Here is a 119,594-nt window from a genome sequence, read left to right on the forward strand (position 1 = left end):
CCCCTGTGTCTGTTTATTGAATAGCAAATTCCAGAAGGCTTTGGTGGCCCTGAGTTTCCATCAACAGCAAGCTGACACGATCCCTACCTTTTGAGAAAGCTGCTTCCAATCAACAGCAGGCCTCCCTGTTGGTCTAGTTTGAGATGACCTCAGCCCTTGTCACCTCTCTGGGTTTCTGGAGGTTTTGTAGCATCTCACTGCCATCTGCATTCTCTTCTCATTTCAACAGTGCTCCTTTTTTTTTTTTTTTTTTTTGAGACGGAGTCTCACTCTATTGCCTAGGCTGGAGTGCAGTGGTGCAATCTCGGCTCACTACAACTTCTGCCTCCTGGGTTCAAATGATTCTCCTGCCTCAGCCTCCTGAGTAGGTGGGATTACAGGTGTGCGCCACCATGCCTGGCTAATTTTTACATTTTTAGTAGAGATAGGGTTTTACCAGGGGTCAGGCTGGTCTCTAACTCCTGACCTCATGATCCGCCCACCTCGGCCTCCCAAAGTGCTGAGATTACAGGCATGAGCCACCACACCTGGCCAACAGTGCTCCTGTCTTAGGCATTTTGCTGTTGTTTCAGGTCATCCCCATCACTCGCTGCTGATCTTCCTTTCTGAGCTGATCAATCCCCTCACGCTGGACATTTCTTCTCAGGTTTCCTCTGAATCATTTTATTTGGTCTAAACATGTCCAGTTTTTCCACTTTCCTTACTGCACTCAACACAGACTCTCTCTTTTCCCGAGAACAACTGTTCTTTTTTTTCTGATACTTTACCCAAATCCTCACCTTTCACCGTGTTTTCTGACCTCTCCTAAGAACTGATTGTTTTTTGAAACTTAAGTCTCAAAGATTGTCCCTTCTAATCTGGCTCTGAATTTGAATCATTGTCAAGAAACAAGGGGGACAGTAATGTTCCTGGGTCACTAGGATTCTCAGTAGAAGGGCTGAGTGCTCACCAGGGGCTGAGGGGCTGGGGTTGGAGAGGGAGGGACGTGCTTCCACATGGGGTAGAGCTTGTGGGGTCAGGAAGGGCTTTAAGAAAAAGGAATCACTTGACCTGAGTCTTGAAGGCTGGAGGATTTCACGAGGGAGAGAAGGAAGAGAAAGGCATTGCAGGAGGAAGGAGCAGTGGGAACAAGAGCTGGAAGATGGGAAATGAGGGAGGCTATGCAACCGTGGGACAGAGGGAGGCAGGGCCAGGTGCTGAGACTGCAAACTGAAGGCCACAGTCAGCCTCCATGTTTCTTTGGCTCACAGCGCGTTAAAATACTTTTAACTAGTTGATGGAGGATAGAGCCTCTTTCTGTGGAGTGACAAAGAGCCTGTATTAGTCCATTCTCATGCTGCTATAAAGAGCTGCCTGAGACTGGGTAATTTATGAAGGAAAGAGGTTTAATTGACTCACAGTACTGCAGGGCAAGGGAGGCCTCAAGAAACTTACGATCGTGGTGGAAGGGGAAGCAAACGCGTCCCTCTTAACATGGCGGCAGCAAGGAGCAGTGCCAAGCAAAAGGGGAAAGCCGCTTATAAAACCATCATGTCTCCAAGAACTCAGTCAATACCAAGAGAACAGCACGAGGGTAACCGCCCTCATGATTCAATTACCTCCCACTGGGTCCCTTCCACGACATGTGTGGATTATGGGAACTACAATTCAAGATGAGATTTGGTTGGGGACACAGCCAAACCATATCAGAGCCCAGTTCAAACTAGCTTCAGCATGAAACCAAATTAACTGGTTACTGTAAATGAAAAGTCTGCAGGGCCCAAGTAATGTCATCAGACCTCAGTCTCTCTCTGGCTCCTCAGCAATGCTTTTGACCATGTGGATCCAGCCTCAGACAGAATCTCTGTATAATGGTCACAGAAAGACTGCTGCAGCTCCAGCCCTTACATCTTCTCAGCTTTGAATCCCAAGGGGATGAGAGAGAATTTTTTCCTGAGATTCTCCCAAAGGCCTTGTGGCTTCTCATTTTCTCTAATTGAATCACAGGCCCGTTTCTAAGCCAATTAGTGTGGTCCAGGGGATTGCTCTGCTCTGATTGGCCAAGCTTGAATCACATGCCTATCCCTGCAGCCAGAGATGGAGTCAACTCAACCAGGAAGAGACTGAGACTGGGCTGAGAATAGGAAAGGGGGTGGTCCCCAAAGGGGAATCATACATAACACCGTAATATTTTAGAAGAAAGGTGAATTGATATTGGGTGGCAGAAGCTTCAGGTGTCTCCTGCAGTAGCTAATGTACAGATCACGTTGACTTACTTTACAATTTGGATTTATGTCTTTTCTGGGGAAATTGGAACATCCGGTAATACTTGGGCTCTGTTCCTGCAAACAGAGCAACAATCTGTGAGGTGTGTGGAGAGGCTGCCGCCTCCAGGTACAGCCTGTGTCCTCCTTGTCTGCTGTGCTTATTCTTATTCCTTCTCTGTTCTATAACTGCTTGAGTTTTTACCCCTGATGTATTTTGATTATGTGGATCTGTTTATCCTACCAGAATGCTAAAAGTACAGGGGTCAAGTAGTTCTCCCTGTGTTCTCACAAAGTTCTGAGGTCAAATGCCTGGCCGTTAAAAAAATTCAACTTTTAGCTGGGCACGGTGGCTCACGCCTGTAATCCCAGCACTTTGGGAGGCTGAGGCGGGCGGATTACTTGAGGTCAGGAGTTCAAAATCAGCCTGGCCAACATGGTGAAAATATCTCTACTAAAAATACAGAAATTAGTAGGGCGTGGTGGCGGGTACCTGTAATCCCAGCTACTCTGGAGGCCGAGGCATGAGAATCGCTTGAACCCGGGAGGCAGAGGTTCCAGTGAGCTGAGATCGCACCACTGCACTCTAGCCTGAGCGACAGAGTGAGACTCTGTCTCAAAAAAAAAAAAAGAAAATTCAACTTTTATTTTAGATACAGAGGGTAAATGTGCAGGTTTGTTACATGGGCACATTGCACCCAGGTAGTGAGCATAGTATCAAATAGGTACTTTTTCAACCCACCCCCCCACCTCCTCTCCCCTCAAGTAGTCTGCAGTGTTGACTGTTCCCATGTTTATGCTCATGTGGGCTCAGTGTTTAGCTCCCACTTCTAGTGAGAACGTGCGGTATTTGGTTTTCCGTTCCTTTGTTAATTTACTTAGGATAATGGCCTCCAGCTGTAACCATGTTGCTGTAAAGGACATGATCTCATTCTTTCTTATGGCTATGTAGTATTCTGTAGTGTATATGTACCACATTTTCCTTATCCAGTCCACCATTGATGGGCACCTAAGTTGATTCCATGTCTTTGCTATTGTGAATAGTGCTGCAATGAACATAGGAGCATATGTGTCTTTTTGGTAAAATGATCTTTTTCTTTTTGGGTATGTACCTGGCAATGGGATTGCTGGGTTGAATGGTAGCTCTGTTTTAAGTTCTTTGAGAAATCTCCAAACTGCTTTCCACAGTGGTGGAACTAATTTACATTCCCACCAACTGTGTATAAGCATTCCCTTTTCTCAACAGCCTCACCAGCTTCTGGTTTTGTTTGTTTGTTTGTTTGTTTGACTTCTTAATAATAGCCATTCTGACTGTTGTGAGATGGTATCTCGTTGTGGTTTTGATTTGCATTTCTCTCATGATTACAGATGATGAGCCTGGCCATTTTTGATCATCTCATTCCTTGCTCATTTTTAAATCCTTCTTTTAAAAACTATTTAGTACAAAGTAGAATCAGTATCTGGGAATTCCAACACCTGATGTCCTTGGGGTGGGAGGAAGTGTCTCAATCTACTATTTGTTCTTTCTGCTCACTCTTGCTCATTCTGTCTTGTTTCTTGGAGGGTTAATAATTTGAATGTGATCTCAGTTTTGATTGAAATTGATCTGCGGGAGTCCTGAGGAGTCTGATTTCTGGCTGCATTCCTCTAGGAAGGATTTTTGTTTGTTTCATTTGGATGCCAGGGCTGCTACGAACCTGTGATCCCTGACATTTACTTCCTCAGCTTGGCGTTTCCCCCTTGAATGCACGGAGTGTTAAACTAATTCCTAGTCCCATGTGGTTACGAATCCTCAGGGTTAACAATCGTCATTATTATGGTGGCCATTGTTAATTTTCCCCTCCAGAAACCCTGCAGAGCCCATGCGCTCCTTTTTCTGGCAGTCCAGAAAAATACACTTAAAGCCTTCCCTTTCTCAGGATGTAGAGCACCTTTCAAGGTCCTGGCTTAATATGGGCATTGTAGATTTTGCTAGCTCAGTTTGCAAAGGCCTGAGGTCTGACTTCTTATTTCCTGTACCTGTTAACTCTCCACACTGATGGAGGTATTTATCCTCAGGAATTCCTGGCTTCTTCATTCGCTTATACTTTGGTTATAGCTAGCTCTGCCTATGGTGTGTGTGTGTATGTTCCTTTGGGACTACTTACTTAAAAAAATTGGGTGTCTTCCAGCAATCTCATTACTGAGTATGTACTCAAAAGAAAATAAGTCATTCTACCAAAAAGACACATGCATTTGTCAGTTCATTACTGTGCTGTTCACTATAGCAAAGACATGGAATCAACCCAGATGCCCATCAGTGGTCAGTAGATTGGATAAGGAAAATGTGGCACATATACATTATGGAATATTGTGCAGCCATAAAAAAGAATGAGATCATATCCTTTGCAGCAACATGGATGGAGCTGGAGGCCATAATCCTAAGCAAATTAACTCAGGAAAATAAAACTACGGCATTTTCTCACTTAGAAGTGAGAGCTAACCATTGAGCACACACAGACATAAATATATAGGGACAATAGACCCTGCGGACTCCTAGAGGGTGTGGGGGCGGGAGGGTTAAAAAACTATCCATCAGGGCCGGGTATGGTGTCTCACGCCTGTAATCCCAGCATTTTGGGAGGCCGAGGCGGGCGGATCACGAGGTCAGGAGATCGAGACCATCCTGGCTAACACGGTGAAACCCTGTCTCCACTAAAAATACAAAAAAAATAGCCGGGCATGATGGCATGTGCCTGTAGTCACAGCTACTCGGGAGGCTGAGGCAGGAGAATTGCTTGAACCCGGTAGACAGAGGTTGCAGTGAGCCGAGATTGCACCACTGCACTCCAGCCTGGGTGATAGAGTGAGACTCCATCTCAAAAAAAAAGAAAAAAGAAAAAAAACCTACTCAATAGGTGGTATGCTCACTGACAGTGTGGCAGGATCCATACTCCAAACCTCGGCATCGTGCAGTATTCCCATGTACTAATCTGCACATGTACCCACTGTGTCTAAAATAAAAGTTGAAACTAAAAGAAATGCTGGTAGTTTGGGGGCTAGAAGTAGCTAGAAATCAAATTAATCTCCACGTCTGCATTAGAAATGTCTCATAGAAGAGAGTTATATTTTTTAACATAAACATATTGCTTCTCTATGGAAAAAAATTGGGGTTTATAATGGAGTTTTTGAAACATACAAAAGTAGGGAAAAGAGTATCATTAACCCCATGTACCCATAATCCAGCTTCAATACTTATCCAATCTTGTTTTATCGCTTTTTTCTTCCTTTTTGATTAACTTCCTTTTGGATGAACTTAAAACACATTGTGTCATTTCATACATAAATACTTCTTAACTAAAAGGAGCTTCCCCACCTTTATGACGTTATTTTCCCCCATGACATTATCACACTAACAATACTAGTAACAGTTCCTGAATATCATCTAACATCCATCCATGCTCATATTTTCTTGATTCTCTGAGAGATGTTGTTGTATTGATGATTTGTTGACATCGGGATCTAGACGCCATCCACACGTTGTGTTGGGTTGTTATGTCTTTGAAATATTTTTTATTCCATAACAGCATCCCCTACCTTTTTCATACCACTGATCTGCTGGAGAAACTGGGTGTTTCGTCCTATAGAATATTCACACCCTAGATTTGACGGATTGCTTCTTCATAGTTTCAATTAACTTATTCCTCTTTTCCCCATGTTTCCTGCAAACTAAGAGTAGAATCTCGAGGCCTGATGAGATCCGGTCTTCTTGTTGTCAAGAATACTTCATAGGCAAGCTGTGTGATTCCTCCTGTGTCACATCGTGAACATATAACATCTTGATTGGCCCATTTTTAATGATGCCAAGATGACTCAGTAGAATCAGTGCTGACAGGGTGATCTGTCCATCAGAAAGTTCCCATCAAATTTTTCTCCAGTGGCTTTTAACTTTTATTTTTAATTTTTTTTTTGAGTTGGAGTTTTGTTCCGATGTCCAGGCTGGACTACAGTGGCGAGATCTCACCTCACTGCAACCTCCACCTCCTGGGTTCAAGCAATCCTCCCACCTCAGCCTCCCAAGTAGCTGGGACTACAGGTGCACACCACCACACCTGGCTAATTTTTTAACTTTTAGTAGAGACAGGGTTTCGCCGTGTTGGCCAGGCTGGTCTCAAACTCCTGACCTCAAGTGATCCTCCTGCCTTGGCCTCCCAAATTGCTGGGATTATAGGCTTGAGCCACCAGGCCCAGTGAGTTTTTATTTTTAATTGTGGTAAAATACACATAACATACAATTTACCATGTGAACCATTTTTAGCCTACAGTTCAGTAGTGTTAAGTACATTTACATCATTGTGCAACCAACCTCCAGAACTTCTTCATCTTGCAAAACTGAAACTCTGTACCCACCAAACACTAGCTCTGTAATTCCCCTTCCTCCCAGGCCCTGAGAAATATCATTGTACTTTCTGTTTCTATGAGTTTGGCTATTCTAGATACCTCGTATAAGTGGCATCACACAGCATGTGTGTTTGTGACTAGCTTATTTCATTCTGTATAATGTCCTCAAGGTTCATTATGTTGTAGCATGTGTTAGAATTTCCATCTGTTTTAAAGCTGAATAATACATTGTATGCATAGACCATATTTTGTTTGTCCATTCATTCATCAGTGGACACTTGGGCTTATCAACTTTTGTGTTTTTTTTTTTTTTTGGAGATGAAGTCTCCCTCTGTCACCCAGGTTGGAGTGCAGTAGCAAGATCTCGGCTCACTGCAACCTCCACCTCCCAGGTTCAGGCAATTCTCCTGCCTCAGTCTCCTGAGTAGCTGGGACTTTACAGGCAAGTGCCACTATGCCTGGCTAATTTTTGTATTTTTAGTAGAGATGGGGTTTCACCATGTTGGCAAGGCTGGTTTTGAACCCCTGACCTCAAATGATCCTCCTGCCTCAGCCTCCCAAAGTGTTGGGATTACCGGTGTGAGCCACTGCGCCCAGTCTCATCAACTTTTTCCCTAATAGTTTTAGCATTCTTTGAGGATCATTTGTTGGCAAGACTGATCTTGAACCCCTGACCTTAAGTGATCCTCCTGCCTCGTCCTCCCAAAGTGTTGGGATTGCTGGTGTGAGCCACTGTACTCGGCCTCATCAACTTTTTACCTAATAGTTTTAGCATTCGTTGAGGATCATTCCCTAGCTCCATTCTTTCCTTTGAGGTTGCAGAATAGTGATCTTCCTGATATTCCTTTGTTAATTATTGCTAGAATTCTTCTTCATCAACTATTAATGAATTTTCTTCATCAACTATTATTATTATTATTATTATTATTATTATTTTTGAGACAGGGTCTCACTCTGTTGCCTAGGCTGGAGTGTAGGGGTGCTATCATGGCTCACTGCAGCCTCAATCTCCTGAGCTCAAGCGATCCCTCCATCTCAGCCTCCCAAGTAGCTGGGACAGGCACACACCACTACACTCAGCTAATTTTTAAACTTGTAGAGACAGGGTTTCTCCGTGTTGCCTAGACTGATCTCAAACTCCTGAGCTCAAGCATCCTCCAGCCTAGGCCTCTCAAAGTGTTGAGATTACAGGTGTGAGCCACTGTGCCAGGCCAATTATGTGTTTACCATAAAACACAGTTTGTTCAGGAAAGGCAGAATAAATGATGGATTCTTTCCCTTTATGTATCAATATTCACAGTAACAAGCAACTTCCCAAAGTGACCAATGAGTTTTTAAAAGTAACATCAGGAATATTTTATTTGGAATTATGTAGATGTGTTTCAATCCATTGAAGTCACCATTTGGTTTGATGCTCACATGGTGCCACCTCAAGGGGTCCATTTGGGTTGGCTCCTGTGTTGTTTGTTTTTCTGGGTGGAAACAACTTAATATTTCATTATAATCATCTGTGTTTGTGAAGCATTACTATGGTCTTTAGGGAAACATCTTTTTACTCTGGTTTTCTTTCCTGTATGAGGAAGCTGAGCAAGAACTCTAGAACCATTTCTCCTTAAAATTCTACTTTTTGTAGCATTTTGTAGTATATAATTTAACTCATTTGATTCTCTCAGTCTTGTGGCTCAACGCAATAATCAATATTTCATTTTTCAAACATGGAAATTGCCACTGAGATGACAATCTTTTTTTCCACTTCTCCATACTACATTCTGCCCGCAACCCCCCGCAGCCAGTAGACCTAAAGCTACAGTTTGTACAGTTTTTAACCACGGGCATTTTGCCCCCTGACCCAGGCCCCCAGAAGACTTTTGACAATGCTTCGGGACATTTTTGATTGCCACACTTGGGCAGTGCTTCTGGCATCTAGTGGTAGAGGCTAGGGATGCTGTAAAGTTCCTATAAGGAACAGAGCAGCCTTCCACCTAGCCACGCCTTGCCCAATGTCAGTGTTACCCAGCCCAAAATGTCAATAATGCCAAGGTTCAGAAACCCAGAGTTGAAGCAATACACGGAGATAAAATCATATTCCATTTAATTCAGTGTTTATTCACTGGAGGGGTGTATGATAATGTACACATCTATGAAATTACTACACAGGAAGTAGGAGCATGGGATAGTCTGCCTTCAACATACACGTAGGACTTAGTCAATGGTGTTCTTCTCCTCCTTCTCCCCATCTGGTCTCATTCCTGGTTCCTATTTTGCCCTGTGAGACCTTTCTGTTATTGGCCTAAGGGAAGATTAGTGGATGATTTTTACTACTTTCAGCCATTGGAAAAATTTTAGGCATTAAAACTTTTTTAACTGGAAAAATAAACATCAAAATCAAGGTTTATTCCAAATAGCAGCTAGAATGTTTGTCCTGATTTCTCCTTGCCAATTTTTTTTTTTTTTTTTTTTTTTTTTTGAGACAGGGTCTCACTGTGCTATCAAGGCTGGAGTGCAGTGGCACAATCTCGGTTCGCTGCAACCTCTACCTCCTGGGTTCAAGCGATTCTCCTGCCTCAGCCTCCCAAGTAGTTGGGATTACAGGCGTGCACCACCACACCCAGCTAATTTTTGTGTTTTTAGTAGAGATGGGGGTTTCATCATGTTGGCCAGGCTGGTCTCGAACTCCTGACCTCAAGTGATCCCCTCACCTTGGCCTCCCAAAGTGCTGGGATTACAGATATGAGCCACCACGCCCGACTCCTCCTTGCCATTTTCATTGATTCAATGGATGTTTTAAATAAATTTAGGATTACCTTTTAAAGTCAATAAAATTATTGCCCTCATATGCCCCAACTTCTCCTATAAAATGTATATTCCTATTTCCTTTTCTCTACTGTATTTGTGCTGATTTAAAAAAAAAAAAAAAAAAGCCCAGTTGGTGCTAAATGAATGTACCATTGGTAACTTCTAGGACAGCATGTCCCTTCCTGTTCAAAAAGTCAATTGGTGAACCAGTACTTTGAATCTGATTTTTTTTTTTTTTTTTGAGACGAAGTCTCGCTCTGTCACCCAGGCTGGAGTGCAGTGGCACAAACTTGGCTCACTGCAAGCTCCGCCTCCCGGGTTCACGCCATTCTCCTGCCTCAGCCTCCTGAGTAGTTGGGACTACAGGTGTCCGCCACCACGCGCGGCTAATTTTTTTGTATTTTTAGTAGAGACGGGGTTTCACCATGCTGGCTAGGCTGGTCTGGAACTCCTGACCTCGTGATCCACCTGCCTCGGCCTCCCAAAGTGCTGGGATTACAGGCATGAGCCACGGCGCCCAGCCTGAACCTGATTTTTAAAAGGTAACTAATTTGTCAGACAGCAAAAGATACAGATTTCTCTCTCTCTCTATCTTTTGGTTTAATTTTGAAAGCTGCAGCAATTAGGTAAGGTGGGGCATTTATTCACTGGCTTATGTCAAGTATTTATACAATTTCTTTTATGAACACACATACTTGACTTGTCATACTTTCTCTAAAAAGTAAAAGAAGAATCTTGCTATCATGTTATTCCGTTGTTTATCTCTCTTTTATGCTTTGTTAAAATAGATGCTAATGATTTTTCTTGACCAGATAGAATCACAAGGATACATTCTGAAATAAGACATCTTGAGAATAAATACTAAGAACATTTTCTTCTTCTGAAAGTTCCTGCACAGCTCCTAAATTTTACAAAGTATTAAGCCCACGGGTGCGATGACTCATGCCTGTAATCCCAGCACTTTGGGAGGCTGAGGCGGGTGGATCACTTGAAACTAGGAGTTCAAGACCACCCTGGCCAACATGGCAAAACCCCATCTCTACTAAAAATAGAAAAATTAGCCAGGCGTAGAGGCAGGAGCCTGTAATCCCAACCATTCAGGAGGCTGAAGCATGAGAATCGCTCAAGCCTGGGAGGTGGAGGTTGCAGTGAGCTGAGATTGCACCACTGCCCTCCAGCCTGGGCGACAGAGTGAGACTCTCCGTCCCAAAAAAAAAAAAAAAAAAAAAAAGGAAAAAGAAAAAAACTCCACAAAACAAAGTACTAAGCCTAGCTTATCTCTCAGAATCATGCTGTATTATCTGATACTGTTTTTCTGAGATTTATAACCCAGAAAAAGTCACGCTATAATTTTTGCTTCTGAAATTGTATTCCAGTTGTTTTATTTTGTATAAGTATTATACCATTATCTTTCCCACACCCTTTATATTACAGTTGCTACATACCAGGTTTTTAATGAACAGACGTTTGGCTGAGAATGGATGGAGAAAAGGAGAAAGGAAGATAAATTTGTCCATACCATGACATGGAGAATTAGATTTACAGTTCTGGGATGGGGGGAAGGACAGAAAAACAGTCTTGACAGGTTTTTAAAAGAAAAGTGACAAGCAATGCAAGGATGACTGTTTCTTGCTTTTTTTCGATGGGGTCCACACTGAGTGGCCAGGCTGTATGACTGCAGTCCCCATGTCCAAGAGCATCTACGACAGGGCTTCTCAACCTCTGCACTAGTGACATTTGGAGCAGGATAATTCTCTGCTGTGGGGACTGTCCTAGGCGTTGTAGGAGGGTTAGCAGGATCCCTGGCCTACTAGATGCCAGTAGCATCTCCCCCACCACTGTCACATTGCCAAGTGCTGCCCGGGAGCAAAATCAGTCCTGGTGGAGAGTCACTGACCTAAGGTGAAACAGAGAGTTCTGGTGTTGGTGCAACTGTTTCACAGCCTTCCTGGGAGCGGAGAATGTTTCATCGCATATGTTGTATCTGGGGGTTGGTTGGTTTGTATGGACGTGTGTTCCATCTGACTGTCTTCCTGGAATGTGCAGAGTTCCAGGGGCTGCGTGTCCCCTGGGGCACTGGTGTGGAGGAAACACATGTGGCAAGCAGCCTGGTTGGCCCTGAGGAAACCTTTGTTGCAAGGGCCACGTTTTCAAGGCCTCTCGTGTAGGGATGTGCGTTCTCTCCAGTGACTTTTCTGGATGGTTGCATCCACATATTGTTTTTTTCCTCTGTCTCTTGGGGTCTTTTCCTCCCTCTCCTGGCCAGCCTACTCCACGGTATCTGACTTCTCCATCCATTATTGGAGAATCTGAGATTGATGTGTTGCAGCTCACTGTCATGTCAGTGGCAGGCATTCCCAGACATCATTTCCTAGATGCATTGCTACGAAGAGACAGGGACACAGCTTTCCCCTGTTAGCCTGATGTGAAGGTACTTCTGAATGAGCTGGAGGTGACTCGAAAACCACCCCAGAGGGCAAACTGTCATCTACACAGATGGCAAAAGCTCGAGGAAGCATCCACTCCTCTTCATGGTGGGGGCTGTCACGAGGGGTGCAAGCCTCCCTTCAGAGGTACTTCCCGATCGGGGTGGGGTGGACACAGGAAGGTCTGCAGTGGGTCTGAGAGCCAGGAAGCCCCAGGCACCTGTGTCTGGCTTATCCTGGATCTACGGTCTTGACCACCTCCCGCAAGTTGTCAGGGGATGAGGTGATCTTAGTGGCTTGCCTTAGCTGGTGATCTGTGATCTGAATGCCACACAGTGAGGAGGCTAACGGGTATCTTTGCCCACAAGCTGTGGGACTTTGGACAAGTGTCTTGTCTTCCCTGGGCCCATTTCTTTCTGCTGTAGAAGGACTGTGTTCGGCTCAATCATCATTCCCTGTTGTGTGTTCTAGGAATGCTGGCCGTGGAAAAGGCTTTGTGGGGAAAAGGGCCTGTGTTAAATTGGTTTGGCAAATGTTATGTCCTGCAGTACTTCCTTTGAGATTTATAATGCACATGAGAATATGAGAGGCTTTCTGGAATTCTCTGCACCCAGATGCCCATGAGGCTTACTGCCTACTTTTCTCCAGTGTTACCCCCCAGAGCCTCTTCCTGATCACCCTGAAAGTGAGCCCCTCTCACCTCCTGTTCTTCACCCTGCTTTATTTTTCTTCTCATTTTCTGACATTATACCGTATACATATTTTTCATCCTCTGTTCTGGCTGCACCAAAAATGTCACCTCTGTGTCAGCAAGGACTTGGTCCATTTTTTTTTTTTTTTTTTTTTTTTGCAGCTTTATCCAGAGCACCTGGCACATAGTAGGTGCTGTCACTTTCCGTCTCAGCTTTAGGCATTCTTGGACATCATTTCCGAGGTCAGCTGCATTGCTGCACAGAGGCAAGCACACAGCTTTCTCCTGCTGGCTCGTAGGTGCACAATAAAAATGTGTTGAATGTATAGACTTTGTTTCACTCAGGGATTTCCAAATGTATCTAATTAGGGACCTTTTCCACACCCACCCATTAAAATCCAGCAGAACACACTTGAGGAATCGCCAGGAAATCAAAAGTCCTGACAGCTGTGGCCTCCTGAGATTCATTGTCTTAGGACGAGCTGCTCCCTTCTGAATGTGCTGACAACATGGCATCAGACTGAAAACCAAACCAAACAGACTGACTTGACCACTCTCCATGACGGAGGACCCAAGCCCTGGGCCAGGCTGACCCAGGGGGCTGCCTCAGTTGGCCTTTGTTACGCGGCCTGGCTGCTGTTTCCCTGAAGCTGGCTTTCTGTGAAGATGCCTCACAGACTTGTGGCGTTTGGTGAATTTTCTCTGAACACACTTGTAGAAGTGAGTGTGAGGCTCATGCAGGGAAAAGTGCTTAGATCTCAGGTCAGTTTTCCCTCGACTGTGGCTTCGTCACAGCTGCACTGTCCTTCCTTCCCCTCCCCTCCCCCACTCCCTCCCCTCCCCTCCACCTCTTCCTCCCCTCCCCTTCCCCTCTTCCCTCCCCTCCCCCACTCCCTCCTCTCCCCTCCACTCCCCCTCTCCCCCTCCCTCCCCCTCACATCCCCTCCCCCCATCCCCTCTGCTTTCCTCCCCTCCCCCTCCCTCCTTTCCCCTCCCCCTCCCTCCTCTCCCCTCCCCCTCCCTCCCATCCCCTCCGCCCTCCCCCTCCCTTCCCTCCCCTCCCCTCCTCCATCCTTCCTTCCTTCCTTCCTCCCTTCCCTTTTTTTGAGACACAGTTTCACTCTGCCTTCCAGGCTGGAGTGCAGTGACGCAATCTCGGCTCACTGCAACCTCCACCTCACTGATTCAAGTGATTCTCGTGCCTCAGCCTCCCCAGTAGCTGGAATTACAGCACTGCGCCACCACACCTGGCTAAATTTTGCATTTTTAGTAGAGACGGGGTTTCACTATGTTGGCTAGGCTGGTCCTGAACTGCTGACCTCAAGTGATCTGCCCACCTTGGCCTTCCAAAGTGCTGGGTTACAGGCATGAGCCACCGTGCCCGGCCCCCTTGCTTTGTCTGTGCCGGGTGCAGTGGGGGCACTTTACCTGTGTTGGCCTCAGGTACTCATCACAAAATGAGGAACTTCCATTTTGCTGGTGAAGAGATCAAAGCTCAGATGGGAAGCCTTTCTCCCACCCTCCGTGCTTGCAGACATAACAAGCGCTGTCCTTCTGTAACTCCACACCGGAATATGCAGCATGGTTTTTCCTAGGAGCTAAATGGTCCTTGTCAGGGGCTTTAGAATAAGAAATAAGTCCACGAATCCTCAGAAGGGCTTTTCATGTACTGCCTTTTAGAGCCTGTGGTTCAGTTGATCCACGCATTTCCAGCGATACAGCCGCGTCCCATTTTCAGTATCTCAGGACACTTGTGGATTGATTTCGGCTTTGCCATCTCATGCTTGTCCATGCGGAAGTGAGTCATTTCAGGACATGTGGCTTCAAATGACAGAAGCCCACTCCAACTTGCTTAAGGAAAGATAGGCATTATTGAAAGCAGACTGGCACGTTGTGTATATCTGAAGGTCACAGTGTGTGGCCAGGCTCCCCAACCAGGAACTGCAAAGCAGCAAATCTGTCTTTTTCTGTGGAGGGCTGTTTCCTCCGTGCCCTTCTGCTTCCTCCATCTCTTCCTGCAGGACTGGCTTTCTCTGTACCTGTGGCTACCCTGCAGCTTTCAAATGTATTGCACCCAGTTCAACTAGTCAGTCCCGAATGACCACACAAAGGTGACTGTCACCCAAGGCCACAGGACCTGCTTTGGGAAGCACTGCCCAAGCACAAATCTTGCATGTGAATGGCAGGCTTTAGCTTCACTGCTGTATCCTGGAGCCTAGAGCAGTACCTGGCAGCTAACAGGCACTGAGTAAGCATTCGTGGAAATGGATGGGTCCAGCTGGTTCAGCTGCACTCCCCAGGCAGTGGTCTACACTGCAGACACAGTCATGCTCCAGTCTTGTGCCTTAAGCACCTGCTCGTGGCTCCCCTTCATTGGAACTGCAACCAGTCAGAGGAAAGGAAAAATCAAAATCGAGGTTAGGTGGAGTACCAACTGTGGGCCCAGTGCTGTGGACAATGGAAAGGCCATTCTGTCCTCAAGGATTTCAGTTAAATTCAAGATCAAAGCGGGCCGGGCACAGTGGTTTATGCCTGTAATCCCAGCACTTTGAGAGGCCAAGTCGGGTGGATCACTTGAAGTCAGGAGTTCGAGACCATCCTGACCAACATGGTGAGACACCTTCTCTACTAAGAATACAAAATTAGCTGGGTGTGGTAGCACACACCTGTAATCCCAGCTACTTGGGAGGCTGAGGCAGGAGAATCGCTTGGGAGGCTGAGGCAGGAGGCGGAGGTTGCAGTGAGCCAAGATTGGGCCATTGCACTCCAGCCTGGGCAACAAGAGCGAAACTCTGTCTCAAAAAAGAAAATAAAGAGAAGATCAAAGCTAAAGAAGGAAATTGACCGGGGGACACCATCTCTCAGTACAGTTGGGCTTCCCAAAGACCAAGGACCAGAAAGTCACCAGGAGGCAGCAGTCTCTGAGGCTCATTTTTCGTGGCTGCGTATTTGAGCAGTTAGCTCCATTCTCTCTCTGCAGAGTAGCTTCTCCTGCCTCACGTGTCTGTGACCCACCCCGACGGCCCCCAAACAGTCACCTAACCCCTGAGACCACATCACTCAGAACTGACGTCTCCATCCCAAGCCGGGCTCCTGGGAAAGACTTGCCTAGCCAAACTCAGCTTCTGATTGGTTCTGCCTGGGTATCTCGGATACATACCTCAGATCCAATCAGCTGTGACCTGAAAGCATGGATGTCACATGATCCCAACAAGCTGCTGAGATCTGTCCTTTTGAGTAGGGTGGGAGTGTTGAGTGGGACTTTAAAAAACTGGCATTCATTCAGATTTCTTCTTGCTGCTCTTTCATAGCCCTGGGGCCACATGGGTTGCTACTTGCATTTCCCCCATGTTTGTGCTCTTATGTTTACTTTAGGGACAAAAACATGATTGGGAGGAAAGAAAAGAACTAGAGTCTTCTGGTTCTTGCCTTCTTAGCTTCTCCCTTTTTTCCCCCCCTTCACTTCCCTCCCCTCCCCTCCCCTCCCTTCCCTTCCTTTTCCTTCTCCTCCCTTCCCCTTCCTTCCTTCCTTCCCTTCCTTCCCTTCCTTTCTTTCCTTTCCTTCTTCCCTTCCCTCCCTTCTCCCTTCCCTTCCCTTCCTTTCCTTCTCTCCCTCCCTTCCTTCCCCCTTCTATTTATCTTCCTTCCTCCTTTCTATCCTTCTTCCTTTTTCTTCCTTTCTTATTTTCTTTTCAAGTCCAAAGAGAAAGAGAGAGTCCTGAGGATGATAATGATAGCTCTGAACCAATAAACAAACAGAGCAAATCTGCTTTGGGGAATTTTGAGTGAAGGTGGCCTCCTGCTTTGACAGGTGGTTTTAACTCAGTACTGCAGAGAACTTCCTTGCCTCAAGGCACTATTTAGGACTCCAAACCTGTGGTTAAGGTTTCCAGCTAACATTCTTTCTGCTCATTTTAGAAAGAGGTGAGCCTATGCTTTATATTGTGTATACCACATATCCATTATAATCCTCTGAATAATATGAATAATTTTCTACTTGATCATTTCCACACATACAAGCAGGGGTCCTAAATGCTATTTCCGTTGCACTCCTCTCTGTGGGAAGAGTCATGAAGTGTTGAGGCCAAAGGGGGGCTGATCTCTAGTGAGTTGAAGATGGAGCTCTGTATCGGTTTCCTATGAACTCTCTAAGAAATTATTACAGACTTGGTGACCAGTAACAACAGAGACTTGTTCTCTCACAGTTCTGGAGGCCAGAAGCCCAAAATCATATTAACTGGCCTGAAATCAAGGTGTAAGCAGGGGACTGCATCCTTCAGGGGCTCTAGGGGAGAGTCCATCCCTTGCTTCTTCCTGATTCCAGTGTCTGCCGGCCTTCCTGGACTTGTAGATTCATCACTCCCATCTCTGCCTCTGGGATCACATTGCCTCCTCCTCTTCTGTATATACTCTCCCCCTCTTTTGCTTGTGAGGACATTTGTGGTTGGCATTAAGGGCCCACCTGGCAAACCCAGGACAATCCCATCATCTTCAATCCTTAATCACATCTGCAAAAACTTTACCATACAAGGTAATATTCACTGGTTCCAGGGATTAGGGTCTCATACCTTTGGGGACCACCAATCAGCCCACCCAAGCCTCACAACTCCTTCTCCCCCATGGAGGGTCTAGACTAGAGAGACACCCCAAAAGGTGTCTACCAGAAGCCAGATTGAGAGCTCTTCCAGAGAGTCATTTCTCGTCTCATCTGGGTCCTTGCTCTTCTCTTCTATTCTCCTCCCATTTATCCTCTGGTTCAGAAGCAGCACAGAAAGTTAACAGGAAAGCAAGCCCAGCCCAGAGACATGAGACACAAAGAGCCATGGGCCAGCTCAGGAGTGGGCCGGGGAACGGACCAGGCCTCTGGGTGTCTGTCCCATGCCACAAAGCCAATACCAACATCTCCTCTTTTAATAATGCATCGCATAAGGAAAGTGAAAGTTTCGAACTTTAGTCACTGCTGCCAATCTTGAGATAAGAAGGTGACTTGGTGCCTGTCATCCCTTCCCTGTCCACCGGAGCTTGTTAGGAAAACATCTGGGCCTGGGAATTACTCTTCCAACCAGGTTGACACAGACTCCTCGGCAGGCTGGCTCCATGCCCACCAATAGCAGGAAGGCTTCCTTTGGACTTGGGTCTGTTTTCCCAGACACTCACTCCACGGTCAAGATCCTGACCCCAGAGGTCTCCATTCCCCTCCTATGTCCCCTCTTCAACAGTGTGTGATCCCCTGGGCATTTCTTATTCATTGCACTGCTTTTCTGGGCTGCACAGACTCACTTTCCCCCTCCAGGGTCACATGGTCACCCACCCCCCACACTTACATAGCTTGTCAGTTCTGGGGGCAGAGGAGAAGCTGCACTGAGCTCCCTCCTGGGCCAGTTCTCAGCAGAGGGAGATACGAAGGATGCCTAGACAGGTAGAAAACTGCTGTTCAAACAACCAGAACTTTCTTTTGGGCACATGGGTTGACAGGGACAACCTCCGAACTTGAGAAGTGCAAGTCTTCATTCAAAGTCTGGAAAAGCTCTTTACACTGAGCTGTATGGGGGGTGTGTAAGAACTCAGGCCTTGGAGCTAGGCAACCTGGGCTCAAACCCCAGCTCTACCGCTTACTAGCAGTGTGACACAGGGCACTTACATTAACCTAAAGCCTCTGTGAGCTGACCTACAGAATGGCATTATTACCAGACTTGGGTCCAGACAAAATGGGGTGATGTGTGAAATGCTTAGCACAACACTGGGCATAACTATTCAGTACATATTAGCTATTATTATTGCCATTTTCCCCTAAGAAAGTCAGTATCGGAAGAGCTGCTAAAGTAACTCAGCACCCAAATGTACTACATATAAAATATTTTATTACAAAAAGCTCCATTGCATGGCATTTCAAAAAGAACAACATTTCCTACAGTTTTTTCTTTTTTTTGGCTGTTACACAGAAGAGACTAGTTAAGTGTACCATTTAAGACTATTATGCGTCACATGCCAAAGTTCATCAGGCCTTAAGCCCTCAAAGAACAACAGCATCAGGGGCTCTGTGAGAGCCGCCACCCGAGCCTCACCGCTTAGTTCATAAAACAGCCCTGTGTCCTTTCTACAAAGCCAGGTGGTATTTCCTACCCACAGTTCAGGACTCCAGCGTAGACAGCAAACATGAAACTTGTTTCCTTTTTGAAACAAAACAGTCTTAATAGAAGCAAAACAAACAACCACAATCTAAACCAGCCGCCAGGAACCCCTCCCTAGCTGGAAAGGAGAATGTGTCGCCAGCGATTTGGAGTGAAGAGGATGGGAAGATGCCTGCGCCACACCTTTGAATGTGGTCCACAGATTCACCAGCTCCAAGGCAGCATCTCTTTCCAAAGCACCTGCAGCAGGAGGCTGTGTGGGGCAACAAAGTCACTCCTGATACACAGAATCGCCCCCTGCCATCCAAATGGCTCCATGCACAGCTGGCCCCTCTGCTTCTCAACCGTGGCTCATGTGGCTTTGTTAGAGTCTTGGGGGTGAAAGGTGTGAGAGACAGGAGGGAGCGTGGCTCAAGTGGGGCCATTCAGTCGGGCGGCCGGGTGTCGGGGGCCTTCTCCTGGACTTCATCATACTGCGGTGGAGGAGTCAAAGGCTCTATCGAGGGAGGAGGGACGTTTTTGTCCGGGAGGTTGATCCTAAAGTCTTTGAGGTGAAGCTTTTCAGATTTAATCCTTCGAACTTTCAGCGGTTTCAGTCGTTTGGCCAACTTAGAGTTCTGCCTATCAGGGGGGTTCCCAGGGCTGGCCTCCATGTCAGCCCTGGTGGATGTGGGGGTGGCCTCATCAAGCCCTGTCAGTGACTCATAGGACGGGAGAGAGATGCTCAACCTCGGGTTCTGCTCCTCTCCCCTTGCTTCTGAGTAGTTTGTGTTCATCACTTCCTCGTAGCTGGGAACATAGTACCTTGAGGCAGCCTCCTCATCTTCCTCTTCTTCCTCCTGGCTGCAAGAAGACACACAGACAGGGAGAGTGTTAGCCTGCGCTCAAGTCAATCAAAATCCCAAAGAGATGGGCTCCAAAGAGTCCACACACAGCAGCCTTGTAAATAACAAATGGGTCTTAGAGGCAATAAAAGTGAACACTTCAAGTGTTTACTATGAGCTGGGCTCCCTTCTAAGTATTTTAGCAAATATGAACCAATTTCAGATTCCTAACAACACTATGAGTTAAGTACTAGTCATGCAGGACAGGTGAGTCCCCAATTTGGGGCTTAGCCTGGGAGGGTTCTTGGCTTCATCCAGGAAGGAATTCAAGGGTGAGCCAGTGGTGTTAGACCACAATTCTTTATTGAAGGGTACTGCTTCTTGTGGAGCAGGGCTAACTCATAGGCAGTACACCCAGAGTCGGCCACATAGGGGCTCTTGGAAATTGTATTTATACCCACTTTTAGTCACATGCAAATTAAGAGGTGGGTTAATGCAAATTGAGTGGCAAGCTATTTAGAACTTCCTAGGAAAGGTAACTTCTGGGTCGTTACCATGGAACGGGATGGTAACTGCCAGGTCGTTGTCATGACAATCGTAAACTGTCATGGCACTGGTGAGAGTGTCCCATGCTGATGAGCAATGAGGGCAGCCAGGGATCACCCTCATTCCCGTTTGCTGGCTTTGGCTAGTGTTTTTTTAAACCTTATCTCATCTGGACCACATCCTGTTTTGGTCACAGGGTTATGATCAGAAAACAAGTCATGCCTGTTTTCTATCTCACTGTTATTATAATACCCAATTTATAGATGGACTGAGATACATCAAGATTAAGTGACTTGGTCAGACCTTCAGGAAATGGGAGGGCAGGAAGTGAACACTGTACTCTCAACTACTCCACCATGTTATCTGGGTGCATAGAACTCCATTGAATAGGTATGTCATTTAACTCAGTAGGTGGTTTTTTAGGTTGTTTCTAAGTTTTTGTTATCCTAAACAACGATCTGATAAATATACTGGTACAAACTCCTTTGCACCTGTGGGACTGTCTCCCAGGGAGAAACTCTTATAAATAGGATCAATACACAAATCTTCAGTACTGCCCCTTATGGTGAAACTCTTAAGAAAGTTTCTATCAGTCAACATTTTATCAGCAATCCATCTTCCCTACAACTCTCCAACAGTAGGGGCTGTCTATCTTGATCAATGTGATAGGCAAAAAAAAGAAAAGACATCTTTTTGCTTGCATTTCACGACTAATGAAGCTGAACATCTACTGGTTGAACATCTATGGAATATTCATAACCTTTTGTCTGTTTCCTATTGGTATATTCATCTTACATATTCATTTCTAAGAGCTCTTTTTATAATAGGGATATCAACTATTATCATATGTTCCCCAATGTATCACTTATCTTTTAAATTTGTTGGTGGCATTTTTGCTCAAATGGAAAATTGCTTCCCACCCATTTCAAATTAAAGCATACACAGAGCATGCTGGGGTGAAGGGACAAGCAAATGTGCTGGCCACCCCAGGCCCTGTTCAGTGACCCTGGGCAGGTCAAAATGCTGGTTCACTTAAGAGTAATGGCCTCCAGCTCCATCCAAGCTGCTGCAAAAGACAGTTTTTTTTGTTGTTTTTTTTTTGAGACAGAGTCTCACTGTGTCACCCAGGCTGGAGTGCAGTGGCGCTATCTCAGCTCACTCACTGCAATCTCCACTCCCCCGGGTTCAAGCAATTCTCATGCCTCAGCCTCCCGAGTAGCTGGGACTACAGGCTTGTGCCACCACGCCCAGCTAATTTTTGTATTCTTAGTGGAGACGGGGTTTCACCATGTTGGCCAGGCTGGTCTCAAACTCCTGACCTCAAGTGATCCACCCACCTCGGCCTCCCAAAGTTCTGGGATTACAGGAGTGAGCCACTGCACCTGGCCCAAAAGACAGTATTTTGTTCCTTTTTATGGCTGAATAGTACTCCATGGTGTAAAAATCTATTGTAATAAAATAAAATAAAAAAAATCTTGGTTTACCTGTAATCCATTTGTACCATGCTATTTGGGAAGCTCTGGCAGAAAAGTCTAAAGTTATTTTTAAAATGATAAACTGTTTTGACAGAGCCTTCGTGGGCGAACATGGGACAATAAAGCCTTGTAGATGACAGTCTCTTCACCAAGGAAAGGTGTGAACATGTGCATGCATGCGTGCGTGCCCATCCCCGATCCGGTGAGGGAAGGCGACAGTCAGGCCTCACCTGTCTTCCTCCTGGGCGTGAGGCCCAGCGCCTGTCGGGTGCTGGACATGGGCCAGGTCCTCGCCCTGCCGCTGCTTCCTCTTGTCCCTGATACTCAGGCAGATGGAAAGCAGCAGCAGCATCACCCCGGCCCCGACCAGCACGTAGGCCACAGAGAAGGTCTTGCTCTTGAGGATGCCGCCACCCACCTCGGTCTTGTTGCTGCCCTGAGCTGTTGGCTTCTCGGCCGCGCTGAAGCCGGGTACCAGGTTCCACATGGCCATGATCACCCCAAGGACCAGCATGCCAAGGCCGATGGCGGTCAGCGCATAGTGCGAGCCGTTGGCCTTGGACTGGGCCATCACGCCAGTGGGACGAGGGCGAGGCCCAGTTCCAAGAAAGAAAATAAATATATAAAAAGCAGCAGTCACAACAAAAACCCCTTAAATGCGCTCCACAAAATCTCTCGCCCCACACTAGAAAAATATCAGCTGAACTCCTGCGGGATGGTTCCCAGCAATCGCGAGGCCTCCCGTGTGGATGGCTGCGGCAGAAGGGCCTGGAAGGAAAGCAGAAAGAGCAGAGAGGACGATCAGTTCCGATTCCAGACGCTTTGTGAACGTGGCAGCTCTGCTCTTGAAGGAGTTAAGCAGCAGCACCGAGCACGCCGGCTCTGGCTGGGCCTCGCCTTTGATGCATTCCAGATGTCTTACGTGCTCAGGCTCCTTGTGCGAGGCTGCAAGAAGGCACCCCGCTACTCCCTGAAAAGGAAAAGCCAGACCTTCCCCTGCAGGAGGCCAGAAAGGTCGGAGCTCAGGTCATTAAAACATTGTGTGGAATTCAATGAAGTGCAATAAATTCTCAGCTCTTGCTGGAGGCTTCTAGGAGAGTGAGCGATGGGATGAACGGGCCACAATCGATGGTTGTAACCGACTCACCTGGGGGACAGGGCCTCAGCCAATGGTATGACCAGGCCAAACAGCCTACTGTCACCTGTTCACCACCCTCAATGGCTCCCTATTTCCTGCAGGAGAAAATCCAGCTTCTTAGAATGATGCTGCTCATGCTGGCCTTAGCCTGGCTCCTGCCTCTCCTACTGCATCTCTTAGCCTGCCTTTCTTGGCACTACCCACCCCCAACCACCCTCCAGAACATTTCTCTGGTCACCCATAGCTCAGATGCCCCTTTCATGTGCTCCCCAAAGCCTCCAGCAACCACTGTGGTGAATCTCTCTCTTCCCATGACCACATCATCATCATCTCTAAGCCTGGCACACAGCAGGGACTCAAAAAATGTTTGCAGAGTTCACGCCTGTAATCCCAGCACTTGGGGAGGCCGAGGCGGATGGATCATGAGGTCAAGAGATCGAGACCATCCTGGCCAACATGGTAAAACCCTGTCTCTATTAAAAATACAAAAAAAAAAAAAAAAAAAAAAGGCTGGGTGCTGTGGCACGTCCCAGTAATCCCAGCTACTTGGGAGGCTGAGGCAGGAGAATTGCTTGAACCTGGGAGGTGGAGGTTGCAGTGAGCCAAGATTGCGCCACTGCACTCCAGCCTGGGTGACAGAGCAAGACTCCGTCTCCAAAAAAAAAATGTTTGCAGAGTCAATGTTGGATGAAATGAATAGAGGCCATATGAAGTCACCCAGCAAGACAAGCTTCTCTGAAACCACATCGAGTTCTCCCTTTGTTAAAGGGGACAGAGGCCTGCACATTCTTCCCCTTAGCTCCTGTTCCCAGCTGGACAAAATAAACCTTCTTTCCACAAAGCAGCTCAGAGACCCTGCGCTAAAGGGAGCAGCCAGCGGTCCTAGGATTCCACAGCATTTGTTGGTTGAGAGCGAGCCAGAGAAGCAGTCACTTAAGGCTTTAGTTTAGAACATTTTCAAGGACTAAGGAGGAGGAGCAAGCAATGCCCCTTGCTAAACCGTTCCCCCATACGTTATTCCTGTGACAGGAACTTTTGCAAAACAGTAAAATTTACAAGATGTTTAGCTGGGCAAGGACCTGTTTTCAATTCTGCATTCTTTCCAGTCTCTCCAAAAGGATGGCTGACCAGGCTGCTTGAAATCTGATGCTGCGAAGATATTTTCTTGTGAAACCATGAGTTTATCTGAAATTGGCCACTTTGTTAAAAGATACTCTAAAAATATTTGGAACAACATCCTTTATCAGCTTGAAGTCTGTTCCTTCTTTTTTTCACTCAACAAATATTTCTTGTGCATCTCACTACCTGCTAAGCAGCGTGTTAGGCACTGGAGAAACAACAGTGAGCAAGTTAAGGATTAGTAGTTTCTAGGCCAGCAGGAAAATGATCTATAGGGAATACCAATAAAGTAAGAAGGAAGTACAGGAACTGTGGGATTAGACAGCAGGGTGTCCTAGCTTAGGGCTGTGGGACATACAGAAAGTCTATGTGGGAGAGGATTCCCACTAGCCTAATTGGGCCTGAACCCTGAATGCACGGCACTGTGTGTGTGCACGTGTGTGAACGCACTGGCTCTGCTCTTGAAGGAGTTAAGAAGCAGCACCAAGGCACACTGGTGCATGAACACGTGTGCATACATGTTTATGCACACGAGCACATGTGCATACGTGCGAGCACGTATGTACATATGCATGCATATGTATGGAATATGAACAGGTAGGATGGGCGTGCGTGTGGCGTGCAGGGCGTTGAAAAGGGATCCCACTGCAGACAGCTGCGGTAGGACCAGATGGGACCATACACAAGGATATTTATTTCTTACAGTATCACTCATGGCCGGCAAAAGGAAGGATGGGGGCTCTGGCAGCCTTAGGAATGCACCGGTTCTACCAAATGGATCTGAGACAAGGTCAGACTCGGAGGGTGGAGAAGTACACAGCCAGGGGCTTGTGCAGGAAGCAGGAGTGATGAAAATACCACGTTCTGAGCACCTGCTAAGTGCCTGACAGGCGGGCCTTGTAGCTGGGATGCTGAGAGTGTGGTTAGCAGACTAGTGATTTGAGCCGCTTTAACCCCCTCACTGCCTGCCCTCATTCATTCTCCATTCCAGCTTTGCCTTATGCTGCACGAGAGAAAGACAGGCTCCAGATATGAGTCATGGGCAGAGATAAAAATGTCGGGATTAATACATTCTTTTTGTCTGATAAACTGTCAATGATTAAAAACAGGTGATAATACTCAGTGTGGGGAAAGGTGTTGGGATGGCAATTTCGTGGCATTTTTTTAGATGACAAGTTTTGGCGTTTATAGAACCAAAGTTTCAAAAATGTTTATACCCTTTGGCTCTGTAATTCCAACTTCTTTTAATTATGTACAGAGATATTCATCACAGCTTTATAGTGGTGAGAAGCTAGAAATTACTTCAATAGCCAATAATCCAGATCAGGGTAATAAATTATGGTTCATGCACTGAACGAAATTATGGTCTCAAAGCAGCTAATATATTTTTAAATCAAACAACAAGGTTAAAACAACAGTATGTTCAGCGTGATTCTAATTTTTAAAAAATTCTCCATACACAGATGAATGTATGGGAAAAAGCCTGGATGATTGTACTTACATTGAAATGAAAGAGACAATGTATTTTTATATATACACACGTATGTAAAAATCCCGGGGTGGGGGGGGTCACCTTTCAGACTTGTACCAATGATTGCTTCTGGGGACAAAGGAAACTCGGAAAGTGTACCCTTTACTTTCTATTTCTCTCTTTTGAATTTTCACAATCTGATTGTATCACTGCAAGGTAGCATAGCTGAGTGGTTAAGAGTGAGCTTGGGACCCAGGCTTCCTGGGCTCAGATCCTCACTCTATTCCTTCCCAGCTGTGTGACCCCGGGCAAGTTACTTAACCTCTCTGTGCTTCAGTCTCCACAACTGTAAAAGGGAGACAAAAACTCTCTAGTACCTACCTCATAGGGGAGTTATGATAAATAAATAATATACATAAAGCACCGAGAACAGTCTGTGACCAGCATAACAGTAAGTTCTCAGACAAAAAAAAATTGTTATTTAATGTTAATTAAAGCTTGTATTCTCAGTGGGGTAAGATCACCCACAAGGGGCAAAAATTGTTTCTTGGGGACGGGGTGAAAAACATCTTGGATATTACAATGGTTTGTGGCCCTCCACACGGCCACAGAATATAAATAGATACACAGGGCATCCTTAGCATTAAATTTTCAAGTATTCTAAAAAGAATGTCTAAAAAGACTTCTCAGGGAGGGCAACGTGGGGGAAAAGGTTGAGAAACACTGTTGAGTGTATCATACTAAGTTTCACAACACTCGGATTATATATTATGATGTTTATAGTCATTTTCTCTGTGTGATGGGATTAACCATGATTTTCATTTTCTTTTTCTTACAGGGAGAATAAGAATTAGAAAACGGATATATCTATGTGTTGCTTTCATAAAACAGTTTTGGTTTTTTGGGTTTGTGGCAGGGCTATGTGTGCAACGGTGGCATAAACTTGTTCTTCAAGTTCAGCCCTCTCTTTGGGGACTGTGATCTTGATGGGTCTATGGGGTCTGTAGAAACCCAGCTCCCAGCGGGGCATCTGGTCAGCTGTTTGTCCTGTTCCTGGCTTGTTGACCCTGGACAGCACCCGAACTATATTTAGCATGGTGTTCTTTTCCTTTTAAAAATATGGAAAGAAGCTAATTTTATGCTTAGAGGATTTGGACCACACAGCTTCCAATATGTCCCTAAAACACAGTAGGTGTGGTGGGCAGTCTGGGGTCCTGGCTTGGCCAAACTCAACCTCTAGACCCTGGGATTGGCCCCATCACTGCTCATGTCTGAGGAGGCCCTAAGGGAGACATGAATGATTCTATATCTGAGTTTTTAAAGAAAAATTATGAACCAGTTAGAGAGGTACCTACCTGTTGTTATTCGAGGAGACTCAGGGCAGGCCAGAAGGCAACTCTTCATGCTAGAGTCTTGAGTTAAAGATCCACCTATAAAAAAACCACAGAGATGCAGCTTTCTAAGCAAGCTGTGAGCGTTGCAATTGGAGTTACATGTAGGGGAGCCATGTGTTTTCTTTGTTTTTTGGGGGGAAAAGGGCAGGGGTCAGGGTAGGTATCTATGCAAGACAAGTGGTACCAAAAGAAGCCAGAATTCTGTACAAAAAATATGAGTTGCAGAAGGATGACAACATGGTAGCTAACATTTATCAAACTCTTTCATAGTATTATCCATCTTAGACATGTGCTCCAGAGAATATCAGAGGAAACACTCTCAGGTCATCTTATAAGGAATGTATATACCTTGACACCAAAACTAGAAAAGGACAAGGCAGGAGAGGAAAATGACAGGCCAGTCTGACCCACCAGCCTAAACAAAAATCAGCAAATGGAATCAATGCTTCCCTCCTTCCCTCCCCATCTCCCTCCCTTCCTCCCTTCCTCCGTTCCTTCCTGAGTCTTACTCTTTTGCCCAGGCTGGAATGCAGTGGTGTGATCTCAGCTGACTGCAACCTCTGCCTCCTGGATTCACGCAATTCTCCTGCCTTAGCTTCCCAAGTAGCTGGGACTACAGGTGCACACCCCCACACCTGGCTAATTTTTGTATTTTTAGTAGAGACAGGGTTTCACCATGTTGGCCATGCTGGTCTTGAACTCCTGACCTCAGGAGATCCTCTTGCCTTGGCCTCCCAAAGTGCTGGGATTACAGAAGGGAGCACCCAGCCCAACCATATTTTTTAAAAAGATAACACTTCATAATCAAGTTGGGTTTATCCCAAGAATGCAGGGTTTGATTCAACATTAGAAATTGGTCCCAGGAGAAAGGATAAACCACAACATTGTCACTCTGTGGAGTATTACGTGCGCAGCAGTGAAGGTGAGTAAACTGCAGCCGCGTGCACCAGTGAGGATGATCCTGACAAACATAATGTTGAACAGAAAAGCAAACTGCAGAAGAATACACACTGCAGAAGTCCACTTAAATGAAGTTCAAAACCAGGCAAAACCAAACAATATGTTGCTCTATTTTTGTAGTATTAGGAAGAAATGCAAAGACTATAAACTAAAATTCAGGACAAATTCAGGCTACCTTCTGGCCAGGCACAGTAGCTCACACCTGTAATGCCAGCACTTTGGGAGCCCAAGGTGGGAGGATCACTTGAGCTCAGGAGTTCGAGACTAGCCTGGGCACTATAGTGAGACCTGTCTCTACAATAATAATAATAATAATAATAATAATAATAATAATTAGCCCAGTGTGTGGCTCACACCTGTAGTCCCAGCTACTTGGGAGGTTGAGGTGGGAGGATCTGCTTGAGCCTAGGAGGTAAATGCTGCAGTGAGCCTTGAGCGCACCACTGCACTATAGCCTGGGTGACAGAATGAGACCCTGTCTCAACAAACAGACAAACACACACACACACACACACACACACACACACACACACACACACACACTACCTCCTGGAGAAATGAAGAGTGAAGAATGGTACTGGGGAGGCAAACAGTGAAGGGTACATGAACATTTTATTATACTATTCCTTACAATTCACATATATCTTATATATACTCTTTTGAATGACTGAAATAGTTTGTAACAAGAATGTCCAAAAGCCCATCAATATGTTTTCATTACTCTTAGCATAAAATCCAAACTCCTTGGCCATGACCCTCAAGCCCCACCAGCCTGGATGAGGCTCCTGTCTTGCTGTCACAGCTCGTATCTCCTGCTCACCAGCCCTCAGTTGTTTCCTTTCTGCTCCTCAGTGGCACCAACTACTTCCTACCACAGGGCCTTGGCACTTGCTATGCCTACTGCTTGAAAACACCCTTCCACCTGTCTCTTGTCTGGCTACTTATTTATTTCTGTATTTAAAATTTTTTAAAAAATTATTTTTGGAGACAGGGTCTTTCTTTGTCACCCATAGCTCACTGCAGCCTCGAACTCCTGGGCTCAAGTGATCCTCCTGCCTCAGCCTCCCAAGTACCTGGGATTACAGGTGCACACCATCACACCCAGCTAATGTTTTAATTTTTAATCTTTTTGTAGAGATGGGGTCTTGCTGTGTTGCCCAGGCTGGTCTTGAATTCCTGGCCTCAAGCGATCCTCCTGCTTCGGCCTTACCAAAGTGCTGGGATTGCAGGCATGAGCCACAATGCCTGCCTATCTAGCTACTTTTTAGTAGAGACCTCTGTCTCTCAGCTCAAATGCCACCTCCTCAGTGAGCACCTCTCTGACCACCCAATGGAAATGCCTCCTCCCTCACACAGCTACACTTGGGTCCCCTGCTGAGTTCCTTGCCTTTCCTTCCCATGGGTGATGATAACGCATAGCAGTCAGTAGTAATCTCATTTTGCTTTCTTGTTGGCTCCCTGTCTCCCCCACTGGAGTATGAACTCTCTGAAACACGGTTCTTGTCTGTCTTGTCCATTGCCTGCTCCAGGCCCCAGCACCGCATGCCAGGAACTTAACAGGTACTTAGTAGATATTTATAGAACAAACAAATGAATATCCGGCAAGTTTAAAAGTTTAACCAAGTTTCATATCAATGAGGGGAAATTCCCAGTCCAAGCCTGAAGGGGAGAGGATTAATAAAAGCTAACTTGCAGGAAGATCCAGATACCCAAATCTTGTATCCGTATGCAAATAATTTGCCGGCAACATGAGAAAAATATGCAGAATAAATGTGATTTCCGTTGTGACCTGAAAAAGTGACTGTATCAGTATTCCCTGGTGGGGCTGGAGGTTTCAGCGGTTGCCTGGCCTTTGCAGGTGGAAGTCAGCAGGGAACATGGAAGCCTTTAGCCTCACTGCTCCACGCTGGGCAGAGGCTCTTTCCACTCCTGTGCACACCCTTGGCCAACCAGAGCCAGCAGGGAGGGGCTGTGCAGTGGGTGTGGAGGAGTGGGGGCCCGGGAGGTAGACCCAGCTCCAGACATCAGAATGGCTGAGACCTGAGTGGGGCCATCACAGCCAGGCACATCTGGATTGAGTCTCTGTGAACTTGAACGTGAAGACAACGACTGAAATAAGATGGGACAATAGAAAGCAGTGCTGCCCCGGCTGAAACGGGGTAAAGGGCCCAAGCATTGATGGCTGGGCCTTCCGCTGCCTCTTCTCACTGAATTGCAGAAACTCTCCAGGACACAGTTTAGAAACTGGGAATCGGCTCTAGACCCTCACGTGACCACTGAGTTCTGTGCTGCGGCCCCGGAAGGTGTAGTTGCAGAAGCGCCCAGCCCAGTTGGCTTTAGTGGGAGGAGGTCTTGCCAGTCGGAGGCGGCTGGCAGTGCTACCAACCCCCGTGACAAAGGGGCTCCTTGAGCATTCTCTCGGCACTGACCTCTTCCTGCCAAGCTGCATAATTGGGAAAGGGATCCCCGGTTCCACCGGGCTGTGCTACATTCACATCACAAAGGAGGAATTCAGTGGGGCTCTCTCTGCCAAGTTTCAGCCCACAATCACTTTTGTCACAATTTCCAGTCCCATGCAGTGGGGGTAGGAAGAAAGGTGCTGAGCCCCTGCTCCTGTCCGGCCTGGGAGGGAGTTTCAGGCCACCTCCCCACGGACCAAGGTCAAAGGGTGTCAGGTTCCTGTTTCAACAGAGCACCAGGGATCTTTTAGACCGTGCACTCAGGAAAAACAAAAAGCAATGTGCAAATGAGGCATAGAGGCAGGCAAGTGGGGAGGAGGGCTGCCCAGCTGGAGAGAGCGGATGGGAAAAGAAGAAAGGATGTTAAGTAATACACAAGGCAGGGTAGGAAGAATAATGGTAACAAGAATAGCAGTCTCCGCAGCAGCTATCATGAAATCAGCAGCAGCTGATACTCAGCATGAATCAGGTGCATTCCTAAACTCACCCGATCCTCACCGCCACACTTCAAGGAATGATCCGCCCCACCATCTCGGAGTCTTGGACAAGGTAAGTCATTTGCCCTGGGCCACACAGCCGGTAAGTGGCACAGTCGACTCATAATCAAATCCAGCTGACTGTGAAGTCCACTGTGCCCGCGCTGTGCGGGTTCCCACAAAGCTGAGTCCCTGGGGGCCACTTTCTGGGCAAGGCACCCAGGTTCCCAGAGGTGTTTTAGGACAAAAGTGCGAGGGAGTGACAGGTAAATGTTTCCCTACCTACTCTCCCTCCTTCCCTCCTTCCTTCCTTCTTCCCAGAGGTGTTTCAGGACAAAATTGTGAGGGAGTGACAGGTAAATGTTCCCTTCCCTCCCCTCCCCTCCTCTTCCCTTTCTTCTCTCTCTCTTTTTTTTTTTGACAGGGTCTCACTCTGTCATCCAGGCTGCAGTGGCATGATCATGGTTCACTGTACCTTTGACCTCCCAGGCTTAAGCAATCCTCCCACCTCGGCCCCCGAGGAGCTGGGACTACAGGCACACACCACCATATCCAGCTAATTTTTCTGTCTTTTGTAGAGAAAGGGTCTCGCTCTGTTGCCCAGGCTGGTCTCGATTTCCTGGGCTCAAGCGATCTGCCTGCCTCAGCCTCCCAATGTGCTGGGATTACCAGGCGTGAGCCACTGGACCTGAACATTTTTTAAAAAATGACTTGTTGAAGATTTTGATTTAAACAATTCCCGATCCCCTACTGTATGCCAGGGGCTTTGGGGGATACAGAGATGTATGAGCAGGAAGACAGGCGATTCTTCCTAACAGAAGGGAAGTCAGCATCAGAGAAAGCGTCAACGTGTGTTGAATGCCAATTCTGTGCCAGGCCCTCTGTGGAGCTCTTTATGTGCATCATCATTTAATAGTTATTGGTTCTATTTTATAGATAAGGACACAGGTTCCGAGAGGGAAAGTAATTTATCTAAGATCACACAGTGAGTACAAGGCAGGGGTAGGGTACGCCTGATTCTAAAACCCATGCTTTTAAACACCAAGTAGCACTGCCAAAACGGAGCATGTCCGTAGAGCTTCCAAAAAGAGTGACGGATTCAATTTGAGGAGTGCAGGGAGAAGGAAGATACGCATGCAGCTCTGCAGGACCTTGAGGCCTCTGTGGCCTTCCTGTGGGTGGAATTTGGGGGTAAGAGATCAGGGTATTCCAGGGTGAGGGCTCAGCCTCAGTAATCCCACAGCGATGGGAAAGTGGACATCTTCCAGAATATGTCATGGCTTGCAGAGAAAAGAGGCAGCTTCCCTCCCCAACTCCAAACACAAGACATCGGTGAATTGTATGAAACCTGACATCACCAGGGTCCTTGCTAATCCACGTAAGTGTTGGAGAAATTAAGGAAGACAAGTTCATCCTGAAGACTCCAGGGACCAGAAGCAGAAGCAGTGAGTTCATGAACCATACATCTTTTCTGGAGGCGCTTGACATAGTGTCTTTCTCTAAGCAGGTGGCTGGTGTCCAGCCTTATTTAGAAGGCTGGCACGGGGGACCCAGTCACATTCAGTATTTCTTGGGAAATGTGACATCTCACATTTCAGAGTCTTCCTCTGCCAGGATAACACTGAGGGATGCAGATCTCCTGTCCCCATCAGCCCAATGTGAGTCTGACACCTCGAACCTTCTCCGGGCTCTGGCCATTGGTGTCTCTGGGGATGACATCAGCAGCCCCCCGACCCTGGCAAACAAGGCTAAGCACAGGCTCTGACCACCAGCCAGACCCCCAGTACTCTAGTCCCCCAACCCCCAGCACATAGTTAGGGCACTGACACACAAGGTGCTTTACACAATTTAGCTCATTTATCCCACCCAACAGTCATATAAGGGAGATCCTGTTATCCCCACCTCTGTCCATTTTATCAAGGAATACGCTGAGGCACAGAGGTGGAGAAACTTGCCCAAAGTCTTAGTTTAGTAAGTGGCAGCCTCTGTCCACAAAGCCCCCTTGTTTAGGCCGTCCTCATCCATGGAGCATCAGAAAAGCCAGCCTTTCCACCAAGGCAGGGCAGAGTTCCCATCAATGAGGTCTCACTGTCTCATCCAGGCTGGAGTGCAGTGGCGCGATCTTGGCTCACTGCAACCTCTGCCTTCCAGGTTCAAGTGATTCTCCTCGACTCAGCCTCCCAGCTAGCTGGGATTACAGGCGTGTGCCACCACACCCTGCTAATTTTTGTGTTTTTAGTAGAGACGAGGTTTCACCATGCTGGCCAGGCTAGTCTTAAACTCCTGACCTCAGGTGATCTGTCCGCCTCGGCCTCCCAAAGTGCTGGGATTACAGGCATGAGCCACCGCACCCAGCCTAGGTGGACAATTTTGGAGGCTTAGCCCTGGAATCTGAAGAGTGGGAGGACTGGGGGCCTGGAAGAGAAGCTGGAGCCTGTCCCACGTTGCTGCCTGTGGTCAGTGTTCCTGGCGGCCAGCCAGGCTTGTGTGAACCTCAGTGCCATCTGGACTCAGCATTTGTCCTTGTGTGACAGGCAGTTCTGGACACTGACTGGATTCATTTGGTTTGTCTTCCCCAAGGGGCATTTTGCAGAAAAAAGGAGAGAAGGGCAGAGATGAGAATTTATCAAATCAGGGACTGCAGAGGGTGCTGGTGAGTATCCACTCCACCTGTCATGCCGTGGGACTGGGAGCCTGGGTTCCAGATCAGAGGCCGGGTTTGTATCTCAGCTCTGTAACTTAGTAATTACCTAGACAAGACAATTCTTAGGGCTCAGTCTCAGCTCTGTCATCTGTACAAAGTGAATTTTACTGGGATCTACCTCACTGGGTTTATAAGTGACGAGCTCAGAGTTTTGATTACGGGTGTTTATTCGTTTACCCAACACAATATTAACTGAGCACCTACTATGGACCAAGGCCCGATCTAAGCACTGAGGACATAGAAACAATCAAAACAGACAGAAGGCCTTGTCCCCATAGAGCTCACATTAGAGTCTGTGGTATGGTAGAAGGTAATACAAGCTGGAAGAAAATAACAGAGCTGTGGGTAGTGATTTTAAAAACAGGCCAGGTGTGGTCGCTCATGTCTATAATCCCAGCACCTTGGGAAGCCAATGTGGGTGGATCATGAGGTCAGGAGTTCGAGACCAGCCTGACCAACATGGTGAAACCCTGTCTCTACTAAAAAAAAAAATACAAAAATTAGCTGGGCATGGTAGTGCATGCCTGTAATCCCAGCTACTCAGGAGGCTGAGGCAGGAGAATGGCTTGAACCAGGGAGGCGGAGGTTGCAAGTGAGCCGAGATCACGCCACTGCACTCCAGCCTGGGTGACAGAGTGAGACTCTGTCTCAAAAAAAACAAAAAAACAAAAAAACAAAGCGGTGGCCAGGTACACAGTCACCAAGAAAATGATATCTGAGCAGAGATTTGAAGGATGCGAGGGAGGAATCACGGGAATACCTGGGGAAGAACATTCCAGGCAGAGGAGGGAACCACAGAGCCAAGGCTCTAAGTCAGGAGCCTGCCCGGCAGTTTCCAGGGACCATAAAGCTGAAGAATCCATGAGTGAATACATTGAGGGCCTTGACCCGATGTCCTGCAGACAGTAGCTGCTCTAATTGTGCCAGAAATCCTTTACAGGCCTGTGGAGGCAGGTGGGCGTCCATTCATCTTTACGGAGGCCCAGAAGCGGTCAGAGACTAACTCAAGGCCATTCAAGTTAGGGGCAGAGAAAAAGCGGGGTCCTGCACAGGGTTCTTTGCTGCTCACCACCCTGTTTCTTGGAATTTGGGAACGGGCACATGGGAGGCTGAATTGTGGTCTTCAAAGATATCCAGGTCCTAATCAAAATTTGTAACTTTTAGCCTATATGGAAAAAGTGCCTTTTTGGACATGATGAAGAATCTTGAGATGGGGAGATTATGTTGGATCATCCAGGTGGGCCCAATTTAATGAGTAGTATCCTTATAAGAGGGAAGCGGAAAGGTCAAAGGTGGAAGCAGGAGATGGAATCATGGAAGCAGGAGGATGTGAGGAGAGAGTCACGAGTCCAAGGATGCAGGTGACTCCAGGAGCTGGAAAAGGCAAGGAGACGCATGCTCTCCTAGAGCCTCTGGAGGAACCAGCCCTGCCCACATTGTGATGTTAGCCCATGAAACTGAGGTTGGACTTCTGGCCTCCAGAACACAATTTATTGCAAGACAATAAATGTGTGTCGTTTTCAGCCATGAAATTTGGGGTAATTTGTTATGGCAGACCCAGGAAACTCCTGCAGGTGGTGTTCCCGTTCACACCTGTGTATGGCGCCTGCCAGCACAGACTGTTTACCTACTCGATAGCTGATTTGATTAGGCACAGTTTCTCAATCCTGATAAAACCAATCGCTTGGTGAATTATGCGCCCTTTCCTCGTGTGGCCAGGTTGGAGGGAGGCTCAGCATGGCGGTGCTCCTCTACCAAGTTTACATTTTAACCCAGGATTCTGCTAACGAGCCAAGTTTACACTTGTTCTAACATTGCTGGGACAAAAAAACTAGATCATGCTTGAGTCAGCAGGCACCCCACTTCCTGGGGGCTCAAAACTGCAGTTCCAAAGTGCTGATGACAGGACAAGACTGACGTTTATTTTAAGTACTCATTATATGAGGGCTTTTAAGCCAAAACTCGAGGTACGTGGAGCAGACAGCCAGCCCTCTGCAGGCCCATGAGTCCTGCAGAAGCAAGCCCTCTGTGTTCCCAGACTTTTCTTAGACCAGCTCTGATTCTGGAGATTAGGACACCGTTTGAGAAAGTTTGTCCTGCCCATATCTGGACATTTTCTTTTTTAGCCACAGCAATGCTGTCTCTATAGAAGTGGTTCCCAAACCTGCTGCCAAGAGCTCTTTTGGTATTGAGCCGAGCTTGTCCCCCTCCCCTCGCCATTCCCCATTCCCTCATCTCCACTTTATACCTGACTTTCCTCCTTGAAGCATTTTAGCCAGAGCTGCTTTCTTGAGTCCTGGGTTTCCTTCCTGCCTCCGATTTTTAGGAAGTCACTTGTCACACTTGATTCTTTTTCCAACTGTTACATTTCGGAATTGTGGCAACTACAGTGAACATTCTCCTAAGCTCCTATGAAGTTGCCAGTGCTGGGTGCCTTACATGCCTTTATTATTATTTATTACTTATTATTACTATTAATTTTATGTATTCTATTTTTAAATTTTATTTATACAATTTTAATATTCGTTATATATTTACTTTTCTTTATTAATTTTGTGTATTCTGTTTTGTTTTTATTTATAAAATTTTAATATTATATATTTACTTTTCTTAACGACCTATATGAATATTATTTACTTAACATAATCACAGTCTAATTTCTCAGTTATTTATTACCATGCTTAAACTTCCCAAGCTGATGAAAAAGTTTCTAGAATAAGCCCCATTTCACAGAAGAGGAGCCTGTAGTTAGGGAAGTTAAGAAACTTGCTCAAAGTCACACAGTGAATGGTGCAGCAAAGATTCAAACTAGACACGACTCACTCCAAGCGATTAGTTTTATCTGGATGAAGGAATTGTGCCCAGTCAAACCAACTACTGGGTAAGTAAACAGCCTGCGTGCTGGCAGGTGCCATATACAGGTGTGAGGCACCTGTGGCACACTCCACTGCCCGGTGCCTCCCGGGCCCCCAACTCCCACGAAGAGACCCTCCCTGTGCTGCGGCTGCCAGAAACTTTCCCTAGGTCAGTTTCAGTCTCTGTGGTCAGGAGATACAATTCCCTGTTTTTCTTAGTGTCATTTTCCCCTTTATAAAAACCAGCTTCCCCAGTGTGAGTCATTCAGTCCCCTGCAACTCTGATACTCATCTGGATGTGTTGTAAATAATTGACGCTGAGATGTTTAACCATAAAACTGGAATTAAGATTAAAAGGGGACAGCTTGCAGGGAAGGGGAGGGGAGGAAAGATTAAGAGCTTGGTTTGCTGGGGCTGATATAACCAGCACCACAGTGAGGGTGGCTGAAACAACAGAAATCTATTTTTTCACAATTCTATAGGCTGGAAATCCAAGATCAAGGTTGTTTCCTTCTGAGGCCTCTCTCTGTGGCCTGTAGATGGCCACCTGTTCCCTCTGTCCTCATGCGGTTGTCCCTCTGTGTGTGTCTCTGTCCTAATCTCTCTCTCTTTTCTTTGTTTGAGACAGAGTCTCGCTCTGTTGCCCAGGCTGGAGTACAGCGGCATGATCACGGTTCACTGCAGTCTCGATATCCCAGGCTCAAGCAATCCTCCTGCCTTAGCCTCCTGAGTAGCTGGGGACTATAGGTCCCAAGCCTGGCATTTTTTTTTGTAAAGATGGAGTCTCCCAGTATGGCCCAGGCTGGTCTTGAAATCCTGGGCTCAGGTGATCCTCTTCTTCCTTCTTACAAGGACACCAGTGATATTCGATTAGGGCCCACTCATATGACTTTAATTCACCTTAATCCCCTATGTAAATGGCTTATCTCCAAATGCAATCCCATTCTGAGTACTGGGGACAGGGGGCTTCAACATAGGAATTTGGGGGCATGCAATCCAGCCCACGTTTGCTTCGCTTAGCCCCTCTGTCCCACTGGGTAATAAAAAAGATCTACCCTGGACTGAGCGCTCACAACCTCCACAGTATTGCTAACATGTCACACATCATCTCCCAGCAGCCCCGGGAAGGAAGTGCTATGGTCCCCACTTCGCAGAGAAGTCAGGGCACATCAGCTCACAGGAGGGAACTAAATCCCACCTCTGACCAGCAGCAGCTAGGATACAATATTGGTCTCATAGGGTTGAGGGGTGAGCGTGTTATCCACGTGGAGGGTTATCCAGCGGAGTGTTTGGCTATGTGCAGATACCACAGGGAAAGATACATCATTTCAGAGCTGGAGGGCCCTGGTGACAGAGAAACATGGAGATTGGGGAGATGGGAGACTATGGCAGCTGAAGGCAAGGACCCTGGCATGCATCTGCTTCAGTAGCTGCTCCTTACGCCTCTCAGAACCTCAGTTTCCTCATCTGTGTTTGGTGCTCCCAAGACATGATGCTGCAGGGAAAGCTGGCATTATGATTCCCCCGACCCGTGGCTAGCCCACCCTCACAACCACCTGCTCCCCTGGGTTTTAAAATCTCTGTGAACTGGCTGGGTGTGGTGGCTCACGCCTGTAATCCCAGCACTTTGGGAGGTCGAGGCAGGTGGATCACCTGAAAGTCAGGAGTTCGAGACCAGTCTGGCCAACATGGTGAGACCCCATCTCTACTTAAAATATAAAAAATTAGCTGGGCATGGTAGCGGGCGCCTGTAATCCCAGCTACTCGGGAGGCTGAGGCAGGAGAATTGCTTGAACCCAGGAGGCAGAGGTTGCAGTGAGCTGAGATTGCGCTGTTGCACTCCAGCCTGGGCAACAAGAGTGAAACTTCGTCTCAAAAAAAAAAAAAAAAAAGTCTCCGTGAACTAAAAAAAGATACAATCGACTTTCTTCACAGCCAGCATGCCATTCAGAAGTGGCCTCACTGTCTATAGAGAAGCCCTGGTGAAACTTCCACGCTGGAAAACGATTTCACAGGGCTCAGTGGGCACATCTTGGGTGTTTTTCCCCTCTGCCACGTCAATCTGTAAACACCAAGCAGGTCCCAGCTAAGGGCCGGAAACGGGGCTGACCTCCTGAGGAATGCACCAGAGAGATCTGGCCAAGCTGAGATGTCACCTGCCCGGCACAGCTCACCTCCAAGCACAGTGAGCCTGCTGATTCACTGGTCTGACGTTTTCATTTGGTCAGCAGGGTGGTTTAGTTTTGCCGGTTGGCCAGGTGGGGTGGCTCACGCCTGTGATCCCAGCACTTTGGGAGGCCGAGGCAGGCAGATCACTTGAGGTCAGGAGTTCAAGACCAGCCTGATCAACATAGTGAAACCCCGTCTCTACTAAAAATACAAAAATTAGCCAAGCACGGTGGCGGGCACCTGTAGTCCCAGCTCCTCGGGAGGTTGAGGCACTGAGAATCGCTTGAACCCGGGAGGCGGAGGTTGTGGTGAGCTGAGATCACGCTATTGCACTCCAGCCTGGGCAACACAGTGAGACTGTTTCAAAAAATAATAGTAATACTAATTTTGCCTATTTGTGGTTCCCGATATCCATGTTCCCCTTCCTCCACAGTAAGCTGATGCTCGGCTTTCCATGGCTTCCTAGAATAAAGATAGCAGTACCCAGCCTCTTGGGCAGCTCACTAGCTGTTGCATGTGACTAAGTTCTGGCCAATGGGATATAAGCAGGGTGTGTATAGGGGGTGGGGCACATTCAGGAAGGGAAGCATTCTTAAATGAGGAGACATGTCTCCCCCTGCTTTCCACTTCCTATCGGTTCTAGTGCAGATGTGATGGTTGGAGCTCAAGCAGCCATACTGGGATGTGAGGTAGAGAATGACAGAGCAGCAAGAAGAAGGAGCCTAGGTCCCTGAGGATCACGGTGCTGCCTTTTCAGCCCTGGACTGCTGACCTATGGACTCTGTTTACATAAGAGAAAAATAAAGGTTTATCTTATTGAATCTTTTTTTTTTTTTTTTTTGTCATGTATAGCCAAAGCTAAGCCTGTCCACACAGGCTGAGAGGCTCACAGCTGTGAGAGGAAAGGTGGCGGCTGGCTGGGTGCAGATACCACAAGGAAAGGGACATAGTTTCAGAGCTGGAGGGCCCTAGTGACAGACACACCGAGATCAGGGAAGTGGAGGGCTACAGCAGCTGAAGGCAAGGACCCTGGTGTGCATCTGCTTCACTAGCTGCTCCTTCCACCACTGAGAGCCTCGGTTTCGTCATCTGTAAAATGGCAATAATGACACCATCCTGACGAGAGAGTACACAGAGCCTGTGCCCATAATCGGAGCAATGGTCACAACACACGCTTGGCAGGAATGAGGTGAGTGATTCAGTACGGGGCTTATGGAGAGAGCCTCAGCCAGAAGGAGTGTAAGAAGATGGCCTGGGTAAAGATGCAGAGAAGGCCTCTTCAGTCAGAGAGGCTGGAAAGCCCTGAAAACGCAGGGTCCAAAGGTCACAGGAGGAGGTGTCCAACAGGGAGGGGCGCCAGTCAGTCTCAAGCGCCCCAGAGAAGTTGAGAGGATGCTGTTGTTTTACCTGCCCAGCAGGCACTCCTAACCTGCTGGGAACAGTGCCTGGTTTTCCTTCTCTAGGGCCCTCCCCATTCTCAGTCCATATGACTTTGATTCTGGCTCAAGGGGCAGGCACATGCCCAGGCCTGGCCAATCAGGGCGTCCCACACTCCGGGGCACAGTGATAATTTCAAGACTGACACGTAACCCACACTGGGCCAATGAGTTTCAAATTTCAACTTTCCCTGGAATTGCTGAGAAAGAGACACTCCTCCATTGCATAGGCAGCTCAGAGCAGTGGGCAGAGAAAGCCTGCCTGGGAATGAATGAACACAGCAAAAAGCAGAACCAAACGGCAGGGAGCGAGTCCTCATGACACTGTTTGCAAACCTGGATCCCGCTGTGTCTGAAGAACAACCCCTGGAGGGCTGAGTGATAAGAGCTCATTCATTACACTGAGTTTTCTGTCCCCTGCATTTGAAAGAGTCCTAGAATGCCAAAACTAGAAACTGAATTCTAGTCAACACTTATCTTTAGAATTCTGCACTACATCCCAGGGCCAACTAGCTGAATTAATAAGTGACTTGAAATTATGTTGTCACTGTTTTTTAATGCACATACTTGTTCATAAGTCTCTTTAAATTGGAAACTGGGAAAACAATTTTTTTGAAATCATATGTAAAATTGGATGGTCATTCTGGTACCAGTCTGGAAGCACTTAATTCAATAAAATTAAAGGGCTGGGTTCAATGGTTCATGCCTGTAATGCCAGTGCTTTGTGAGGCTGAAGTGGGAGGAGTGCTTGAGGCCAGGAGTTTGAGACCAGCCCAGGCAACATAGAAAGACCCTGTCTCTTGCTGTGTGTGCTGGTGCACACATTTGTAGTCCCAGCTACTCAGGAAGCTGAGGTGGGAGAATCACTTGAAACCAAGAGTTTGAGGCTGCAGTGAGTTATCATCACACCACTGCAATCCAGCCTGGGTAACAGAGTGAGACCATGTCTCTACAAAACAAGGTCTCCACATATTCCATCACAGTGGTATGCTGGTAAACTAGCTCTCTCTCCCTCCCCCTGTCTTTCACATGTGTGCGTGCACACGCATGTACACACACACACATGCATGCATACACACACACAGCCCAGATTTGTAGTGACTGCCACGGCCCATCGCTGTGGTGTAAATATTCCCATCACAGCGCTATCAAGCGACTGACACTGTCACTGAACTCAGAGTAGGGAGGAGATGTGCACAATTGGCTGTTGCAAAGTGGTCCAAGCTCACTCTGGCACAGCACAGCAGGTCTCCACCTGAGTTCACATCCCACGCAGGGCCCGTGGGTGAGGCTGTCCACTGCAGCAGTCTGGGTGTCTCTGGGTGGGGGATGGATGGGTGGATGAGCTAGGTGCACACCGTGCAGTGCCATGCAATTGTCAGATGCAGTGAGTGAGATGCACGCACAGCGAAGTCATAGGAATAAAAACTCAGGGCTGAGGACTGCCTCCATCTTTTAAGTGACAGAGAGGGAATTTTTGCCTTGAGTAAGCCACGGAGTTGCAGGTCTCTGAGGACCCACACATAATTTGATACTCTCAACACATCTCAGAAAAAGAAGTTCAGCCAGGACTGCTTGGGCTTCTTTCCCACAAGCCACGTCTCCTGGGAATCCTGCTGGGTCAAGGTCGAGGGCAGTCAGCTGGGCAGCAGATGCTCGTTAGGAGCTGGGCTCTGTGCTCAGGCTGCTGGAGTCTGGAATTAGGCTCAGTACCCACTAGGTGTGCAACCCTGGGCCAGCTCTTCCCTGAGTCTCAGAATGAGGGTGATGTGAGGACAAAGTGACATGTCATATAGCAAGCCCTAGCTGGTAGTCATCTCAGAACTCAAGGAAGAATCGATGAGTCAAGAGACTCAGAGAAGGAGCTAGAACATCCTAGAGAATGAGGGCAAAACCGGTTCCTTTGAGGTAGCCTAGAGAAGATGAACGAGGGTCAGGGACTCATGGGAACAAACTATGGGGACAAGAGAGTCCCAATAAACTCTATGGGACTCAAGATGTGGCCAGTCTGCATTGGGATGTGCTATTAAAAGTGTAAAACACACACGAGATTGCCAAGGCTTATCAGGACAAAAAGAAAATTTCACTAACATTTTTATACTAATTATGGGTTGAGATGACATATTTTGGATATATCAAGTAAAATATATTATTAAAATTAATTTTCCTGTTTCTTTGTCCTTTTCTAACAAGATGTGGTTACCAGGAAATTTAAAATTATATATGGGGCAGGCCGGTGCAGTGGCTCACGCTTGTAATCCCAGCACTTTGGGAGGCCGAGGTAGGCAGATTGCTTGAGCTCAGGAAATCGAGACCAGCCTGGGCAACATGACGAAACCCCATCTCTACAAAAAATACACACACAAAAAAACTAACTGGGCATGGTGGTGAGTGCCTGTAGTCCCAGCTACTTGGGAGGCTGAAGTGGGAGGATCACTTGAGCCCGGGCAGTGGAGACTGCAGTGAGATGAGATCACGCCATTGCACTCCAGCCTGGGTGACACACAGCAAGACCCTGTCTGAAAAAAAAAAAAAAAAAGTAAAATTATATACGGGGCTTGAATTCTCTTTCCATTGGATAGTGTTGCTGCAGGTGAGCTCTTGAATTTATGGCCGGGAAAATAAAATTGCTGGCTGAAAAAAATAAGGTAGGGGATAACCAATGAGAATGAGACAGAACCCAATATCATCCACGGAAATGAGAAAGACACAATGTACAAAACCACAGCCAACAAGAGGCACATTACATATGTTAGGATGGGTGCCCTGGATGGAATGGGACAGGGGAGAAAAGAGGAATAAAAGAATAACAACGAAAAGATAGGAAGTGGCTCTGTAGGGCCCAGTAACAATGACAAGTTACAAACTGAGAGTTGCATTAACCTAGCCCTCTGAGCTGAGGCCCAGCACCTCTCTAAATCCATAGAGAAATGGTGGTTCCCCAATTCCACAGCAACAGGGAGCCACGGAGCCCACTGCTGTGGCCAGTCCAGTCCCAAGGGGCACGTGGCAGGAACGGACCGATGGACAGAATGCGGGGCTGAGCTCCAGGTGAGCCAACGACAATCACACCCAGCTTGCTGTCGGGTGGTCAGAGGGAACTAGCTTTCATCAAGTTTCTGAGGCTTAGGAGGACAAAAAGAATACCTCACTAACGTTTTTATATTAATTTCGTGTTGAAATGACATATTTTGAACATGTCGAGCTAAATATATTATTAAAATTAATTTTGCCTGTTTCTTTGTCCTTTTTAAAAAAGGTGTGGTTACCAGGAAATTTAAAATTATATATGGGCCTTGAATTCTATTCCTGTTGGAAAGTGTGGCTGCAGGAGGTAAGCTGTCAAGGGTATGAATTTTTGTCATTTTTGTTCACTGTTCTCTCTAGTCCAAGAACAAGCCTGGCACAGGCCAGAGGAGCTTAATAGATGTTTGCTGAATGAAGGAATAGCACAGCATAGTGGTATAGTGGAATTTGTTGAGTGAATCAGTAGTTGGCTTAGCAGTAGAGTGGAATATAGATGGATTTTGGAGTCTGTGGGATGTAGGTTTAATTCTCTACACCCCTGGCAATGCACTTCACCTCCTCATCTGTTAAAAAGAAAATGCTGGCCAGGCGCAGTGGTTCACGCCTGTAATCCCAGCACTTTGGGAGGCCAAGGCAGTTGGATCACCTGAGGTCAGGAGTTCGAGACCAGCCTGGCCAACACGGTGAAACCCTGTCTCTACTAAATAAAAATACAAAAATTAGCTGGGTGTGGTGGCACGCACTTGTAATTCCAGATACTCAGGAGGCTAAGGCAGAAGAATCACTTGAACCTGGGAGATGGAGGTTGCAGTGAGCTGAGATCGTGCCACTGCACTCCAGCTTGGGTGACAGAGTGAGACCCTGTCTCAAAAAAAAAAAAAAAAAAAAAAAAGAGAAAGAAAAGAAAAAGAAAATACTGTCTACTTCCCCAGCCACTTCTGAGAGTCCAGGTCCAGCACAGGACAGGCACACTGCAAGCTGTTGTTGTTTGTCATTTGCTGTGGGAAACCTGGGGAGGCCAGAGAACAGTGCCACAGGGCTGTTGCCTTTCCGGGTGTGTGAATGATAACTCCAAGTTAGGTGCCAGTCTGTGATCTCAAGCAGCTGCTGAGAGGTTTATCCCAAGACAGAAGGGCCCATATCCATCCCACTGCAGGAACCACAGCCAGTTTCCCCACAAAGACAGGCAGTGGCAGCCTGAAGAGGGAAGCCTAGGGCCAGCAGCCAGTGCAATTGGGGACTAGGAGAGGTATCTCCATGGGCCACCTGGAATGGCTCTAATTTAGAAACCCCCAGAGTGACAGTGCAGGCTGTTCTGTGGGCTTCTCAGATTCCTCCCCAGAGAGGCCCTCTGCGGGCTGCTACGCCAGTGCTGTGCCTGGTCGGTCAACAGCCTCTGAGAGCACCCGCCCCAACGCCCCGGGGAACCGGCAGGCGGCAGCCCTCACTGGGACCCTCCTGTGGGCCCAGGGGGACAAAAGTGGCTCTCAATCCAGCACATGCACATTGAAGCAAGTCAAAGGATTTACTATGAAGCGTAGAAGCAAATCGTGCCAAATAGCAAGTACACATTCGTGAGTGGGACAGCATTTCCTTCTCCCACTGCTGCTGAGATGGCAGAAATCAGTCGAATTCAGTAAGAAATGGAATAGACTGAAGGCATTAGTCAGCAAATAAGGATCCCAGAAAAGTTAAAAGTAGCACCACCGGCCAGGTGCAGTGGCTCACGCCTGTAATCCCAGCACTTTGGGAGGCCGAGGTGGGTGGATCACGAGGTCAGGAGTTCCAGACCAGCCTGGCCACGATGGTGAAACCTGTCTCTACTAAAAATACAAAAAGTAGCCGGGTGTGGTGGTGGGCACCTGTAATTCCAGCTACTCGGGAGGCTGAGGCAGATAATCGCTTGAACCCAGGAGGTGGAGGTTGCAGTGAACCAGGAGATCATGCCACTGCACTCCAGCCTGGGCGACAGAGCAAGATTCTGTCAAAAAAAAAAAAAAAAAAGAAAGAAAGAAAGAAAAAAAAGAAAAGTCAAGAAAGAAAGAAAAGGAAAGAAAGAAGGAAACAAAAAAAGTAGCACTGCCAAACGCTGACCTGGAGCAAGGATTCCAAGAAGGAGTTCCAGATGCTAGTGTGATCATGAAGGTTCTGGAGAGTTGGTGTTGCAAGAAATAATGAAGATATTCCACTTTCAAGACCAGTAGATCTTGACCTTATTCAATCAACTCCCTTCAAACCCCTGGTGCTAAAAACACCACCCATGTACTTACGCTAAGTGAAAGACCACTAGATCTTCTGGATTTAGAAAGATCTCCTACAACCCCTGAAAATGAAGAAATCTGTGCAGCCGGCAGACTAAAGAGAGCACGGTCTATGAGAGAAAATGCTGTTCATCAAAATGGACAGCTGGTCAGAAATGATTCTCTCCCTGTGTCGTGTGGCGGGTCTGCTCCGGCCACTTCTAATTCTCATCTTGACAACATCACGTATGGCATTTCAAATACAGAAGCAACAACTGAAGGAACATCGGATGACCTGACTGTTGTAGATGCAGCTTCACTAAGACGACACGTAATCAAACTAAATAGACGCCTACAACTTCTGGAAGAGGAGAACAAAGAACGTGCTAAAAGAGAAATGGTCATGTATTCAATTACTGTAGCTTTCTGGCTGTTTAATAGCTGGCACTGGTTTTGCCACTAGAGTAACATCAGCTCTCAAAAATACTGTCTCAACAGCTGGAAATAAAAAGATTTGCAAACTTCAAAAAAAAAATTCCTCCCCAGAGAAGCAATTACTACTGAAAAATATATTTGCATTTAGGATGAGTGATCTAGGAACACAGAGGCTGAGGAGGAGGAAGAGAAAATAGCAGTTATCTCACAGCCGTGCTCTGCTACTTATTAATGTGAGACTTTGGGCAGATGAAGGAACCTCTCTGGGCCTGAGTGTCTGTGCCTCTAGCATGGGAATGGCAGTGGTGGCTGCCCTTCCCAGCAGGGGCCTCCAGGGGCCAGGTGGGGCGACTTGGACCAGTGACTGTTCCTCAGCTGACTCAACGCGGGTGAAAACCTGATAAATGGCTACCCACCTCCCCAAGAAGGGCTGTGTTAATTTCATGTTGCTTCCCCAGCCACTTCTGATATAGCAAACTGCCACCAACTTTGTGGCTTCAAGCAACACAAAGGTATTCTCTTGTCGTTCTGGAGGTCAGAGATCTACAATCAAGGTGACCAAGGGCTGTGTTCCTTCTGGAGGCTTCAAGGAAGAAATCCATTTCCTTGCCTCTGCCAGCTTCTAGAGGCCACCTGCCCTTGTTGGCTGCTGGAACCTTCTTCCACCTTCAAAGCACATCCCTCCGGCTTCTGCTTTGGTCACCACACCTCCTTCTCTGACTCCGGCCTGCCTGCCTCCTCCTTATAAGAACTCTTGGGGGGCCGGGCGCGGTGGCTCACGCCTATAATCCCAGCACTTTGGGAGGCCGAGGCTGGCAGATCACCAGGTCAGATCAAGACCATCCTGGCTAGCACGGTGAAACCCCATCCCTACTAAAAATACAAAAAATTAGCCAGACATGGTGGCACGTGCCTGTAATCCCATCTTCTGGGGAGGCTGAAGCAGGAGAATTGCTTGAACCCGGGAGGTGGAGGTCTCAGTGAGCCGAGATAGCACCACTGCACTGCAGCTTGGGCGACAGAGTGAGACTCTGTCTCAGAAAACAAACAAACAAACAAACAAAAAAACAAAACACAAAAACTCTTGGGACTACATCATGCTCACTTGGATAACCCAGGATCATGTTCCTGTCTCGAGAGCCTTAACTTAGTCACACCTGCAAAGGCCCTTTTACCATGTAATGTACATAGTCACAGATTCTAAGATTAGGATGTAGATCTTTTGGGGGTAGGGTAGGGGGGCATTATTTAGCCTACCACAAGGGCCACAGGCACAATCCTGTATAATTTAAAGGGAATTCACTGGCTTTTCCTGGACTGTCCCCCAGGATAAGATTTCCTGCCCTGGTATCTGGCAGCAGGGCTCTTGCAGCTTCAGGTGGATCTAGACAATGTGTGTCAGGTTCCAAATTGGGAGGAGTACACATTTTATCAGAGGGCGTTTTGTTTTTAAAAGCATGCATCTTCACATCGTGCTCAGAAGAGCTCACATGCACTGAATGCTTCCTCTGAGCCCGGATGACGTCAAGTCATCACGAAGCAGCCACCACTGCCAATCCCATGCTAGAGTCACAGACACTCGAGCCCAGAGAGGTTCTTTAGCCTGCCCAAAGCTTCATGTTAATAAGTAGCAGAACACGGCTGTGAGACAGACAGTGAGTCCAGAGTCCATCCTCTCAACCCATCTAAAATTCTGTCTCTAAAATCCAAGCCCTGCTCTAAAAGAAGGAGTTTTTAATCTACACACCAGTTCCATGAACAAAGCACTCCTTTATCTAAGGTCAGAAGCAGAGGTTTGCTAATGACAGAGAGAGGGAAGGGGACGAGGGGTTGTCCCAGGCTGTCAGTAGCAAAGACAAATACCAATGTCTTAAGCAACCTGCCTTGGAAGACACGGGTCAAGGCTGAATGCTGAAAGGGCCTCTCTGCCACCTTGGGTTAGCCCCTGCTATCCAGGGCTCATGGGGCTGCCTGAAGCCTTACGTCCAGGAACTCTGCCCTCTCTGGGCTCCACAGATGAATCTTAACCCACAGGCCTAGAGCCCTGCCCCGGTACCAGCCACTGAGCTGGACATTTTGCACGTCATCTTTGTAAATGGAATCATCCCAACACTCCCTGGCTGCTGTCTCGTCCCTGCTGTAAGAGGAGGGAAGGGAGTGGGGATCACAGGCTCATAACCAGCACTGTGCAGATTCAAACCCAGATCATCCTCCCGAAAGCCCCATGGTGGGTGTCCTAGCCTCTGGTACATCCGTGAGTGTTCCCTCAGGCCAGGAGCTACGCCAGCATCATCTCTACCCTCTGGGGTGTTTAGATCCAAAAGATGAGCTAAGGAATTGTAACTCCACAGGTTTAGGCATGGAATGGAGGCAGCCAGAGAGGTGAAGGCCAGCAAGGGTCAAGACTGCTTCCTGAGCCTGGAGAAACTTCCAGGCTGAACAACCAGCACAATAACAATAGTAACGACAATGGCTGGGCGTGGTAGCTCATGCCTGTAATCCCAGCACCTTGGGAGGCCGAGGCAGGTGGATCACCTGAGGTCAGGAGTTCGAGACTAGCCTGGTTAACGTGGTGAAACCCTGTCTCTACTAAAAAAAAAAAAAAAAAAAAAAAAAAAAAAAGTTAGCCGGGGGTGGTGAAGGACACCTGTAACCCCAGTTACTTGGGAGGCTGAGGTGGGAGAATCACTTGACCTGGGAGGCGGAGGTTGCAGTGAGCCTAGATTACTCCACTGTACTCCAGCCTGGGCAACACAGCGAGATTCTGTCTCCAAAAATATATATAGTGACCAAATATCAGCTGCTATTTCCTGGATGCCCCCTATGAGCTGGGCATGGATGGTTGGATGGTACTGCCCAGTGAGGGTGGGCTCTGGAGGGGCAGGAGCAAAGCTGCTGACCTCTGGCTGCTGTCTCTCTCCAGACATCCATTCAACAAACATCATCTTTGTAATGGAATCATCCCAACACTCCCTGGCTGTGATCTCATCCCTGCTGTAAGATGAAGGAAGAGAGTTGAAGTCACAGGCAGTGATGTAGCAGTCACCCAGGTGCTGGGGGACATGGCAATGGCATCTCAGGGAAATGACCCAGTGCCAGGTCCCCCACAGGTACACCCTCTCTTTACAAAAGCCTAACACCAAATAGGAATGTCCCAAACAGGTAAACTGAGGAATGCTTCTTGTTATCAGAAAAGAAGTCACTGCAGAGACCCTTCAAGTAGAATGCTATTGTCTTTCTGGAGTGTAAAGCTATCCGAGCCTGTTGCACAAGTGATTCCCAACAAGGGTCTTTGGAGGCCCCGGGGTATGGCCATGCTGGGCTGGGTGAGCTGGGCTGCCCAGGGTTACCTTGCTGAGCACTCAGGTGATGCGGTGGCCATGCCATGTGCTTGCCTACCAGGCAGGGCCTCTTCCTTGCAGGTTCTAAGGCTGGGCGTGGTCAGGCCTAGCCAATCAGTTCTTCTGTGTCCCAGCAGGGCGGGGCTATGGCCCAGGCAGTACCAGTGAGGCTCAGTTCTTTGCTTTGGGGGAAACACTGAGGCTTCCCTGTCCCTCTGGGTTTGCAGGAAGGACGGGATGCAGCCTGGAGCTGCTGGTGGCCGTCTTGTCATCGCAAGGGGAGAGGCTGCCTGAGGAGGGGACCAGCAGGGAGCTAACGCCAGCTGAGGTGGAGATTCAGAGAAACTCCAGAGGGTACCACTGGACCCAGAAATCCAGCTGGACCTAGCAATGTTTCCGTTGTATGAGCCAAAAACATTCTCATCTAATCAGTTTTTTTTAATGAAATAAGTGACCAAAACAGTAAAACAAAACCCACCCCCCCCTTTTCTGAGGCCAGCTTGGTGCCAACAGCATGAGCAGCTAATGCCACCTGTGCCCATGCATCCTCTCAGCTTGCACAGTCAGGTCGCTGGCAGCTGCAAAGTGGGGGCTCGGGAATGGGGGCTGAGAGTCAGGCTCTGAGGGTTTTATCAGAGCTCTTTCCTTGGCCGGGGTGTTTTGAGGATGGCTGCTAAGGTCACTCACTGAGACAGGGCTGTGGCCCCAGCAGTGAGGGAATAAGGACAGAGTCCCAGGGCTGCAAGTTGGAAAATGTCTCCTAGGCCACTGCCCTACAAGACGCCACCCCGTAGAGAGGGTCATAAATCACCACAGTGGGAATGCCTCTGGGCTGTTAGCAGGAAATAGAGGGTGGAAGAACCAGGCCTGCCCTTGAAAACGTTACTGTCAAGGTTATGATTCACATCCAGCAAACAGATACAGGAGAAAAGAAGCAGAGAGGGATTGACAGAGCAGGCAGACAGCCCCTGGGGCTCCATCTCCTCTCCATGGGCCGGGCATGGTGCTAGGACCTACAGGCATCACCAGCCTCTGCCCTCAGCCTCCTGCTTGCCCAAGATGGGCAAAGAGAGAAGAAGCCGCAGTGAGACCACATGCTAGGGGCCAGGGGCCGGAAGGAACAGAGAGGCATGGATGGCACAGATGAGGGAAAAGCGAGCAGAAGTGCAGGGGACCCGTGGAAGCACAGGGGAGGCAGAGATGAGGGCAAAGTGGTGGGAACAGGGCGAATTAAGATTCAGTCCCCAAGGAGCCAGTGGGGGATGGGGATCTGACTCGGGGAGGGGTGGATGGGGGTTGGGGGATGGGGGTTCTGTGTTGGAAGGAGGGTGACTCTGGCTGGGGCCGTACACTCCCACTGGAGAGCTGTGGCCTCTCTGGTCAAACAACTCAGCCTCTGCTGTCCTGCAGCTGCTGGAGGGGCTGGCCCAGTGCAGGGTTTGTGTAGAGATGGCCCATCAGTCACACACCCCCGCCCCCCACAGTGGGGTTGCCCGGACACATGCTGGCCATCTCGCATTCCTCCCAGTGGTTTCCCCAAGCACAAAGGGGAGGAGGCACACAAGGCAGCCGCTCGCTTCAGGACGGCGCCCCACTTTCTGCTTGGTCCAGACCAACCCCACGCCTCACCTGGATACAGACTGCAAAGGCCTCCCCTGGGGTCTCCCTGCCCCCCGGCCTGCCCTCTCTCCACTGCTCTCAGAGAGGTCCTTCCAAAAGGCAAATGTGACCATCCCACCCTCAGGCAAGATCCCTCCATGGCTCCCTCTGGCCTCCCAGGATAAAGCCCTGCTCATAAGGCTCTTCATGGTCCTAGTGCCTGCCACTCCCCTCAGGCCTGGGTTAATTTCCATGCACAATTTCATTTAATCTTCCCCACCACTCAATACACAACCCCATTCTACAGATATCTTAAGTGAGGCTGGGAGAGGCTAAGTAAACTTTGCCCATTTCCCACATCGGCAGAAGCACCGTTTTCCTCATCTGGGGTCAAAACCAAGGTCATCTATGACCCCTGGCTCTCCCTCACGCAGGGCAAATCACAAACATCCATTCGTCACAAATGCCCATCTCTTCCCCGTTTTCTGTTTTCACTGCTGCCATTCTGAGGTAGACTGTTATTCCTCACTGTACCTACCAGGCTTCCTTCCTTGTCTTTCCTGTCCATCCAATTCACCCAGCACACTGCTGCCATTTTGATCCTCCTGGAATAGCCATTTTCTATCTGGTTACTCCCTGCTCAAGAACATTCAATGGCTCCCCAGTGCCAAAGAACCAAAGACCAGACTCCTTCACGCCCTTTACCCCCAACCTGAGGGGTCTGGGAAAGCAAGTAGGGAGGCTTCCCAGGGTGCCTTCCTAAGCCTCTCAAGAGGCTCCCGCCTCTCTCTACTGGCTGAGTGGGAGGAGGGGGCAGGGTCCCTCCCCTGGGCTCAGGGCACAGGTAGCTGGAGGGCAAGACTGGATTCCAGCTGTTGGAGCCCTCATTGCTGCCATGGAGTCGGCCTCTCTGACCTGCAGAGTCCTTGCTTGGGGTTCTAATGGGGTAGACATGGTTCTTTCCACTCGGAGGTCTCTGTGGGACCTTTAAAGGGATGACAGCATGGATAATGGGAGGATTGCCACAGGCTGCAGCATTCCACGTGTGAGCTTGAACTCAAAACTGACCTCTGCACAGTTGTGGTACCCACAGATGGGCACGTGAAAATGACGCTCAGTTCAGCCAGTGAAAAGAGATTCAACCGGTCTTCCGGTTCAAGTTCACATACTGGTAAAATTCCTCCCATCTTTTGGAGACCACCTGTCACAGCACTTAGGAAGTACAAGGCTAAGAATGTCCCTTTTGTCACCCATTTGTAACCAACCTCACATATAGACACGACCAAGAAAAATAAATCAGAAACATAAGCCATAACTGTGTATTAAACTGAAAATCTGAAATTAATATCCCAGTAAATGAAGAAAAGACTACTTATTATAAGGCGATTTCCCCACTTCCAAGAAGTATTGGGCCTCAGTTTTCCCACCTGTACAGTAAGAACTTGGGTAGGACTATATTATCCCAACATTTCTTCCTGCACTGAAATTCTCAGGTTTCATGAGTTAGTCCCAGTTAGAGAAGGCTGCAATTCACAGCCTAGGTCACAAGGATAGCAATTTTTGGAGAGTTCTTTGGAGAAAAAGAAACAATATCACAACTGATAGAATGAATACAGTTTTGGGCAATGTGGCAGTAACCTTCCGCTGGGGTAGGTATAGAACAGATTTGACAAAATGAACAGATGTCTTTTCCTATGGTGGGCTCAGGGCTCCTAGGTTTTGAGCATTTCCCAAGCATTACTTCACCGGTGAGGTGGCTTATGGGAAATCTGTGTATATGCACAGAACAAAGTCTGGACCTTCACGCACACTGGGAACAGTAGTTATCTTTGGGGTGTGGGGGGTCAGATGGGGGTGGGGCAGGCGGGACATTTCTGCCTTCCTGTACTTCTACCCAAGGTTTCTTTACCTTGACCCCACTGACATGCTGGCAGATAATTCTTTGCTTGGGGTGCTGTGCTGTGCAATGTAGGTAGTGTAACAGCATCTCTGGTCTCTACCTACTAGATACCAGTAGCATCTCCCCAGCTGGGGCAACCAAAAATGTCTCTAGACATTGCCAAATGTCCCATGGGAGGGCAAGATCACCCCTGCTTGAGAGCTCTATACTATACTCTATACTACTGAGTTTTTAAAAATTAAGATAAGCACATATCTTATGTTATGATGGATGGCTTTATTTAACACCTTAGCAAGTGTGGTTGATATTATCGGTCCAAAGGTCTCAAATCCACCTACTTCCTGCTTCTGCCATCACTACCACCTTTGTCTAAGCCACTGTCACCTGGACAACAATATCAGTTTCCAACCTGGTCTCTCTGTGGCTGCCCTGGCCCCAGCAAGTCTTTACGCAGCAGCCAAAATGAGCTTCTAGAAGCAAACTTCAGTTGTGTCACTCCTCTGCCTGGCTTCCTCCTATCCTGAGAATAAAATCCAAACTCTCCACTTGCCTTCAAGGTACTCTGTCGTCTGGACCTGGATCCACCCTCTGCCCCCCGCCCTCTGCTAGTCCCTTGCCACTCACGGTGTGGTCCTGCAGCGTCGACAGCCCTGGGAGCTGGTTAGAAATGCAAGGCCAGGTGCGGTGGCTCACACCTGTAATCCCAGAATTTTGGGAGGCCGAGGCGGGCGGATCACGAGGTCAAGAGATCAAGACCACCCTGGCCAACATGGTGAAACCCCATCTCTACTAAAAATACAAATATTAGCCTGGTGTGGTGGCGCACGCCTGTAGTCCCAGCTACTCGGGAGGCTGGGCAGGAGAATCACTTGAACCTGGGAGGCAGAAGTTGCAGTGAACTGAGATCGTGCCACTGCACTCCAGCCTGGTGACAAAGCGAGACTCCGTCAAAAAAAAAAAAAAAAAAAAAAAAAGAAAGAAAGAAAGATAGAAGGAAGGAAGGAAAGAAGGAAAGAAGGAAGGAAAGAAGGAAATGCAGACACTCAGGGCCACCCTGGACCTGCTAAGTTGGATCTCGCAGGAGGCACGTGCACCTTCATGTTTGAAATGAGCGGCTGCGGCCCCACTGTCCTTCTCACTGGCTTCTTCTCATCTGTCACTTAAATGTGACCTCCACAGTGAGGCTTTCCAAACCAGACATTTGCAAGTAGTTGCCCATGCAGTGCTCTGTCTCAGCGTCTTGCTGGTTTTGGACATAGCTATGACCACAACATGTAACCATCTTGTTTGTTTATGTTATTTGTTGCCTGTTTCTATGTCCGTAGCCCACAACCCGGGTGTAAGCTCTATGAAGGCAGACACAGGGCAGATGGCACCAAACATATAGAAGGCACTCAGAAAATAGTATTGGAAGGAATACTAGCTACATATATTGTGTCTTGTAAAGTTTTCTTTACAAGAATTATCTTCATGTTATCTATAGTTATCTTGTTTATTCTTCATGCGACCTATAGGTGAGATAGATACCATGTACGATAATCTCCCTTTTACAAATGAGGAAATGGAGGCAAAGGGACATAAAGTTTTGTAGCTGGTAATTGGCAGAATCGGGGTACCTGGGGCTGGGTGGGGAGTGATCTCGCTCCCATAACTGAACTCTTTACCTCTGCAGGATGCCTTATTTGTAAATCAAGTAGCATATTACACACATGAGGGATGCATAACATTGAAAGGAATTTCCTAGTGAATGCTTCTATAAAATAAAGAATTCTGCTGTTGGGGGTATTTATCCCTTGTGTGCTTTTTTGGTAAATGCCATCTTGGATTCAGAATCTGTTTAAGCAAAGTCCATAGATCCATATGTTCCCAAAGAGTGTTGATTCTACCAGCAGACATAAAACAAGTCCAACAAGGAAGATGCTGGGGCTACTCAAATTTAGAAGCCATTGGCTGTGCGTGGTGGCTCACATCTGTTATCCTAGTATTTTGGGAGGCTGAGGCGGGAGGATCACTTGAGGTCAGGAGTTTGAGACCAGCCTGGCCAACATGGTGAAACTCCGTCTCTACTAAAAACACAAAAATTAGCTGGGTGTAGTGGCAGGTGCCTATAAACCTAGCTACTATGGAGGATGAGGTAGGAGAATCAGTTGAGCCTAGGAGGCGGAGGTGGCAGTGGGACGAGACCACACCACTGCACTCCAGCCTGGGTGACAGAGCGAGATTCTGCGCCCCCCAAAAAAAGAAGCAGTGGATATTTCTGTGTCCTCTGTCAGGCTGGCCTTCCCTCCTCACAGCCACCAGGTAAATAACCTTTCAGCTTTGGGGATCCAGTACTTTCCTTCTATGGCCCTTCTTGCCTGTCCTCTTTCTTGCTCCAAGCTGCCTTAGGTAGTTATTTCCAGAATTTAATATGCAGGACAATCCATTTAGATAGAACACTGGGCCTCAATTTTGCAAATGAGGAACCCGAAGCTCAGAGAGGTGAATTATTTGCTCAAGGTCACACTGCCAGTTGGCCAGAGACCTGGAGCTTGAACAGCTCAACTCGGAGTGGTCCTGGTATACGGATGATCACATAAGCTGAGGCTTGCTGACGCTGTGCCAAAAGCTTGCCTGCTTGATCTTACAACAGTCCGATTGGGCAGGCACCATGACTATGTCCATGTTACAGATGAGGAGACTGAGGCTCACAGAGGAAGAGTGACACATTCTCAAGGTCATGCAGCCAAGAAGAGAGCGGGGATTTGACTCCAGAAGGGATGCTCTATTATGTACTGCCATTCTGCTTTCAGCCTAGTGCAGTTATTTATTTATTTATTTATTTATTTATTTATTTATTTATTTATTTATTTTATTTGAGATGGAGTTTTGCTTTTGTTGCCCAGGTTGGAGCGCAATGGCACAATCTTGGCTAACTGCAACATCCACCTCCCGGGTTCAAGCGATTCTCCTGCCTCAGCCTCCTGAGTAGCTGGGATTACAGGCGCCTGCCACCACGCCCAGCTAATTTTTGTATTTTTAGTAGAGACAGGGTTTTGCCATGTTGGTCAGGCTGGTCTCGAACTCCTGGCCTCAGATAATCCACCCACTCTGGCCTCCCAAAGTGCTGGGATTACAGGCGTGAGCCACTGCTCCCGGCCAGTCACACATTTTAAATTTAGAAACCAGCCCTCATGGAGTTTCATGCAGGCAGCCAGACGTCACGGTTTGATGGTTCACCTTTTATTTTTGTTTTCAACCCAAAGAAAACAGAGCAGCTTGAGAAACCCATGCTGTGGTTCCCACAGCACAGGCAAAACACTAAAGCAAGCATACAAAATAGACAAACAGAAAGGTTGTTTGTCCACCTTGAGCCCCGTCTGGTCGAGAACCTGCTGCCATGACCCGAGAACCAGGGCAGTGGGGTGGGAAGCTCATCGTTTACTTAGACATGACTGTAACCATCAGCCCGAATCTCTTGAAAGGGAGTAAAGCAAGATGGTTAGGAACTGAAGCCTGGGAACGAGGCTTTGAGTTTTTAAAAATGAGAGAATCCAAAAGACGGTTTCATTTTAGAGCTTACGAGTCCCTGGACGTAGTTCAAAAAGGCTTTTTGCTACACCTGTTGCCACATGCCACCTGGAGGCTATCCTGTCACTTCCTCAAAGGCATGAAGGACAACTTCCCATCCTACTGCAACCTGGAGCCCCACCCAGCTCAGTTACAAACCTAGAGAGGTGTGTGACCTCGCAGATGACAGCAAATATCAGCTGACAAGTACGAAAGGTTTACAGTGTTCAGGATGCCGTTCTATAGGCCTTACACCTATTGACTCATTCCATCCTCACTGTAGCCTGTTAAGGCTGGTATTAGCACTCCCATTTTAAAGATGAAGAAACTGAGGCTTGAGGCATTAAGTAACTTGTCCAAGGTCCCACAGCTGGTAGAAGAGGGATGTGAAATCACTCTTGGAACCAGTGCACACAGCCTTCTGGAAGGACAGGCTGTCACTCAGCCAGCGATGGATTCTCCGTCCAGTCTGCAGGGGGTCTTCTGCATTGATCCCCATCCCACAAAGCTGATGACAGCACGGTGCAGTGAACAGAGGTAGGAATTGAGCAGACCCAAGTTTCAATCCCAGCTCCTCCATTTTCTAGCTGTATGACCTTGGGCGAGGGACTTGACCTTTCTGAGCCTCGGTTTTTGCTCTGCAGATAAGAATCGCACCTTGCCTATAGGGTTATTACAAGGATTAAATTAGATAATAATGGCCCACATTTTCTAAATGCTCCCCATGCTAAAGGCTCTGTGAGGGAAGAAGTACAGCCACTGTCTTCATTTTACAGAAGAGGAGCTGAGCCTCAGAGAGGTTAGGTCACTTATACAGAGAAACATAGGCAATCATGGAGAAGTGGAGGGCTCTGAGCTCCAGCCCCTAAGAACTACACAATGCATCTGCTCATATAATTAAACCTGCACCCAAAACAACCAGCACAGTGTCTATAACACAATAGCTCCTCAGCACACAGCCAAAATCATCTGGAGGGCTTCCAGGGAGACAGAACCTGATCAGAGTGCCTGTCTGGTTCTGCCCGATGCCCAATGCCTGATGTATGTCTGCAGCCCTGCAAGTGAGTGCTGGCCTCTGTTCCCAGCACGGCGGGCCCTGTGATGCCCGGCACATGGCCAGGATCTGCCCGGTGACTGAGGAGGCTTTGTCCATAGCTTAGAGCTGGTCTTGCTGACAATCAGGAGACAGCCCTGGGACCAGACTTTGACCGCAATTAGGTTTATGCTTAAAAACAGACTAATGGTAAATGCTCGACAACTGCAAAGACTCAACCATCCTGCTAAAGCCAGAAGAGACTTTAGCAATTAGTGTCTGGTGGTGCCCACCGCAGGCTGGGCATCAACACTCAGCACTTGCTGAGCATAGAGATGCTCATGGGCCACACCCTAGATATGCTGACTCAGTTGCCAGGGCTGGGGCAGAGGCATCTGCCCTTGACTTATTTGTTTACTTAAGATGCAGTTTATATATAGTAAAATGCACAGATCTTAGTGTACACTTAGATGCACTTTTGAGAACTGTATATATCCATGTAACCACTGCCCAGATAAAAGACATTTCCGTGACTCCAGAAAGTTCCCTCATATGTGCATACCTTCTTTCAGTCTGCCTTTCTGCCTTATTTTACCAGCGGTTAGTTTTGCTTGTATTAGAAGGTTTTGCATTTGTTTGTGTTGCTTTTTGAGACAGGGTCGTGCTCTGTCACCCAGGCTGGAGTACAATGGCGTGATCTTGGCTCACTGCAGCTTCAACTCCTGGGCTCAAGCCATCCTTCCCGTTTCAGCCTCCCAAGTAGCTGAAGTTACAGGCGTGCGCCACCATGCCAGCTAATTTTTATATTTTTTGTAGAGACAGGGTTTTGCCATGTTGCCCGGCTGGTTTTGAACTCCTGGGCTCAAGTGATCCTCCCACCTCGGCCTCTCAAAGTGATGGGATTACAGGCATGAGCTACTGCACCGGCCAAAAGTTTATGGAAGTGGAATCACCCAGAAAGTGCTCTTCTGTTTGCCTTCCTTTGCTCACCCATGGTGTGGCCTGTATCCCGTTTCCTTTCCTTTAACTTGCTGAGTAGCCATTAGCTGTGTGACTGTATCAGTTTGTTTAGCTGTTGGCCTGCTGATGGACAGCTGGGATGTTTCCTCCACTAGAGGAAATGCATAATGTCAGGCATAATGCTGCTATGAACCTCTGTGTACCAGTCTGTGTGAAAAAGGCAGATGTTTGCCTTTCTCTCTATAAATATCCAGAAGTGCAATTGCTGGGTCACAGGTAGAAGTGTTATTTTAATCACCTGTCCAGGTGCCACAGCTGCCAAACTGGGGTGCGATTCCCCAGTCTGTTCTCTTTTAAGAGCCATGTCCAGATGCCAAGCCCCTGGAGGTTATAAGATCTGCTCTGACTCACAGAGGAATCAGTTTTCCTAATGAGCAGTCCCTGAGTCACTCCACATTTTGATTCCCATTTAGCTTTGAAAGTTGAACCGATTCTGGATGGTTTGTTCTGACTAATGATGTCAGCTGTTCACATGAGGGCTAAAAGCCCATGGAGATAACACAAGGAAAGTTCCGGCTGCCAAGGCATCAACCAGGTTTCATGCCCATTGAACACGCTGCTAAATCGCACCAGTCTCAGTCCTTCCTCTAAACTCTCTGCTAAGGGACCTCCAGGGGACCAATGCCGATTTAGCAGAGGCAGTAGAGCAAGGTGGTTAGAGTCAGTGGAGATAAAAATCCAGGTCTGTCTGGAAGGTTTTAGGCAAGTTGCTTCAACTTTCTGAGCCTCAGTATCCTCATCTGTAAAATGGGCACACCACCGGTACTAACTCATGATACTGGAGTATATGAGGTATATAAAAGGAGATGGTAGGTGAGCAGCAGATGGGGGTCAGGAAGCAAAGGGAGCAGCAGTTTGAGACTCAGCCATTATCTGAAGACCCCGGAAGCACCACCTTGCAGTCTGCTAAACATGCAGATTCTTGGGCCAGATGAAGGACTTACAGAATCAGAATGCGAGGTAAGGCCCAGGATCTGCTTTTAATTAGCCAAGTGATCCTGATGCTCACTAAAGCCTCAGAGCCCTCATCCTGGGGTGTGGACCCAAGAGGTGTCTGAGGAATCGGCCGAGCTCAAGGATACAGAGACAGGTGGGGTGGGAGGACCAGGAAGGGAGTTAAGCCTTGGAAGAGCCTCCATGGGCAACCGAAGGGACCGCTTTACTCCACCAGGACTGTCTCCTGGCTCTGCCCCAGGGAATCCCTCCTCCACCCCTGCTCACCTAGCAAGGCTCCAGCCTGGCCACACAGGTCTCCAGCCACAAGGACCTCATGTGGCCTGATGGGTCAACTCAGCAAAGTGCTAAATGCCTGTGCAAGGCATTATTGAGCCACGGTCAAAGATTCTGGTTCTAGGTTCGACTCCCAGCTGTGTTCCTTCCTTCCTGGCTGGGTGAACTTGAGTGTGTTATTTCAGCTGGGCCGTGAAAAGGGTTTGATAAGTGGTGTCTCCCTAATGGAGTTGCCAGGACTCATCAGCGCGTATGGGTTAGAAGACTTCACATGATGTTAGGCATGCTATGCGCGGTTGTTATGCTACAGCGCTGGGCTTATCTTGCTTCCTCTTTAGGGATGGGGATGGGGTTGGTGACCACTCATAACCTGGGAAATATTCTGCAACCCATTCTCTGAGGCTTAAAACCAGTGTTCTTACAGTTGCTTCATACACGGGTGCAAATCATGCAATCTTAATCAATCAATCAATCAATCAAATTTAAAAATCCCCCAAATCTAAAACAATCAAATGCTTAAGAGAAGCATAGAGAAGGTCCAGAGAGACACTGCACGCCCATCACCAATTAACGACAGAGACAGGCCCCGCCTCCAGTCTGTGACCAACTGCCTTTGGGATCCAGCTGCTTGCTCGGGATGAGCTGTTCTCAGTCTGTGTCCTCTTTTGTCAAATGACCATCCCCATTGCTGCAGCATCTTCCACTCCCTGCCCATGCTCCCCGGTCCCTGGTTCCTCCCGACTTCCCCATTCCAGTGCAAGGACATATCACTTTCCTGGTGGTCTGGGTTGGGCATTCTCTCCTTTCCCTAACTCCACCCCTCTAACATACACACAACTCTCTGGTTTCAAACTGGCAGCTCCAGGACTATATCTGGCCCATGGAAGTGTCTTCTTCGGCCTGTGAAGTGTTTGTTATTTATTTTATGTAATATGGAGTAATTGCCAATATTGAGAACATGGGCGATCTCGCATGGAAAACTTGAAAATCTGGCGTCTCTGGCCTAAATTCTCACATGGTGCTGTGTCATGGCTCTGTCCTAGGGAAGGGGCCTGGCACCCCACTTTGCCACAATCCCCACCACTCCCTGCTGCCTCCCATCTGGCCAGACTCTCTCCTTAATATCCCCCACTGGCTCCTTTCAGACATTTGCAACTCCTGCCCACATCCATGTTCGGTTGGCTCCCAAATATGTTGCTTCTTTTTCCCAAAGTCCTTTTCAGTGATTCTTCCTGCCTCATGCATCTCCTTCTCACTTCTCAGGCCTGGCTGGTGGTGATAACTGACTCCTCTAAGTCTTCCCTAGCTTCCAGGCCAACCCTCCAGCCACTGTGTCTGTCAGAACTTCAGTGTCCCTCACAGCCCACAGGATAAAGTCCCAGCTCCACAGGGAGGCTGTGAACTACCTCATCCAACCTGAATTCTTTAATTCCTTGAACACCCACTTTGTGCAGGGCCCTGTACCAGGCGCCAATGATCCAGGGTAGAGAAAAACATGTTCTCTCTCAGGGGAAGACGAAGGTAATGTCCTGAACGTGTCCAAGGAGGGAAACAGTCCTGGGTCTATCTCCCAGCCTCTGCAGCCCTCCACTCTCTGTGTCTTGCCTTTCTCTCCTCCCCTACCCCATCCTGAAGGCCTCCTCTCCTTTCACATCCGGTTCTGTTCCCCTTTCTTCCGGAAGCCTCCTGCCATGGCCAGCGGGGAGTGGCTCTCGAGTTCTGTTCATGCATGTCGTTTGTATCAGCCAATTGCTACTGGCCATTTAGAGTCGTCCTGAGGGTGCTGGTTTCATTCCTGCTTTCTCTAACTAAAGTTTAACACGCAGGGCTAAACACCTGTGTTCTCACTGCTGCCTCTGGGGATTTTTATATTTATCTGGGACTTCTCTAACACTGGGCATAGGACTGTTCACAGGAAGCCTCAACAAATCTCTGTTAACTTCATTCATTGATTTCAATAAACATTGACTGAGCAACCACTGGGTTGTTGGGCACTACGAACACAGAAGTGAACAAGCCAAAGGCCTGTTCTCACAAAGCTTCTCTTTTCCTGAAAGAGACAAACAAGTAAAGGGATAACCTATCACAAGATGTCCAGAAAAGAAAACAGAAGAATGTAAGAGTCAAGGTGGAGGATGGGTTCTTTTGACAGAGTGATCAAGAAAGGGCTTTCAGAAAGGACAACATTTTCACTGAGACTGACAAGGTGGCAGCAGACTGGGGAGGTGGGGAAGTCCCAGGCAGAGTGATATGGTTTGGCTGTGGGCCCACCCAAGCCTCACCTTGAATTGTAATGATTCCCATGTGTCAAGGGCGGGGCCAGGTGAAGATAACTGAATCATGGGGGCAGCTTCTCCCATACTGTTCTCCTTGTAGTGAATAAGTCTCATGAGATCTGATGGTTTTATAAATGGGAGTTCCCCTGCACAAGCTCTGTCTCTTGCCTGCCACCATGTAAGACATGACTTTGCTCCTCATTCACCTTCTGCCATGACAGTGAGGCCTCCTCAGCCATGTGGAACTGTGAGTCAATTAAACCTCTTTCCTTTGTAAACTACCCAGTCTCTGGTATGTCTTTATTAGCCACATGAGAACAGACTAATACACAGAGGTAGCCAGTGCAAAGGCCCTGAGGCAGAAATCACCTTGGAGGATGGGTAAGATAGAAGGGGAACAGAAAACCACTTAGGAGGTTACAGCCATAGTTTATTTTACTTTATTTTATTTATTTATTTGTTGAGATGGAGTTTCGCTCTTGTTGCCCAGACTGGAGTACGGTGGTATGGTCTTGGCTCACTGCAACCTCTGCCTCCCAGGTTCAAGCGATTCTCCTGCCTCAGCCTCCCAAATAGCTGGGATTACAGGCACTTGCCACAACGTCCAGCTAATTTTTGTATTTTTAGTAGAGATGGGGTTTTGCCATGTTGGCCGGGCTGGTCTTGAACTCCTGACCTCAGATGATCCACCCGCCTCGGCCTCCCGAAGTGCTAGGATTATAGGCGTGAGCCACTGCACCCGGCCTACGGCCCTAGTTTAGAGTCAAAGTTGACAAATGGAGAAAAACTTGTGATGAGTTTGATTCAGGCAAGAGAGATGAAGGGGACAGAGGATTTTAGTGTCAGCAACCAAAAGGATGGTAGGGAGCTATTACAGACTGAATATTTGTGCCCATCCAAAATTCATATGTTGAAGCTCTAACTCCCAACATATTAGGAGATAGGGCTTTGGGTAGGTAATTCAGGTTAGACGAGGTCATGAAGGTGGTCTAATGGGATTAGAGCCCTCCAAAAAGAGATTCCAGAGAGCTCTCTCTGCACACGTGCATCAGGGAAAGTTCATGTGAGGGCCCAGTCAGGAGGCGGCCATCTGCAAGCCAGGAAGAGAGCCCTCGCCAGAAATTGAACACTGCTGGGTCTTAAACTGCACCCCCCAGAACTTCAAGAAAATAAATTCCTATTGTGTAAGCCACCCAGTGTATGATATTTGTATGGCAACCTGAGCCCTTTACTGACATAAGAAAATCTCAAGTAACGAATGAAATTTGCCTAGGTCTCCAGGTTGAAACATTTCAGAGTTGAGACCGATATAGGAAAATGATGGGGTTGGGTGTGGTGACTCATGTCAGTAATCCCCAGCACTTTGGAAGGCTAAGGCAGGAGGATCGCTTGAGCCCAGGAATTTGAGACCAGCCTCGGCAACATAGCAAGATCCGATTTCTACAAAAACTAAAGAATAGCTGTGCGTGGTGGCAGCGTGTCCATAGTCCCAGCTACTCAGGAGGCTGAGGTGGGAGGATTGCTTGATTCCAGGAGGTAGAGGCTGCAGTGAGCCAAGATCAAGCCACCGTACTCCAGCCTGGACAAGAGAGTGAAATCCATCTGAAAAAGAAAAAGGAAAATGATGGGATTCTATCAATGAAGGCTACAGAAGTGTGTCTAAGGCACAGAACCCTGCATGTCATTCAGAGATGTCCAATGCTCACCTGTCTCAGCCTTTGCCCAGTGCTGACAGCTGCTCTCGAAGGTCCCGCCCTGATTTCTGACCTTCCCCATCCTCCTTCCAGCGGAACTGCAAAACCCTGTTTTCTTTACTGCTGCTTTCGCTTGCTGTGGAAATAAACAGCTTCTTTATAAGCCACACTTCAAAGTTACCACTCCCTTTATCAGATGGCCTGGCCCCGGAGCACTGCCTTGACCCATTGAAGAGCAGGTGTTATGAAACCTTCCAACTTGCTTTCTTGAAAAAGTAGCTTTGTTCTACTCATGCAGACCACAACCGTCTTACCTAGTTAAGGTGACAACTAACGTCAAGGTGACAGACACAGAAAGAAATTCATAGAAATGTTCAGCATGTGGCAAAATGTCCAAGATTCCAGGTTGAAGAAAGGGTGTTTTTAGATAAACAGAACTGGAAGTTGAAAGGCTCTTCTTTGACAGATGAATTTTGTTTGTGTTTTTTTTTTTTTTAGACGGAGTTTGTGAAATTTGCTTAAAGAAAAAATAAACAGATGATATTTATATAAAACAATGCCTGGAATATGAACTGAGACTCTAAAGACTTTAAAGCAAGTCTAGTTTTCATGATGGCAGGAAAACAATCTGTGTTAAGAATACTATCAGTTTGGCCAGGCGCAGTAGCTCACGCCTGTAATCCCAGCACTTTGGGAGGCTGAGGTGGGTGGATCACTTGAGGTCAGGAGTTCGAGACCAGCCTGGCCAACATGGTGAAACCCCATCTCTACTAAAAATACAAAAAATTAGCCGGCCGTGGTGGTGTGTGCTTGCAATCCCAGCTACTTGGAAGGCTGAGGCAGGAGAATCGTTCCAACCTGGGAGGCAGAGGTTGTAGTGAGCCCAAATTGTGCCACTGTACTCCAGCCTAGGCAACAAGAGTGAAACTTCGTTTCAGAAAAAAAAAAAAAAAAAAGAATATGATCAGGTTAAACCCGAGATTCCTAAGTAGAAAGAGGAGATGCTGGGCACATCTGACCTACTCCCTAGGCATGTCTAGGCACAACTATTAACTGGATTAAGCACAATAATATTTCACCTGCCAGAAGTTTGTTACACATGGCCTCATTCGGTTCCCACAACCCTCCATGAAAAAGGTAGGCATTGAGCCCATTTAATAGCTGAGTAGATATCCTCGGGGGATACATTCCAAGACCCCCAGTGGATGCCTGAAACAACAGACAGCACCCGACCTTAACACATATGACGTTTTCTGATCTGATAACCCAGACCGCTCTTAAGTGACCAACGAGCAGGTAGTGTTGACAGCACCGATCTGCTGGACAAAGAGACGATTCACGTCTGGAGCATGACAGAGTGGGACAGTGTGAGATTTCATCACACTAGTCAGAATGGCATGCAATTTAAAACTTATGAATCTATCTTTCCGGAATTTTCCATTTAATATTTTCAGATTGTAGTTGGCTATGGGTAACTGAAACAGTGGAGAGTGAAATGATAGAAGAGGAGGAACTCTTGTAGACAATATAGGATCATAAAGAGTTAAGTCACTTGCCCAAGATCACAAAGCTGGCACGTGGTGGAACCAGAATTCTAACCCATGGCTGTCTAGCCCCAGAGTTCACTTACTTTTTCTTTTCCTTTTTCTTCTGTCTCTGTCTCTCTGTGTGTCTCTCTCTCTCCTTCTTCTCTTTTTTCTTTTTTTCTTCTTTCTCTCTCTCCTTCCTTCCTTTCCTTTCTTTTCTTTCCTCCCTCCCTCCTCCTTCCTTCCTTTTTTTTTTTTTTTTTTTGAGACAGGGTCTCATTCACTCTGTTGCCCAGGCTGGAGTGCAGTGGCACAATCTTGGCTCACTGCAGCCTTGACCTCCCAGGGTAAGGTGACCCTACCACCTCAGCCTTCCAAGTAGCTGGGACTACAGGCATGTGTCATCACGCTGCACTAATTTTGGTATTTTTTCTTTTTTGCAGAAATGGAGTTTTGCCATGTTGCCCAGGCTGGTCTTGCACTCCTGGGCTCAAGCGATCCACCTGCCTCAGCCTCCCAAAGTGCTGGGATTACAGGTGTGAGCCACTGTGCCTGGACAGAGTCCACTTTCTTTTCCATACATCAGAAGTTCCAAACCTGGCTAGGTATCTTAATCAGCTAGAGAGCTTGTTTGAAAATCTGATTCCTGAGTCCCACTGCTGAAGTCTGACTCCGCAGGCCTGGGATGGGGCCTGGGAATCTGTTTTTATTAAGTTCTCAGCTGATGATCGAGCAAGGGGTTGCTGGGATGGACCACATCCGTTTCTGCTAGAAGGTCCTGTCAAGAGAGTCGGCGAACCCCCAGCAGAGCGCCAGAAACCACCTGTGGGTTCAAGGAGGAGGTTCCGCGGCAAGGACTGATTCATCAGCTGTGGTAGTTCCTGCTGTGCGGGCTTGGTTAAGCTGGAACTACTTTTCCCAGAATCCCCTCCTCTGACTGGTTCTGGGTTATAATTGGTCAGAAGAGGAATCTGTGGAAAGCTGGGAGATGGAAGTGAAGCAGCGGCCATCACACTTTAGAGGTCATCATGATTGGATGAGGTGAGAGACAGCCCCGTGGGTTCCAGCATATTCGAGCCTGTCCTCCATTCTGCATCCAGCTCTTTCTCCTGACTGCTGGTCCTGTTAACCAACAGCAGCCCAGGCCCCCCGCGGACACTTGGCTGGGGATGGGCCAGACAACGGCTGGCTGCAGACTTCCCCACCAGCTTGCCCGTGTACCCAGGGCCAGGTGGTGATGCCCCTGGTCCCCGGCAACTCTTTCACCTTCCTTTCTGCTGCCCCCGTATGAATGCATAAGATCTAATTCCTATAATAAACCCCTTATCCCATAGGTCATAGAAGTTTGGCTTCTCTCATTGACCTGGAAGGATGCCGTCATCCACTCTGTCCTGCAAACCTTTTGACCTAAAGCAGCGGTCTTCCAGGTGTGGCCCCGATCAACAGCATCAGCATCACCCAGGAGCTGGTTAGAAATGCAAATCCTGGGGCCCCACTCAGACCTACTGAATCAGCAACTGGGGGTGGGGGATGTGGCGGGGGGTGGAGGAGGGAGGACCCAGCAATCTATGTTTTAACAAGCCCCCCACCCCAGAGGATCCTAACACAAGCTGAAGATGGAGAACCACTCATACAAGCATTTAGAAAACCTGCCTCTAGGGAGGCAGAGGCAGGCGGATCACGAGGTCAGGAGATCGAGACCATCCTGGCTAACACGGTTAAACCCCGTCTTACTAAAAATACAAAAAATTAGCCAGGCGTGGTGGCGGGTGCCTGTAGTCCCAGCTACTCGGGAGGCTGAGGCAGGAGAATGGCATGAACCCGGGAGGCGGAGCTTGCAGTGAGCCGAGATCGCAACACTGCACTCCAGCCTGGGCGACAGAGCGGGACTCCGTCTCAAAAAAAGAAAACCTGCCTCCATTTCTGTTTGGGATGATGTAGTAGTTCTGGAAAAAGACAGTGGCGATGGTCACACAGCACTGTAAATGTGCTTAATGTCCCAGAATTGTATACTTAAAAATGGTTAAAATAGGCCAGGTGTGGTGGTGACTCACGCCTATAATCCCAGCACTTTGGGAGCCTGAGGTGGGCAGATCACTTGAGCCTGGGAGTTTGATACCAGTCTGGGCAACATGGCAAAACCCTGTTTCTACCAAAAAATACAAAAATTAGCCGATGTGGTGACATGCGCCTGTGGTCTCAGCTACTTGGGAGGCTGAAGTGGGAGAATCACTTGAGCCCAGGAGGCAGAGGTTGCAGTGAGCCGAGATCATACCACTATACTCCAGCCTGGGTGACAGAGCAAGACCTTGTCTCAAATTTTAAAAAGGTTAAAATAGTTTACAAACAAACAAAAAAGCTTAGAAGCCATAAACAAAAGGTCACATACTGTGTGATTCCATTTACATGCAATGTCCAGAAAGACACAAAGCAGATAGGTGATTGCCAGCAGCAGGGGTTGGTGGGGGAGGGTGGAGATGGGGAGGGAATGCTTAACGGGTGCGGGGTTTCTTTTTGGGGCGATGACAATGTTTTGGAACTAGATAGAGGTGGCAGTTGCACAACACTGTGAGTGTACAAGATACCACTAAATTGTGCATTTTAACATGGTTGATGTTATGCTCTGCAAATTTCTGGGGCTTGCCATTGTATCTCTGAGAGTTAGCATTCATTGAGATGCTGTGCTAAGGCTTCACAAGCAGTGTCATTTCATCCTCACTCCAATCCTGGGAGGGTGGCATTATTATTCTCCCCATTTAATGGATGTGGAACCCAGGCAGTCTAACTTCAGAATCCATGCTTTGAACCAAAATGCCATTATGCGCAGAACTGTGAGTTATTTCTTTATGCAGAAGACAGAAATGAGACATCAGCCAAAGCTGCCCTGATCACACTTAAAAGCAGTATCCTGGGCCAGGTCTGGTAGCTCACGCCTGTAATCCCAGCACTTTGGGAGGCCAAAATACCGGGCGTGGTGGCACACACCTGTAATTCCAGCTACTCAGGAGGCTGAGGCAGGAGAATTGCTTGAAACTGGAAGGCGGAGGTTGCAGTGACTCCATCTCAAAAAAAAAAAAGATTAAAAAAAAACCAGCAGTATCCCAGGCACCTAGCTTTACCTTGCCCTGCAGCAGAGGGCCGGGGAGAGGAGGGAAAGGAGGAAGTTGGCTTGCTCATGGGTCTGTACTCCCAGGCATTCTGAGATAAAGCCCCACGACTCTCAGGTGTGCTTGGCTTGGATTTGGAATGGACTTATTAGAATGGAAAGATTTTCAAAAATAATTATGACACTAACACCTAAAAATGTATTGAGCATGTACTGTTTTAAGTACATTTATAGTTTAATCTTCACAAAATCATTAAACTATTCTCCCCATTCGATAAAGTGAGCCATGGCTCAAGGTGACCTAGATCATTAGGACCATTTGAACTTAAAGCTGTTACTTTAATACAAAGTCATACATATTTCTCTGTGGGAAACTCAGAAAGTACAGGTTAGAAAAGAGAAGACAGGGAGAGAGGGAATAAAAATTACTTGTAATCCATTAGGAATAATCATTGGAAACATTAAATAGTCAAATTTGTATTGTGTGTTTTTTTGAAACAAAAAATAGACAGCTTCGTAATCTGCCTTTTTACATTAGCAAATTAGACTCATCTTTCTATGTCTTTCAGAGCCTTCTGCATCACTGCCATTTTGAATGGCCATGTGGTGTTCCCCTTGTATAACCTTGTAGAAACCATAGCAGATTTTCCAGGCTTTTATATGGGACATTTGGGTTGTTTCTACAAGAAGACATTTCAACTGGGAAAAAATGTTTTAATCAGGTTGCTGAAATGTCTCAAACTTCCTCCCTGCAATGAGCAGTAACATGGTGGAAGGGCGATCAGCTTTTGGGGGTTGATATTTGCTAATGGAAAGACCCAAGCACCAGGCAACATAGTCTCATGCACATTTATTTCAGGGGCAAACTTTTGGGGGGAAAAGGCTCTCATTTTTATGTGTTGAACCTGAAAATTCTCACCTGAAGACAAAGTAAAAAAAAAGTCTCTCAGATTTACCCATCTCACTCCTTAAAAAGAAGAGCTTGATTCCTTGGCAACAAGGAACAAATGTTCCTCAGAATCCCAAGTTATCTTCCACTTCCCAGTTCTGAAGTTACATGCCAGGTAGATCTAGTTAGATGCCAGTACTGTTGTTTCTCAGCATAGCATCATAGTTCAGAATACAGACTCTGGAATGAGACTGGCTGGGTTCAAATCCCAACTCCCTCACTTTCTAGCTGTGGGCCCTGTTATTAGCTCACTAAACCCTTGGAGAGGAAGTGCTGAAGATAGAAGCCTGGGTCCCTGAATGACTGTGTGGAGCCAAGACCCCACCTTCCCATCCAATACATGAAAATGTAACTGGAGTGCCTTAAGTCCTTGAGATGTGGGGTAGTTTGCACTGTAGCTAGCATACTCCTGCCTCGGTTTCCCCAACATAGAACTGTTTTGAGCATCAAATGACTTAAGAGTGATGGGAAAGCTTAGTTGCTCCCCACTCCAACTCCAGATATTGACTCTAATAAGGACAGTCCCCAAACATCTGTAACTTTTATCATGAGCCGGATATGGCTCTGACTCCCAGGAATTCCCCTAAACTCTTCTTGAATATTTTTCAGCCTGAAGCCCTCTTGTGGGAAGCAAGTCTGTCTACTCCTTTCTGTGAGAAGTTCCCAGTCACCGGCTCACCCTGGGAGAGAGAGTATGTGTGTTCTAAAACTACCAACAGACTTCCTCAGACGCAGTGAGTCAGTACGAACACACAGGCGAGGTTGAAGAACTCCCTGGCCTTCATCTCTCTTGGCTCAGCCAGGCACAGTTCCTCTTAGCCCAAGACAAAACAGCCTATGCTGTTAAATCAATGGTTCTACCAGCTTCCAATCATAAAACCAAGGGGCAATAATACATAAAATTGGAACTCATACATTCTGATTTACAGCTAATTGCAGATGTATCCAAGCTCATTATACATTTATCTACCATTTGTCTGTAAAAGATTGCCTCTACGGTCCTTCCTTCCTTCTTTTCTTCCCCATTCCCCTTCTTTCTTTTGGTGCACAGACCCCTTTGAGAATCTGATGAAAGCTACTGACCTGCTACAGAAAAATGCAGAGATAGAATACTTGACAGAGAATGCTTGACAGACAATTTCAGGTGGTTAGCGGGTCCTTAAAGGTGACTGAGGACCCTCATAGGAGTTATTACAAGTTTGAAATTACCCAACAATTTCATAATGATCCTGACCACTATAATAGTTTATTGCTTTGATGACCAGGCAAACATCTAAAAGCAGCGTCTAAAAGCATCATTATATGCAGAGACAATTTCTAGAAGTATATACAAGAAATTGCAGATGGTGGCTACCTCTCGTATAAGGGACTGGGAGCCTGGAATGAGAGGGAGATGTATATTTTTTCATTGGACATCCTTTTACACCGTTTGATTTCTTATACCATGTGCATCTATTAGTTTCCTAATTAAAGAAAAAGAGTTAATGAAAAAGTTATTTAAGTTAAGAACTGTCACTACTCATTGTCACTTCCATGCCTGTGATATGGGAAAGGGAGAGTCACCAATGGGGAGGCGGTCAACCTCCTACCTAGCAGGATGAAACCCACATCAGCTGGCAAAGTGAAGGCATCACTCCAGAAAAGACAGATGGTTTCTACCGGGTCTTCAACATAGGTCACTGAAGTTCCAAATGGGAGGGGAGGATATTATCAATGTTTCATTAGGTCCCTGCTTAGCCCTGGTGCTGGCCAGAGGAACTGGCCCAAACCTCCTAAGTTTGGTCATTTCATATAAACATACACTCACATACAAATCCAATAATTCCACTCCTAGGTATTTGCTCAAGAGAAGTGAAAACATATGTTGATACTAAAACCTCTGAATGTTTATAGCAGCTTTAATCGTAATCACCACAAAGTAGACACAATCCAAATATCCTTTTAACAGGTGAAGGGATAAGTAAACTCTGTCATACCATGGAATAAATGCAGTGTGGGGAAATCTCAAATGTATTTTTTTTTTTTTTTTCGAGACAGAGTCTTGCTCTGTCACCCAGGCTGGAGTGCAGTGGCGTGATCTCGGCTCACTGCAAGCTGCGCCTCCCGGGTTCATGCCATTCTCCTGCCTCAGACTCCCGAGTAGCTGGGATTACAGGTGCCCACCACCACGCCCAGCTAATTTTTTGCATTTTTAGTAGAGAGGGAGTTTAACCATGTTAGCCAGGATGGTCAATCTCCTGACCTCGTGATCTGCCTGCCTCGGCCTCCCAAAGTGCTGGGATTACAGGCGTGAGCCACCGCGCCCAGCCATCTCAAATGTATTCTACTGAGTAGAAGTGGCCAGACTCCAAAGGCACCATACTGTATGATTCTATTTATGTGACATCCTGGAAAGGGCAAAACTATAAGGACAGAAAAAAGATCAGTGGCTGCTGGGGGGTGGAGACAAGAGAGACTACGAAGCAGCAGCAGGAGAGAATTTTGGGGGGTGATGGAACTTTGCTACATCTTGATTGTGGTGGTGGTTACATGACTGCCTGTGTTTGTCAAAACGCATCAAACTGTGCTCAAATTGAAAATTACATACATGTATATAAAATACAATGCTGGGTGAGTATTTTCTTTTCTTTCTTTCTTTTTTGAGATAGAGTCTCACTGTGTCATCCAGACTAGAGTGTAGTGCTCTGATCTTGGCTCACTGCAACCTCCGCCTCCTGGGTTCAACGGGTTCTCCTGCCTCAGCCTCCCCAGTATCTGGGATTACAGGCACCTGCCACCACGCCCAGCTAATTTTGTATTTTTAGTAGAGACGAGGTTTCACCATGTTGGCCAGGCTGGTCTCAAATTCCTGACCTCAAGTGATCCGCCCGCCTCGGCCTCCCAAAGTGCTGGGATTACAGCGTGAGCCACCGCGCCCAGCCTTGGATGAGTATTTTCTCACAGTTGCCTATGAGTCAGCTGCTGTGGCTTCCACCATGTTCCTATCTCAGCTTCCTAAGTCTAAGAAGGGAGGCCCAGATACTCGAAGTTTGAAGGGTAAACCAGCCACCAGGAGTGGCAGCTGATGTCTTCAAAGCTCTCTACAGTTCCCAAAGCACCTTGCCTGGCAGTAATCCCTGTGGGATGCATAACAAGCCTATAGGTCTTCAGCACAGGTCATTAAAGTTCCAAATGGGAGGAGAAGGTGTTATCAATAACAGTTTTGTTATGAAAACAATGCTTGTTTAAGAAATAAAAATTAAATATAGATTAGCAGAAAGAATATTGAAACCCCCCATGGCTACCCCCATCCATAACTGCTGATAAATATCTATGATGGTCTCCATGCTTTCTTGTGTACTGTGTAAACAAAATACTTTTTTGTTTTTTACAAAAGTGGGATATTGCTGCAATATGTTTTATATCCCTAACTTTTTTTTTGAGACGAAATCTCACTCTGTCACCCAGGCTGGAGTGCAGTGGCGCAATCTCGGCTCACCGCAACCTCCACCTCCCAGTATAATCTTAATTTTTAAAAATTTGATGTATAATGAACAATCTTTCATATCATCAGTATTCATCAACACTGGCATTTTTAGCAGTTGAGGACCACCTCAGTATATGAAAGAGCTGCAATTTATGTCACTAATTCCCTGTTGCTGCAAATATATTTGATTTTTAGTTTTATTGCTATTATAAAAAATACTGTTGAAATTAACTCCGTATACAACCATAAATTGTTACCTCGGGATAAAATCTTGGTATTGAAGATATTAATAACAAGGTTAAAATCTTGGAATTAAAAGTGTTTTAAAGCTAAGTGCTTTAAAGGTTTGGGCCTGCATTTTCAGACTGTTCTCCAGTTTACACTTCTACGCTGAGCTCCTGAAAGCACTACCTCCCAGTTAGCATTATTTAAATTAAAATTTTAAAACTTTTAAAACATTTCAGATTTCCTGTGTGAAAGATGGCATTGTTTTAATTGGCATTTCCTTTAATACAATGAGGCTGAATACTGATTCTTTTTTTTCCCATGTACTAATTGGCCACCAGCATTTCTTCTTCTTTTTTTTTGAGACAGGGTCACCCAGGCTGGAGTGCAGTGGCATAGTCACGGCTCACTGTAGCCTCTACCTCCTGGGCTCATGTAATCCTCCCACCTCAGCCTCCCAAGTAGCTGAGACTGCAGGTGCATGCCACCATGCCCAACTAATTTTGTTCATTTTTTATAGAGATGAGGTCTCACCATGTTGCCCAGGCTGATCTCAAACTCCTGGGCTCAAGCTATCCTCTCACCTCAGGCTCCCAAAACGTTGGGATTGCAGGTGTCAGCCACTGTGCCTGGCCTCAGCATTTCTTCTTTAGCCCATTTCTCAACTAGGGCATTCAGCTTTTCCTTACTTACTAGAAAAGCAGGCTGGGCGTGGTGGCTCATGCCTGTAATCCCGGCACTTTGGGAGGCCAAGGCAGGCGGATCACAAGGTCAAGAGGTGGAGACCATCCTGGCCAACATGGTGAAACCTCATCTCTACTACAAATACAAAAATTAGCTGGGTGTGGTGGCACGCACCTGTAGTCCCAGCTACTTGGGAGGCTGAGGCAGAAGAATCGCTTGAACCCGGGAGACAGAGGCTGCAGTGAGCCGAGATTGTGCCACTGCACTCTGGCCTGGCGACAGAGCGAGACTCCGTCTCAAAAAAAAAAAAAAAAAAGGAAAAAAAAAAAGCAAAGCCCCTGCATGTATTCAGAACACAACTCCTTGTCTCTGTGTTGCAAATATTGTCCCCAGTTTATCATTTGATATATCAAAGTTTTTAAATTTTAGGAGCCTAATCTAAAAATCATTTGCAATAATCTCTTTTATAATGTTGCCTTTCGCTCTCATGTTAAAGAAGGCCCTTCCAAAAAGGGGCTGTAGTAACATTACAGCAGAGAAATGTGGCAGATACCACCTTAACCAAGTGACCAAGGCTGATGTCATCAATAAGAAGTTACACTAATATTATTTCCATCCTAACATGATTCACCTTTGTAGGATTCTTTCCCAAAACCCAAAGGCCCAGTCCAGTCAGGAGAAGACATCAGGCAAACCCAAATTCAGGGAAGTTCTACAAAACACTAACTAGTACTCTTCAAAGCTCTCAAGGTCATGAAATTTAAGAAAAGACTGAGAAGGTGTCACAGTTCGGAAGATACTAAGGAGACAAGAAGACCAAATGCAATGTGGCATCTTGAATTGGATCCTGGTGAATAAAAATGCAGTGGGAAATCCGGCGAAATCAAAATAAAGTCTGTAGTTTAGTTAGTTGTGATGTCAATTTCTTAGCTTTGATAAGTATAATACAATTATGTAAGATGCCAACATTAGGCCGGGCGTGGTGGCTCACGCCTGTAATCCCAGCACTTTGGGAGGCCGAGGTGGGTGGATCACCTGAGGTCAGGAGTTCAAGACCAGCCTGGCCAACATGGTGAAACCCTGTCTCTACTAAAAATACAAAAATTAGCCAGGCATGGTGGTGCATGCCTGTAATCCCAGCTACTCGGGAGGCTGAGGCAGGAGAATCGCTTGACCCCAGGAGGTGGAGGTTGCAGTGAGCCGAGATGGCGCCACTGTACTCCAGCCTGGGTAACAGAGTGAGACTCTGTCCCCTCCCCGCCCTCCCCCCCCAAAAAAAGCCAACATTAGGGGAAGTTGGGTGAAGGGTAGACAAAAATGCCCCATATTACCTTTGCAACTTTTCTATAAATCTAAAATTATTCCAAAATTAGACAAAAATTTATTTAAAGAGTCTTGGCTAGGACCATCTCTGGACAGATTAAAAACAAAATGGGTTTCTAATTTTGTTGCTATTATTACAAAAAATAACAGTCTCGAAACTAACTCCTTATACTCATTAATTGTTTTCTTAGGATAAACTTCTGGAACTGAAATTATGGTGTTTTCTAAAGCCTCTGGGCAGTCTAGAAAGAAAAGCAGAAAGAACAGGAAGGAAAAAAGCCGCCAAAGTTCCTGGCTTTGAGCAGGGGTACGAGGTAGGTGGGGGTGGAAAGTAGTTCCTTGTGACTGATGCAGTTGAAGTGGGGGCAAGGCAGCAGTAATAGGTCTGGAAAGATTAACCGAGGCCGACTCTAAGAAGTCCGGGCTTTATAGTGTTGAAAGTTAAAGAGCTTAGCCTCGGCTTGATCCTGCCAGCATAGGGAAGTGGCAAAGATTTCAGATCAGTGCATTTGACATGTTATTGATTTGTTATTTTACTTGTTGGTTTCCTACTTGACTGACTCCTCCCTGCTGCCTAATAAGGTGTAAGCTCCAGGAGGGCAGGAACGGAGCCTGTCTTAGGCACTGTTTTCCCCCAAAGCCTGGAAGAACACCTGGTCTGTAGAGAGAACGCAATGATATGGCCGAATGACTATCTGAGTCTTGTTTCCAAAATGACTCCCCCACCCACCAAATTTTTAGGGTGATAAAATGCACATAACATAAAGTTGACTATCTGAACCGTTTTTCCATGAACAGTTCAGTGGCATTAAGTACGATCATACTGCTGTGCAACCATCACTATCATGCATTCACAGAACGCTTTCATTTTACAAAACTGAAACTCCTTACCCATTAAACCCTAACTCCCCATTCCCCTTCGCCCAGCCCCTGGCAACCAACATTCTACTTTCCATCTCTATGATGTCTAGATTCCTCATACAAGTAGAATCATATAGTATCTGTCTTTTTGTGACTGGCTTATTTCACTTAGCATGATGTCCTCAAGGTTCATCCATGTTGCAGCATGGTGTCTGAATTTCCTTCCACATGGAGGCTGAATAATATTCCATTGTATGGATAGACCACATTTTGTTGATTCATTCATCCTTTGATGGATACTTGGGTTGTTTTCATATTTTAGCTATTATGAGTAATGCTCATATAAACATGGGTGTACAAATATCTCTTCAAACACCTGTTTTCAATTCTTTTGAGTACTGATATAGTTTGGATATTGGTCCTCTCCAAATCTCATGTTGAAATTTGATCCCCAGGCTGGATGCAGTGGCCACGCCTGTAATCCCAGCACTTTGGGAGGCCAAGGCAGGTGGATCACTCGAGGCCAGGAGTTCAAGACCAGCCTGGCCAACATGGTGAAACCCCATCTCTACTAAAAATACAAAAATTAGCTGGACATGGTGGCACATGCCTGTAATCCCAGCTACTCGGGAGGCTGAGGCATGAGAATCACTTGAACCCAGGAGGCAGAGCTTGCAGTGAGCCAAGATGGTGCCACTGCACTCCAGTCTGGGCAACAGAGTAAGACTCTGTCTCAAAAAAAGAAGAGAAATTTGATCCCCAGTGTCGGAGGTGGGGCCTAGTGGGTGTTTGGTTGTTGGGAGTGGATCCCTTTTGAATGGCTTGGTGCCCAAAGATCTGGTTGTGAAAGAGTCTGCTCCCCACTCCTTCTCTCCTCTTCTCTCTCACCACATGACACCTGCTGTCCTTCTGCCCGAGGCCCTCACTAGAAGCAGATGCTGATGCCATGCTTCTTGTACAGCCTTGTATATCCATGGGCTAAATAAACCTCTTTCTCTCTTTTTTTGAGATGGAGTCTTGCTCTGTCGCTAGGCTGGAGTGCAGTGGCTCCATCTCGGCTCACTGCAACCTCCGCCTCCCGGGTTCAAGTCATTCTCCTGCCGCAGCCTCCTGAGTAGCTGGGACTACAGGTGCCCGCCACCATGCCCGGCTAATTTTTGTATTTTTAGTAAAGACTGGGTTTCACCATGTTGGCCAGGATGGTCTCGATCTCATGATCTGCCCGCTTCAGTTTCCCGAAGTGCTGGGATTACAGGCATGAGCCACTGTGCCTGGCCAATAAATCTCTTTTCTTTATAAATTACCCAATCTCAGGTATTTATTTACAGCAACACAAATGGACTAAGACAAGTATGCACCCAGAAGTGAAACTGCTGGATCCTACGGTTATTCGATTTTAATTTTTTGAGAAAAATTACTTTTGTTTTTTTGAGATGAGTCTCACTCTGTTGCCCAGGCTGGAGTGCAGTGGCATGATCTCGGCTCACTGCAACCTCTGCTTTCCAGGTTCAAGCGATTCTTGTGGTCAGCCTCCTGAGTAGCTGGGATTACAGGCACCTGCCACCACACCCGGGTAATTTTTCTGTTTTTAGTAGAGATGGGGTTTCACCATGTTGGCAAGGCTAGTCATGAACTCCTGACCTCAAGCAATCCACCCACCTTGGCCTCCCAAAGTGCTGGGATTACAGGTGTGAGCCACCATGCCCAGCCCCCAAAATGACTTTTAAGAAGAAACTACATAAAATACTTTTTCCACCTCTGCCTTCAGCATCTGCCCTGAGTGCAGCGTTTCTACACTCAGTATTGGCCTGTGTTAACGAAGCTCTTTCACACCTTGAGGCCTTTGCACAGGCAGTTGCCTCCACCAGGAAGACCTTTGGCGGCGGCGGCTGCACCTGCCCTCCCCGCTCCCCATTTCAGCTCAGACTGCACTCTTTCTGAAAATCCTTCCTGACTCCCCAAGTTTGGGTTAAGCCTCCTCCTTCACGGGCTGTGCTTCCTCATCTTTATTCACATGTTGTTAAGGTACAATCCCTGCTGCCTCCCGTGGGGGATCAGCTCCATCGGGACGGGGGGCAGGGACTGACTCTCCCTTGTTCCTGGGCTCAGTGCCTGGCGCACCATAAGTATCAGGAGATTTGTTTAAAGTGATGGCGCCTGTGTTTAGCTACAGGCAATTTCCCCCAAAAGAAGAGAATTTGCATCTGTCACTGTTTGAAAACAATAATTACCCACAGGCAGTTCCAGTACCTAACTGCTTCTCTCCAAATTGCAGGCAGTTTTAATGAAGCTGTATGTGAGGTCTCTTATGGTAACTTAAGAAAGTTTGAGTGTTTGTTTTGTTTCTTAAAATCATGTTCTGGCTGGGTGTGGTGGCTCACGCCTGTAATCCTAGCACTTTGAGAGGCCGAGGCAGGTGGATCACTTGAGGTCAGGAGTTCAAGACCAGCTTGGCCAACATGGTGAAACCCTATCTCTATTAAAAATACAAAAATTGGCCAGGCATGGTGGCATGAGCCTGTAATCCCAGCTACTCTGGAGGCTGAGGCAAGAGAATCGCTTGAATCCAGGAGGCAGAGGCTGCAGTGGGCCAAGATTGCACCACTGCACTCCAGCCTGGGCAACAGTGAGACTCTGTCTCAAAATAAATAAATAAATAAAATAAAACAAAGTCATTTTCCCTCACCAAATGTCAACAAACCATGCCCCACACCCTAACCAGCACAGGCCCAACCTGTGGGTTCCAGGAAAAGGTAGGATGAGGTAAGGCAAGTAAATTCCACCTGCTTCTCTACACCCCTCCCTAGACCACATGTGAGGAGAAAAACACGGAAAAGACATAAAATTGCCCAAGATTTAGAGCCACCTAATTTTACCTGTTGAGGAAATAGCAAAACCTCCTGGAGACATCTAGAACTGCACATCATGTGAGTCCACGATCTTAAAAAAAAGAACTTGCCCCCTGTGGTGAGTTCTCGTTCTGCCAGGATTTGGTGACCCTGGGCTTATCATCTCAAAGTCCTCTCAGGCCAGGGGATGGGCCTGGGAAGCTTCCATTGGTAAAGCTCTGGGGACATTAAAAAAAGAAGGCTAGGTGTGGTGGTTCATGCCTAGGCCGAGGCGGGTGGATCATGAGGTCAAGAGAACGAGACCATCCTGGCCAACATGGTGAAATCCCATCTCTACTAAAAATACAAAAATTAGCTGGGTGTGGTGGTGCATGCCTGTAGTCCCAGCTACTCGGGAGGCTGAGGTAGGAGAATCGCTTGAACCTGGGAGGTGGAGGTTGCTGTGAGCCAAGATTGCACCACTGCACTCCATCCTGGGAACAGAGCGAGACTCTGTCTCAAAAAACAAAACAAAACAAAGAAATGCCAGAACAGGGTTATTAACTCTTCTTTGTTTGAAGTGTGGCATTGAAAAAATTACTGCTTTGTGCATCTCAGCAATATAAATTGGGTTGTTGGCACGAGAGTGACAGGCTTTAGGATAAACATGAATTCCTAGTGCACACCACAGTGTGGCCTATAGGGGTCACAGGCTGCACCGTGAACGTGTGTTTTGAGTCGCTCATTTGTGGAGGGATCAAGGGTCCACATCTGTAGATTCTCCTCAATGTGAGGCCTGAGTGTTAACTCCCCCCCCAGCAAAGGCCCCAGCCTCTCTGTTTTGTGGCCTTAGTTTCTTTTTCTAAGAATTGAGGAGGCTAGACGAACAATGGCTTCCAACTTTCTGTTTTATTTTTAAAGTCACAGAGTTTTAAAAGTGGATGTTTTGTATCCTTAGCATAAGCCGAGCTTCCTTCCTGTCGGCCCTGCCTCCACCACTCAACTTTGTCCCTGCAAACCCCTGAGTTGCTTCTAGGACCCATCCAAGGTTTCCCAGGATCACAGTATAAAAACCAGTGAACTGGAGCTACATTGCCCAAGGTTCTTACCATGCAGTAGGAGATACGTTTTTACCTAGTGACTCAGTGCACATCCACAAACAGATAACTGAAAGTTTTACTAAGGAATATTTCTCGTGACAGGAAATGCATTCTATTTTCTAGTCCACTGTCTTCTACCTCACTTTTAAAAAGCCAGTGGAAAACCACTCAACGATGCTAAAATCCACTAATAAGTGGCTGTCCACAGTCTTTAAACATGAGCTTAGAAAATCTCCAAGATACGAGTACTTCCAGTACTGACGATTTATGGCATTAACAAAGCTGTGATCCTGGTAGAGAGAGACAGAGACCCCACCCCATCCTGTCCCCAGGGTGGGGTGTCCTACCTGAACCACCCGACTAGGAAACAAATTCTCTGCACATCTTTGCTATTGAAACACCTACTCTGCAAGAGCCAGGGTTTGGAGATGAGCATGCCAAATACTGATTTTTCTAGAGACCTGCACTTGCCTAACCCCATGCCTAATCCCAGGGAGATTTGGGGCAAGGGGCAGTGATGGTGGCGTGGCAGCACTTGGATGGGTTAAAACAAACACAGCAAAAATAAATAAACACATAAAAGTTAGAAGAAACAAAGCTCTCTCCGTCCCTCTGTGTGAATTTGGGTCACACCCATCACGCCCAGATGGCCCATGGCTTCCATTTCTAAGAGTTCAGAGAGAATTGCTTTCCCAAACCCCACAGTGATGCAGAAAAATAGCCCTCTGGACTCCCACAGTGGTGAACTGGAAACGTCTTTGCACTTTGCACAGTGTCCCAGGGTTTTGGCCAAAGGAATACCTGCTAGCCATCAAGGGGTGGAAGCACGTGAGACCCACAGGTTAGATCCTGCATGAAGTTACTCACATTATCACATGAAGATAACAGGCACTGTAATGACGAATTGAGAAACCAGGATACGGGCTGGGCATAATGGCTCTTGCCTGGAATCCCAGCACTTTGGGAGGCTGAGGTGGGAGGATCACTTGAGCCCAGGAGTTCAAGACTAACCTGGGCAACACACAGAGACCTTGTCCCTATTTTTTCAAAAGCAACAACAACAAACCAGGACATGAAACAGCTCAGCAAACAAAAACCTGAATAAAATGCCACAATATTAACAGTGGTCGCCAGCCTTCACGATGTCATCTGCTCATTTTTACAAGGAACACGTACTTCTTTTGTAATCTGTGGACGAAAACAACTTTAAAAGCCTGCCATCCAAAGGCACATTATCGAGTCTGGCTAAGGGAGTGCCAGATAAATGCACTCACTAGCTCATGCCGTGGTGTTAATGCCAGTTTGAACAGACAGGACCTGGAAATGCGCAGACACACTCCTCAATGTGCACGCCTCATCTTTCAGGACCCTCAGCCCTTACTCCTCCTGACCATGTCACCACGGACGCCACAAAAACGCCTGGTAGTGTGAAGTGCAGAGAGAAAGGGGGATCTTGGAGGGGGAGGGTGCTCTGTTTTGTCTTTCAAGAATCATCCTCAAAATCATTCCAGACAAACTCCAGAACCTCAGGTTCTGGTCCTGGCTGTGATCTCAGGCAAATCTCCTCTTCCCCGGGTCTTGGTCTCTCAAGTTGTCAAATAAGCAGAGTGGATTTTCTGATGGCTAAGATCCCTCTGGCCCCGATATTCTAAGATCTAAAGCTATGCATTCAGGTTTAAGGGCTGCAAAGCCTGATAAATCCAGGGCAAGAGAGAATGTGGAGACTTTAGGTTGCTCTGCCCAAGTAAACACCACAGATAGAAGGTGAGGACCAACCAGCAGTCTTGAGATGGGAGCTGAGGGGAAGAGTCGAGGGTCAGGGGAGCTCAGCAGAGACCCTCAGAGGGCTATCTCTGGTCAGCATCTTGGGGCTGTCTGGGAGGGACAGGGCTGTGTGGCCTGGTATTGGGAAACCAAACAGGTGGCTTGTTTCTTCCAAACAAACGCCCTGTTTCTTTCTCAGGAGCAAGAGCTCCCCGGAGGGGTGGCCATGGCAGCGAGGGCTCAATCCAGGGGATGGGAGAATAAAACACTGGCAGGGGAGGCTGCACCACCTGTCCAGGCTGGGGAGGAGCTCAACTCTATGAAGCCGCTTGAAAGACTGAGAGGTTGAGAAACCTGGGGCCCAAAACAGTCTTGGTCCCAAATATGGCCAGGCCTCCTGGTTAACGCAAAGGACCCTAGAAGGGAGTCAGGAGGGCTGGGTTCCAGTCCCAGTTCTGCTGCTGAACTGCTGTGTGTCCCTGGGTAAGTCCCATCCCCTCTCTGAGTTTTGTTTGTCAAATGAGTATGATGTCTCTGATGACCTGAAGGTCCCCTCCACCTGAGACATTGTAGGATCTTCCTGTTCCCTCCAAGCAAAGGCAGACATGAAGCATGGAGAAGGATATTCTCACAGCTTTCACTGCAAGAGGAGGATTCCTCCAAGCTTCAGAGCAGAAACAAAAGTGAAAGCAAAAGTCAGCAGCCCCGATACCACATCCCAAGTCAGAAGGCACCTGAGCTTCTGAAACTTTCCCGGCACCGAGGGAGACAACGCTTCTCTTTTGCATGACTCCCACCTTAATTTGGGGCTGGGGGAAGAGAATCCACACTAAAGCCCCTCACACTCTGGCCTCTTCCAGCCCAAGAGGTCTGAGGGGTTTACAGCCAGGCCTGCAGAGCGAGGGAGGAACGTTGACCAGAAACACAACCTATTAAAACAGGAGCCCCAGAAGCTCCAGCTGGCCTCTGCCTCCAGCTTTCCCATCCCTCACGCAGACAGAGAAACTCCTAGGCCTGGTGACATCTGGAGCCAGAGAGCCAGAGAGTTGCAGCTGGAGGGGCTTGGGTCCTGCCAATTTTCCAGACACTCACTCATTACTTCTCTCTGGCAGAAGACCAGGCTGGCAGTTTGGGCCTCATGTAGAACCCTAGAATCTTACCCTTGACCAACAGTCATGAATGAAGGCCACACATTACTCTCTGCTTCCTGTATGGGCCTCCCATCCAGCTCCCCCATTCATTCCCACTGCCCCCACCAACCCACAGGCCAGCCTCTCTCTCCTAGGAGTCTTCTCTAGGATCCTCGCCAACTTCCAGGCAGCCAGGATTATCTTCTTAACTTATGGATGGGATCAGACGACTTCTCTGCTTAGAGGACTTGAATGAAAGGGACGTCTTTCTCCATGTTGTTCATCTTTGTTGAGCACCTAGAACAGTGCCTGGCCCACAGAGGGTGCTCAGCCAACATATGTTGAATGATTCCAAGAAAGCCCCCACCTGTCCAGTCCAGCTCACTCCGGACCTTCCATTCCCTTTACTTTTCCACACCCTCCACTGCCTGAGCACCTTCCCCAGCCCAGCACACCCCAGGCACTCTCCTGTCTCCGTGCCTTTGCCTGTGCTGTTCCATCTGCCCAGACACCCTTCCTCCCCTGTTCCTGGGGGGACTCCAGTTCCCTGATGAATATTCCAATACTCTGCTTAGCAGGACCTCCTGCTATTTCCTTTCTTCTGTTCTCGTCTAAGCCCTGTGACATAACTTACTGTAGAGTACTTCATGTGCTAGGCATAAATACCCCACCTCACCCTTGGAGATCATCATCCCATTTTAGAGATGAAGAAACAGGCTCAGAGAGGTCGGGTCACACAGCCAGCAAGTGGTGTGGCCTGACTGTATCGCCAATTCTACAACACTTGTCATGAGTATCCCTGACTCCGTCACTAGGCTGGGGGCTCCCTGAGGCTTCTGGGCTCTGGGTCACTGGGGCAGGCCCCAGACACCCCATCAGAGAGCTGTCAGCTCCGAAGCCATGGGGAGCAGGTTCACCACTAGCCTCATCTCTCTTTGGCCTTTTCTCCCAGTCTGGGGGTACCTCTCAATTGGTGGAGTGAGATATTTGGAGGGGCAGGGGCTCTGTCCCAATAGGTCAGGATCCTCATGTGACAGGTTTCCGGGGTGTGAAAGCTGTTCACGGTCCCAGGGCCAACAGTTCCCTAGACAAGCTGTTCTCCAGGTAACCCATTCAAAAGGAAAGCCAGAAGCCGGCCGGTCCTAGAGGGGCAATCCTTCCACCGGCTGACCTGCCTCCCGGTTCGGGTCCCGCCCCCGCCCACCTCGCTCCGGCAGCGCCCGGGTTCCCAGCAGCTAGACCTCCCTTGCTGTTGGGAAGGACCCGCAGTCCCCTGCACTGTCACAGGCACCTCGGAGCGCTGCGCAGGGCAGCCCACGGGCTGCTCCCTGGGGAAACCGTGGGGAAGGGGCCAGGTCTCTCGCCCCCACCCCTGGTTGGGAAAGAAACCATTATCCTGTAACGCAGACCAGGCGCGCCGGGCCAAGCGCCTCCCGTTTGTGTGCTGATTTGAGATCTGATTTGTACTCTGCTCTCCCCTAGGCCCGGTAACCTAACTTACCGCTGAGTGCTTGCTGGGTGCTGGGCATGAATGCCCCGCCGCACCCTGGGACGTTATCAAGTCAGTTTCGCAGATGAAGAAACCGATGCGCTCAGGGAAGGATTCGAGTTTCAATCCACTTTGCTCACGCCCGATTCTTTAGCCCCGTGTTTGCTTGTAGAGCGACACACACACACACACACACACACACACGAATCTAAATCCCTAAAAGGCCCCGACTTCCACAGAGTAAGGGATGCGCGAGCAAAGCGCCAAGGTGGTTTTCTGGGACCTACTGGGAAGTTCTGCTCCTAACCACGCTCTGAAAGCGCTTCTGGCGAAGCCAAGGGTTCGAAGCCCGCCAGGCAGATAGCACCTGTCCCCGCCAACAGGGGGCCCCCAAGGCCAGCTGCCTTCCCCAGCCGAGGCCAGCTGGCCGGGCGCGGTGCCCGGGAGGCGGGAGCGTCCCGCACCGGCGGGGCGCGGCCGCACAGGGTGCGGGGTGCGGAGTCCTCCCGGTGGTCGGCCCCAGGCGGGAATCGTTCGGCGGACAGACGGACGGACAGGCGACCCAGACGGGCCTCGGCCCCCTTACCCGGCCCTGAGGGGAACCCACAGCGCTCCGCGGGAAGCGGCGGGCGCAAGGCGCGGCGGCTCAGACTTACCCGGGAGGCGGCGGGTCCGGCTCCGTCTCGGCTGGGCGGTCCGGGGCTGCGGGCTTCGCGACCCCCGCGCCCCACCCGGGCGGCCTCCTCGGGGAACGCCGCGATCGCGGGGCTGGGGTTCGGGGGATTCTCAGCCGCGGGAACGCGGTGGTGGAGAGGGCGCACTGCCCTCTCGGGGACCGGGCTGGGGACGCAGGAAGCGCGGCCTGGGAGCGCCGGCGTGCGGGAGGGAGGGACCGCGGGAGGCGGAGGGCGGCGCCGGCCGGGAGCGGCCTCCAGCCCGGAGAAGCACCGCCCACGGCCGACCCTCCCTCCGGGCCCTCGGCACCACCCCCGGGCCCGAGGCAAGGGATCGCAGCTGAGCGGGACGGGCACCCACTTCCCAGCGTCTGCAGCTGGAGTGCGTTGAGTGTGTGCCGGGGGCTGGGCCTAAGTTCTCCCCAACCTTTGCCAGCCGAGTTGGAAAAGAGACGGTCGGGAGAAAATAGAGCCCTGATCCCCCCCATCCTCCCTAGGGCCCAGAGAATCGGTGTGCATGCGTGTGTGCGCGCGCGCGCGCGTGTGAGTGACGGGTGGTGGTCGGGGAATGTCTCAAGCCAGAAGTCCCAGGTTTTAGGAGTTTAAGTGGAGCCGGGAGACCCGCTTCCCTCCCACACCAGGCGCAGACGCCGAGGCACAGCTCTGCCAGCCGCCCCGCCTTTACCTGGCGGGACACTCACCTCTCCTCCTTCCCGGGGAGGCCACCGCCTCCCTCTCCCCCTTCTGCCCTAGGCTGGTTCCCAGCGAGGAGAGTGACGGGCACAAGTAGGGAAGGAGGAAGCGAGTTTTTTAAAACCGAGTCAGCTCACGCCCTCGGCCAGGGTCCCCAGGGCGCCCTCGGGATCGCACGCCTGAGTCCCGGCCCAGGTGGGGCCCATTCCGGGTTCTTGCGCGCGGGCAATAGATGGGGGCGCGCTGCACCGGGAGCCTGCCCTGCTGAGGGCTCATCCCCAGCTTTGCCGAGAACTTTCCCGGCGAGGCACCGGCTGGCGTTCTCCCAGCCTGCAAGTGGCAGGCGGGCAGCCAGTCTCTGCTCGGATCCATGGAGGCCCGGAGCCGCCGCCGAGTCCTGGCTCCGAGAAGTGCAAACCCGAAGTCGGCGCGGAAGCCTCTTACCCGCGGCTCTGCCTCCGCCCTTTGGAGATTTGTCCTGCGTACCGCGTTGCTCTGGCGCCCGAACTAGGGTGGGCTGGTTTCAACCAGACCGCCAAAAAACGTGGATTCTAAACACAGGGAAGAGCCAGCTCCCATTCCCTCTCTCAGCCTTAGATTTTTTTGAATTCCGAGAGAGGTCAGGCCGGGGTCCTCTTCTTGGGTGAGCGTCCAGCCCTTTGAAGTTCAAACACTGAGAAGCCGATAGGCAGCTGGCGGGAATCACAGGATCGAGCCGAGGACTGAAGCGCCTCCTACCGGGAATCCACCGCCTCCAGACGAAAATAGGCTGCAATCAAGTTCACTTCCAAAGGCGGAATTCATGGGTACATATGGTGTCCACGTGTGTATACCTGCAGAATTGTAACATGCGGGCATTTCTCCCCCCACCCCGCCATTCTGGCTTCTTAACTTGCACCCTAACAGCTCGACAGAACCTTGGCGTCCACAAAAAGGCAAGTTTGGGTCTGCCTTATGATTTGGGGGTGGGAAGGCATTTGGGGAAACAGTCTCCATGTCTATAACAGCAACTGCTATTCCTCACATCCTTGCTATGAACCAGGCGTGGAGTTACCACCCACATCCCCTGAACCATCTCATTTAATCCTCATAACCTAGGAGGCAGTTATTGGTTATGCCCACTTTATAGAAGAGAAAGCTGAGGCTTAAGGAGGTGAGGTCATTTTGCCCAATGAAAACACAGCTGGGAAGTATCAGGATCTAGACCCAAGTTGATCCACTCCAGAGCTTCTGCTCCCCCATAGCGTAATTCCTCCTGGCTGCACATACTCTCCACCCTGAGAGAAAGTTCACCTTGCCTGGCCACCTGCAAATGCTGAATAAATATTTGTTGGATGAATGAAAGCCCTAAATAATAACCCATGATTTTAGTGAATGGGGAGGACCCTCTGTGTAGGCAGGTACCTATAATAATATGCTCCCATTTAAGAGCTGTGTGTATTCATCCCAAAGTTTAGACAATGCATGTGGGGACCTTCCCAGGCTCCAAAGGAGTGACAGGAAACAGTCATGTAGCTCTCAGATAAGACCAGGAATCTGGTTTTCATTTGACTCTGCAAGATGGACTTTGGAGAGGCCTGGGGTGGGGGCGGGGGGTGATCATGTCAGAACAGCTGTCCCAGCTCCTAATCTGAAGGCAAAGAGCTGCTGTACTTTTCCATGCCAGGATCATCCCAGACCCGCCCCACTCCGCTGCAGACCCAACTGGGCAGGTTTTTTTTATCACAGGATATCATCTTCCGAGTGTTCCATTTAAGCAGGCTCACCCTGGCTGATCTGGGGAGAGACTGACGAAATTCTCAGGCAAAGCTGAGGCCCAGGCAAAACTGAAGAAGCTACCAAAGGAAGCATGTCTCTCCTTATCCTCCTCTCCTCCATGGCCCTCTCCCTTTACATGGTTAGTTTCTCTGAATCTTCCCTACCATTTATTGAACCCTGTGTTTCACGTGCACTGCATACATTGTGTTATTTGGTTTTCAAGGTGCACTGCATACAATGTGTTATTTGGTTTTCAAAACAGCGCTAGAAGAAAGATTCTATTATACTAGTTTTTCAGGTGAGGCTGTTAAGACTCAGAGAAGTTAGGTACCTGGATCTGCTAGCAAGTGACAAAGTATTTGAATCTGGGGTCTTTGCAGGGCCCTTGCTCTAAATCACTAAGCTAGGAACCCCCTTCTGTGATAGGCAGAATAATGGCTGCCCAAAGATGTTCACAACCTGATCCCCAGAACTGGTTACTTTACGTGGCAAAAGGGACTTTGCAGATGGGATCAAGTTAAAGATGTTGGGACGGGGAGGTTATCCTTGATTTTCCTGGTGGGTCCAATGTTGTCGAAAGGGTTCCTACAAGAGGGAAGCGGGAGGGTGAGAGTTAGAGAGGGAGACTTGATGATAGAAGTAGAGATCAGAATGATACAGTTGCTGGACAAGGGTCAGTAGCCAAGGAATGTGGGCAGCCTCTAGGAGCTAGAAAAGGAAAGGAATGGAGTCTCAGCCAGAGCATCCAGAAGGAGCTCTTGGCATCCACAAAAAGGCAAGTTTGGGTCTGCCTTGTGATTTGGAGGTGGGAAGGCATTTGCAGATCCATTTTGGACATCTGACCTCCAGAACTGTAAGAAGTTAGTTCACTGTGTTCTAAGCCATGAAGTTTGGGACAATTTATCACAGCAGCGGGAGGAAACTAATACATCCTACAAACTCAGTCACCTAGGCAGATGTTCACTTCACCTGCTTTTTTGGCTAACTGTCCACTGTAAACTTCTGAAGAGGCACCATGATCTAGCCCACATCATGGATTTAGAAAGAAGGCAGGATTCCATCACCTTTGTCTTTGGTTTCTGAATCCTCTGCCATTTGTGAGTTGTGTGACTCTGGGCAGATGTCTTGTCCTCTCTGAGCCTCAGTTTCCTCATGTGTCCAAAAAAAATTATTAGCATTTCTATGCTAATAATACCTATTTTCCAGGACCAACTTGGGGATCAGGTGAACTAGTATGTGACAAAGTACCCAGTGTGGCCTGAACATGAGTTGTTGGGAGCATTAGCCTGTCTAGTTCTGAAAGCCTGAATTCAAAGAGGAGAGGGTGCTGTTCTGAGAATTCCCGTGGCATTACATTTTTATTCTTTCTGGCTGAATGGGTAAATAATGACAGTGTTTTAAAATATTCGACTGTCCCTGGTCAGTGACCAAGACCCCAGTCTGTCATGCTACTGACTTTCCAGGCACAGCAATGAAAGTGAGGCTGGAAAATCAGCTTATATAAATAGATCATCATGCATAACAACTCATACATGTGCTTCAGGAACATAACATCCAAGGGTTTTCATTGCTGATTAATTGTAGTGGTGAAAAACGGTCACCAACATCAATGCCCAGCACTAGGAGCTATGCTAAGTAAATTGTGGCATAGACTCATGCTGGCACACTATGAAGTCACCAGAAAGAATGAGGTAGAGCTATCTGACATGGAAGAATGTCCAAGTTGTATCATTTACCGAGAAAGACACTAAATATGATGATACTACACAAACCACTTATCTATTTATTTATTTGTTTATTTATTTATTTTTTGAGACAGAGTCTTTGTCACCTAGGCTGGAGTGCAGTGGTGCTATTTCAGTTCACTGCAACCTCTGACTCCTGGGTTCAAGCAATTTTCCTGCCTCAGCCTCTCGAGTAGCTGGGATTACAGGCGTACACCACCACGCCCAGCTAATTTTTTGTATTTTTAGTAGAGATGGGGTTTCACCATGTTGGCCAGGCTGGTCTTGAACTCCTGACCTCAAGTGATCCACCCGCCTCAGCCTCCCAAAGTGCTGGGATTACAGGCATAAGCCACCGTGCCTGGCTCACAGGTGGCTTTTTAAAAAGATGTAGACACACATATATATATTTGATTATGTACAGAAAGACTATGGGTGGAATCAAACCAAACAGGTTACCCTTAGAAACTGAGGGTGTGTGTGTGTGTGTGTGTGTGTGTGTGTGTGTGTGTGTGTGTGTGTGTGTGTGTGTGTGTGTGTGTGTGTTGGGGAGGTAATTTTATTTTTCAGTGAGAATGTGTTAATAATAAAGTTGGCTGGGAACCACCTGTATTGTCCACCAGGAGCATATCCTCCTATTATCTGTCCCTGTGTCCTCCCTTGCTTGCTCTGTTCTCTGCCATCTGTCACTTTTTTCCCTTGCTTGGTTCTGAGCAGGCCACTCTCTCTTCCCACTGACTTTTTTTTGAGACAGGATCTTTCTCTGTCACCCAGGCTGGGGTGCAATGGCATAATCTCGGATTACTGCAGCCTCCACTTCCTGGACTCAAGTGATTCTTCCATCTCAGCCTCCTGAGTAGCTGGGACTACAGGCATGCGCCACCACACCTGGCTAATTTTTAAAATTTTTTGTAGAGATGGGGATCTTGCTACGTTACCCAGGCTGGTCTCAAAATCCTGGGCTTAAGTGATCCACCTGCGTTGGCCTCCCGAAGTGCTAGGATCACAGGTGTCAGCCACCGCACCCAGCCCCCACTTACTCTTAATGTGGGTTCATTTCTAAACCTGTGAGGAGCTGAGCAATGTCTCTGCTGTATGATTCTTGCCAAAGTCAGCAGTAAATCACGTATGTGCACTTTCAACCTGGACTTTTCCTGAGACGGTGCACATTAGTCACCGGGAAGGGATGTGTCTTGCGTGTAGGTTTCACTAGTGACCTACTGGCCAAGCCCCACTGAAGGTTGAATCAGGTCTGTGTGGCAGACAAATTGTGCTCACGTAGCACAAAGCAAAATTGGATAGTTGGAACATTAGTTTAAATAAAACAGTTTTGTCCCGTTTGCTGAAAAATGTTGATTCTAGAAATGTGTTTCTATCTGAGTTACCAGTGTAACTGGACCTGTGTAGACAGCCCAGAATGGAGCTTCTGAGGACATCATAGCATTGGGGTACAAGTTCTTGAGACCCCTGAGAACAGCCAGCCAGCAATTCTACCTCCCTATCACCCCATCTCCTCTTGTGTTCCAGCTTGTAGAAACTTCCCTCTAAGCCTCAGCATGATTGCAGTTCATCTGGCTGCTTCCTAACTGGTGTCCTGCTCCCAAACCCTCCCCCTTTAATCCATTCTCAATATTGTAAAGTCAGCAATTCAGTGGGTCCCCGTTGTCCCCTCATGCAGTCCAGCCTTCTCTGCAAGGACATGCGGGACTTCCTAAGGGGGTGGGCCCTTCTCATGAGCTCAGCCTCATTACTCATCATCCCTCGGGCTCCATGCTCTCTCATCTTCCCATGGGTCTCTTTTTCATCAGCGACGAAACCTTTCCCAGAAGCTCCCGGTAAACTTCCTTGATACCTCCTTTGCCGGAACTGGGTCATATGCCTGTCACTGGCAAGGACCCTCAAAATGGGCGTAGACTCTCAGGATTCACCTGGAGTCACCTGGGGGTTGGTGAAGACACCTGAACCAAATGGAGGCTTTGACAACAGAAAGGATGCCAGTGGCTGTCATAAGCCCCCAGCGGGTCCCTGCAGCAGGTAACCTCGAGCCCAGGGAACCTGCCACGTTGGGCTGGCACACGCTGAAGCAGGAAAGCCAACTGCAGAGGGAGCAGGAGAAAGAAGCAAGCCTCCACTTGCTGGGCTCAAGTGATTCTTCCATCTCAGCCTCCTGAGTAGCTGGGACTACAGGCATGCACCACCACACCTGGCTAATTATTAATTTTTTTTTTTGTAGAGATGGGGGTCTTGCTACGTTACCTAGGCTGGTCTCAAAATCCTGGGCTTAAGTGATCTACCTGCCTTGCCCTCCCAAAGTGCTAGGATCACTGGTGTGAGCCACCGCGCCAGCCCCCACTTACTCTTAATGTGTAATCCAGGAGGCCTGGATTACTGCTGGCCCTCCAGTTCTGTTTTTCCCAGGAATTTCCTTTCCTGATGAGTTTCTGTTTCTTGCACTAAAAGGACACTAAGAGAGTCCCTTTGAAGCTTCGACAAGCAGCTGAGGAGTAATGCCAGAGGCCAGGCATGAGTGCCCTGACCTTCTGCTAGTTAACTAACTGCCCAAGGGCCCTGTGTGATGGGATTCCAAGGAAATCCACTCACCCCTCGGATAAGCCAGTGACAACAATAATAGCTGCCAACCGTCATAGAGTGCTGACTAGGGCCAGGCAGTCTGCTACACACTGTACAAGGCCTGCTGCATTTGATCAGGCTTGTCACCACATGAAGAAGGTACTGTATTTCCCCTTTTCACAGATGGGGAAACTGAAACACAGAGAGGTTAAATGACCTGACCACGAACACCGAGCTGGCAAAGCTGGGGTCTGGGCATGGACCCAGGCTGCCTGGAGGCTGTGTTCTTGCAGCTTCTCTACCCTGGCTCTCATAGAACTGGTGCTTGTGACACCCTTCAGATGGGACTCCTTGATCCAGGTTTGGAGAATGGGTCATAAACCTGGGGACAGAGGAGCCCAAAGGGAGAAGCAATGACAGTATCTTCCACACATGCCATGGTCCTGGTTGCCCACGTACTCTGCCATGCTGCTGCAGTGGGATAATATTTCACTTGATGAAAGTCTTTTTTCCTCCCTTTTGTTCTTTCCAGACAGTGGCTCTTCTTCCTTTAGGGAAAGCCACATCCAGCAGAAAAGCAGAGACGCTTTTGAGTTTCAAGAACCAATACTTTGGCATTACAAGAGCCTGGGCTTTGAGTTTCAAAAGTAGAAGTCCCAGAGGCTTCTAGGAATAAAATTTGTGTCATTAACAAGACATCTGGGAGACTGAGCAAGATGCAAAAGTCATTTCCCCATGACCGAGATGAGGTCAAGTGTCCTGGGCCAGGGGTCTGGGCAAAGGATCTAAGGAGAGTGGATGAGCCACGATGATGTGGGGCTAGGGAGGTGGGTGGCGCCCAAGCAGCAGTCCCACACTAGCTTCATAAGTGTGGCTTGCGGGCAAGCTCAGGAGAGTGCCAGCTCCTCCCCTCCCAAGGCACAAATGCAGTGGGGGAGGGAGTAATTGGCAGAGGGGTGACGCAGCCTTGCAGAGGTTCACCAAACTCTGCCAACATCTCCCATGTGCCCCAGAGGAGGGAGGAAGAAGCTGAGAGGAGGAGAAAGAAGCCAGGCACAGAGACTTCCAGGAGGCCTAGGCAGCTGCATCTGCCATCAGGAAGATGGAAGTGAGGCCAACACAGCAGGTGTCAGGGGACACCAGACACTGCCCCCTGCCCAGGCCTTGGCATTTTCTGAGCCTCCTCTACCCCAAAAACAAATCTAGACACAACCCAGGGCAAGAGGTAGGGAGGACCTGATTAATTATGGCTAGATGTCTTTCTACCAGCCAAATGGGGACTTGAAATAGAAATTCAATCTAGTTTTGAGAGTGGAAGTTGTGTTTCTTGCACATTTAGGATGTGACTGAAGGTCCTTCTGGTTTCCCTGCTGTTTCTCAAAGGGCTTTGCATGTCCTGCTCTGCTTTCTTGCTCATTTCTACACCAAGGAAGGAGGTTACCGGGGTTCTTTAGGAAAAACAGATGAGGCAGAATCATAGAGCAGAGGTCACAATATTCCTCCTGCCCTTTCTGCATCCTCTTGTGAGCAGCCCACAAGTCTCTCCTTCCTACCATCCAAACTGTCCCCAATCCCCTCCCCTGCAGAGAAGCCTCCCAGTATTGACATAGCAGAGTGGATGGTTCTTGGTACCTGCTTCATAATGACCATAAGCCCTCAACCAACAGTGTACCTGCTCTTACCCTACCTGTCATTGTGTGTACTTGGGTGGAAGTTCAGTATTACACAACGTTGTCTGGGTAGCAGTTGTCTTTGTTGTGACTCTTTGAGATCTTTAGATTAGAGTTTTGCAGTTTTGCACTATTGACATTCGGGCTGGGCAATTCTTTGTCGTGGGAGACTGTCTGGTGCATTGCAGGATGCCAAACAGCTTCCCTGGCTCTACTCTCCAGATGCCAGTAGCACCCCTTTCCCCAGCTGTGACAATCAAAATGTCTCCAGACATTGCCAGCTGCTTCCCCTCGTGGCAGAGGAATCAGCCCCAGTTAATAATGGTTGCTTAGCTGGGTACAGTGGCTCACGCCTGTAATCCCAGCACTTTGGGAGGCTGAGGCAGGCGGATCACTTGAGGCCAGGGGTTGAAGACCAGCATGGGCATGGTGAAACCTAGTCTCTACAAAAAATACAAAAACTAGCTGGGTGTGGTAGCAGGTGCCTGTAGCACCTGGGAAACTGAGCTGCTTGGGGAACTGAGGTGAGAGGATGGCTTGAAGTTGGGAGGTCAAGGCTGTAGTGAGCTGAGATGGCGCCGCCGCACTCCAGCCTGGGTGGCAGAGTGAGACCCTGTCTAAAAAATAAAAACTAACCAACCAAACAAAAGAACTGTTGCTTAAAACATTGAACACAGGATCCCCGGCATATAGCTTTTGCTCTGGAATTGATGTCCAGGAGGATAGACAGCAAAATTTAGTCAGAAAATCAGTGGCCTCGAGGTCAGAAGACCTAGGTTCAAGCTCCAGTTCCATCACTTCCGTCTTGTGTGATTTTGAGCAAATCATATAGCTTTTCTGAGCTTCAGTTTCCCTATATGTGTATTGGGGAATAATAGGAGAGGGATTTTCATTTGTTTTGTTCACTGCAGTACCCCCAATACCTAGAATAGCACAGGGCACATAGGAAGTACTCAATACAGATGGGTTGACTGAATAACTATCTCTGCTCCACCTCCCCCACACCCAGGGCTTCTGCAGGGTTCAAATGAAAAAGTATAAGAACTTCCATGACTGAGGGGTCACAGGAAATATTGCACCCCATTCAAACTCAGAAAACAACAGCCACTAGCTGACATTTTCTAAATCAATTTTATAAATCATAAAGATTCATAATAGCCAAACACTGGGAACAAACCAAATGTCTTTCAATGGTAAATGGTTAATGGTGGTGCATCTATACCATGGAATACTACACAGGAAAAAAAACCCCAAATCAGCCGGGCAGGGTGGCTCATGCCTGTAATCCCAACGTTTGGGGAGATGGAGGAGGGTGGATGACTTGAGATCAGGAGTTTGAGACCAGCCTGGCCAACATGGCAAAACCCCATCTCTACTAAAAATACAAAAAAATTAGCTGGGCGTGGTGGTGCACACCTGTAATCCCAGCTTCTTGAGAGGCTGAGGCTTGAGAATCGCTTGAGCCTGGGAGGTGAAGGTTGCAGTAAGCCGAGATCGTGACGCTCCACTCCAGCCTGGGCAACAGAGCAAGACTCTGTCTCAAAAAATAAAATAAAACAAAACCCCCAAATCGATATATGCAACAACCTGGATGGATATGAAGGGAATTATGCTAAGTAAAAAAACACCAATCTCAAAAGGTTACATACTCTATGATTCCATTTATATAATATTTTTGAAATAAACAAATTATATAGATGAACATTGCCAGGGGTTGGGGATGAAGGTGGCTACAATGTGGTCACCTGAGGAAGCTCAGGTTGATGGAGCAGTTCTGTATTTTTAAAAAATGTCTTATTTGTAATTTTATGGTTATATAATAGGTGTATATATTTACGGGGGACGTGAGATATGTTGATACATGCATACAATGTATAATAATCACATGGTAAATGGGGTCTCCACCTCAAGCATGCATCATTTCTTTGTGTTATGAACATTCTAATTCTAATCTTTTAGTTATTTTAAAATGTACTATAAATTATTGTTGACTGTAGTCACCCTGTTGTGTTATCAAATACTAGATCGTAATCATTCATCTTATTCGTTCTAACTATATTTTTATACCCATTACCCACCCCACTTCCCCTTCACTCCCCATTACCCAGCCCAGTCTCTGGTAACCATCATTCTACTCTGTCTCTCTGAGTTCAATTGTTTTAATTTTTAGCTCCCACAAATGAGTGAGAACAGGTGAAGTTTGTCTTTCTGTGCCTCACTTATTTCACTTAACATAATGACTTCCAGTTCCATCCAAAAACAGACAAAGGCCAGGATCTCATCCCCTTTTATGGCTGAGTAGTACTCCATTGTGTATATGTACCACATTTTCTTTATCCATAAATCTGTTGATGGACACTTAGGTTGATTCTAAATCTTGGCTATTGTGAATAGTGCTTCAATAAACAAGGGAGTGGAGATATCTCTTTAATCTACTGATTTCCTTTCTTTTGTGTATATACCTAGGAGTGGAATTGCTGGATCATGTGGTAACTCTAATTTCAGTTTTTTGAGGAACCTGCAAACTGTTCTCCATAGTGGCTATACTAATTTACATTCCTACCAACAGTGTATGAGGGTTCCCTTTTCTCCATATTCTCTCCTTAGTTTTGTGTTGTTTTTTGGTGGGGACAGGGACAGAGTCTTGCTCTATCCCCCAGGCTGGAGTGCAGTGGTACAATCTCGGCTCACTGCAACCTCTGCCTCCTGGATTCAAGTGATTCTCATGTCTCAGCCTCCCGAGTAGCTGGGATTACAGGCACCTGCCACCATGCCCAGCTAATTTTTGTATTTTTAGTAGAGACAGGGTTTTGCCACGTTGGCCAGGCTGGTCTTGAACTCCTGAACTCAAGTGGTCCTCCCACCTTGGTCTCCCAAAGTGCTGGGATTACAGGCGTGAGCCACCACACCTGGCCCAGTTCTGTGTTTTGATTGTGGTGCCGGTTACACAAACCTACACAAATGATAAAACTGATAGAATCACACACACACAGGAATGTGATCTGCACAAATGATAAAACTGCATAGCATCACACACACATGAATATAGGTGAAGCATGAAACCAATGTTATAGAATAAGCTCCGTGGATTATACCAATGTCACTTTCCTGGCTGTGATATTGCATTATAGCTATACAAGATGTTACCACTGGGGGAGGCTGGGTGAAGGGCACAGAAGGTCTCCCTATATAACTTTTTCAATTTCCTTTGCATCTGTGATTACTTTAAAATAAAGACTTTTAACCCACATAATAAATCATACATAGGGAGATGGGCAAAAAATTATCAAAAGCATGTGCAGTGTCGAAAAAGTTAAATTCCCCAAATTACCAGAGGACGTTTGAGACTCAGATCACAAATCAAGCTGGCAGGAAATGGAACTAGTTTTCCATGACTCAGTCTAATTTATCTTACAAGCCTCCATTCTGCCAGGTGGCGGAAATGTTCCCCTCCCCCTTTGGCTGGTATGGCATCTAAGTTCCGAGGGCCTTATGCAGTGCCAAAGGCCCCCCCAGGGGGACACCTGGTCCCTGTTCCCAGGCTGGCTGCCGGCCTTCGGTCTGTGCAAGCCCCTGCCAAGCTGTCCATCACCCCAAACCCAACACCCTGCTGTGCCCGACGGAAACCTGGCAGGAAGACAAGCCACTACCTGGTGTCCTGCAATTCAAAGCAGTCCTCCTGTGTTTTGTTCGGCCCATAGAGTATTTTAAATCACTACTTGCCAATATTTGAAATGGGGCATTTTCACATATGAGTGTAGATATCTGGGCTAGTCCTCTTTGCACACGTCCCCTGGGGCAGCAATCGGCTGGACCTCACTGTGTGGCAGCTGCCTCTTGAACCCGGGCACGCCTCCTTGTGGGTTCATCACAGTCCCCACCATTTCTGACCCCTTCCTTTGGCTGGATTCACTCTTTTTTTGTTTTGTTTTGAGATGGAGTCTCGCTCTGTCGCCCAGGCTGGAGTGCAGTGGCACGATCTCGGCTCACTGCAACCACCGCCTCCTGGGTTCAAGCGATTCTCCTGCTGCAGCCTCCTGAGTAGCTGGGACTACAGGCACGCACCACCACACCCAGCTAATTTTTGTATTATTAGTAGAGATGGGGTTTCACCATGTTGGTCAGGCTTGTCTTGAACTCCTGACCTTGTGATCCGCCAGGCTTGGCCTCCCAAAGTGCTGGGATTACAGGCGTGAGCCACCACACCCGGCCTGGATTCACTCTTTTACAAAACCTACCTGGCAACATGGAAGCTCAAGGTGGCAGCCCTCACTCTTCCTCACTTCTGTCCCATTTTGGGGTCTCTGGGTATCATTTTTGTCCTCCTGCTCCTTGCTGGGGTGCAGAGAAACTTTGCCGTGCTATCTCAGACCCACCTGCTGAGGGATGGCCCTTCCATCTAGGGTCTTGCTGCCTTCTATGCCCACCCTGGGCTCCACACAGGATTGGGTCACCGTGGGACACGGCCCAGGGACCTCGTTCTCGGTTTGCCTTGCTTGCTTTCAGACCTCATCCTCCTGATACAGGAACTTTTATTTGATCTCAAGAGGCTGAAGCCTTGCCGGTCCAGCGTCTGTGTCCCCTTCCCCGCAATGCCACATCTGTTCCATCGTCTACCTACACCAGTCCTTTCTGTTTCTCCTCCTCTTCTAGACTGTTGAAAATCAAAACCCAGGACTGTTTCCCTTTTCCTGCTGTTCACCCCTTCCTGGAGGCAGTAAACTAACAGCTGCCTGAATCTTAGGATGTTGGGGCAATAGACAAAACTGGGAATGAAAAACGCATTGATTAATTCAAATATATCGCCCTCATCATCTTTCTTCCCACGCTGGACACTGCACTAAGCACTTACACCCATTCTCTCCCATTTTCACGTCAAAGAGGAAATGGGGCTCAGGGAGATTAGCTGTTGGCCCGAAGTTGACAGCTAGTGAGGGGGCAGAGCTGGTACTTGAACTTGGAGCCCATCCTCTTCACCACTCACTTCCCACAAAGGCGTGGCTTTGTTTCACAGCCCCCCTTCTTGCTTCCCACACGCCAGGTCCCTATGCATCTCCACAGGGCAGGGACCGGTGGGAATCCTTACCTAGGTGATGGTGAAAGGCTACTGGTCGAGCTTTTCCTACGGTCCACCTCTGAGGGTGGCTCACTCATCCCCAGCTGATTGGGGTGGATAGGGTTCCAGTTACTGACACTGTGAAATGTCCTGACCCTTGACACCCCTCCCTCAACCCCAGCAGGAGAGTCCAGCCAGCCGGAGCAGATAGATCAGCTCCCCAGAGAAGGGCAGGGTTCAAAATGGAAGGACAAGACCAGAGGCTGAGTCACAGCCTTGGAAAATCTAGTTACAGGGTCGGGGGAGAGGCTGGCGGCCGTCAGTTTGTAAATCGGCAGTCCTCCCTGCAACCTGGACAAAGCCATTTCTCGGAAAATCCAATTAGAATTCAGAGCCTTGAGGGCCACCCTGGATTTTCTGCTGCTCAGCAACCTGCAGAGCCTGGCCCAGCCGGCCCTTGGGCCGTCCCACATCAGAGGGCCCTGATAGCAACAGATGAGCTTGTTAGTCAGTGGGCCCCGTGACAGCTGCTGTCTCTTTGTACTCAGCAGAAAGGCATTCCTTTGTCACTCCTGGTAGGCAGGAACACCTGATAAGCCATCTGTCTGACCAGCCCTCTGTGGGCCAGGGGGCTTTGCTTGGAGGCTGGTATTCCAGGCCCTGTGCAGCCTGCAGGGCTGGGAACAGTGGCTGAGTCAGTGCAGCCCAGGCACAGACAGACACACTCTGATGTTTTCGGGTTCTCTTATGGGTGATATTGTTGGACCCTTACACCTGGGACTGATTTGGATGGTGCTGTTGACCTACTGACCCTTTATTTGACCAGAAAGGAGAATGGTTTTGTTTTTTATTTTTTTGTTTGTTTTTTGAGATGGAGACTTGCTGTCACCTAGTGCAGTGGTACAATCTCAGCTCACTGCAACCTTCGCCTCCTGGATTCAAGCAATTCTCCTGCCTCAGCTTCCCAAGTAGCTGGGATTACAGGCATGTACCACAACACCCAACTAATTTTTATATTTTATTATATTTATATTATATTATATTTACACTAAATAGAGACAAGGTTCCATCATATTGGCCAGGCTGGTCTCGAACTCCTGAGCGCAGGTGATCCACCCGCCTCGGCCTCCCAAAGTGCTGGGATTACAGGCATGAGCCACAGTGCCCAGCCAGAATTTTTTTGTTTTTTAATTCAATGTAATTCAAAGTTTAAAAATTTGCACTAATTGGGATTATGATATTGCCCTGTTAGAAGCGTCACCATTTATTTCACCTTATATCACCTTTTAGCTAATACTGGTCACCATTGATAGTGCTGGTACTTACATTTTGAGTCCTGCATATATGAGGTAGCCCAGCTTGGTGCTGAAGTGCATGGTCCTGTGGCTCAGCTGCCTGGATTCACATCCCGGCTCTGCTGGTTGCTGACCGTGGGCCCTTGGGTGAGTTAGTTAACCTTTTGGAGCCTCAACTTCCTCATCTGTAAGATGGGTTAGTCATAGTCCTGACCAAGTAGATGTCTGTGAAATGCAGAAAGCAATGCTTGGCTCATGAAAAGTTGCTCTCTAAAAAGAAGCTTTCGGCTGGGCAGAGCGGCTCATGCCTGTAATCCCAGCACTTTGGGAGGCCAAAGTGGGTGAATCAGTTGAAGTCAGGAATTTGAGAACAGCCTGGCCAACATGGTGAAACCCTGTCTCTACTAAAAATACAAAAATTAGCCAGGCGTGGTGGTGAGTGCCTGTAATCCCAGCTACTTGTCTCTACTAAAAATATAAAAATTAGCAAGGTATGGTAGTGGATGCCTGTAATCCCAGCTACTTGTTTCTACTAAAAATACAAAAATTAGCTGGGCGTGGTGGTGGGCACCTGTAATCCCAGCCACTTGGGAGGCTGAGGCAGGAGAATCATTTGAACCTGGGAGACAGAGATTGCAGTGAGCCAAGATCACGCCACTGCACTCCAGCCTGGGTGACAGAACAAGACTCTCTATCAAATAAATAAATAGGTAGGTAGGTAGGTAGATGGATAGATTAGATAGATAGATAGATAGATAGATAGATAGATAGATAGATAGATAGATAGAAGCTTTTATTGTTGTTATTGAAGAAAAGCTCCTAATGTAAGCGAGACTGTTCTGAGTCAGGGAGAGGTTGGAGTGGTGAGGTTGCTGCTCTTAAGTGAGGGGTTGGGTTGTTGGTCTCAGCAGACCTGTGGTTTGAATGGCAAGGACACAGTCCTGGTAGTTGAACTAGACTCTCCGCTGTCTCTGAAGATGCTGGAGAAGCAACCATGGAGGCTCTGTGGGATTCACCCAGAGAGGCATAAAGGCCAAGAGGAGGGCACCAGGCTGAGATTTCCTCTACATCCCTCCTTGGATTATGAAGAACTGTGGGAGGAGATGGGCAAAGGATGAAGCAGGAGGCTACTTAGACGCCATGGCTCTCGGGAAGGGGGTGGGAAGATGGGGAGAGGTAGAAGATGAGTGGGGAGCCCAAGCAGCTCTGCCGTGTGTCCTCCTGGCTGCTGGGGCCCCAGTCGCTCAGAAGGAGGAAGCCACGGCCAGATGTGCTGAGTTAATGACCTTTGGGCTGCCAGGGGAGGTGGGAGCCGCCACCCAGTCTTGTGGAAATTCCCTGACGACGGGTGGCTGAGAACCTCTGTGCACTGGAACCGTCCTCTGGTTCTAGGCCTTTTTCTTATTTTTTGATTCTTCTTTTTTCTTGATGCATAATTTATGTTCAGTGAGGTGCAAAACTCTCAGGTGGACGGCTTGATGAAATTTTTTTTTTTTTTTGAGATGGAGTTTCGCTCTTGTTGCCCAGGCTAGAGTGTAATGGCGCAGTCTTGGCTCACTGCAACCTCTGCCTCCCAGGTTCAAGCGATTCTCCTGCCTCAGCCTTCTGAGTAGCTGGAATTACAGGCGTGTGCTACCACGCCTGCCTAATTTTTGTATTTTTAGTAGAGACAGGGTTTCACCATGTTGGCCAGGCTGGTCTAGAACCCCTGACCCCAGGTGATCCACCCACCTCAGCCTCCCAAAATGCTGGGATTACAGGCATGAGCCACCATGCCCGGCCAATGAATTTTTACATATGTATATACTCATATAGCCACTGCCTGGATCAAAATCAAGAACATTCCCTGACCCAAGGAAGGTTCCCCTTGTATCCTCTTCCAGTCAAAACCCCTAAAAATAACCTCAACTTGAACCTTCATCACCATAAATTAATTTTGCCTATTTTTGAACTTCAAATAAACAGAAGTCACGCAGGATGTATTCTTTTGTTTCTAGCTTCTTTCATCATCATTGAGTCTGGGAGATCCAGCCAGGGTATTGTGTATAGCTGTATTCTTTTTTGTGGCTGTGTAATACTCCACTGTATGAATATACCATAATTTATATTTTCATTCTCCCATTGATGAGCTTTAGGGTTGTTTCTAGTTTGGGGCTATTATGAATAAAACAGCTATGATCATTTGTGCACATGGCTTTGGCACCCAGGAGCATTCATTTCTGCCAGGCATGCACACCGGAGTGTTTCCAAGCCTTGTAGTCATTCTACTTGAAAATGCTCCAAGATAAGGGAAAAGGGACCTAGTGTGTGTCCCTCACCTCCCCACCCCATACCCACTCTAGACCAGGCTCTGGGCTCCAGGCATGGGAGCCGAGAGGCAGAAAGAAGAGAGGGGGCACCAGGCCGCAGCAGCCACATTCAGAAGAAGATGTAAAAACCCCTCTTGCCAGGTGGGTGCGGTGGCTCACGCCAGTAATTCCAACATTTTGGGAGGCCAAGGTGGGTGGGTCACCTGAGGTCAGGAGTTCAAGACCAGTCTGGCCAACATGGCAAAACCCCGTCTCTACTAAAAATACAAAAATTAGCTGGGCACAGTGGCAAGCACCTGTAATCCCAGCTACTTGGGAGGCTGAGGCAGGAGAATCGCTTGAACCTGGGAGGGGGAGGTTGCAGTGAGCCAAGATTGCCCCATTGCACTCCAGCCTGGGCGACACAGCGAGACTCCATCTTAAAAACAAACAAACAAATAAACAAATAAACAAACCCTCTTGCCAACAGCACTTCCCCTTTTAAAAATGTCATCTGGTCTTTTGCTGGAAATGTGCATGAGAGGTTTTCTGAGCCTTGGGAGAAGGTTCCCTTCCCGATGGTGCCTGTTGACCTGAGATGATCTAGTCTAATCTTCCCGTTTTACAGATAGGAACTGGTGTCCAGGGAAGGGAAGTGATGCTTCCAAAGCCACACAGCTGGTAAATGACAGGGTCAGGAACACCAAGAGCCTTAGCTTCCAGTGGCTTTGTGTGGGGAAAAGAAAGAGAGATCAGATTGTTTCTGTGTCTGTGTAGAAAGTAGACATAGGAGACTCCATTTTGTTCTGTACTAAGAGAAATTCTTCTGCCTTCAGATGCTGTTAATCTGTAACCTTACCCCCAACCCTGTGCTCCCTGAAATATGTGCTGTGTCAACTCAGGGTTAAATGGATTAAGGGCTGTGCAAGATGTGTTTTGTTAAACAAATGCTTGAAGGCATGACTCCCTAATCTCAAGTACCCATGGACACAAAACACTGCGGAAGGCCGCAGGGACTTCTGCCTAGGAAAGCCAGGTATTGTCCAAGGTTTCTCCCCATGTGATAGTCTGAAATATGGCCTCATGGGAAAGGAAAGACCTGACCGTCCCCCAGCCCAACACCCATAAAGGGTCTGTGCTGAGGAGGATTAGTAAAAGAGGAAGGAACTCCTCTTTACAGTTGAGACAAGAGGAAGGCATCTGTCTCCTGCCCGTCCCTGGGCAATGGAATGTCTTGGTATAAAACCCGATTGTATGTTCCATCTACTGAGATAGGGGAAAACCACCTTAGGGCTGGAGGTGGGACAGGCGGGCAACAATACTGCTCTTCAAGGCACTGAGATGTTTATGTGTATGCATATCTAAAGCACAGCACTTAATTCTTTACCTTCTCTATGATGCAGAGACCTTTGTTCACGTGTTTACCTGCTGACCTTCTCTCCACTATTATCCTAAGACCCTGCCACATTCCCCTCTCCGAGAAACACCCAAGAATGATGAATAAATACTAAGGGAACTCAGAGGCCGGCGGGGATCCTCCGTCTGCTGAACGCCAGTCCCTGGGCCCCCTTTTTTCTTTCTCTATACTTTGTATCTGTGTCTCTTTTCCAAGTCTCTCGTTCCACCTAACGAGAAACACCCCCAGGTGTGGAGGGCAACCCACCCCTTCAGCTTTGTCTGTAAATTGGGAGGAACAATTAGCTGCATTGGTCTTCCCCAGAGATAACTGGGCTACTTTGAAGCCATTGTCCTCGATGTTTAGGGTTTTCTAGTAACCATTCTTCCACGGTTTTTGGATGCAAGCTTTTATTTTTTTAATTTATTCTTTTTTTCAACTTTTAGATTCAGCAGGTACATGTGCAGGTTTGTTACAAAGGTATATTGCGTGATGCTGAGGTTTGGGGTTTGATCGAACCCGTCACCCAGGTAGTGAGCGTGGTACCTAACAGGTCGGTTTCAACCCTTGCCCCCCGTCCCTCTCTCCTCCCTCATAGCCTGCAGTGTCTGTTGTTCCCATCTTGATGTCCATGTGTAGACGCCAGATGTCATATTTACTGTATTCAACGTTCAAGAGACCATTCTGAGGCCGGGCGCGGTGGCTCACGCCTGTAATCCCAGCACTTTGGGAGGCCAAGGTGGACGGGCAGATCACTTGAGGTCAGGAGTTCAAGACCAGCCTGGCCAACATGGTGAAACACTGCGTCTACTAAAAATACAAAAATTAGCCAGGTGTGGTGGCAGGCGCCTGTAATCCTAGCTACTCGGGAGGCTGAGGCAGGAGAATCACTTAAACCCAGGAAGCAGAGGCTGCAGCCAGCTGAGATTGTACCACTGCACTCCAGCCTGGGGGACAAAGCAAGACTCCGTCTCAAAAAAAAAAAAAAAAGTCAATGTCCTTATGGTAATCTATAATGCACTACTGATCCCCTCTGCCTGCTTCACTTCTCTGACCTCAGCTCCTACCACCCTCCCACTCACCTCACTCCAGCCAAAAGGTCCTCCTCAATGTTCTTCAGCCTGGACCCCAGTGGCCTCTGACCCCAGGGCCTTTGCATTTGCTGTTCCCTCTGCCCAGAACAGGACATCAAACGGTGTCATCTTAGATGAAATCTCTCTCCAGCTCTTGGCTTCACCTCTTCTGTACTGTCTTCTTCTTAGGCAGCCTCTCTTTTTCATTGTGGTGGCTGTGGCTCCTCCAGGCTGTCATCCTCCAAGGTACAAGGGGAAAAGAGTATTTCTCTTGGCCAATAGTTCAATATAAGTCCTGGAATGGAATCGTATTGGCTCTGATGAGGTCACATGCTCATTGCTGACCCAATCTCCAGGGACAGGCAGGAGAATGGAACTCTAAGCTCCCATGCTTCACCCAAACCACAGGGTTCCATGTGGGATACGGGAAGGGAACAGGTGGGCTGAAGTTGCAGCTATGATCAAATACTAATGGCGACAATAGAAATGATAACAACAATAATAGTAATGGCAGCCAGCATTAACACAGTGCTTGCTCTGGTCTCAGCAGCAGGAAGGCTGGAAAACATCTGAGACCTGGGCCAGATCCACCTGTCAAGGTGTCTTAGGAAACTCTTACCTTGGGTGCACAGTTGGGCTGAGTGATATCCAATCTTGTCCACATGTTAGGAGCTTCTTTTAAAGAATAACTGTGGGACCCACCTCAGACCAATTGAATAGGAACCTTCTGGGGTGGAGAGGAACTCTAACATTAGGGTTTTTAAACTCTCCAGGTACTTCAAACATGCCTTGGCTCTGTATATTAGTCCATTCTCCCGCTGCTATGAGGACATACCCAAGACTGGGTAATTTATAAAGGAAAGAGGTTTAATTGACTCACAGTTCAGCATGGCTGGGGAGGCCTCAGGAAACTTACAATCATGGCAGAAGGGGAAACAAACACGTCCTTCTTCACAGGACGGCAGGAAGGAGAATAAGAGCCGAGCGAAGGGAAAAGACCCTTATAAAACCATCAGATCTCATGAAAACTTACTATCATAAGAATGGTATGGGGGAAACCGCTCCCATGATTCAATTACCTCCCACTGGGTCCCTCCCATGGCACATGGGGATTACGGAAACTACAATTCCAGTTGAGATTTTGGTGGGGACACAGCCAAACCATATCACTCTGGTACTAAAAACCGGCTAGCTCATTGTGGCTGGGGTGTACTATCTGCAGTTTCAGCAACCACCCAGGTGATTCTCCTGCTCATTTAGAGCTTGAGGGTCTCTGCACAAGGGCCTTACTTCCCATAATTGCTTGGCACCCTGGGGTCAACAGATAAGGCTTGTCCTGACCAGAAGTGACCTGCTGGTCACCTGAGATCACCTGCTAGTCACCTGAGGGCTGAAAGAATAAACATCTCAGGCACCTTATGACCATTCTGCAGGGGGAGCTTGATGCAAGGTCTCTTGTATGAGTCTAAGAATCTTTAAAATTGCCCTGATCGCTTTAGAAAGACCCCAGTTTTATTTCTTGATATTCTCATTTTCCTATGAAATTAGTGGTATCTTTCATTCCTGGAGGAAAAAAAACTAGTCCTTGCCCCTTGTGTTAAAAATTATTTCTCTCCTCCCAGGTATGCAGTTCTACAGACAAATGGAGATTCTTTAATAGCAGGGCTGCCTGGGGGAGAAAAAGTTATTCTGGCCTTATTTACCCAATGGCATTTCAATTGACAATGCATGCGGAATGCCCTGATTGTAATATTCAGGGACGTTTTGTGGGTGCTGGCCAGTCAACACCGGAGCTGGTTACATTTCAAAAGTTTCTTGATAGGTGGGTGCCTGGGAATTAAAATATATTTTCTTGGCCTGGTGTGGCTGGTCACGCCTGTAACCTCACACTTTGGGAGGCCGAGAGGGGAGGATAGCTTGAGGCCAGGAGTTTGAGACCAGCCTGGGCATAGAAAGACCCCATCTCTACAAATGTGTGTGTGTGTGTGTGTATGTGTGTGTGTGTGTGAGTATGGTTTTTTTCTTCTTATAGTGACAGTGTTATCAAAACCAAGGTGGTTTTCCAACTTAGCCCACAAATATCTATTCAACTCATATAATTGTAGAAAGTAGCCCAGGTGCGGTGGCTCACGCCTGTAATCTCAGCACTGTGGGACGCCAAAGCGGTGGATCACCTGAGGTCAGGAGTTCGAAACCAGCCTGGCCAACATGGTGAAACCCCCGTCTCTACTAAAAATACAAAAATTAGCTGGACGTGGTGGCATGTGCCTGTAATCCCAGCTACTTGGGAGGCTGAGGCAGGAGAATCACTTGAACCCGGGAGGCAGAGGTTGCAATGAGCCGAGATCTCATCACTGCTCTCCAGCCTGGGTGACAGAGCAAGACTCTGTCTTGAAAAAAAAAAAAGTACTATCACAACATGAATAAGTTTTCACTTATGTAACCCATCTAAGATTTTAGATGGGAAAATGTAAAAACTGATTCCAGAGTTAATAGAACTTGTGTTGTTGGAAAAATGTTCACATCTCCCTCTTAACCCAAATGTTGGCCCGGAGTGTCTGTGTCTGGGTGCTGTGCTGTGAGGGCTGGGGGTCACCATCCTGGGCAACAGCTTCGTGCAGACACCTGCTCAGCCAGGCCAGAGGCCCCAGCAGTCAACCAGCTGCTGTTTCTCAATCTGGTCGCTGCCCAGACCAAAGCAGGGACAAGAGAGGGGACAGGTGCCCTTGGGAGATGCAGTTGAGAGCAGGGATGTGCTTAGCTGGGGCTGCACCCTGGCAGGCACAGACTTGCTTTGAGATATTGCATTTTATCTTGAACAAATTCATGCCACCTTTGCATTCTACCCAACAAAACTCTCACATTTGCAGGGCACAGTGGCACACGCCTATAGTCCTAGCTACTCAGAAGGCTGAGCGGCAGGATTGCTGAGCCCAGGAGTTCAAATCTAGCCTGGGCAACATAGTAAGACCTTGTTTCTAGAAAAACCAAACCAAAATGATTTGCTTTATTATATACAACTTAACCCTTCTGTGCCTCAGTTTCTTCATCTGTAAAAGAGTGAAAATAGCTACACCTGCCTTGTAGGGTTGCTGTGAAGACCAAATACATTTCATTATATTTAAAGAACTTAGAATAATGCCTGTCACCTAGTAAGCACTACACAAGGTTAACTATTACTATTATCAATGTTGTTACTATTACTCATCTCATTAACTTACTAGTTGTCTTCAATCAGTTGCATGGGGGTGGCCCCTACTCTGGTTTTCAACACACTCTTAAAAGCTAACTGCACACCCTGGGGGAGGAAGGGCAATGTTTCCATAAATTGTTGTTCCCTTGGCATATTAGTTATCTATTCCCATGTTACAAATTATGCCAAAACTTAGTGGTTCTGTGAAAAACAGTATGTATTATTTCATAGGTTCTGTGAGTCAGGATGAAAGCTGGCGCTCCTGGTTCAAGGTCTGGCACAGGCTGCAGTCAAGGTGCCAGACAGGCTGCATTATCCCGAGGGTCAACTGGGGAGGGACCTGCTTCCAGGCTCACCCACGTGGTTGTTGGTAGAACTCAGCTCCTTGCAGGCTGTTGGCCAGAGACCACTTTAGTTCCTGGTCAAATGGGTCTCTTTATGGGATGGCTTACAACTTGGCAGCTGGCCTTATCAATGCAAGCAAATAAGGAGACACACACACACACACACACACACACACACACAGAGTGAGAGAGAGAGAGAGAGAGAGCACGCCCACACATAACACAAGCAAGATGGAGGTCACAGTCTTTCATAACCTAATCTCAGGAGTGACAGCCCATCATTTTTACTGGATTCTATTCTTAGAAGCAAGACATGATCAAGGAGAGGGGACTTCACAAAAGGTGGGGTCATTGGGAGCCATTTAGAAGCTGCCTGCTCTGTCGGGGGCACAACACCTTGAGATCATGGGCATTAGAACCAAGTTTGATGCCAACTTTTAAAAAATTTTATTATTGGATCTTGAATTCCTAGCCTCAAGTGATCCTCCTGCCTTGGCCTCCCAAAGTGCTGGGATTACAGGCGTGAACTGCCATGTCTGGCCCAATGTGAGCTGTTTCTCTTACCTAGTGTTAAAATAAAATGGGAGCCATTAGGCTGAGGTGTCTCTCATGCTCTGGGATTCTGTATAAACAAGGTGAAGCTTAACCTTAGCCAATCATAAAAGACCAGCTAAGCATTAATTACATAATCAGGAACTTTCCACCAGGATCATCTAAATGAGGCAACTGCCCAAACCTTAACCAATCAAATAATTTCTTTATTTTCCACATTCCTTATTTAATTTATCTGATTTTCCTCATTTACTCTGTCAAAGCCCTCCCTTCAAACTCCTCTGGAGGAGCCCTGAACCACCTTCGATTTGGTGCTGCCCAGTTCATGAATTGCTGTTTGCTCAAATAAACTCTTTAACTTTTTAACATGCCACCATTTATCTTTTAACACCAGCAGTGTGAGTTCCACACGTTGCTCTATCTCACCCAGCCTTGTCCCTGAGGATCAAATGTTACCTACCTTGATGAGCCACCTTGCCCAGTGTGTGAGTTTCCCGTGGCTGCTGTAGGAGATTGCCACAAACTTGGTGGCTTATTCTTGCACGGTTCTGTGGCCAGAAATATGACATGGGACTCACTGGGCTAAAATCAAGGTGTCAGCAGGGCTGTGTCCCTTTCGGGAGGCTCTAGGGAGAATCCAATTCCTTGTCCTTTCCAGCACTGAGAGGCTGCCAGCACTCCTTGGTCTGTGGCGCCTTCCTCCATCTTCACAGCCAGGAATGGAAGTTGAGTCTTTCTCATCTTGCATCGTTCTGACGTTTTCAGTAGCCACACTTACCTCTGACCCACTTCTTTTTCCTCCTTCACCCAGCGTTAAGGATCCCTGTGGCTACATAGGGCCCCCTGGATAATCTAATCTAGATATTCTGATGAGCAGCACTCATCTCACCTGCAACTTAGCTCCCTCTGCCATGTAAAGTATCACAGTCATGGGTTCTAGGAACCAGAGTATGGGCCTCTGGGTACCCATCATTCTGGTGACCATGGAGTCCTTCCTTGAATCAGTTTTCGTGTGACCCAAGGGCCTCCCCTTTCCCACAGGCCACACCTGGCTGCCTGATTGTCCCTGGCAGGGGGGGTCCTGGCACCCAGAGGAGGAGGCGCTCCTCAGATGCCCAGGGGCCAGGAGGAAGGCTCATTAATTGTGTAGGAACATGAAGAGGAGGCAGGCGGCTGGACAAAGTGATGTTCAGGGTCTTGCTTCGAGGTTCCCACGTGTGTGTCTGACTCCCTGGGGCTGCCCACGTGGTCCTGGGTCCTGTGGTTTTACTCCAGGAGGTCACCTGCCTGCCACCCCTCAGAGGAAGGGAAAAAGCTGCCGTTTCACGTTGGAGCTGCACACACAGAGGAAGACCTAGTGCCCGGCATCAGGCCATTCCTCAGCTCATCTCCTGCTGGGTGGTCTATCATCCTCACAGCGTGCTGGGCTCAGGATCCGGGCCTCCTGGCTGGAACGGAATCTGGGTGGCTTAACAGGTGTTATTTGTCCTGAGGCCAGCTTTCAAATTTTGCCGACCCCACTGATGTTTCTGGCGTCCTGTGGAGGAAACAAAACAAAAGCCATTTCCCCACCAAAAGCCACCCTTTGGGATTGCAGAGAGCCGGCAGGGATGGTGGGGGGCCCTGCCCACCTGAAACTGTCTACTGGGCCTGGATCTCTGAGTGGCCTAGGCTGCTTTGGTCCTTTTTGAGCTGAGCTGAGCTAGGCTGGTGAGGGGCGTATTGTCCTGCCATCTAGTGGCGAGTTCTGGGACTGCGAGCTATAATGGCCCAGGCGCTGCCTGTAGTGAAGCCGTATATCCCAGGACAGTTGGTCCCAGGCCCCTGGTCATGTCACAGAATCACCAAAGGAAGTTTAAAAACTATGTAGGCTCCAGACTTACCCCACACCTAGTGAATCAGAAATCCCGAGGCCTGGAAATAAACATTTTAGCTTTAGCGTGTAGATTCCCTGGGCCCTATCTCAAAACCCTAAATTATAGGCTTTGGAGTAGGACCTAGAAATCGGAACTTTTAACAAGAGTACTCCAGTGACTGTCGTGAGCAGCTTGACTTGAACACCACCGATTCAGCTGCCCACAAGATAAATGAGGCAACTGTGGGATGTGGATTATTTTAAAAGCTGATACAATATTTGATCATATTACTAGAAGCATAAAGTCCAGGTTAAGGGAGGATAGCGGTTAAAAACATCTGAGTTCAAATCCTACTTTTGATACTACTAGTTATGTAACCCAGGGCCAGTGTCTTCACTTTTTCCTGCCTCTGTAAAGTAGGGATAAGTGTACCTGTCTGCCAGGATTACAGCAAGGACTCAATTAGATCGCATGTAAAGGGCACAGGGCCTGACCCTTGAGCATTGGGCCCTGTGTTACAATTCCACTGCTTGGGTCTATTTGGGAGCACGGTGTCCTTATTTCAGGGGTGTATTTATGAGAGGATTGTCCAGAGAAGGAGGAGACGGAAGGGGAGACCGTGGAAGAAGGACAAGGGGCATGGAGAAGGCTTGAGGGTCTGTAATGGGGTTGGGGGAAGGAGATGTTTTGGGAGGGAGGCATTTATGCTGCTTAAAAAAAATAACAGGCCAGGCGCGGTGGCTCACGCCTGTAATCCCAGCACTTTGGGAGGCCGAGGCGGGCAGATCACCTGAGGTCAGGAGTTTGAGACCAGCCTGGCCAACATGGTGAAACCCTGTCTCTACTAAAAATACAAAAATCAGCCGGGCATGGTGGCAGGCTCCTGTAGTCCCAGCTACTCAGGAGGCTGAGGCATGAGAATCACTTGAACCCAGGAGGCGGAGGTTGCAGTGAGCCGAGATCGTGCCACTGCACTCCAGCCTGGGCGACAGAGCGAGACTCTGTCTCCCCAAAACAAAACAAATAACAGGGTCAACGTGGAAGAGGAACCAGGAGGCAGAGTGATAGGAAGTCCCCATGAGCAACTGGAACTAAGAAGGGCACAGGCAGACTCATAGTACAGTGAGCTCACAGCCACAGGAGCCTGCAGGCCGATGCTGCATGAGAAATCTGCTGGGTGTCATAAAGCAGTGGTTCCCAACTGTGGCACTTATGTCCCTCGTGGAGTGTGACCTGATTTGGGGGACATGCAGATGAGCATTTGCAGGAATATTTATTTGTATATTTATGTGCATACTTGGCACATAGAGGCACACATATCCGTACCTACATCTATGTATTAGAAAAAAGAGCCAGCGTCTTAGGCCTGTGGTTACACAGACACAGGCAGTGATGTCAGGTCTGGCCCGATTTAAAATAGGCAGCTATTATGCCAATAATAGTAGAGCTGGTTGTGGATGTGGTTGGAATAGTCAGGGTGGTCTTGGGGAACTCAGCCATAGAGGAACTTTCTGCTTAGGTTTGGAGACTGATATCAGTGACATGGACTGGCTTTCCTGTGAGTGAGGACCCCACCCCAGGGCCTTCACTCTTGTGTCACCAAGAGGGCATCTGCAAAGTTGCCATTTTTAGCAAGCCAGTCTGAAGCCTCTGGTGACCTCGATGCTGGAGTTTGTTGGGTTAAGTGACCACAAAACCAAATGAACCTGCCCACCTAACATGCGTCTCCTGTAGTCTTTCACTCTTGCTTTGTGTTTCTTTTCTTCATAGCACCTGCTGACATGATATATATGTATGTGTGCATTATTTCAGGCCAGAGACTGTTTTGTCAGTAGATCTATTTCACATAGTGCTGGCATAAGGCACACACACCCAGCAAGTGTTTGTTGAGTGAATAAATGATGGAAGCAACTTTGATAAGACTTGCTTCAGTTGTTTGGGGATGCCAGTTGCATGCCCATCTATCTCTGAGAGGCTCCTGGAAGAGCATCTTGCAGCAAGTGTACCAGGGCTCTGTGCTGTCAGGGTGGTGTTGGCTCCATCCTCTTGGCTTTGGGTTGATCTCTATCCTGAGCTAGAACCGGAGTGGTCCTGGGGAGGAGCCTGGCCAGAAAAGACCCCTGTGGAAACCCTGTGAAGAAACCAAAAGAGGGGCGATGGTCCTGGGGTGTCCAGATGGTGGCATGGCAGTGAGGAGACCCAGAGCCATAACTTGCCCACAAAAGCAGCCTGGCTTCTGACTCTGCAACTCTCACAGGCTCAAGGGGACGACATTGTAACCAAAATGCGGATTCAGTTCCTCGCCACTTGCAGAGTCTAATTAACAAGAGCTAGGTCTGGTATAAAGAAAGTGACTTTTTATTCCAAAGCTAACATAGGGAAAGAAGTACAGGCTTCCTGCCTTAAGGGTTCCACCTTGCCTTTGGAGCAGAAGGGGAGTGTTTTTAAAAGGGGCCTCACAAGGATGGAAGTGAGCAGGGGGGTTTCACATGCTACCTTGATGCCTTATTTACTGGGACTCGAGTTGGCATCTTCATGGGCATACTTTGGGTCATCAATCAACTGTTATCTATCAAGGAAACCTCCTGGTGGGTGAGAGTTTTGCTTTGGAGCTTCTAAGCACATGGTTAGGTGAACTCGCCCTGTAGGGAGTGTGTGGTGAAGAGGAGGTAAAAGGCTATAACTGCATTTCTAAAGAGCTAAGTAGGAAGTGGAGAACAGGGAGAAATGGAAAAAAGAAGAGAAAATAATAAAGAATAATAGTAACTCCTTGTCTTTATCCTGGAAAAATGGGGGCACTTGGTTACTCATCTCTAGCAGCAAGACTGGGTCAATTAAAAAAACAGAAGAATTTAGGATTCTTTCATGCTTCCAAGTTGTTCTGTGTAATGCAGATAGAGTCCTTAAAATGCAGGCGAGAGTTGTGTGTGTGCATGTGTGTGGTATGTAGTTGCTGGGAGAAAGGGTGGGAGTCACCTCAGTGTCAAAGCCAGTGGACGGTGGGTCATTTACCTGGGAATCTTCTCCAGTCAGGCATGTGGAATCCAATTCTAGTTGTCTTTAGCTGGTGATGGGGGTAGTGTGTGTGACTCTTACGCGCTGAATTGCATACCCTCAAAATTCAGATGTGGAGTACCTAAGGGTGTATTTGGAGATCAGAGCTTTAAAGAGGTAATTAAGTTTAAATGAGGTCAGATGGGTGGGCCCTAATCCAACATGACTACTGCCCTGTAAGAAGAGGCGATTTGGACACACACATACGTAGAGAGGCAACCCTGGATGGACCACGAGGAGAAGATGGCCGTTTGCAAGCCAAGGAGAGAGGCCTCGGAAGAAGCCAACCCTGCTGGCATCCTGAGGTCGGATTTCCAGCCTCCGGGACCATAGGCGAGTCCATGTCTGTTGTGCAAGCACCGTGGCCTGTGGCACTCGATTATGGCAGCCCTAGCAAACTAAGACACAGAGAAATGGGAACGGTAGGGTGGTGGTGGTTAGTGCATCGCAACCAAACCGCAGAAAGCAGGGGTGGACGTGGCCTTGGAGACGACTGGATCTGAGAATAGATCAGTTGTCCTTGCCCCCCTCCCCCATCTAGGCATACGACTGTGGCTGGGCCCCGTTCTCTAGGCATCTCCTTGTGGGTGGGATGCGGCAGCTTGCATCTCTGGGACTCGTGGTACAGCTTAAGATCCAAAAGAAAGCGGCAGCTCACCGCCATCTGCATTTCGGAGCCCTGTTGGAAAGGGTTCTGATTTTCACCTCTCAGGTTTGGAGTCTACTCCTGGGCCTTTCATCATGGGCCAGGGCTGCAGGGCTGGATTTGTCCAGCCAGGATCCTGAGACCTCCCTGAAGGCGGGGTTGGGCGTGAGGTGGGGGCAGCAGGATCCTAAGGGCACTAAGATCAGCAGCACCCCCACCTCCAAGGACTTCACGGAGTGGGGGCGGAGCAGTTCCCCAAGGCCAGCCAGTCAATCGGGAGGTCTCAGCAGAGATGCTTTCCCCTCTCCATCCTGATTGGTTCCCACCCAGGAATTTCCCATGAAATCCAAACCACAAGGCGCGAGGCCGCCCCCCCACGGGGAGGTCCCGGCCGCGGCGCAGGCAGGCGGGTCCCTGTGAGTGTGTGGAGTGGTGGTGGCTGGTGACGGCCATGTGGCGACATGGTGATGGGAGGGTGTCTATTCTTTTTCTTCCTTCTCTAGGACTTGAGGTGGGACATGGAAGAACAGGGACCCCTCCTGGTTTGTCCACCAGGCCCAGACCTCCATTCCTCACCCAACCTACCACTTCAAAGCCAGGGAAAGACCTCAGAGAACATCCGCTCCGACTCCACCGAGGCTCAGACAGGGTAAGGAGTTGGCCCCACGTCATACAGCCTGGTGTATGTGGCAGAGCCTGGGTGACAGACAGTCAGCCCCACCAGGTCTTTCAGCTCCAACCTTGGTTAGAAGGGGAGGAAGGCTGGCACACCCAGCTGCTGCCAGACACCGCGGCTAATGTGCTGTGTTAGTGGCCGGGCCCGAATCACTTGCCCAATTTTTGCCCAATTTGGACGTGTGCAAGTTCCCAAAATGTCCTGGTTGTTTCCTATTGTCTATTTTTTAAAAATGATGGCCTGTAATCCCAGCACTTTGGGAGGCCGAGGCGGGTAGATCACCTGAGGTCATGAGTTCAAGACCAGCCTGATCAATATGGTGAAACCCTGTCTCTACTAAAAATACAAAAACTAGCTGGGCGTGGTGTCACGCATTTGTAGTCACAGCTACTCGGGAGGCTGAGACAGGAGAATTGCTTGAACCTGGGAGGCGGACGTTGCAGTGAGCTGAGACTGAGCCACTGCACTCCAGCCTGGGCGCCAGAACAAGACTCTGTCTCAAAAAATAAAATAAATAAAATTTAGAAATTAAAAAAAAGGTGGTGATGATGCAGGTGTGGTGCAAGATTAGCTATTATAAGTACTCACCGAACCAGACCTTTCTAAGTCCCTAAATTATTACCTTGTTTTAAGTCAGGAGCTCACAGGGCTGATGGGGCTGTCTTTACCCTTTAAACCTATAATTTACAGAGCAATATTCTTCCAGGCAGAGGGGGTGGATGCAGCTTCCAACCGGGCAGTACTTAATAATGAGGAGGTCTTTTCCACGCTGGGGACATCTAGCTTCAGGAAATTTTACTGTAAACAGCTGGGTGTGACCAGCCAGCTTTAGGGCCAAGGCTGTAATGGCCCAGTGGGTTTGAGCCCAGACTCCACAGAGAGCCAGTCTGCTGAGGCTGAGGTCCTAGATGCCACTCACTAGGGTGGGACACTGGGAAATCTATGGAGCGCTCCGTGCCTCAGTTTCCCATCTGACCAATGAGGAAAACAACGCTTACCCAAGATTGTTGTGGAGACTAAATGAGCAAAAACACACACAGCTGTGGTTCTCAATCAGGGATGATTTTGTTCCCCCGGGGACATTTGGCAATGTCTGGAGAAATTTTGAGTTGTCCCGACTGGGTAGACGGATGTTGTTACTGGCATCTAGTGAGCAGAGCCCAGGGATACTGCTAAACATCCTGTAAGAATGATCTGGGCTTGGTGCGGTGGCTCATGCCTGTAATCCCAGCACTTTGAGAAGCCCAAGTGGGAAGATTGCCTGAGTGCAGGAGTTCGAGACCAACCTGGGCAACAAAGAGAGATCCTGTCTCTACAAAAATTAAAACAAAACAAAAACTGGCCCAGAATGTCAGTAGTGCTCACTGAGAAATGCTGGCGTAAAGGACAGTGTGATGGGCCCATCAGTATTTGTGCTTATTAGTCCTCAGTTCAAGGTTGGATGTCCCTGAATTCTCAGTTCTGTTTCTGGCACTTACGTGAGCTGCTGGGTGCTTGGTCTTAAGTTTTTTCCCCTGTCTGAATATCAGGGGGCTCCTCTCCCCTGGAGTCTGCCTGCCCAGCCCCACCTGCAGGGGAGAAGAAGCCTGCATTGGGAAAGAGGAGGCTCCTGCCAGGTCACTTTAGAGGATCCACTGGCTTCGCAAGTCCTAAGAGCCGCAGGGCACTCTTGGGCTGCTGTTCTCTTACCTCTTAAGAGCTGCAAAATCCGTGCATGCATTGTGTCCTCAGGCCATGAGGCCTGGGTGGGCTGACTCCACCCTTGGTGAGTTTGCAATCCTATCCAAGCCAATGGGATTCCACCCTGAGACTTTGCTAGAGCCGCCTGGCAAGAGGTTCTCTCTTGTGCAGGGGGTTGCTGGCTGAAACAGTGTTTGTCTTGTGACCATTTTGCCAACAAATGGGGACAATCTGTCTGAGAATTAACTGGTATAGAGGACAGCAAACCCAAGAGGTGAAGAAGGCTGAGTGTCTTGAAAGCATCATTGGACACCCTGGCGCCAGCTGTGTCCAAAGCCAGCTGTTGACCTTGACTGTTCTTTACATATGCCGCTTCATTCCCATTTACTGTATTTTCAAACCATTCTTTGAGTGGGGTTTCAGTCACTGGTCACTGGCTGTATTAGGCCATTCTTGCATTGCTATAAAGAAATCCCTGACACTGGGTAACTTATAAGAAAAGAAGTCTAATTGGCTCATGGTTCTGCAGGCTGTACAGGAAGCATGGTGCCAGCATCCCCTTCTAGGGAGGCCTCAAGAAGCTTCCAATCATGGTGGAAGGCAAAAGAAAATGGCTTCTTCCTACTTTCTCTCTCTTGCTCCAGCTTTTACCATGTAATGTGGTGGAAGGCACGTCACATGGTAAAAGCAGGAGCAAGAGAGAGAAAGTAGGAAGAAGATGCCAGCATTTACAACAACCAGATCGCGTGAGAACTCACTCACTGTCACGAGGCTAGCACCAAGATGATGGTGCTAAACCACTCATTGGAAATCGGCCTCCTTGCGGAGCTTGCAGTGAGCCGAGATCATGCCACTGCACTCCAGCCTGGGCAACAGAGCGAGACTCTGTCTCAAAAAAAAAAAAAAAAAGAGAAAGAAATTGGCCTCCGCAATCCAATCACTTCCCAGCAGACCTCACCTCCAACATTGGGGATTACAATTCTACATGAGATTTGGGCAGGGACAAATATTTAAACTATATCACTGGCTCATATAGAAGTTCTACCTGCCCTACGGTCTTTTGTTTTTCTATCTATGTTTTCCTGGAGCCTTAATTTTTTTTTCCTCCTTAGCCAGATTGGAAGTTTCTTGAGGGCAGAGCTTGTATAGTAAACTCAATCTCCTCTGGATGCTACGAGGCAGCACAGTTCAGTGGAACTTTCTGTGACAATGAGGATGTTCTGTATCTGTGCTGTCTGGTACAGCAGCCACCCACTAGCCACATGTAGCTATAGAGCACCTGAAATGTGGCTAGTGTGACTGAGGAATGGAGTTTTAAATCCTAATTTAATTTCAATTCATAATTTGAGTAAATACATGTGGCCTGTGGCTGCCATACTGGCCGGCACAGCAGGGTAGCGTCTATGCATGGGCAGCTATTGCTCTGTGAATTTTTATATATTTTTCTGTTCATTTGCTTAACAGACAACAAGAGTGTGCTGGACACTGGGAAATGTGGTCCAGGAGCAGTCACAGTCCCTACAGACCTCCCACAAATTACCGTAATGCAAAGGTGAGAATGTGGAACGTCTCAGAGGAGACCCAGATTGCAGCCTCTGGAATTCAGTGGATCTCTCTCGTGGTCCAGGGAGATGTTGTGGGGAGGTGGGCGGGACTGCGTAAGACTCCTCAAGGGCGATTAGTCAAACACTGAGATGAACTGATCTGTCTGCGCTCTGCTGAGGAGCCCTTCTGGGATGTAAGTCCTCATCCGAGAGGCAGCTGGAGGGGACAGGGCCCGGCAGAATAGGGTTAATGCAGCCAAAGTTCAAGTTCTGGCTCTATTAGCAGTGAACTCTTGGGAGAGCTCCTTCACTCACCGACTCTCATCAGTAAAATAGTAATAGCATGAACCCCTCCAGATGGTTTTAGGATTAAAAGAGATACTTGTGCAAAGCCTCAGCATACAGTAAGTGGTTGGAACAAACATATGCATAGACTCTTAGCTGCCAATTATTAGGAGGACTCAGCCCTCTCCTCCTGGTGGGGGCACTGTGAGGCTTAGACTCAGGGAGACCCAGCCCCTCACCTCCATCCCACATGAGGCTCTACCCTTCCTTGGGGGTTGGGCCTTCCTTTCTTGACTCCCCTCAATGCCAGGGCTGCCTGGGGTGCCGGAGATCAACCACAGAAAGAAGCCCTGCTTGGTTCAAGTGAATCGAGAGGAGCTGGGCATTTCCCACCGGTTTGATGAAGCTCCTCTCCAGCTTCATTCACTGCCACTGGGAATCAGTGGCACACCTTGCAACCAGCATGGCTGAAAACAGGCATCTTGGGCAGATTCTATCTGACACCTTAGTTGGCAGCCAATCAGCTGTGCCCTGGCTACCCTAGTGCCACCTCATGGGTCCATTGCATTGGGCTGTAGCCTGATAAATCTGATTTAGCCATGAGCCAGAGCAAAGGGAAAGAGCGAACCGTTTGCAGAAGGCGGGGCCTCATGTCCAGGTGTAGCACTTAGGAAGCACAAATTGCATCCAGGATGACACAGATGCATGGGAGCCTGATCGAGGGTCCTGGGAGGAGGCAGAGGCCCAGCAGAGGATCTGCTGCCTGGCGCCCCTTCTTTACCCTCAGGAGATGTGCCCGTCACCCCCAGCACTCCAGCCTCAGGGGGTCCTTTGTAGCCGTGGGGCTCTGCCCCTCCTGCCACAGGACCTTTGCACACTGTTCATCCTGTCTAGAATCCTCTCCACCTGCTGAACTCCCCTCCACCAGGCCTCACCTTCTCTTTTCTACATTAAATCCCCCATGTGAAAAGATATGAAAAGCCCTCTGACTACCAGCTACCACTGCTGTGAAGACTTACTACAGTTGGCTGGGTGTGGTGGCTCACACCTGTAACCCCAGCACTCTGGGAGGCCAATGTTGAGGGGGATCGCTTGAGCTCAGGAGTTCAAGATCAGCCTGGCAACATAATGAAACCTCTACAAAAAAAAATTAATCAGGTGTGGTGACATGACTGTAGTCCCAGCTACTTGGGAGGCTGAGGTGGGAGGATTGCTTGAGCCCAGGAGATTGAGGCTGCGGTGAGCTACGATCCTGCCACTGCACTCCAGCCTGGGCGACAGAGCAAGACTTCATCTCAAAAAAAAAAAAAAAAAGAAAAAAAAAAAGACAGACCACAATGACACTTGGCGGAGTATTTAATTCATGTCTGTCTTTCCCACCAAGAGGGTAGTTGGTTGGGCAGGATTTTTTCACCATTACGTCCTCAGCATCTAGCTCAGGGACTGCCTGCCTGCCTGGGATGATCTTCCCCCAGATCTTTGCAGGGCTGGCTCCTCAGAATTTAGGTCTCAGCTCAAAAATCCTCAAGGATCCCCTGCGCTCTACTTGAAGTCCCGATCACACTTGTCACTACCTGAAATCAATCACCCTGGCCACTGGTGTGTTTCTTATCTCCTTTCATGACCTGTGTTAAGTTCTGCCACTGGATCCCCACCACCAAGGACCAGCCCTGGCTCTCAGGCGGATTGAATAATACAGTATCTGTGGTCGGCCTAGAGAAACTGGCCATCCCCAGTCTATCTCTCAGCATCTTCTAACTTATCTTGTCTCCTCCCCATTTAATACACTCTTCCAGAGTGCTCAGCCCCTGCCGACATGAGCAATGGGCAGCGCGTCCTGCTGGGTTCCTGCCCCATGAGAAGCACACAGCCTGGTTTGGGGAGGTGGGGCTCCATCAGGGCTCTTTGGATACCTGGGTGGAGCCCACAGACCAGCCCCCACCTTGTGTGGTTAGGGCTTTGCTAGGAAGGCCCACCATCTGTGCGCCATGACCTTGGAACTCGACGTGAGATCCCTGGACCGGCAGCAGCACCTGAAAGCTTGTTGGAAATGCTGATCTCAGGTGGGACTCCAGATT

The 119,594-nt window shown here is 48.1% G+C and overlaps 1 protein-coding gene, 1 non-coding gene and 1 pseudogene across 5 annotated transcripts; 2 read left to right on the forward strand and 1 right to left on the reverse strand.

The window, feature by feature from the left end:
* Nucleotides 1-18,377: 18,377 nt before the first annotated feature.
* On the reverse strand, nt 18,378-85,517 carry TMEM51 (transmembrane protein 51). 3 transcript variants are annotated; one of them, XM_002811455.4, is made up of 4 exons: nt 85,300-85,517; nt 26,596-26,670; nt 21,743-22,280; nt 18,378-19,510 (listed from the first exon to the last, which is right to left on the reverse strand). In XM_002811455.4, exons 3-4 carry the CDS (start codon nt 22,081-22,083, stop codon nt 19,093-19,095), a joined length of 759 nt encoding a protein of 252 aa, XP_002811501.3. In that variant the 5' UTR covers nt 22,084-22,280; nt 26,596-26,670; nt 85,300-85,517; the 3' UTR covers nt 18,378-19,092. The 3 variants fall into 3 exon arrangements, with proteins under 3 accessions (XP_002811501.3, XP_002811500.3, XP_024093055.2); XM_002811454.5 differs by lacking the exon at nt 85,300-85,517 and adding an exon at nt 84,145-84,387; XM_024237287.2 differs by lacking the exon at nt 85,300-85,517 and adding an exon at nt 84,145-84,379 and having other exon boundaries at nt 19,443-19,506.
* Nucleotides 44,334-45,568, forward strand: LOC103889065 (mitochondrial fission factor-like; annotated as a pseudogene).
* Nucleotides 64,648-71,223, forward strand: TMEM51-AS2 (TMEM51 antisense RNA 2). Of its 2 annotated transcripts, none has more exons than XR_008516787.1 (3): nt 64,648-65,604; nt 65,898-66,031; nt 69,228-69,892. It is a non-coding gene; the product is annotated as a TMEM51 antisense RNA 2 (transcript). The 2 variants fall into 2 exon arrangements; XR_008516788.2 differs by having other exon boundaries at nt 65,457-65,604; nt 65,898-65,990; nt 69,228-71,223.
* Nucleotides 85,518-119,594: the final 34,077 nt, after the last annotated feature.

Source organism: Pongo abelii, chromosome 1 (assembly GCF_028885655.2).
Source record: "Pongo abelii isolate AG06213 chromosome 1, NHGRI_mPonAbe1-v2.0_pri, whole genome shotgun sequence".
Lineage (NCBI taxonomy): Eukaryota > Metazoa > Chordata > Mammalia > Primates > Hominidae > Pongo > Pongo abelii.

Excerpts from the sequence above, each read along its gene's own strand:
- TMEM51 (XM_002811455.4), bottom strand. The coding sequence starts at position 22,083 with ATGGCCCAGTCCAAGGCCAACGGCTCGCACTATGCGCTGACCGCCATC. Across the intron at positions 19,511-21,742 it reads CACGCCCAGGAGGAAGACAG|CCAGGAGGAAGAAGAGGAAG; the intron begins GTGAGGCCTGAC and ends GTCTTCTTGCAG.